This window comes from Cydia pomonella, chromosome 9 (assembly GCF_033807575.1).
Source record: "Cydia pomonella isolate Wapato2018A chromosome 9, ilCydPomo1, whole genome shotgun sequence".
NCBI classification, from domain to species: Eukaryota; Metazoa; Arthropoda; class Insecta; order Lepidoptera; family Tortricidae; genus Cydia; species Cydia pomonella.
Genome location: NC_084711.1, coordinates 16,178,916 through 16,293,716, shown reverse-complemented (window position 1 = coordinate 16,293,716; position 114,801 = coordinate 16,178,916). Strand labels below are relative to the sequence as shown.

General features: G+C 36.8%; 5 protein-coding genes and 1 long non-coding RNA gene across 14 annotated transcripts in view; 3 read left to right on the top strand and 3 right to left on the bottom strand.

Annotated features, from left to right (window-relative positions):
• Window positions 1-2,722, bottom strand: part of LOC133521475 (E3 ubiquitin-protein ligase RNF10) — a 12,649-nt gene extending 9,927 nt beyond the window's left edge. Inside the window, exons 1-3 of one of the 2 annotated variants that reach the window (XM_061856454.1) lie at window positions 2,304-2,722; window positions 2,030-2,207; window positions 1,266-1,457 (exon numbers count right to left, since the gene is read on the bottom strand). In XM_061856454.1, the coding sequence (XP_061712438.1) occupies window positions 1,266-1,457; window positions 2,030-2,207; window positions 2,304-2,397 (464 nt within the window). In that variant the 5' untranslated portion in view covers window positions 2,398-2,722. The remainder of the gene's footprint in view (window positions 1-1,265; window positions 1,458-2,029; window positions 2,208-2,303) is intronic. The other variant, XM_061856455.1, reaches the window with a different exon arrangement.
• Window positions 2,723-5,113: 2,391 nt separating this feature from the next.
• On the top strand, window positions 5,114-11,629 carry LOC133521474 (zinc finger CW-type PWWP domain protein 1-like). Its single transcript, XM_061856453.1, has 7 exons — window positions 5,114-5,408; window positions 5,650-5,762; window positions 7,279-7,372; window positions 7,995-8,088; window positions 8,680-8,876; window positions 9,413-10,190; window positions 10,454-11,629. Exons 1-7 carry the CDS (start codon window positions 5,343-5,345, stop codon window positions 10,558-10,560), a joined length of 1,449 nt encoding a protein of 482 aa, XP_061712437.1. The 5' UTR covers window positions 5,114-5,342; the 3' UTR covers window positions 10,561-11,629.
• Window positions 11,630-16,329: 4,700 nt separating this feature from the next.
• On the top strand, window positions 16,330-22,355 carry LOC133521473 (elongation factor Tu). Its single transcript, XM_061856452.1, has 7 exons — window positions 16,330-16,545; window positions 16,899-17,099; window positions 17,775-17,941; window positions 18,547-18,790; window positions 19,362-19,553; window positions 21,183-21,549; window positions 22,076-22,355. Exons 1-7 carry the CDS (start codon window positions 16,506-16,508, stop codon window positions 22,257-22,259), a joined length of 1,395 nt encoding a protein of 464 aa, XP_061712436.1. The 5' UTR covers window positions 16,330-16,505; the 3' UTR covers window positions 22,260-22,355.
• Window positions 22,356-30,295: 7,940 nt separating this feature from the next.
• On the bottom strand, window positions 30,296-32,436 carry LOC133521471 (GTP-binding nuclear protein Ran). Of its 2 annotated transcripts, none has more exons than XM_061856450.1 (3): window positions 32,288-32,436; window positions 31,458-31,910; window positions 30,296-30,986 (listed from the first exon to the last, which is right to left on the bottom strand). In XM_061856450.1, the coding sequence occupies exons 2-3, from the start codon at window positions 31,881-31,883 to the stop codon at window positions 30,771-30,773; spliced, it is 642 nt and encodes a 213-aa protein (XP_061712434.1). In that variant the 5' UTR covers window positions 31,884-31,910; window positions 32,288-32,436; the 3' UTR covers window positions 30,296-30,770. The 2 variants fall into 2 exon arrangements, with proteins under 2 accessions (XP_061712434.1, XP_061712435.1); XM_061856451.1 differs by lacking the exon at window positions 32,288-32,436 and adding an exon at window positions 32,007-32,142.
• A 1,865-nt stretch (window positions 32,437-34,301) lies between these two features.
• Window positions 34,302-108,695, top strand: LOC133521469 (syntaxin-1A). Of its 7 annotated transcripts, none has more exons than XM_061856444.1 (9): window positions 34,305-34,488; window positions 60,746-60,829; window positions 82,046-82,145; window positions 91,179-91,253; window positions 91,923-92,179; window positions 95,660-95,797; window positions 97,048-97,158; window positions 104,991-105,096; window positions 107,532-108,695. In XM_061856444.1, exons 1-8 carry the CDS (start codon window positions 34,456-34,458, stop codon window positions 105,069-105,071), a joined length of 879 nt encoding a protein of 292 aa, XP_061712428.1. In that variant the 5' UTR covers window positions 34,305-34,455; the 3' UTR covers window positions 105,072-105,096; window positions 107,532-108,695. The 7 variants fall into 7 exon arrangements, with proteins under 7 accessions (XP_061712431.1, XP_061712428.1, XP_061712426.1 ...); XM_061856446.1 differs by lacking the exon at window positions 104,991-105,096 and adding an exon at window positions 104,782-104,881 and having other exon boundaries at window positions 34,306-34,488; XM_061856447.1 differs by lacking the exons at window positions 97,048-97,158; window positions 104,991-105,096; window positions 107,532-108,695 and adding exons at window positions 97,949-98,059; window positions 101,222-104,562 and having other exon boundaries at window positions 34,302-34,488.
• Window positions 108,696-112,372: 3,677 nt separating this feature from the next.
• On the bottom strand, window positions 112,373-114,417 carry LOC133521472 (uncharacterized). Its single transcript, XR_009799906.1, has 2 exons — window positions 113,127-114,417; window positions 112,373-112,925 (listed from the first exon to the last, which is right to left on the bottom strand). It is a non-coding gene; the product is annotated as an uncharacterized LOC133521472 (long non-coding RNA).
• Between the last annotated feature and the right edge of the window lie 384 nt (window positions 114,418-114,801).

The window sequence follows — 114,801 nt, the reverse complement described above, 5'->3', positions numbered from 1 at the left end:
GCGACGGATGAGAGGTATGAAGCTGAACAGAGCATAAAACGAATAAAAAAGTTTAAATTTAGTTAAATAAAAATATATGTATTATGACGATGACTGGGAACAGAAGTTGCCTTTCATGTTGGTGGCACGATATAACGATTACATAAATACTGTAATAGAAGGAAAAATTAAACGATGTAGATGCCATGGAAGCCATTTGTAATTTATGCTAAAGAGAAGAAAAGAGTGTCATAATGTAGGAGTGTCATAGTGTAATAGTGTCATAGGAGATTAAAAGTAAACATATGAGCAGGATTAAGTCGGCGGTACTCAACCGACTAGAGTTGGGCTAATCAATATGTGTTACATGTGTGAATGAATATAATAATTATGATTGTAAGTTTGTATTGAAAATGAATGTGTGAAATGAAATGATAACATTGATAATCTTTAGTTTACTTCGATTTTATATATATATATATATATTTATATATGATAAAATATTCTTTATTTTCTATTCAAATTTGAGAGACAATCTTTTGTATTTACAATTTCATCCAATCTTATGCAATATCCTTCATGGTACATGCTACTCTATGTCTAGCCAATTCTTTATTTGATCCATGTAACTTTTCTTAGGGACTCCTTTCCGCGATGGATTCAATCCTACACTCTATTATTTTTCGCATGAGATCGTTGTGTCGTGTTCCATTCCCTATCATTTGACCAATATACGAGTAATTGTCTGAAAATTAAAAAAAAGTTAATTTTTTTAAATCACATAGTCTACTACTTTCTTGGGCAAAAAATGAGGGAAAATTTAATATCATTTTGGTTAATAGTAAAATATCTTATTTTCTTACTAGAATGGATGTCAACGTTACAAAGAATTAAATCAAGGAACAGTTACGAAAACTTGTCATTTCAAGGAGTTGAATTCCCACCCCACATCCCATTACCGGGCTTTGGAAACTAATCAAATTTATAATTGTAAACGAAAATTTGAGCACTTGAGGTTATAATAAATGACCAATTCCATATTTTGGTTTTTAAGTGACATTGACAATGTCACACTTTTTACTACTAAGGGTTATTGTTAAGAAGTTATTAACTTCAAATTATAGATTTAGGAATACGTATTACGCAAAAAACTAGAAAAATATGTCATTTAATTAACTTTGATATCCCTATACCAAACCGGATCCGGTTTGCAATCCCTACATGGCAGCAAGTGATAAGTTAATTCACCCATTTAGTTTTACATCAAAAATAATTGTATAACTTACTAAGCACGCAGATAGAGATCATGACTATGCCGTTGAGCAGTTCTCTGGAAACCCTGACGACGCGGCACTGGATCTCTTCTGTCTGTACCCCCGCGGGGAGTATACATGAAGTTCAGCAAATGGTTCCAGTTTTGCTTCTTGCTTCCAGGTGCATACACAGACCCTATTTCAGGGTCTTCATCATCTCCTAACCTGTATCAACAAATGAGAAACATTCAGAAAAACTTACAATAAGTAGGGTGGCTATAATTATTCGGAACTGATATGTTACAATGGGGTAGTAATGGCATTACAAGGGAGGTTATGTATTTTGGAGCAGTATTGATATACAAAAACAGGACAGCCCTATGTATACAGGAGTAAGAAATAGGATGTATGGGAACCCTAACAATAATATGTGTGAGATCTATGACCTAAGATTTCAAGCATATTATACTATACAATCTTTATCGTATATTTAGCTCCTGGAAGCTCTTTTGTAAAGCATGTAGGGGTCTCAAGCAGTTCTGGTTGAGACTGAAAATGATGCAATAAGAATGGTTGTTGTGAAACTAGAAATCCAAAAAGATAATGTTGATGACAATACAATAACTAAGTACCTTTATCTAATAAAGCACCTCTTAAATGCAACTTTTATATTTTATTTACTTATTATAAAAAAAGAGAAGTTACATTCATTATTGTTACTTATCTTCCTAACTGCAAAGCAGCACACAGCATATATTACAGTACAATCTACAATATGCATATCATTGAATGTTTACCTGGCGATCTCCGTTCCACCCAAAGCGTAGTTGGGGGCCCCGCGAGCCCGAGGTCTCCGGTCAATTTGACCCCGACCCCTCTGCGCTGGTACATTCTTCCGATTAGGCTCATTTTTAGGAGCGCTTCCAGGACCTTCGCGTTTCTTATTGTTTCTTGGCCAAGGTTTGTGCGTCAATTCTATGATCAAACATAAATATAAATAATCAAGTCACCTGACACAACATGACATAAGAAAGCATAACAAAATATGTGACCTTCATCTTTTGTACTCACCCGTACTTTTTTTACCATCGACGGCCGAAGCCCTCGATTGTAGTTGAGATGAGCGATTGATAGATTTCTTGTCCATTTTGGATTCTTCCAACATCCACAAAAACAGCTGAGCGGGATGCTCCCCGAGGAGATGACGATTTTACGTAAAAGGGCGACATTTTAGAAAGCCATGTTTATAATCCGACACAAGGAAAAAAAGAATCCTTTGTAGAAATACACTTTACCTAGCAGTAATGGGTTATTTCAAAACTCTTTACACAAAAAAGGGAGTAGATTCTACTCCCTTTCGTCGATACCGACGAAAATATTATAAGAAACTGTGGTTCACCGCGTGCCACTAATATGGCGACTACACAAAAATTAGAAGACTGTGTAGTATGATTGCGCACTTCCTTAAAAATATTTTTAATACTTTGAAAGCCCCGCAAATATAACACTACATTTATTTTTGTAAAAACTTTTATTTATTCCTAATATTAGTATATTTTATTGACACATGTTCTTTCAAATTTAAAAAGTATAACATTTGACTATATTTCTAGAAGAAAAGTTTTTGTTTTGCTTTTGTTATGTTGGCATTTTGGGTAGAGGTACAATGTAAAAGTGCAGGCCCAATCAAATCAAATTGAATCTTTTTAAAAAATTGCAAAGTATTTACACTTCATACTTTTCAAATAGATTCTTAATACATATTCTTTTAATGACTGATTTATATTATGTACTCAAACAGACCCAACTTGTCAGTAGAAAAAGGCGCGAAAATAAAATTTTCGATCGACCTTTCGCGGAGATATTTTTTTAAATTTGCCGCCTTTGTCTACTGGCAAAGTGGTTGTGCCAGAGTATATAAACCCTGTTTACATGCGTGCCGAGACTTAGCAAGCGTGGACGCAGTTATGCGGTGGAATGGGATAAGAATATCGCTAGTTCCCTCTAACGCATAACTGCGTCCCTGACGCCTTGGCACGCACAGTGCCGGATTAACCATTAAGCAAAATAAGCACTTGCTTAGGGCACCACGTCTAGGGGGGCACCAAAATCGTAGGAAAAAAAAGGAAAAGGCTGCATCAGCATCGCAGTCTTAGTGTAGTACTTATGTACACGTAACTTTTTGGTATGTGTCTACCCATCTAATAACGAAGGGTCGTAATAGAGTGAGGACACGTAAGCACATCTCGAACCTTACGCGGAGGCTCTCAAAGCTCATGGTCAAAAAATCTTACCGTCGGGCTTGTGGCCAACTGATTTTCTCGACGTAGATTACCGATTTTATAGCGAATTTTGCTCTCTTGCACACCAGATGTGTCGGCCAGGCCGAGTTTCTGCAGAGCCGCGATCCTGCGACCTAATTGTTAAAGTGTTATAAAGGGCCCCGCGAAGGCCGAAAACCGAAAGTATCTTATCAAGTTGCGCTTTCGAGGTAAGCCAAAGGCTGAGCAGTAGGAGAACCGTGATTACATAGGTTCGATTTCAAGCCAGCAGCTGGGCCTTCTGCTTTGCTCACACCTCGCCGTTGGTTGTATTGTATGATAACGCGCCGCGATCGGACGCTCCGGCCGGACGTCCAGCCATTCTTACCTCGTCATTGGTCAAATTCAAGCCTTGCTTTCTTCCAGCTCGACCTTTGGCCTATACGTAAGCGCCGATCGAACGCTCCGCGCGTTCAGCCTTATGGAAAGCTCAGCCTTTGCTTTTAAAAACACTGATTTAAAGTTTCATGATTCAGACCAATCAAATTAGATCGAAAAATAATAATAAATAATAATTAATTCCCAGCAAGCTGGAAATTGTTTTAATACTTTCATTTGGTCTTAAATGCGTGTAATCCGAGTTTGCTCCATCCCAAGAGGTGTGCATACCTTTTGGGATCCTTAGAAGATATTTTTTTCCTTTGGATTGCCAAACCATAGCACTTGGTGGATCAGACACTGGTAAGGCGTTTTCGGATTATTACATGATTTTACCAAAAATAAAAAATGTCGATTTTTTTTTTTTACAATTTACTACGAATACAGTCATATATAAATTTTATTGCAAGAACATAGTTAAATTACATTTCGGATCCTCAGATATCAATTTTAGTCATAATTAGAACTATTTTTCCAACGGACCGTACCGTTTTCGATTTACAAGAAAAAAACTGATAAAGAGGAAACATTTACCAGCACACCTCCTGGAATGGAGCAAACTCGGATTACACGCATTTTTAGGACGAAATTCGAAAAAATCTAATTTTATTGGCCTAGGTAATTGTGACACATAATTATTTAAGAAAACGGGACTTAATCGCGTTTGACTAAGTTCCAAAATTACCTCCAACGTCAAGATAATGATGTCGACTTTACCCAGTCTTCTCCGAGACCATGGGGACAACGCCGTCCTTGAAACGTCAGGTCAGGTCAATAATTTGCTATTTAAGACATGGCTAAGCCCCTACTGAAGGCCTTTGCCCTTACATGAATGAGCTTCACAGGAAAACTCTATAGAGGTTGCAAAACCCTGTGCGGAGTACGGCCTGTCTTACGTCTTCGCTTACACTTCGATATTGGTTGGCTTGGTCTCCGGCCTAATGCGAAACACGGTCTTCGAATTTGCTTAGGTACACTTGACCTTACCTACTGTTACATTACTGCTGCAGTACTGTCAATTTCCGTGATAAAATGATGTGATGGATTTAAAGTCTATTCTCAGCAGTAATGCGGCAATAAACGTCACTCAATTTACTAAGAAAATTCGATGTAATCTTGATGAGGGGGCACCATGGTCTAGGAATGCTTAGGGCATCAAAATATCTTAATCCGGCACTGGGCACGCATGTAAACGGGCTTAAGAAAAAAATAATAGGACAATAGACTTACAAGGTTTTTTTTTATTAAAAGGTACCCGGCAGAAAATTAGCGGGAAATTCACATTCCTCGAATTTTTTTCTTTCATATACGTTATACGTTGAAGAACTTTAATTGAACCTTAAAAACAATATCATATCTTTATTATTAAGTCTCAGTTTACTGAAAAAATACTTCCATATTAGCACACAAAATGGAGAACGCTAAATTACCAATCGAAAATGCTCATGAACCTACTGAAGAAGCTCATCAACCGGTGGTAAGAAATATTTATTTTTAAGATCAAAAATTGAATATAATAGTAATAAAGATGCTTAAATTTCATGGTGTTACTTATCTATTCTATACTTAGTGGTTATTGTCATCACTGTCAATGTTGGCAGCTAGAATTGCGTAAACTACTATTCAGTATTAAACTACCACAAGTTTGCTATAAAAATCGCATCATTAGTCATCATACCTACCTACATCGCTACGTATGTTCATTGTTGTTGTTGTAGTGCGTTAGCGGTATCACCATGAGTTCCCAAGAGGAGGCAAACAAACCGAAAAAGCGGCATGCAACGTTTGCAGATAACATGATGACTGAAAAAGAGCTTTCACAAACTAGCAGGTAAGTAACAAATGTTGAAACTTTCCAGATCGTTAGGTTGTGATAATCATTGACTTATATATTTATATTATTTCGTGAAGACGGGCTTTATGAGCGAGACGAAGTGGGATTTGACACCAATGTACTGGATTGGTGTCAAACCGCGTTATTGTGCGAAACCAATGCGAACAATTCGTGCAATCCAATGCAACTAGGAACAAAAAACTTTTATATTTGTATTTTTTTTAATTTTACATATATAACATATTTTTTCCTAGTTGCGTCTACGTTTAAGTCAATACATTTGTTACAACTGAAACAATAAGGTTAGAGAAGATATTTATATGTCAATCTAGGCGCTAAGCAACCTAGCACTTTATTACCAATAAGAATAGAATCGTTTATTGCGAATCATTGGTGTCTAGTACCTACCTACATATAGTTATTACAATAAAATTTGTGAAACACATGACACCCTGCAAATAAATCTTACATCTATTAGTTATTCAAAGGAGCAATAATTTAGGACTCTATAGTCCAGTGTTTAAAAATAAAATGTAATGTTTCTTAATGAAAACAAAACTAGGTACCTTAACTTATTTATAATATTTAGTAAATAATCTGTAAGCAATATATTATCCGTAGTATAAATGTGAAACTTCACTTAAAATGTTAAATTTTAAATAAGAAATAGGTAGGTAACCTATTTAGTTTTTTTTTTCTAATTCTGATATGCTGAGGTGTAGACCTCGCAACCTTATCTTAAAACTGAATAAGTGTATGGCTCCGCCATTTTCAAACATTCCAAAAGCCTAATCGACATAAAAATTCTACTTATTTAATCATCGAATCTACTCACAAAATTTCACGATAATCAGTTGATAATTGAAACATACGAAAGTGCTTTTGACCGAGCTGAAACGGAGATCTTCGCTATCGCTCGGTCAAAAATAAACAAGCAATGTTAAAAATTAAATTTGCCACCAAAACAAACACCACCATCTCAATTTCATTATAAGGTGTAATCGGGTTATTCCGAATACTTCAGGATGTCGGGTGATTCAAAAAATCCCCTGTTATTTTTTTAGAATCCATTTTTAGCCAACAATCTGAAATATTCGGATGTAAAAGATCATTTGGGTTTGTGGTAGTCTCTGACGAAAGATAACTTTTTTGTTGTGAAGTTAGGGTACGAACCCTATGGGTCAAATGCTTGACAAAATCGGTATAAGTATAATAAATGCCATGTATGGCCATCACTATCACCTATGGCTTAATAGGTAATCCAAGAGGCCTTCCACGTAACCGCTTTTCCCAGTGAGAAAATCAAAATTGTCATATGCTCCATGTTGTCACTTAGGCTGCCTGTTCACTGAGGCAGAGCGGAGCGGAGATGTGAGGAATCAACCAATAGCTTTGATTGTAATCCAGCGGAGCGGAGATTACAACGTTTCGCTCCGCCTCAGTGGACAGGCAGTCTTGGTAGCCTTACCCTGACCTTTTGGTTGAGTATGACGCAATATGTTATATATTACAGCTCCTACAAGGAAGCTCTGAGTCAGCCTGCGCCAGGGATCTCCCACCGCCAGCGTCTAGCGTGGCTGCAGAAGCGGCGCGGCCCCGGTTTATGGGTACGTATAGGTCAATAGGTGCATATATGATAAACTAAAATAAAGTAGTTAAAGGGTTTTCTTACGAATTATATAGACTTGTCGAAGTGTCACATCATGCTTTACAATGATAGATAAGTATTATATCAACTGATAAAGTCGTCAGGGCCTATTCATTTATTACGTCAGGCACAATTTTTGGACCCCCTCGAATAACTTTGTGTAAAAACATTTCCAATACATACTTTTTCACCGATTGTATATTAGAAAGTCATCTTTTATTTACCAAGACAATCCTAACGAGAAAAAACTTTCGTTGTGGTATTTATTTACAAGGTTCCTTTTTTGTGTGTTGTTCATTTCAACTCATTCAGCCATAAGTGATATAAATTATATAAAACAGTTTACAAGTTTTGAAGACAGCTTTATATATACGAATATTGCGAATCAAAAAAAGCTCGTAAAAACTAATATTAGATGGGAAACTTGCTAACATTGTCGCATGCGCAACTTTATCTGGTACATGGATATAAATAACTTTGATCCGAAATCAACCATTACCGAATAATGAGATCAATAAAACACGTAAGGGCGAATATATTATTGACAATTAGACAATAATCACAAAACACTGTCTCCACAGGTACAATGCGACGCGTGTAACTCCTGGCGTCATCTGCCGCATGTTGTTGACTCCCATCAGCTGCCGCCTAAGTGGTATTGCTCCATGAATCCAGGTCAGTCAGTATTAGTATTAAACAAGGCTTTTGCCCACACAGGCATCTGAAGGTGTTATTACATCCATCCGTTTTCAGGACACTTTCTGGTAAGTGTTTGCTGAGAAAGGTATATATTGTTTCCCTGTCCCTCTTAGCAGCACCATGGCTGAAAGTGTCCGGCGAAAGATTCGATCTAACACCTAACCCCTTAAGAATGCGAGCTTTTTATAAGGCGTATCATTACATTATTTTATTAGGATTCCTTGAAGCGTGACTAGGTATAACTTAGTAGCGAATAGTTTTACCACAGCATGAGGTCAACCAGGTACCTTTTAAGTCCCAGATTAAGTCAAATAGAGGAATTGGAGTAACGCAAGTTTTGAAGTTCCTCTTCTCGTAGGTCCTCCTTGAAGGTCTAAAAAGGCTCTTCGGCTATCCGGAGCTAAGTTCGGTATCATTACCATAGGCATACTATTAAAACTTTTAATTACAATTCAACCTCGATTCAGGCGCAAAACTGCTACATTTATATGAGTTTTTTTTTTAATAAAATTTATTATTTGTCTACTCAGTTTACTATATTTTATTTGACACTTTCGCAACTTTCAGATAAATCGTTAGCAGACTGCTCCGCCCCGGAGACTCCCCTGCGTATATCAGACGAAGAAGACCTGATCCACAGCGAGTACTCGGCCGGCTCGCTGGTGTGGGCGCGCCTGCCCGGCTGGCCGTGGTGGCCCGCCATGGTGGACGACGATCCTGATACGGAGCAGTTCTACTGGCTCGACGGCTTCTCCGATATACCGGTACTGTGGGACCTTACACCTGATAACAGCAAGTACTTAGGTCGCTGGTGTGGGCACGGCTGCCCGGCCGGTCGTGCTGGCCCGCCATGGTCAATAACGACACAGAGCAGTTTTATATTAAATAAATAAATATTATAGGACATTATTACACAAATTGACTAAGTCCCACATTAAGCTCAATAAAGCTTGTATTGAGGGTACTTAGACAACGATATATATAATATATAAATATTTATAAATACTTAAATACATAGAAAACACCCACGACTCAGGAACAAATATCCATGCTCATCACACGAATAAATGCCCTTACCAGAATTTGAACCCGGGACCATCAGCTTCGTAGGCAGGGTCACTACCCACTAGGCACTAGGCCAGACCGGTCGTCAAAACGTTTTATTACTTGAGTAATGCCCAAAAAAATCGATGTGATGATTGAAAATTAACACCACTACCAAAATATAATATGTTCACTAGTTACATTGTTTATTTATGACCTATGTGTATAAATTGTATAACATTTGTATTGTATTCAGACACATTACAACGTCGTGTTCTTCGATGAGAGAGGCGCCACACGGGCTTGGCTATCTCCAGAAAATTTGGAACCTTACACTCAAAATAAAAAGAGGTTCCGACGCCATTCAAGCTCCAAACAATACAAGAAACGACTAGAACGGTCTATACACGAGGCTGACAAAGCTGAAAAACTCACTGTGGCCGATCGTTTAGCCAAATTCAGCTTCATAAATACATACAAAGGTCCAATAGTCAGTCCGAAAAAGGTAACAAAAACCGAGCTGGAGATGTTTCAAAAGAAGTTGAAACGGAAATTCAATGTGGACTTTCCTATTGAAGCTTCGTCGGACTCAGAAGACGAGGAATCTATTCAGGCACTTAGGGAAATAAACAAAAAGAAGAATGTTATCCTGATTGGAACGCCTAGAAGTAAAAAGGCTAAACAAGATAATACTTCTAATAAAAATAATGATAATGCAGTCATAAAAACTGTTCTAGAAAAGCAGAAAAATGACAATCTTAAGCATAATGAGGAAAATAAAATAAACGGGGAAGACAGCGGACAAAAGCCTACAACGGAAAAAGATATCGAAAAGAATCCTAAAAAGAAAATTGACTTTAAAACTCCTAAGAAAGGATTAGATGTTGAGAAAAATACCACCATAATCAGCTTTGCCAGTGCAGCAACTACTAATACTCTTGACCAATCATTTAAAATGCCAGATTCTTTGGCTACTGAAATTGGCAGCACACCGACATTAAACTTGGGATCACAGATTAATGGCTATGATAATGGTAAGAAACATAAGTACATTATTTATGGGTAAATCGCAAGGATATCAAAAATTATACGGTTTCAGTGTTTTGATTAAGTTATTGATAGAATGAAAGGCGGTTCCGCAGCCAGCTTCCTGACACTGTGGGGCTACCAAAATGCATCGCAGCCATAATGTCTTATTTTTAAAGATATATATCGTAATCTGTAAGCTAGTTTTGGACGTGTTAGTGGCCAATACTACAATATATACCATTTGATTTAATACAATGTATTTTTTCAGATTCTTCAAAAACGTACGTACCTGAAGATGAATCTGATCCTGTAGTTATTACTCAAGATTTCCAGATTCGCGTGGATACTCCAAGCAGTGACGATTTTGAATTTTAGTACCTACAGTTTTTGCTAGGAATTCCTTCAATGATAATATTATCGATTAATAATTGCTTGATTAATGTTCAATAACTATGTAGATTGATTCTTAAAAATATATTTTTTCATTAAGTTGTACAAAGTTAAACTCCAAGAATAACAAATAGTCGGAGAACTCAAATTCTTAAATGAAATTCCTCCCTTTAATATTTAAGGAACAACCACACCTGCGGTACAAATGATTTTTGATGTCGTGTCGCTAGCATTTTGCCATAATTTACTTAAATAGTTAAGGTCACTACAGTAGCAATACAAATAGTGGCTAAGTTTAGACTGTAGAAGCTATACTGGGTACAGTGAGTACCCAATTTAGGGCGAATAAGAAACTTGTACATATCTTTTTGAATATATTGAGTATTGGCAAGTATTGGCCCCCATAAGATGTCACCTATAAACTCAAGCCGCCCAAATGTTATTGTTTTGGAACCTGTGTTCCCTGCCTCAAATATAAAAATTACTTTACTAGAATAAGTAAGATTTACTTTTTATCTCTCTAAAAATATTAAAAACTTAAATTAGCATCATAATAAAGAACACGTGATGAAATTGAACATATAACAACGTAATTTGTGAGTGAATCCTAGGTAGTTGCATCTGCTAGTGCCTTGACCGGTGTTATACTGGTACCTACTTATTATTATTTTTTAAACAATGATTGTGTTGTCAATTCACTAAAGGGTCTATTATTATTATTATATCCGTGGTGGCTCATCATCCTAATGTTTTATTATATTATATTTAAGTAATAATAAATATCTGATGTTATGATGCAAGTTAAGAATTGTATATTTAAATATATTAGTTATTTAAGTTACCTACGTTGAAATACAATATATTAAAGATTGTTATTAATTCAGCACAAACGTATTTTGATTAATTGATTAATGAGGCGAGGCATGTAAAAAAATTTCGTTTGTCACGATATGGCCTCTGCCCCATTTGCATCTCTATCTTCGGAGTGTCATGTCTGCACGTTGTCTGTGGTAGTCATTATATAGTCTGTCAAATCATTTCCGTCAGTAGAACAAAAGTGCCAAATTTAAGAAATCTAAGCGCGAAGGGGGGGGGGGGGGGGGGGTGTTGTCGTTGAGATTCAAGATGGCGAAGACGTCTCGAGAAGCACACTTAAAACTTACAACGAAACTTGACATTGGCAAAATCATCATAGATTTCAAAGAGCATATAATCACTACGTGATAGATTTTATTAGACATATTTTAAAAGAAGAAGCGCGAAGGGTATCGTCCCATAGACATTTTGAATTTCGCGCCTTTTTCTACTGATAGTTGTTTGACCGGCTATAGACGGGCGTACCGGACTGCGATCTTGGCCCAGTCAGCTTATAGTCTTACAAGACATTTCCGTCAGTAGAAAAAGGGGAAATTTTGAAAAATGGATGCGGGAAAGCTCGATCTGCCGTACAACATTTGTAATTTGCACCTTTTTCTACTGACTTGCTAACTTCGGTGTTCGCGGTAGGCCCTCGGATCAAATATTATACAAATAAATTACTGACCACGATCTTGGTACAGTCAAAAATCGTAATGTGACACAGGCAATTTGTTAAGAGGTGGCTCCCTTAAGCGCCAATTACATCCACACTTCACGATATCGGGCCCAAAATAAGTACCGATTTCGGGCCTGATAATCGTTTTTTCGTTTCACGGAATTCAGCACATCACTTAACAATATTAGAAATGGAAAAAATACTTTGTCTCTAACATGGAGATATAAAATGGAGCACACTCTAACTTTTTTTGTCATAGTAAATTGAACCTTGTCACCAGAGATCGGCGGGGGTGAGCTGTTTTCAGTGTTGGCATAACATGGACATATACCTTGTCATTTAATGGTAATTGCCCCATGTGTAATTAATAAACTAATTAAATTATTTTATTTCGGCTGCCTTCACGTCACGTCGCAATCAAAACCTACGGAATGTGATTAATCTACTTTGCACAGCTTTCTGATTAAGTGAGAAAAAAGTTTCGTCTAGTAGGTATTAAAGCAAGCTTCCTTAGATAATATAATTATTATTGTTTATCCATTTCACTCTACTCACATCAGTGGATGTAGAAAGATCTTTTTCTATATACAAATAAAGCTCAAATAAAACTCAAGGCGAAACAAATTGAAAATATAGAAAAACTTGTAGTTATTTATTATAATAGCACAGAAAAATAAATGTAAAATAAATAAAAAAGCTTAGCACTCGTTTTGCAATGAATATTAATTTTAGTTTAATCATTTCAGTCTTGTCTTCTATTAATATTTATATATGGATACTCCATATCCTCCAAATAGTTGGTATTTATCGAAACACTATTTACCGACTTTTATTGAGAAAGCTCCATAAAAGCCCGGTAATAAAGAAAAGTTAGTTCAATTTTCCAATACTATTTCCATCTGACTTTTCCGACTGCAAATTAAAATTATCCATAGATATTATAGATTTGGATCATAGACTAATTAGACTATATTCCACGCATGGAGATATAAAGTGAAGCACACTCTAACTTTTTTTGTTATAGTAAATTGAACTTTATCACTGAGACAGGAAGGTGTTCTTACCAGACTAGAGAAAACGTCCACTTGAGATAGCAAAGGTGGGTCGCGATGTCTCTCTCGCACATGTTGCCAATGTTAGAAACATACCATTGTGGTAGTATTTATATCAATATACTACTGAAATTAAATACTTTCTTCTACTATTATTCAGAGTGCGGTTCTCAAATATTTTAAGTAATTTGTCGATATTATTAACTGATTAAAGCATGCATGTACTCAACAAAAAAAAAAACATTAATTTGAATATGGTAGACATTGTAGAATCCTTGAATAATAATTGGTATCCCTAACTTGATGACATATTTTGGAGATATTTTCAAAATACGTGAATGTTTATTATAGTTTTTAACCCGCCCGTTTATTATAGTTTTTAACCAGGGCGCATGTCACTGGAGCGACATAGACAAAAACATACTCGGGTGCCGTTCAATTTTAATACAAACTTTTAGCATAATTTCATTTAACTACTATTGAAACTCATAATAAAAATTATGTATAAAAACAAAACATATAAAGTTGTTAGTCATACTAATTTAATGACAGAATGCTCTATAATCATAAAAACATTCTTCATAACAATCCTTAGGAATAATTTTACTTGTTATAACATACATTTCGTATAATAATTAAAATATAGTACTAAATTTTGACGAATGGTGACATAGTGTTCTATGATATAAATAAATATTATAAGACATTATTACACAAATTGACTAAGTCCCACAGTAAGCTCAATAAGGCTTGTGTTGAGGGTACTTAGACAACGATATATATAATATATAAATATTTATAAATACATAAATACATAGAAAACACCCATGACTCAGGAACAAATATACACACGAATACATGCCCTTACCAGGATTTGAACCCGGGACCATCAGCTTCGTAGGCAGGGTCACTACCCACTAGGCCAAACCGGTCGTCAAACTATACTTGGTGTCAATCAAACTATAAAATTATACAACAATCTACCTTTTCAACGTCAAAGCTGGTCGCCGTTAGGTACGACGACGAGCGAAGCGAGGAGGAGTGTTAGGTAGAACTGCGACTATATGGGCAGAACCATATGTCTCGGAAATTGTATTTTTGCTTGTTCATTTTCACTAGGCGTTTATATGAAGTTTATCTGAATCCCTTAGGAACCACAGAGGTTCCAACTCACACTGGCCGCTGCTTTGCGGTAAAATGATATATGTCAACAGACGTAAAGTACGGATGTAGGTCAGTTTGACGCTTAGAAAAATCGATTATGTTCCATGCAAATATAATGTTTAAGTTTTTTTTTATTAATTAGTAATTCAGTGTGGTTAAACTTTCAGCAAACTCAATCAAATAAATAAAGTTTATGAACGATTTGCCGAGGTTTGATTGTGAAACCACACCTTCAATATTATGCTGTTGGTTTTCATGAATAAAAACGTTCTGAGTATAATATAGTATACAGAGTGAACATTATACTGGTTGCCTGTTATGCAAATACATTACTATGCTACTAAACTATAATTACTTTCGAAATTATGCAATTCGTTTTTATTGTATTTGTTTTTATACCAAATCATAATTTCTGCATATCAAAATTATGCAATTCAAATTATGAAAAATGAAATTTCGCAAATTGTTATTATTAAAAACATTACACACCCATATTCTTTTTCTTACGATAATATTACGGAGCTTGCTAGAGGTGAGCCTACCGCGAACGCCGAAGTTCGCAAATTCCGAGCATCTTTCTTATATAAATTAGTAACTAATATAAACGGGACTTAATCGTCATGCATTAAGTTTTAAATTTACCTCCGACATTTCGAGGACTGCGTTGTCCCCGTGGTCTCGGAGAAGACTGGCTAAAGTTAACATCAACATCTTCTAGCCGTGCGAATTTTTCGAACTACCCGCATTTGGTCTTGTTTATTGAACATTTTGAGCACTAGGGATATTACTCTGTCGACACACAACACTAATGATATCCGATTTATCGACTGCCAATATTCGTTCTCGCTTACACATACTAATAACTGGATTCCATGTGGATGAGATTTATATTTTCTGATTAAAATACTTAAGATATATGTTACGATGCCGGACATGTGTTTGAAAATGAATAAATAGCGGCCGTTAGCCGCCACTGTCGAACTCAAAATGGTCACGTTTTTTCATTTGTAGTCTGCCTCATTCACACCCATGGTATGTCTCATCGTAGATCTGTGATTGCAACTAGTTTTCAAATTTGCCACCTTTTTCTACTGACGTTAATGTGTTTCCAACCTATATCGAATCGATTACTTATATATATAATGTTTCAGTATTAAAATATAATGTAAGAACTTAGTCTGGAATGTTTAAGGACTTAGATTTCAATTTTGGCAATTAATTATTGTGTAATAGCTATCATTCCACCAATTTAACCATGCTGAAATAAAGACATACCTAATTAGATAAACTTACTTAAGTACGTAATAAGAATTGTGTAAAACTGATTTACATCGTGCCGACATCATGGTCACCCTAATGAGTTTGACAATTATCGTCATGTATTTTTATCGTAAAATTGAATGATTGTGGTTCACCTGTGAAAATATATACCACAATCAGCAAAACTTTCACTGCTACAACCTGTCACACAACATTTTTTACCCATTTTTTAAAAATGTTTCGCAATTAAATGCTGAGCCCCAGCATTTACGTATTTTGGAAATATCACGAAAATATGTCATCAAGTTGGGGATACCAATTATTATTCAAAGATTCTACAAGTAGACATATTAAAATTAATGTTTTTTTTTGTTGTGCACATGCTTGGTTTAATCAGTTAATAATATTGACATCATAATTATTTACAAATTACTTAAAAGATTTGAGAACCGCACTCTCTATATAGCTCTAAAATAGTATAAGACAGTATTTAATTTCAGTAGCATATTGATATAAATACTACCACAATGGTATGTTTTTAACATTGGTAAATTGGCGAGTGAGATACCGCGCCCCACTTTTGCTATCTCAAGTGGACCGTTTTCTCTAGTCTGATAAGAACACCTTTCTCTCTCGGTGATAAGGTTCAATTTACTATAATAAAAAAAGTTAGAGTGTGCTCCACTTTATATCTCCATGCGTGAAATATAGTCTAATTAGTCTATGATCCAAATCTATAATATCTATGGATAATTTTAATTTGCAGTCGGAAAAGTCAGATGGAAATAGTATTGGAAAATTGAACTAACTTTTCTTTATTACCGGGCTTTTATGGAGCTTTCTCAATAAAAGTCGGTAAATAGTGTTTCGATAAATACCAACTATTTAATTGATACACACATACCAGTGTCCAATATATAATGGCGACTCTATCTTTTGCCAAAAGTTTGGTTAGCCCAGGTAAGATAGTGTTAATAATTCTTTAAATTTACCATTTCAGTAGCTTATATCGTTAATTTAATGATCTTAGGACGTAACTAATGCTACTTGCGCAATACTTGTAATGTTAATTTATTTAAAATACATTTATATCTATATCGGAGTAATGGTTAAGGTTGTGATTATTATGTAAAAGATCAATCAACCTGATTGGTCTTTAATGCATTGCACTATTATAATAGATGCCTTAATTAGTAACGTTTTTTTCTTTGTTTTCATTGTTTTTTGACTATTTGTGACTCTAGATAATTTTTAGGTTAGGATATTGATTAAATTTTGAACTGCACTTCACTAAAATCTGTGTACCTTTTCAGCATTGAAGGTAGTTCTAAAACAAGGGCAATGTTCTCATCTCAGAAATACAGGATTTCCTGGCCTTAGCCCTCTGAGTATTGTATTACGAAGAAACTATGCAGAGAAGCAGGTCTTCGAAAGAACCAAACCTCATTGTAATGTTGGCACAATTGGTCATGTTGACCATGGAAAAACTACCCTAACAGCTGCCATTACCAAAGGTATGTTCTTTTTCATAAGTCAAATAAGGGTTCCCTTATAGATAGTCAAGCACACACACTCAGGCACTGCTTCAGCTGAGAGGCCTTAAAGTGTTACCCATTCAATTGGTTTCATCTTTACTTATATATGCTTATCCCAGATAGGCCAACTTGACCCACCATATTGTTTGCAATTGACATTGCATGGTGTCAAACAAAGGGTTGGCAATGTGCATGTAACACCCCCTCAGTTTCAAGATATACATATGGTGATTGCTTACCATCAGGCACGCCATATAATATAATTATCTGCCACCAATGTGGTATATAAGAAAGTTATGTTACATCTTACACTTAATGGCATAATGGCATTACCAATCTGGCAGTCAGTTCTAGGTGGATATGGGGCGACAGAGCTTTAAATGCTCAGCCAAATTTTAAAACTGGCTACTGGTAGTACACATATCCATTGGTCAAGAGTGAGACTACATACTATTTTACTTATTTAAATTTCTGAAAACAGGCAAGCTAGTGATAACAGAGCTTTATACCTCACCATTGTTAGGTGAACATTGAAAAAGCTTTTTAACTATATAAAACTAAATGATGGTTTCAACTAAATTAAATATTAGTCATGATGGTGGCAAAATATGGTATTTAGAATCTAAGCATTAAGAAATATTTATAATGTTACAGTATTAGCCGATCTCAATTTGGCCCAAAAGAAAGGTTACTCCGACATTGACAATGCTCCCGAGGAGAAAGCCCGAGGTATTACTATCAATGTGGCCCATGTGGAGTATCAGACTGAAAACAGGCATTATGGCCACACAGACTGCCCTGGGCATGCTGATTACATTAAGGTTTGTGCTTGTTAAAACCATTTTTATTTAAATACTAGATTCTATGCAGCCTAAAAAAATCTTAGAGATAATTAATGATTGCAGCATTTTCAAAGATTGTCTAAATCGAAAATATCTTCACACATGTTGTTTTCATTATTCCTCCTCTTTAACACTTTTTTTTTTTCTTTAAATAGCTCAGAATACTCTTTTAAACAGGATTGTTGAATATGTGAGAGTACTTTTTTTAATGGCACTTTCTTTATTTGTGATATTTTCTGTAATGTACTGTGATTTCTACTCAAAATCAAAATCACAAGCCCTTTTGTTCTTCCTATTGCATTACCATAATTCCAGTTGAAAATTGCATGGCAATCTTTGAGACACCTTTTCCTGCTGAAATGGATAGAGCTGGTGACTAGACAGGTCCACACAGAGCGAGCATACATGTGAGGCAATTTCCTTGCCCACAAACCGGCCAGTGAAAACATGCTTCAGCTGTCTGCTCGCTCTGTGGGGACCCGCAATAATCAGAGTAGAAAGTACTTAAAATTCACAGAAAATTTAACAACTGAAATAACTATATTATTTTTTGAGGAATGCTTCATCCAGTGCTCCACTTTCAGAACATGATCACAGGCACAGCCCAAATGGACGGCGCTATCCTCGTAGTAGCCGCCACCGATGGCGTCATGCCTCAAACCCGCGAGCACTTGCTGTTAGCCAAGCAGATCGGTATCCAACATGTTGTGGTGTTCATCAATAAAGTGGATGCGGCTGATCAGGAGATGGTTGAGCTGGTTGAGATGGAGATTAGGGAGCTGATGACCGAAATGGGATATGATGGTGATAAGATTCCAGTTATTAAAGGTTGGTATTTTCTCTGGTTTAGATTGTAATAGTAATGATATGGATATCAATTCTAAGTGAATTTGTTTCATTTTCTATAAAATATAATTAAATATACTATTTAAGACTATTAATCAATTGATGTAAATCTAAAAGAGTACCTAGTCTTTGCCATTAGAGCTAACAAACACATTGATTTTTAACCTCATAAGGCCCAATGTGCATTCTGTTTCAATCTAATTAGAACCTCTCCAGAAACCAAATAAGCAGAATTAATCCCAATTTACCATACAAAAAGGTTCCATTTCAAATTACGAAAATGTTGTATGAGGTTAAACTAGAGATAGGCTGAATAGGAAAATGTGTTGGTTTGCCTTACAAAATAGACTAGCCATCATCCATCACCTTTCTAGCATTGCGCTGGTTAAGACAGCTTGTTAAGAGCAGTGGTAAATGCCCTAGCCCTAGGTCATTAATTAGTGGTATGAGATAAGTCAGTCACATCAATTCTTGCTTACATTTAAAATACTAAAAATAAAAACAATCCTTTTCATACTTATTCTTTTCCAAATCAACTTTTTTCTTATTTCAGGATCAGCTCTCTGCGCCCTTGAAGGCAAGAGCCCCGAAATCGGCGCCGAAGCTATCACAAGTCTGCTGAAAGAAGTGGATTCCTTCATCCCCACACCTGTCCGGGAGCTGGACAAGCCATTCCTCTTGCCTGTTGAGTCCGTCCACACAATTCCTGGCCGAGGCACTGTTGTTACTGGACGTCTGCATAGAGGTAAGACTCCCAGCAAAAAGGCCTCTGCAGTCATAAAAACAAAGTTCACCTCACATTATTATGTTCTTTTACTAAATACTCATTCTCATTACTTAGGTACACACTGACTAATCCTAGCTAATAGCTAAATTAAATCTGATTCAGTTGTATCTCAGTATCAGTAATAAGCAATGTAACGAAATCTGAGCCTTACGGAGCCTTGTAGAAAGAGCCAGAGATGCATATAGTTCTGTGGACACTACCATGCACAAATAAATAATGAACAGTGGAGCGCCAGTGAGCAATAACAGGAAGTTGCTTTGGCAGTTTTAATCAAAATAGTTTTACTCTTGTGTGCTGACCTGTATAGTAGGGAATCTACATGATTAATATAAAATATCTGAAAAATGAAGTAATGAAATAAATGTAATAGAGAGGTTTACACAGATGCAGAGATGATAGAACTATGACCATTTTTTTGTGCAGGTCAAATTCTTCAGTTTTCCTCTCGTAAGATGCTAATGTTTATAGCCGATAAAGTTTTATAAATAAATAAATAAAATAAAAATAAAAATTATTTATTTTCAGATTCCTCCGATCCATAGATTGTTAGTTACAAGACACTTATAAAACTACATTAGTAAACTATCTTATATTACAGGTTTCATACAAATATCTATTTCTTAGGTCGTATGATATGGAGTTCGGTATAACGGCGGAGAATATCCGAATCCCACCTCTCTGCTATCATTCTCAGGATGCTGTTTGCGCTCCCCCTCATCCGCCTCACCACAGATGCCGTCTTCTTCCTCACTATAGCATAAAAGTCCTCTACAGCGGCATCGGCAAACATTCCAGAGGCGCTACAGAATCGAGGAAGCCCAAACAGCATTCTGAAAATGTTATTATATTGGATACGCAGGGTATTATAAGTCTTCAGCCTGAAACTGGCCCACAGGCCACACGTGTAAAAACTTTGACAGTAAGCTTTGAATAAAGTCAGCTTCACTTGGGCACTACAGCGTGCGAACCTGTGTGCCAGCATCCCACCTCGGACCGACAACGCTCTGCGCTCCCTCTCGATATCAAGATCGTCTTTCAGGTCCTCGGTCACAATATGCCCTAGGTATTTGAAATGTGTGACACGATTCAAAGGATATCCGTTCAACATTATTTTGGGCGTGTAGGCTGGACACTTTAATTTACCCCTAAAAATCATGAACTCGCTTTTGGCAGCGTTGTATTTCAAACCGTGCTGCTGCGCATAAGTCTCACATGTTTCAATTAGCTTTTTTAGCCCTGATACTGATGGGCTCAACAGCACCATATCGTCCGCATAACTTATATTATTTACACAAACGTTATCAATTCTACAGCCGGCATGAATGCTGCTGAGCCCCTCAATCAGTTCATTTATATACATACTAAATAATCTAGGCGAGGTTAGCCCCCCTTGCCTTACCCCACACTTTAGCACATATGGATCTGAATATTCTTTAGCCCATTTTACCACGTTTATCTGCTTACTATACCAGTGCGACATGATTCCCGTTTATGCAAGTCAAATATACTCCGAATCATATAGAATATGATATGAAATATATATATACTAAATAGACCTATTGAAACACGTGTAAATTATATTTCCAGGAGTATTGAAGAAGGGTACCGAATGTGAAATCGTTGGCCATGGAAAAGTCATGAAATCCACTGTCACAGGCGTCGAAATGTTCCACAAGACCCTCGAAGAGGCCCAGGCCGGCGACCAACTCGGTGCCTTAGTACGTTCGATCAAGAGGGAACAGATCAAACGCGGCATGGTCATGGCTAAACCAGGAACAGTAAAAGCTCACGACAATATCGAAGCAGCGGTATATATCCTCAGCAAGGACGAAGGTGGCAGATCGAAGCCATTCACCTCGTTCATTCAGTTGCAAATGTTCTCTATGACTTGGGATTGCGCGTCGCAAGTTACGATTCCTGATAAGGAGATGGTTATGCCTGGAGAAGATGCGACGTAAGTTTCCTTGTTTTGTGAACAGTAAAAACCTGTTTGAAATTGTAATAGAGCTGTAATTCCCTGTGTCTACTACAATGTATAACTATTTCTATGTACTGGCTCGTTCCTCGCTCAGCGCATTGGAATTACAATCCAGCGAGGAAATGCGGCCAGTCTTATGGGCACACTACCAAATGGCAGTGGCATAGGAGATAAATGTAACCTAAAATTAATCTTAACCTATATATGGGGCCTAAATTATATGAATTTCAACTCCAGTTTCAACTTAAAAGTGGGAATTATTACAATATTAAATTATTTTAATTCAGATTTCATTTCACACACAACACATATCCAATAGCATAATAATGTAGAAACATGCTTAATTAAAATGAAGTCTGATCTGGCTAATGCGCCATTCTCGAACCATTTGCGTGCATTCGCCAGATCTGTAGGCATTAATCGACAGCATTCAGTTTTATCACTGTTTTAATATTTATTGGCGTTGACAAGAGTAGTAATACAAATAATTTTCAAATTTCAGCTTGCAATTGCGCCTGGTAAAGCCTATGGTATGCGAAACCGGACAACGCTTCACCCTGCGTTTAGGCGACATGACTCTCGGCACCGGCGTCATCACGAAGATCAACAAAAACCTGTCTGAAGACGACCGACTCAAGCTGATGGAGGGCAAGAAGGCCAGGGAAAAGGCCGCTGCCAAGAAGTAATCAGCGTTATTATAAGTTATAGTAGTTGTTAAAATTATATGCTATGCATTTAAAAGTGTAAAAATGTAGTCAATAAACATTCAATATGGCTATTCATTTTTTTCTTTTACTTTAACTTAACATTTGACCTATTTTTAATAAGGTATAGCCGGGTAATCCTGAATCACATCTGAATATCGGGTAATTTCGAAAATGAACTGATTTGTTGGATGAATGAATTTTGGAATTATTCGTTATTACTTAAATACGTAATGATACTCTATCTGTATATAGACTAGACACCCTTGGGCAAAAATAATTTGAATGTACAGTACAAGATGAATATATTAGTATGCGCCCAATAGTGGAATGTATATTGAAGCAACGGGGCTACAAACAAGGTAGTGAGTTCAAGCCTCCTTAACCCTCAATAGTTCTGGTTAGGAAAAAAGGGGCAAAAGTTATATTTGCAGAACGAACATGGCCTAATTAAGGGTCAGTAGAATTTTTATTATTTGTAAAGAAAAGCAAGCAGGCAGTTGAAGTAACTGATAATGCCTGTACCTATCCAGAGTCATCTTAACAAAATTTTCAATGTTGAGTAGAATTTGCATTGTGCTAGTCTAATTCATTGACACTGGGCCGATACTATATCCCATGGGACTTGGTTCCAAGCTAGCAAACAGACTGGTTAAGTCTGTTGCCTAAGAAGTGTCTATGAGGATTAAGTATTGTAAGATCTGCGAGACACCAGCTTATACTATAAGCTGATATTTAAATATTTCTATAATTACTTATGGCCAAAAATCTCTGGACCCAACATGGCAAGAAACTCGAAGTTGTGAACAAAAGTTATTTAACTTTTTTTTTAAATTACCAACTTGGTAATGCACTGGGGAACACATTACGGCAAAAAAAAAAACGAAATCATTAACAAGAACCTGTGGTCAATATATGCACTCAGCCTGTTAGTGCACTCGAGTTTTCAGATGATCTGTTTCCAATACACCTATTCATTGACATTCACATACTTATCGATATAGCATGTAACCTTTTGTAATTTTATTAATCTTGACCCATTCAGGGCCAGCGACTCAGCATATGGGTCATGCTCAGACAGTTCCGCAAGGCCAGTGACTCACATGTGAGTCATGTATAAATTCTGATTTAATCATACATAAACGAAACGTAATTTAACGTAATAAAGTGTTTCATAATATTTGGTGATCGTTGTATTGTATCTTAGGCAATTATCTATAACAATGATGTTAATATTCAATCTTATTTTTTTCGTTTCAATATTAACAAGGCAGTTGAAACAATCGCCACGAACTAATATTGTATTATCATAATAGTGTGCGACAAATATTTACAAGTTTTTTAAAAATATTTTGTTTTGTGTGAGGGGTAAGACAAGGGAAATGGGTCAAAAATGAACTTCCGATATTTGACCCATAAAACAACAACCAGCACAGCAAGATAAAAATGTTGTTGTTGCCTTACCCCTCACACAAAACAAAATATTTTTATAATCACCAAATATTATGACAAAAGTACAGTGGGAGAAAATCCTCGTTGCCTTACCCCTCACACGAAACATTATTATACTACGGTTTGGTAAATGCTACGTGCCATCATCATTCAAACAGTAATCGGTTGTAAAATGGTACAATATCGAACGGCTTCAATATGAAATAAGCTTTAAGAGCCCTTAATCCTTGGAGCGTTCTCCGATTTCACGAAATAACGCTCGATAGATGGCGTTGGCGCTCGGTACGCGAGCGCCGGCAACGCGACGCGCGTTTCAATGCAGACTAGAATAATCTTGATAGTTTTCAATATAATTTCAAGCAACATTAATTTTAGTGTCATATGATATCATATGGGCACTCTTTATTTTATTATATATGCACAGTAGTTTTTTTTTTATGTACACTACTACTAAGTGTACAGACTACAGAGTGTACTATAACCCTTGCTCTTTATTCTGTCTCTTTCACACCAATGGAAAATGAAGAAGTTACTAAATGACTGCAGGTATAAATAAAGTATATTAGTGCGATAGAGACACAGATAGTGTTTCGTTGTCGTATCGTAAACGATTGGCATGTTGGCCACACACTTGCTTAGTGCCTAGCCAAAATACCAATCGTTTGCGTATATTAGTGCGATAGAGAGAGAGTAGTGTTTCGTTGTCGTATCGTAAACGATTGGCATGTTGGCTACGCACCCATGATACCTAGCCAAGAAGCCAATCGATTGCGCATATTAGTGCGATAGAGAGACAGATAGTGTTTCCTTGTCGTATCGTAAACGTTTGGCATGTTGGCTACGCACCCATGCTGCCCAGCCAAGATGCCAATCGTTTGTGCATATTACTACGAGAGAGAGACAGATAGTGTTTCGTTGTCGTATCGATTGGCATGGTGGCTACGCACCCATGCTGCGTAGTCAAGATGCCAATCGTTTGCGCACATTAGTGCTATAGAGTTTCAGTGTTATTTGAAATCACGTTAGGGTTTGTATTATTATTTTTGACCCGAATGAAGTCCATCCAGGTTCTTATGATGGAGTCAGGAGTTGGTCACCAGAACTCCTAATCTACTCATTATAATTCCATCGTGCTTGGGCTCAAAAGATTTGCCCTGACGAACACCATCGATCTAGATGAGGTCCAGGGTCTCATGACGGAGTCAGGAGTTGGTCACCAGAACTCCCCAGAACTCCTAATCTACTCATCATAACTCCATCGAGTTTGGGCTCAATAGATTTACCCTGATGAGCACCATCAATCTAGATGAAGTCCAGGGTCTCATGATGGAGTCAGGAGTAGGTCACTAGAACTCCTAATCTACTCATTATAATTCCATCGTATTCGAGCTCAATAGATTTGCCCTGACGAGTACCATCGATCTAAATGAAGTCCAGGGTCTCATGATGGAGTCAGGAGTTGGTCACCAGAACTCCTAATCTACTCATTATAATTCCATCGTGTTTGGGCTCAAAAGATTTGCCCTGACGAGTACCATCGATCTAGATGAAGTCCAGGGTCTCATGATGGAGTCAGGAGTTGGTCACCATAATTCCTAATCTACTCATCATAACTCCATCGTGTTTGGGCTCAATAGATTTGCCCTCACGAGCACCATCAATCTAGATGATGTTCAGGGTCTCATGATGGAGTCAGGAGTTGGTCACTAGAACTCCTAATCTACTCATTATAATTCCATCGTGTTTGGGCTCAAAAGATTTGCCCTGACGAGTACCATCGATCTAGATGAAGTCCAGGGTCTCATGATGGAGTCAGGAGTTGGTCACCAGAACTCCTAATCTACTCATTATAATTCCATCGTGTTTGGGCTCAAAAGATTTGCCCTGACGAGTACCATCGATCTAGATGAAGTCCAGGGTCTCATGATGGAGTCAGGAGTTGGTCACCAGAACTCCTAAACTACTCATCATAACATCATCGTGTTTGGGCTCAATAGATTTGCCCTGACGAGCATCATCAATCTAGATAAAGTCCAGGGTCTCATGATGGAGTCAGGAGTTGGTCACTAGAACTCCTAATCTACTCATTATAATTCCAACGTGTTTGGGCTAAAAAGATTTGCCCTGACGAGCACCATCGATCTAGATGAGGTCCAGGGTCTCATGATGGAGTCAGGAGTTGGTCACCAGAACTCCTAATCTACTCATCATAACTCCATCGTGTATGGGCTCAATAGAGTTGCCCTGACGAGCACCATCAATCTAGATCAGGTCCAGGGTGTCATGATGGACTCAGGAGTTGATCACCAGAACTCCTAGTCTATTCATCATAACTCCATCGTGTTTGGGCTCAAAAGATTTGCCCTGACGAGTACCATCGATCTAGATGAAGTCCAGGGTCTCATGATGGAGTCAGGAGTTGGTCACCAGAACTCGTAATCTATTGATCACCAGAACTCCTAGTCTATTCATCATAACTCCATCGTGTTTGGGCTCAAAAGATTTGCCCTGACGAGTACCATCGATCTAGATGAAGTCCAGGGTCTCATGATGGAGTCAGGAGTTGGTCACCAGAACTCGTAATCTATTTATCATAACTCCATCGTGTTTGGGCTCAATAGATTTACTCCGACAAGCACCATCAAATTACCATTATGATGAATGGATTAGGAATTCTGGTGACCAACTACTGAGTCCATCATGAGACCCTCGACTTAATCTAGATCGATGGTACTCGTCAGGGCAAATCTTTTGAGCCCAAACACGATGGAGTTATGATGAATAGACTAGGAGTTCTGGTGATCAACTCCTGAGTCCATCATGAGACCCTGGACCTGATCTAGATTGATGGTGCTCGTCAGGGCAACTCTATTGAGCCCATACACGATGGAGTTATGATGAGTAGATTAGGAGTTCTGGTGACCAACTCCTGACTCCATCATGAGACCCTGGACCTCATCTTGATCGATGGTGCTCGTCAGGGCAAATCTTTTTAGCCGAAACACGTTGGAATTATAATGAGTAGATTAGGAGTTCTAGTGACCAACTCCTGACTCCATCATGAGACCCTGGACTTTATCTAGATTGATGATGCTCGTCAGGGCAAATCTATTGAGCCCAAACACGATGAGGTTATGATGAGTAGTTTAGGAGTTCTGGTGACCAACTCCTGACTCCATCATGAGACCCTGGACCTCATCTAGATCGATGGTGTTCATCAGGGCAAATCTATTGAGCCCAAACACGATGGAGTTATGATGAGTAGATTAGGAGTTCTGGTGACCAACTCCTGACTCCATCATGAGACCCTGGACCTCATCTAGATCGATGGTGCTCATCAGGGCAAATCTTTTGAGCCCAAACACGTTGGAATTATAATGAGTAGATTAGGAGTTCTAGTGACCAACTCCTGACTCCATCATGAGACCCTGGACTTTATCTAGATTGATGATGCTCGTCAGGGCAAATCTATTGAGCCCGAACACGATGAGGTTATGATGAGTAGATTAGGAGTTCTGGTGACCAACTCCTGACTCCATCATGAGACCCTGGGCCTCATCTAGATCGATGGTGTTCATCAGGGCAAATCTATTGAGCCCAAACACGATGGAGTTATGATGAGTAGATTAGGAGTTCTGGTAACCAGCTCCTGACTCCATCATGAGACCCTGGACCTCATCTAGATTGATGGTGCTCGTCAGGGCAACTCTATTGAACCCAAACACGATGGAGTTATGATGAGTAGATTAGGAGTTCTGGTGACCAGCTCCTGACTCCATCATAAGACCCTGGACCTCATCTAGATTGAAGGTGCTCGTCAGGGCAACTCTATTGAGCCCAAACACGATGGAGTTATGATGAGTAGAGTAGGAGTTCTGGTGACCAACTCCTGACTCCATCATGAGACCCTGGACCTCATCTAGATCGATGGTGCTCATCAGGGCAAATCTTTTGAGCCCAAACACGTTGGAATTATAATGATTAGATTAGGAGTTCTAGTGACCAACTCCTGACTCCATCATGAGACCCTGGACTTTATCTAGATTGATGATGCTCGTCAGGGCAAATCTATTGAGCCCGAACACGATGAGGTTATGATGAGTAGTTTAGGAGTTCTGGTGACCAACTCCTGACTCCATCATGAGACCCTGGGCCTCATCTAGATCGATGGTGTTCATCAGGGCAAATCTATTGAGCCCAAACACGATGGAGTTATGATGAGTAGATTAGGAGTTCTGGTGACCAGCTCCTGACTCCATCATGAGACCCTGGACCTCATCTAGATTGATGGTGCTCGTCAGGGCAAATCTATTGAACCCAAACACGATGGAGTTATGATGAGTAGATTAGGAGTTCTGGTGACCAGCTCCTGACTCCATCATGAGACCCTGGACCTCATCTAGATTGAAGGTGCTCATCAGGGCAACTCTGTTGAGCCCAAACACGATGGAATTATAATGAGTAGATTAGGAGTTCTAGTGACCAACTCCTGACTCCATCATGAGACCCTGGACCTCATCTAGATCGATGGTGTTCGTCAGGGCAAATCTTTTGAGCCCAAACACGATGGGATTATAATTAGTAGATTAGGAGTTCTGGTGACCAACTCCTGACTCCATCATGAGAACTTGGACTTCATCCGGGTCAAAAATAATAAGGCAAACCCTAACGTAATTTCAAGTGAAAATGCGTTTTTCAGAAAATCGCAGCCAAATAACACTAGACCTTACTCATAGTGTTGTGTTCCTGCCGGTGAGTAAGGTTGCCAGAGCTCAACGAGGGGCGGGAGGGGGTTAGGGTCGGCAACGCGCATGTAACTCCTCTGGAGTTGCAGGCGTACATATGCGGGCCGTACGCTTGTTTGCCACCGACTTAGTATTAAAAAAAAAGTAACACTGAAAATCCATCAATAAGCGAGTCTGTTAGGCATACTGTAAAAAATGAACTTTTATTAAGATTTTCTAATCGCAGTATATAGCACTTCTCGGAACTCCGTAGCTGATTACGATCGCAACGAATGCCTGACAATCGAGCACAGGTCCGTCCTCTAAGCGCGCTCCGCGCGGACTGAGAGCGGGGCGTCGCTGCTGCGTGATTTATACTTGTTTTAAAAAAATATAAATTTACGGCAATGTAGGTCCCATAGTTACGATTTTTTTTTTATAGGTTAACATAAAGTTACAGTTTGCTATAATATTATTTTTAAAGCAAAATATGCGTACAATTTGCGGAAATAAAATATAATAAAACCCTGTTTTCGACAAAAAAATGAAGAAAACTCGGAAGGTATTTTTTCAGTTTTTTCAAATGAATCTTCGATTGTTAATCATTCCAGCCCCTCGTACGAGATATGTTGAATCAAATTGTAGTCATTCATGTACCAAATGATTCTTGTTTATAGCAAAATTGAGAACCGAAACGCCACATCTCACTGCAAAATTTGGAAAAGACTCCCAAAAAACCTCATTAAAAAAAAAGGTTTAAAAGAGAAAATGAAAATTTGAACTGTTGGAGCCCCTAGTTTAGGAAACGATTATTTAAGTACGTTATCAGTTTTTGAATAAATACTAATAGTTACGTCGTAATCTTGAATGAAAAAGGAAGCATTTTACAAAATACGCTCGTCTGTAGGAATAAGGACTCTTAAAACCAGCCAATAAAGTTTATTTTAGCCTGCTACGGAAACATTTGTAGTTTTTACAAGTAGCGCCAGGCCACGGTGACCCATACCCTGAGCCATGTCAATAACTTCTAATTGCTTTATTTATCTGTTTGCGTGCAATGCGTATGTATGTATGTATAATTTCAGTATATTTACTTTATTGCATTGATAGTAGACCAAAATTGAATATTCTAGGCTCTATTTTCATTAAAACGCGTTCATAAGTTTTATCGTAATATACCTTATAGCAGGGGTTCCCAAAGTGTGCGCCGCGGCGCCCTGGTGCGCCGTAGAAAGTAAAGAGGGGCGCCGTGAGTTCTATCATTATCCGAAACCACAAATATTTGCGGGTACCTATTTGAGCGCTCGCATCGGTAAATAATATAGCGTCGTGTCACTCTTTTTCGACTGTGATTTTAAATTTACAAGGGCGCCGTTGCAAAATACTACACTTGTAACTGCGCCGCAGGTTGAAAAAGATTGGGAAACCCTGCCTTATAGAAATGGTTGTTAACTTAGTGAATACGTACGTTATTACGTTTCGTTTGTTTAAATCAGAATTTATTCATGACTGACATGCGAGTCATTGGCCCTGAGGAACTGTTTGATCATGACCTTCATAAGCATGGCCGAGTCGCTGGCCCTGAATGGGTTGTGACACTACAAACAGTACAGCAGCAACAGTAAAGCTGGATTAATGGGAATATATTAGATTTTTTTGGGAAATCCTTAGATTGGTGGGGCCTGGAAAAGGGTTAAGATGCCTTGCTATAAGATATCGTAAGATGCCAAAATATATAGCTTTGTGTTTGTCAAATGCTATTCTTTTGGTATATTATCGCTCCATCTGTGACAAGCTTAAATCCCCATTTGATGGTACCATATTAAAAAAAAAACTAGTTTCTTTTAAAAGTTTATTCTCAAAAATTCTCCACAATTACAGTGAAATATTGTCAATCCTCAAAGCAAACAAAAGCTTCAGAGATTTTAAGATTAGTAAAGGATCCTGACCACTCCAAGATACTCCTAATCAATACAATAATTTATGATATCAAATATTTCACATGCATTTAATGGCCTGCAACAATACTCATGGCATGTACTTAGTGAAACTTACACATTAAGATTTATAGTGGTTTAATGTTACAAAAAGATCAAAAACAAGAAGAATACATATGGTACAATTAATGTTGGTTAATTTGTTTAAATTAACACAATAAAAGCACTGTGCTTAGATAATTTTATTAGCCATTGTAAATCAGCAGAAAACTAATGGAATGAAAATTTTATGACAAAATTGTCTTTGAAACAGTCCTGGTTGTTCATCCAATCACATTATTTAGAGCGCACTGGGTATTTCATTCAACAATTTTCGATATTTACAAGTCTTCATCTTCATCCGGCAGAGCAGTGTCTTGAGCCTCTTTGAGATCCTTTTCAATCTGGTTCTGCCATTGTGGGTCCATGGTGACTTCTGGGGGCACAAGTGCAGGCATAGCCACAAATTCTAGGTTACCATCACCAATCAGTTTGCGCGCCAGCCAAAGGAAGGGCTTCTCGAAGTTGTAGTTTGACTTAGCCGAGATGTCATAATACTGGAAGGAAAATAAACTTGTTAGATCCTTAATCACTGAATGTCTTATGTATAATATAACTGACTTGACAAATACTCTGCAAAGATTATAACAACCTGAAATGAAGACATCTAATAATTTATCTTTATTTAAGGTCACTGCATAACTAGGACACTACTATTGTCAATAGGTGGGTCCACACAGAGCGAGCATATGCGCGAGACAATTTCCTCATGAACAAACCAGCCAGTGTAGACATGCCTCGGCCAACGCGCGTATGCTCATTCTGTGTGGACCTGTCTAATAATACACTAATATTCTAAGGGTCGATTTTTCAGTTACCATTTAACTTGTCCAATAACTATTCCAAGGAAAAAGTCCCACTTTGTCGCTTGCCATAAGGATGCTTTGACAGGTTATTCATATAAAGATACAATCGGCTCTTAATCAATTTAAACGAGTTAAACGTAATCCTTAAAACATGAAGCTTACCTGAAGATTCTTTTTCCTGTGGAAAACAATAGTTTTCGCTTTGACCTTCCTGTCTTTAATGTCAACTTTGTTTCCACATAAAACAATGGGGATTCCTTCACATACGCGCACCAAGTCTCTGTGCCAGTTAGGGACGTTTTTGTAGGTGACGCGAGACGTTACGTCGAACATAATTATGGCGCATTGTCCTTGAATATAGTAACCGTCTCGAAGACCTCCGAACTTTTCTTGACCGGCTGTATCCCATACGTTGAATCTAATAGGGCCGCGGTTCGTGTGAAAAACAAGAGGGTGCACTTCGACACCGAGCGTTGCGACGTATCGCTTCTCGAACTCTCCAGTCAAATGTCGTTTGACGAATGTTGTTTTGCCAGTACCGCCGTCACCAACCAGCACGCATTTGAATGTGGGCATATCGTCAGCCATTTTGATTAATTTATTAAGTTCCTAGTCCTGAAAACAGCAAAAACTTTGCATGAGTTGGATAGGAAGAATCATACGATAACTACACAATGGCTAGCCAAGCTTGCGCCACTATTTATGACTCACTGTTTCGTTATTAAACAATAGCTATTTCAAAACAGACTTAAAATAATGTAGAGTATTTTGTTTCAATTGGAAATTATTACACATTAAATCTTCCAATTTTAAAATTTTGTCAAGTTTTCCATCAAATGGCGCTCAACTATCCGCACAGGAATTTAGCCTAATGGTACCGAACACTCGAACAAATTACACATAAACTACAACTCATGGGTCACAAATAAATATCAGAATAAAAAGCTTAGCACTAACTCATTATGAATAAGTAAAATAAAAACACAATTTACCGAGATTGTCTAAGAAAACTGCGATTTAACTTAAGACTGGTAAAAGTCGTTACGGCTCACAATGGCGTCACTGAACTGGACGGAAGAATACTTTGACACCGACAGGCGCAATGAAAATTGTAGTCATATACATGTCTCAGAAAAATGGTCAAACACTAAAGAAATGTTAGTAAATGCCTAAAACATAACTTTGATCTACTTTTAAAATAATAATACATTTATTAAAGTAATTTTTTGTAGCATTTACTTTTTCATTGCTAGAATAATATTAAAAAGTATTACGGATGATAAAACTCTTCCCTTCTGTGACGTCATAAATTTAGCGCCATCATGCAAACGGTCCAAGTCCAACTCATGGAAGCTGAGTTTATTAATATATTAAATGTATTGCATTAAACCCGATAGTCTTGATCACAGATTATTAATTAGTGACATATCCATATCACAATAATGAAAAGTTATATATTGTTACAAATTATAAACTGGGTATTGATATAAAGTGCCAATTACATCCAAACTTTATCAGGACCCGATTTCGGGCCCGAAATAGAATATTCTTCCGTTTCACCAAATACCAGCAGCGGTATCATGGTCGAATTCTTATCACCTGTCATATCATGCGTCACTTTCGCACTTACATACTTGTTAGAACGTGACAGACATGGTGATAAATGATAAAGAGCCGACCATCTTAGCCCTACAGCACATCGTCACAACATCGTTTACAATATCTGAAATGTACAAAAATGGTTCATATGAAAAAATATTAAACATTGAACATTTTTGGCAATTAGAGACAATGTATTTTTTACATTTAAAATATTGTTAACGATGTGCTAATATTCCGTGAAATGGAAAACGATTATCAGGCCCAGAATCGAAATCGGAACTGGAGGCCTACCGCAAAAATCGAAGTTCGTCAATTGCGGGCATTTTTCTCTGTCACTCTAATTACGTTGTAGTGAGAGTAAAAGAGAAAGATCCCGATTTTCCCGGTAGGCCCCCTGATTTTGAGCTCGATATCGGGAAGATTGGATGAAATTGGCGCTTAAGGCTTATTTGTTACAAAGAGAGTCAAACAGCGTTTATAGGTTAAAAATATTTAAAGATATAAAGTATTAAGCGCACCTTAAACGCCAATTACATCCACACTTCCCGATTTCGGCCCTATTTTTGCAAATGAACTTTTTTTGCATTTAAAATGTTGTAATCGATGTGCTGATATTTGGTGAAACGGAAAAATATTAAAATACCCTTGCTCGAGCCCGGGTCTGGGGGCCTACCGCAAAAATCGAAATTCGCAAATTGCGGGGATCTTTCTCTTTTACTCTCACTAAGACGTACTTAGGGTGACAGAGAAAAATGCCCGTAATTGAAGAATTTCGATTTTCGCCCAGATATCGCCTGATAAATTGTGGATGTAATTGCCTAATTGGCACTATAGAGCCAAGTGGTGGACCTATGGTGGTCCGGAAGAGAGGACTTGATGTAACTAGATATAACATTGACATTGACAGATTGATGACATTTATGAATGATAATTGACATTTTTTTTTTAACAATTATGTCCTGAATGGTATTGACATAAATGAGGCGTTTTTGCATTTAAAAACTACCAACAACTGTATTGTTTTTTTTTTTTTACATTTATGGCCTGCAACAACTGTATGTGTATGAATGTATATTATTAAATCAAATAAAAATACATAGCCGAAGACCCAAAATTGGCAAAACATGTCTCTTTCGACAAAAAAGACGATACTTTCGGATAATTTCAGCAAGTATGTTGATTTTGAACCATTTATTTATACTAATTACGGAAGGTGGAGATATATATTAATGACAGAGCGCTGTCATATTTTATTAATATCAAAGTATTGTTTACAAAAACCAGATTATTTTTGGCACTATTTTTAAAACTGCAGTTACATTTTCGCTACATTTTTTTGTCACCTTTTGTCTATATAATGTTGCCGCACCAAAAAATTAAGTTTCGTTTGGTTCTTGCGTGGTGGCGTATCGATTTTTGTTGAGTGAAGTCAGTGAAGTGATCGTAGTGTTCGTGTCCTTTAATTCCTTTATTTTAGTGACGTTTTTAGAAAAATATCTGTGAATGGGATTGTGTAACAAGATAAAACGTTTATTTGGTGTGTGATTTTCCATTAAGGATGACGAAGGACAGGTTAGCGGCGCTTCAAGCGGTAAGTTTTTTAGTCTGCCTAATATAACCAAAGGTCTTCCTCATTGGCCATGAATTCGCTAAAGAATAGCATTATGGCATTTATGATACCGATTTTGTGGGTCATAGTTTCTTATACTCCTGCATAACATTGTTTGTAAGATTTTATGCAGGAATATATCAAATTCTTATTGGATTCTTTATTCTATTCGCCCCACCCCTAAGATTTATAACACTGGTGATATTATGGTGATAAAATGTACCGAAATAATACTTTTTTTTCGGTTATTAGTGTTATTACTTAAGCAGTAAGTTATTGATTGTTCAAAAACTTGTCATGAAGATGTTCAGGTTGGTAACCTTTGACAGGTTGTATAAATTTGGAAACTTGCTCTAAATTATTTTATAATATAAAGTTTAAATTATGCTTGTAAGACATGAGTATCCCGGATTTACGATAATTTTTGCTAAATATTTTGGCTTACTACTTGCCAGGTTTTCCAGTACAACAACTGAAACTAACAGCTAAGTTCATTACTTAGATTGGATATAATTTAATTGGATTAACACCCATGATGCTGGCATATATTGCGATTGAATGCTCTAATCTGGGTGTTTTGTATTTAAAAATTGTAACATTAGGTATCTAATCATAAAACTATGCTACCTGAAATGAACAATACAAATTACTCTCTAAAACTATAGTAAATGTTTAAGCTGCTGATGAGTTTTTTATGTTTGTTTTTAGTTTTTTACTTTTCTAAGTACTTACCTGCTTTTATTGCAATATCTTTATTGGGCAACATTGACCCAACAGCAAATAATCAAAAGTTATAATTAATCTATTCATAATAAAAATTTTGTACAAAAAATAAATAAATAAAGATGATCTTATAGGTGGTCTTTTTGAGACCGTTGCCACATAAAGGGGTATGCTACTAAATAACTTGATTATGCACAAAATGTCTAAACAAAAAAAAATTATGCACAGTTTGGGTTGCTGATGAAGCATCCGCAGCTTTGATACTAATTTGCATTATAATCTTGGAAATGTTTGCCTAATTAAAGTACTAGTTAGTGACATAACCCTTGGAGAGGTAGGCGGTCGACTCCCGACCGATAATGTCATTTAAATTTCAAATTTGATTAATTGAAATAAAATCAAAATTCCAATAACTCAAAAACGACATATGCCACTTGAAGAGATAACAGAATGTTTATGCTTTTTACTATAGGATTGACAGTAAAACACCTTTACATTTTGATATTCATAAGTTTTTACAAATATATACATAGATCTATAAATTTCCATTCAGAAAAAGACATTTGAAAGACATTTTGTCTGTCTAAGAAATAAATGATTGTGATAAAAAGAATTAATAAATATTAGAGGAAATTATCCTTTTTTTTTTCCTTTCCTCTTTTCCTTTTACAGCCTCTTAAAGGAAAAGGAAAAGAGGAAGGCAGTTCAAACGATGGGACGACAACATCAGGCCTGTTGCTGGTGCCACATGGAGCAGGGTTGCCAGAGACAGGAACGAATGGAGAAGGCTGGAGGAGGCCTATGCCGACTGGCAAGCGGGCACCCAATACATTTAACAACACCTCTGATGTGAAACAACACATCAGTGAAGAAACAAATAACAGCATTTGGGTGTCATGACAAAAAGGCTATAATAAAATAAAAAAAAAAGAGGAAATTATCACACAAATTGACTAAGTCCCACAGTAAGGTCAATAAGGCTTGTGTTGTGGGCACTTAGATGACATAAAAACATTATTTTGTCATTATGACCACAGTCAATAGAAAACAACAGTTCCATTATTTTTTACATAATCAATATAATCATTTTTAATACCTTTTACCGTGTAATACACCATTTTACCCTGGCCCGTGCAACTCCTTTACATCCTTATCCTCATTATGTCACAGTCAATACGCTTTCCCGCTTAAGAAGCGTTTTTGGCGCGATCCTTTCAGAATCTTCTTAAGTGAGTTTTTCTGTAATAAGCGAAACCCTTTAAAGCTGATTTTTATGTTTATTATGATGTGCAAAAAAAAAACTACAACAAATGATTATTCAAAATCAACATTATATATCGTTGTCGTGGCATTGTTGACTCGGTTATCAGTTTACGCGCCATCCGGCGGCTATCAGAGCTGACTCATTAAAGATTTGCATCATCAAAGGCTGCATCACCATTCAATATTGAGAGCCTACCGCGAACACTGAAGTTCGCAAAATGCGGGCATCTTTCCCTGTCACTCGAATTACGCTTTAATTGGAGTAAAAGAGAAAGATGCCCGCAATTTGCTAACTTCGGTGTCCGCGGTTGGCCCTCTGCTTAGGATGTCGCTAACGAAGCTGTCTACGCTGAAAAATCCGGTGACGTCATTACGCTTTACCTTGTGAGGTCATCTTAACTAGATCTAAGTATGTTTTTTGACCTTGTCGGGGCTTTTACTGTGCCTACTTAAAAGTGAAATAAAGAGCATAGCTGTGTAAACAAGCTATTAATGTTGTAAAAATGCGAGAGAAAGTTCTCGCCTTTTCCGGGAGTTAAGGACACGCTAATGGTATTACAATTTAAAGCATGTACCTATTTAATCTACATATTTCTATTTAGAATCTTAACTGTGTAACGCCAATAAAACATGATGGATTAAAAAATATTACTATCGTTGCTCATGTTCTATAAAACGTGTTGTCAAATTGAAAAGTAAAGTATTTAACTTTGGTGAAAGCAACCATTTCACCCTCGAACTATTAGCGCTTTCTCTTCGTTCAAGCGCAAAATATCTTTGGTTCAACCACTGATTAAAAATCTACTATTCGACCTCATATAAACGTCGTTTTGCCTTTACGAAGAATTCTTGCTACATAGAAAACGCGAAACTAAACTTAAACAATGTATGGAAATAGTCTTCGTGACTTTTCCTAGCATTTGTTCCGAAATCCCGATACATTTTGCCTTTTCGTTTGGTGTTAGAAGAAGTCCGATTTTCATCTTGGCTAGCCCCCCTGGAAACCCATGTATATCTGCTACGACGTAGCGCTACGACCGTAGCTTAGCGGTGAATCAGATAATCTTTACTTGGTAGACTGGGTGTTTACTCCCGTGGGGTTACCTAACTACCCCCAGGGTAGTAACCCGAGCAGATTTCAAAATCCCTTCTAATAATTTAGGCAGTTAGAAGAACTAGTGACGAAAATACGTAACGTAACGTACCGGCCTTAGTTGGCGCTAACAATCTCCTAATTGGACTACTCGCCACCTAATTAAATATGTAGGTACTACAACTTGATTACGCCGAGGAGAGGCCATAGGCTTAACTATAAAAAAGGTCTAGTTTTGACTCGCTTTATTATTATTAAATTTGTTAATTTATCTACTCAATTACATGGACACAGTCTAGCTGATGGCAATATTTGAACTTAAATTTCTGTTTATGCCAGTAAAAGATCGCCAGTCATTGCTGAACACTCACCAGCAAAAGGTGTTTGAGAGATCTGAGAGTTATTGTTCAGAAAATTCGTGTAGGGCGTTTGCATAAAATTTAAAGTTTATCTCGCTCCCTTAGCTTCTTCTGCTGCGGATAGTACGACGCAACTGAAACTATATAACTTACAGGCTCAGTGACCCAAACAGGATCTTGGCCTCTGACACAAGAGAGCGCCACTCTGCCCTATCCTGCGCCACTTATTCACGCCAATTGGGTATTCCGAGGGCGGAAAGGTCTTTTAGGGCTTCGTCACTCCGTTTTCCATCCGGTTACCCCACATACATTTTTCTCATAGGACGATCCTCTCCCATCCTCTCCAGGTGACCGTGTGGCTCTGATCTCTCCAATTATATTGGGGACCGCAACCAGCTCCTTTAGCTCTCTATTCTTCCTACGCCTCCAAGTTCCATCTTCATCTCTGATAAGCCCCAGAATCTTCCGCCAGATGTTCCTCTTCGCCACTAAGAGCTTGCTCTCTTCTTTCTGAGTCAGAGTCAAAGCTTCACATCCATACATCAAAAATGGCTTCATTATAGTCTTGTAGACACGAAACTTGGTCGGTTTATTGATCAGCTTGGACAGTAAAACTCGATGGAGCGCTGCCGAGCATCTTAGGGCGTTTTGGATGCGTAGATGTATCTATTCCTCCCTCCGGTTGGTATAAGTTACTGTGCTACCAAGGTACCTAAAATGATCCACACCTTTGTAAGTAGTTGCTCCGACTACTAGGTCTTCTCTATCCACTCTGGTGTTCTTGTACCTTTTCATTTGGAAATATTCTGGTGGTTGGTTCTGAGTCCTATCTTCTCCCCTCCCTGTCCCACAATTCTAGCCATGACCTCCAGGGCTCTTTTGTTTTGCGCCAATAGCACCAGGTCCCCTTTCAACTCTATATAAGTATATACCTCCAATGAACTATAATTTGTTAATATAAAATAAAGCCATTCATAGCTAGGGTATGAAAAATGGAATATCTCGACAAAAGTCTGGACATCAGCCTTAAAAATTCGGATATTTCCTGGATAATTATTTCTCCAAATTACCCCCAAATGGTCTTTTTAATTAGACCTTCGTATCTTGAAGAGTTTTTTAATCTTTTAACTTTATTAAATACTCTTTTTTGCCAAGAACACTTATTAATCTTATTATATTTTTGAACCTAAAATTGGTCCTATGTCACGCTCTCTCTCTGGTATACAAATACAGAAATTACAAACTTCCTTTTCCTCTGCCCAACTCCAACAAAAATCTTGACTTGTCAAGGGAAATCCTGATTCATAGCAGAGTATATACATGTATGAGTAAAGTGAAAATATGTATGAAGTAAGTTTCCTAATTGAGGTGGTGACGCATAGTAATGACCTTCCGTAATGTAACATGCCATTGCAACGCGAAAGAGGTTACAATGTTTAACTCATTACGTATGGCTATTGCAATTTGCTTATCTCGAAATGTTTTGAAACAAAATGAAACTTGCACACAAATGTCATAAATTCGTGAGCTGGGGGTATTCCATTAAGTGTCGGGTCCGTGACGCCATTTTTTAAACACTTCTTAAGCCAAGAAGCTGATATATGGCATGATACCGTTTGATAACTTAGCTTTAAATTTAAGGGTATACAATACAGCTTTTTTCAGATTGTTTCCGACAAGGTAAATCCCTTTATGGAATGCCCCAGCTGCAATACTTATCACAATAAACATGAATGATTTCATTTTTAATTAGTTGGATGGAACTGATGTTTCTGGGAGTGTATTTAATGAGATTATAACGTTGGTGCACACCCACGTAATAATATAGGTACTATAGCGTAGGCCGTAGATCAATAAAATTTACTTACTTTAATTTCCAAGTTTGTACTCCTTTAAACTTTTTAAAAATAAAATAATGCGTGAGTGTCGTGGAACACTCGGTTGGAACGAAGTTAAGAAAGGGCCACGAGGGAAACTTGTCATGTTCATGGAACACTCGGTTGGAATGAGGTTAAGAAAGGGTTATGACGGAAACTTGTCAGGTTCATGTCCATGGAAAACTCGGTTGGAATGAAGTTAATAAAAGGTCGTGACGTAAACTTGTCATGTTCATGTTCATGGAACACTCGGTTGGAACGAAGTTAAGAAAGGGTCATGACGGAATCTTGTCATGTTCATGTCCATGGAACACTCGTTTGGAATGAAGTTAATAAAGGGTCATGACGGAAACTTGTCATGTTCATGTTCACACTCGGTTGGAATGACGTTAATAAAGGGTTGTGACAGAAACTTGTCATGTTCATGGAACACTCGGTTGTAATGAAGTTAAGAAAGGGTTGTGACGGAAACTTGTCACGTTCATGGAACACTCGGTTGTTATGAAGTTAAGAAAGAGTCGTGACAGAAACTCGTGACGGAAAACTGTTACATTTTTTTCCGCCAAGTCCGTACCGTGGGATAAGGTTCTTCATTCCAATATTTGAATATCACATTATTGGTTCAGCTTTCAGTTTACGTCAGTTAAACTATCTATTTCTACTGTACCAAACATTGACAGGGTAGTAGGTACTTTCGTAAATTGAAATCCGAATTATGAAGTTTATATTTTAAGATTTTGGTACATGGTAAGGACATAATTACGAATAACTGCTCTCAATAGAAAAAAATGACAACTAAAGGTGCGACCAGACCGCAGCTTAAAAAACGGTCACGATACGGAATCGCAGTGACGCGTCGTATGCGTACCGTTTTTGACGCATGCTCCCCACACCGCTGCTTAAAAAACGGTGACGTGCATGTCAAACAAATGAAAACGTACGAGTATGTATAGAAGATAAGAAGAACATAGGAGTGGCCTCAGTGCACGCTGCTAAAATCACTTGTGAGCTGGACGCCACGCTGCACGCCACGCTGCACGCTCCGCCGAACGCTCGGCTTCGAGCGTCCGCTCAGGCCTTACACTTACAGGGACCTAAAGAACTTGGCTGAAGACCGCGAAAACCGGCGTCTATTCCTCCGTCCGACAAGAGCCATGCTCTTAAATGATGATGATTATGCAGAATACAAACTTAGCTTAGTTTGAAGCCAGGTCGTTTTGTGTAAGATGACACAATAATTGGAAAGTCCCTGTAGGCATCCTCGGAAACCTAAAAGACACGAGAAACAAAAAAAATATGTCAAGGAAAATGAGATCGACGGTTTACTTATTCAAATATAATTTGATATGTAAATATAGAAACTTCGGCGAGAATTAATTTCATGTTTAATATTAATATCCTCCAGGTGCAAAAGAGAGGACATGATAAAAGCTGTTCCCTTGTTTTATTCAAGGATTTTTACGGCTGATATCGTTACAGTTGCTAGCCGAGCGGAGGTGTGTTGATGTCCGCTAGCGACAATTGATAAGTTCTATCTCCTTGCATAGCTGTACGAATCTCAAGGTCGCACTACACTGGAATCACCAATTATTCGAGTCTTCCGCATTTGCAATATTTGCATAAAGGATAAGATATACATTCGGCCTGAACCGAGTTATATTACTTCGGACGAAGTTTTCGATGGTCTCCGAACACAATTTTTATCGCCATATTGGTCGGTTACAAATTGAATAAACATTTAGTAGAATCTGCTTACGAGTATAATGAGAATGACATCGAAGGGAAGTGAAAGTGACATACACGTCATACTAAGCGGATGTCTTCTTATTTTTGTTAAGGTTTCCAAATGAATCTCAAATTCCTTTGTGTGAGATGAGTTTTATTAACTTTGTACCAATTATGAACTTGTCACTGAGAATTAAAAAGACACGCACGCCTTACGCACCAAATGTCCTTGCAGGGAAAGACGTCGGTATAACCGGTCATAATTTAATAGTTATCCATTTGTCACTATAAACAAAGACTTTTTTTAAATTGATTGTTTTATAGGACCTTTATACTATTGTACATATCGGCCCATCAAGTCCGCTCCTTACAGCTTCAGAAATTTATCCCACATTGTTACATAAAATTGTATATGAAAACCAAACTGCACAATAACTAGACTAGAGTCATAATAAACGGAATCCACACGTAATTTTTGGAAGGATTTTCGAACATAATAATATTTTTCTGTACCGTCTAAGACTTAACCGAGTAGATTCTTAATTTTCTAAAATTCTTATTGTCTTCAGTTACCGCGATAGTTACTAGGTTATAGTTACTAGAAACGGATTATAATGATGATACACAATCACAAATATACTTAAATGGTATTTATATATAATTATATTCCGCCAAACTGAAGACATTTTGTTGGCGGACGCATCTAGCACGTTACTAGATGAAATGTATAGTCGGTATTTAATAATGGTATCAATTCAGATTATTTCATTATTTTGTGCAGTTATCTTTATTTATAAGAATTATAAGAATATCCACATTTGTCTAACTTCTATTTTACGATTATCTCAAAGTTCGGCTGTAGCTAGGACGCGGACGGTATGACATTTCGCCGTTATAAAAAGAAAGGGCAGCGGTATCAAGGTTGCTGGGGAAGGTTCAAGTGCTTGTCTCACCTGACGTCACCGGACGTCCCTGCTCATGTAATGCAACAGCTGATTCACATTGTGTCTATATTTAGCGCGCGTTTACTCTCTAGGGGAGGAAGAATTAAATTTACGCCGGCATTAGACATGTATGAGAAAGGTTCCATAGGGCACAGTACAACCAACGCCGTCCTCAAAGAATTTTTTGAAATCCTCGTTGACCAATAAGGAGATCTGGTCGTACGTACATGATAACTATTTCGGATTTTTTTTTCAATTTCTAATACATTTGTTTATTTAGGATTCTCTTGCCTTGAACAATATAAAAATTTACTTAAGTATATTCAACACACAGTTTCGACTACTAGAGTCTGTGCCCGAAGAGAAGAGTCGTGGAATGTATGTGTAATGTAGTCGAAAAACAGCGAATATGTCGGTATAACCGGTCATAATTTCATAGTAAGCGATTTGTCAAGCAAAGTCATCTTATCCGACATTTTTTATTTATTTATTGTTTTATAGGACCATTTGACGAACATTACGAGATAAGTAGGTATAAGTGACCATAATGACATCTTTTCCGTAATTATTTTATTTGACATTGTATAATTATTATTTCCCAATATTTATTTGACATTGTGATGAATTTATTTTCCTATTGATATTTGATGATTTTTCTGTCTTGACATTGTATATAATAAATAGTTGACGATCATAATATAAATTCATATAGATTAGCTTGAAATAATTTATACTGTAATTTAATATTATGAAAAAATAAATCTAAATCTAAACCTATGGAGCCCAATACATTTCACGACTCTTCTCTTTCCGAACAGACTATTTAGATCTACGTATCTTCTTCTTCTTGTTACTTTTGTTATTTTGTGAATCTTACATCTGACCTCAGACTCCCGAGCCACTTTAAGCTTTAAACTTTAAGCTTGAAATCTCGTAGCTTTTATTAATTTCTTAAATTCGAACGTTTTTAACTAGAATTTAATTTAAATGAATATTTGTACTCATGAGAACGTACAACTGAAGAATAACATGCATAAGAGCAATCATTTGAAAAGTATGATAAAAGTGTTTCACAAAAGCGTATCGTATTCAGTTCACGAGCCCGAACGACGCGCCCCGCAGCGAAATCTATAATATTCAATTTATTTCTCTCGATGTTGCTATCGTACGTTCTATGCGTTACTCGTCGGTTAGTTAGTGAACTACCCCAATATCCAAGTTTATTGATTTTTGCTGATGGATTTCATGTAGTTGTAAATTGCCGACTTTTATTTACTTCTAAGTAAGCGCAGAATACATTCTGAGGAGTTTATATTGATTGTTAGAGACGACATGATAAGATTTATTTATTAAATTAAATTAGCGTGTGTGAGAATGGAATCGGCGGTAACTTGTGTGCATTGCTAGGCTCATGTATCTGTGCTAATGTTTCTGGCATGAGTCCAAGTTGAGCCTACTCGACGGGGTCGCTCGTGGTGGCTGCAAAACTATGGGACTGGCTTATCTATGCCAAATTGGACCTGGGTGTTTAATATTATATCATCAAGTACCTAATGTTGCTGGCTCAAGCTCGGTCAAGCGTCTGTCTATTGCAGTATTGAGGACGAAAGTAGTTTCCGTATGACCTAGTAAACTGGATTTTGGTATTACACTGGCCACCAAAACTCAATTGCAACGCCGAGGACTTTAAATATTGAAACGCTTGAATAGAGCAGAGATGGATTTTCTAAATCCCTTGCGGAGTTAAGCGCATGAATAAATTTAGTGATCCGCTGAAAAAACACTCAACGTTGCATTTAAAATGCAATGCAAATTGTAAAAAGTGTCATACTTATTCTGTGAAAAGTTTTGTTAGTTTAACGAAATTTCCTATGAGTAAAGGCCTGCTCTACTACTCGTACGTCGCATCGTTTCGCAGAAAAATCAAAAAAACTATAAGGTCTAAGCTTAGTCCAGAATACAAGAGTACCTGCTTAACCTTTCATCGGAGTATCGTAGGAATTGGAAATCCGTGATCTCTACATCACCCCTCCGGGAAACAGGCCTGATTTTGCATTAATGTTGTTCACATATTTACCGTGTTTAATTAAATGCATCAATGTTGACATCGTTGGAATTGGTAACGTATGTCTATACGTATCGTATCCTCGTTCCGCGTCGTGTAAACTGTAAACCGATACTATTAGTCAAACCCGATGGCACATGTCGATATCCGGTGAGACCCAGTTCTGGGATGCGACGGCTGGTGATCATGTGCTTGTACATGTATTTATGACAAATCGTAAAATAGGGCTTGGATTAAACGATGGCTGTTGAAATTATCGGAAAACTTCTGCTTGCATATATTGCATTTTGTAAAATTTTAATGAATTCGCAAGTTTGATTTGTGTAGTCGTTGCTCTCAACTTGATTGTACCTATTAATTTGGAGGCATATTCACAAAAACTTACACTTCCTACTGAAACGCGCAGATAACCACCGTCTTTATTTATTTTGATTTAATCTTAACGTGGGACTGGGCAGGCCATGTACGACGTATGCATCCACAGAGGTGAGCCAAACTAGCCACGTATAAGTGACTGCCACAACGTAAACACCGGCAAGGTCGGCCGAAGAGGAGATGGCGGGACGACCTGGACGCATTTCTCAGAAACTGGACGGGTGCTGCAGTTAATCGGGGAGATTGGAAGTCTTGGGGAGGAGGCCTTTGCCCAGCAGTGGGACACTTTAGAGGCTCGTTAAAAAATCTTAACGTGTGTCAATAACAACAAAGCGTTCACTTCTAATAATACATCGAATTTTATATTCATGTAGGTAGGTATTTTATAAAGAAATCCAACACTAGTACATTGTTTGTTTTCTTATCTTGAATGAAATCATCTCAACTGTTTAGGATAAGGTGATAATATACCAATAACTCGAATGTAAAGCAATAAATTCAGGTACAACGTATCAAAATCCCATCTACATTGCGCGTCGATCATATCGCAATAACGCGGTCGCAATGGGCATTTTATAGACGAATATTATATTGTTAATGGTTACTCTTTACGACATATCGAGTATCGAGAGATCTAAAGCTTCAACATTGATTATCATTTTAGGGTCATATTTAATCAGAGATAGAGAAGCAATGTTTCAATTGCATTCTTTCATGTTTTTCAAGTGTTTCTGCTAATCTAGGGCCACGTAATTTGAGGCTGAAAATGTCATTATAAATTAAATTAGTTTATCGTCAGTCTAGTGCTAGCGCGAAACTTGGCATGTTTTCAGATATCACAACGTTTTGTGTCACATAAGAACTTGGCCTAGTTTTATCATTTATGTTTTTGGTTTAGAAACCTTAGTTTCAGGGAAAAAAATATAAGTTTGCACATTTTAATTCTATTAGTCCATCAACATAAACATTTGTGTGTAATAAGCATTCAAGCTTTTCTCCCTAAGGGACATGATAGAATAGTTTTTATTAATAAATTTGTTATCAGATGATAGAATTTCTCAAGAAAACCTTTTCTCTTTTGAGGATAAAGCGGAGTAGGCTCTCACAGTTTTGCTTTGTTACTGAAGTTTTTCGAAGTGGTTTCCAGTGAAGACGCTTTGTCTTTTCACAGTTAGCTAGCTGTTAATCGTATTTTCTAGATAATACTTACCTACTTCAATTAGCTATATTATTGCAATTCAGATGCCTTAAACAGTTTATTAAAACTAAGGTCAAATGCAATTACGTATACTAGACATACAAGCAGCGAGTAAGAGGCCCGTTGAAGTCTTGTACCCATAATGTAGTTTGTTAGTTAGATAAAAATGTGCAACTAAAGTAATCATGTCACTACCTGACTGCCTTTGCCTGTTGGGCCTTACCTTATCTTATTTCTTGAGTGAAAAATGCATATGATCATTTTTCAGGTCTAGATAACTTTTCACAAGCTTAAACAAAATTAACCTTTGCCCATGAAAGCCTGTTACAGGAAACCTAATCCTGAAAATTAATGTTAAACATAATCCCTCTGTATCATGTTGTGCTAAACTGCTAATGGATAATCGATCAACCCTCGATCAAAATGTAATTAAACATAATGTGCGCAGCCAGTAACAATGTAAGCGAGAGGTGCGTAGTAACAGGCAAATTTATTTCGGTACCGGTGTGCAAATTAATGTTTTGAGGAGCGGTACAGCTGAATAGTGATACTGCAGTGTCTATGTTGTTTCAACCCTGAGTTTAATTTTCGCTTCGGGAGTAGGTATTCATTGCCGCGCACCGGGACTACCTAGAGCCATTTACGTGCATTTATATTTTTTGTAGTTTTTCGACTATTAGACCATGTTATTTAAGCTTCATTAGCGTTTATATATCACCGTAGCGCAGATGTATTTGTAACTTTGGAAAAATTTATATGCAATAAAGCAAGCGCTATATTTCGCTGAAAAATTTCACAAAATTCAAATCGTTTATGGCGTGCCATTGTGTGTCCCCAAGTGCACACAATGGCACTTAACAACTGACGGTTGACGTTGATCGTTGAGGGTTGGGGGTTGGCTAAATTTGTTTTATTATTTTGAGTTTCTGTGGTGTGATAATTTGCCCAGCTAGTCTAGCATCTAATTCTAAGTGGATCGAATTAATATCAGTTAGTATTGGGATTGAGAATGTATAAGTAGGAGTGCGTAGGTATGAAATACAATGTTATGAGTTGACGCGGAAAGAAAAAATCGATTAAGTAAGGGGATGAAATTAAAAGGAATTTACTTCTGAAGTTCTGAATATCGTACAGTATCGTAACAAAATACACACAATACCAAACTTGAAAAATCGTATTGAGATTAGACTGAAATCTTATTGGCATGGTTGTAGTAACAAAGCGACGCTACGATATTTCTAATATGCACAAAAATATAAACGCTCTAATATACAGAATAGTATTTTAACATTTAAATTTTGCATATATTTTAGTTGGCCCTTTTTTAAACCCACTAACATTTATTTTATTTATTATTAAACACAGCAACTATTTTTACAGGCAGAGATCCTAATAGTGCCTAAAATTAAATGTTCCTTATTACTACTTAACTACATTATTTCAATTTGAATTTCAATATATTACACAATAATTTCAATATATATTAAATTGCCCAATAGTCAAACATCTCTATTATCTTATTGAACTATATCTAAGGTTTACCATGAATAATCAAAAATAGAAAAATAGATTAACCACAATTATGAATAAGGAGTGAAAATTCTCGATAAAAAAACTTGTAACCCCTAAAAATACTATGCATTTGACATTTTGAGAGACCTCCGTCTACACTAGCGCCCCTAGCGGCGAAATTAAACGCGTTAGCCTACATTGCAGTTATGTATTTTTCCCTTGGAATTAAACTGAATGCTTTTTCAATTTTCAAGAAACGATAATATAAATACATGTCATATTGAAAAATGAAAAAATGAAAAATGTTTTATTTGTTAATGATACAGGGTTCAATTGTAAAGGTTGGAGTCTTCTAGTAAGTATAAAATACCTGTGACAGAAGACCCCGTATATTGTACATGAAACCCTCATAATTCTGTGCCCTATTGTTCTCTGTATGTCGGATCGAAATACCTATTTCCATATTCTATTTTCGTGGGTCTCATGTATATCTAACACAGTAGGCCTAGCCAAGACGTCAATAGTTCGGTATCTTGGCTAGGCAGCTAGGAATTACCTAACCTGTTCTCGTGATTGATTTTTTTCTGTGTACAGTCAGCGTCAAATACTTCGTAGCAGTCAAAGTAGCCAAATAGTTCGGTACACCATACATTTAGTATGGTGTACCGAACTATTTGGCCACTTTGACTGCTACGAAGTATTTGACGCTGACTGTACATTCGTCTGCTAAGATTACCAGGTTCGTGTTTTACAAAGGTAATCTGTATTCTCTGTTTGTCTTCCTTTATATCAAATATGATTGTTGTTAGAAAGAGTTACATACAGCGATTACGGGTTATGAACCTTATATATAACGCGACCCAGGCAATTTACATCCGTTAACTCTATTTTACTGTCAGGCGTATTCAAATTTTAATTATAGGATATGAATTTGATCTGGATTAGATATAGATCTATCAATCAGTGTCAAAAGTTTTTGGTTGAAGAAATGTCACTTTTGACTCTGACAGATCCGGTCCACGTCTAATCCAGATCAAATTCATATCCTATAATTAAAATTAGACTACGCCTGTGTATTCTATTATTCAGGGCGGGTAAGAGACGCGGCGTTATAGCAGACAGGTGATAAAGGGACCGATTCGTTTTCAGGGGCAATTTCATAAAAGTGCCATACGTTCATACTGCCAATGAGGCCTGGAAGATATGGGATATTTCAAGTCGAGGGTTTCGTTTTAGAATCTATTAAATTACTGTCACTGTTGTATTTTATAATCACTACTAAAACTAAAAATAAATGCGAAAGTAACTTTCGGTCCAAGATCCAAGATTACCGCCTTCTGCATTTGACCCTTGATCTCGCACACCTAGCGGGAACTACCTAAGTGTTGGTCAAAACCCTTTGCTTTGAAACTGTTAGCTGACAAGACCATCGGAACAATGATCGTGGAATCAACGGCGCATGGCACACTGCATCCGATTCGCGATATTGCTATCATATATACGCGCATAGCGTTGTCTCACTCAAAGTTTGGAACGACGTGCGTCGGATGCAGTGTGCCATGCCCTAACATCCCACATGTCAAATTTCTATATAAATATGACGTTTATAATAGAGTCATACCAAGATAAGTTGGCAGCGATTTTGACAGCCTAGACAGTGAAGGTGTTATTTCAAACGTCAAACTTCTATGAAATTATGACGTACACTTGCACAGGCTGGGCTATCAAAGGTAGGAAGGTAGGGTAGCAAGTAGCAAGTTAGTATCAAAAAGAAATGTCTGTCAGAAACTTTCCTTTCCTTCCAAATGAAATTACCTTCATAAAGTCTCCAGTTTCGTTCTTCTGCAAACCGCACAGTCCATTATTACGTGTAAACGCCGTTACGCCCGTTGCACTGCTCATTTGTAATTCACTGACGTACAAATTCGGTGCTAGCGCCACATCAGCCGGTATATTAGGTTACACGAGTGAGGGCGACTTGAATTCACGGAAAAACCAGTGTAAAGTTACCTTGAGGTCCCCAACAACTACACGTAATCAGAGAGTTTATCGAAACTTTCGACTCGCCCGTAGTCGGTAAGGGGGTGAAATGAGAGCCCAGTTGCAAAATATACGTCCGGGAGTGTCTCGGAAGTGTCAAGCGGGCGGGGTGGCTCCGGTCATAGTAGGCGTACCGAGAGTATTCCATCTTCCGACAAAACGCGGGCAGCTGACAAAAACAAATTACGTTTCCCATTCTAAGGGAACCTCTAATAAGGACATCTAGTAAGGACAAGCATTGTGTCTGACTAGTCCTAACACACGTGACGTTAATAGGAGTTCCTAAAGATCCAAAAATAGGTTACTGACATTGTCCCTATACTGTGCCTCGGCTCCGCTTACGTAAGTTCTGCGGCAGCGCGCCGGCCGCGGCCTATCAATGCTCCACGTCCATTCCATTGTCGTACACGCTACGTTTCTTTGTTTCGTCCCATTTTTATTGAGATCTAGTGACATTGTTTTGCAACATATGGCGAAGACATTATTAGTTTTATTTATTAATTACTGATGAATCGTATAAAATTTTTATAACACCGTAAATATTTAGTACAAAAGTGATGCTGTTTAACATTTAGATAAACTAATATAAATATTAGGTTAACACGCTCGCATATGTAATTATGTATATTATATTCCACATTGAAAAATGATCGAAGAGCCACTTATCAAAACAATAATTATATGATATTCAAATTGGCACACGACGTATTCAAAATAGGTACATTTAATAAGTTGGATTTTAGGTTCTTCCCTTGAAAGTTTCTTGGTTTTACCCGGCCATGACCCCACCTATTTACGCGTGTTTTGGGTTATGCAACTACTCTGGTTGGGTCTCTAGATTGAGATTATTCCGTTCACGCAAACGGGGTCTAGGGGCAAAAATAATGTGCTAAAGGCTTGGGCCTCAGGCAAATAGCTTCCCGGGTTAGGGAAAGTTTTCTCGATTTTTTCGTTTGCGTATATTTGCTCTCGACCTTGGGTTGGCTGATAACATAGTCACGTTCTTGTTATCACAATACAAACGCGCCAAAATTCCAGAGGGCCTACCGCATAAAAGAAAAATCTCCTTATCTGCCTCTCTATCGCTCTTGCATATTCGTGTGATAGAGAGGCGGATAAAGAAAATTCGATTCACGTTTTTTGCGGTAGGGCCTCAGGTTATGTAGACATAACCTGTACCCCTAGTGTAAATCTATTCGATGGCGTAACATGACGTACGCGTTTGCGTTAAGTCTCATTTTGTACGGGATTTTGAGTTTCTAAAACGTTCCGCTTGGCGCGCTGTGTCAAAATCCCATACTAAATGAGACTTAACGCAAACGCGTACGTCACGTTTTGAAATTGAATAAATTTACACTAGGGGCTCTGATGCCTAGTTTTCAGGACTATAACTTTGACACAGTTATTTTGCTAGTAGGTGAGATTCAATACAAACATGAATGTTTTTTTAGATTCGCACGGCAACGTCGGCAACAAAGCCATTAAGTTTTTGTTTGTTTTGTAACACTATCTTTTTGTTCTGCTCCAACGCTTTTGTTTGAATTTTATGAAGCGTTATCTTGCTGCACCGTTTACACTGCTGCATTAATAGCCATTCCTTGTATTACCTAGGTCGTGATCCCGGTATAAGCTGCTTAAAGTATCAGAAGCGTTGAAGCTTTTAGTCTGAGGTGGAAACAAAAATAGCGCTCACGCGAGATTATATCACGTTGATATTTCTAGTTGTCGTACCGTACCTATTATATGTAGGTACTGGGTACTTCATATTGAGTTTTACAGTCGAGTCCTACAAATGATTTAAGATTGGCTTCATACTATTATAAACGGGTGGTAGATATAGTAATCGTTTTCGGATCACGGGCAAGACGAAAATCAGACGAACCGGTATAAGTAGCACTTAGTCTAGACAAACTTTTTAAGTAACTCTAGGTCACAGTTAAATTGGTTTCCCTGAGCCCTTTGTAAGTTATGTTAGATTAGAACATACACGGCCAAAGCTCTTGTAATACCTCTGACACCAGACATACCAGACAGAGGTACATAATTCTTAGCAGTGGCCGGGTTTAAAGGGCCGTAAACAAGCGCGTGTGCGGCGACGTCAGCGCCGGGCTGCCCCTCGTCGGCTTTACGACGACCCGTAAACCGCGACCCGTGTGAAACCACTTCGTTAAGGCGCCCGTTCGGTTAGCGACACGCAATCAAATACCCCTAATATCGATATTTTCAACCTTCTCTCCTAATAATAACCCTCCTACACATACTCAAGACAACACGTACGGCGTCATTACTCGTAAGAGTATAGTCAGATGCGTTTAATATGTTTTCGCAAGTAAACTCATAAATTGTATTGCTACTCGCACCCTTCCACGTTCGGCAGCAAAGTTTGGAACCCTTTCATCGATTTATTTAGGCTCACGCATGTATTACAGTTACAGACCTTATCTATAATAGACAACGAAAAGTCGAGTGCCCTCTACTCGCTATCTTAAATCTTAACTATATTTTTTTTAAGTCAAAAATATTTTCATCTTTTTATCTGCAAATATTGTATATTCCTACTTAAGTACCAGAGACGATTTTATATTAATTTTGTTTGCCAATGTTTTATCTATTCTGAGCCGGGTAAATAATTTATAATGATTTCCCAGAGGGCAGCACAAGAATACCTTATTTGTCTTCGGTAGCTCGAGGAAATATAAGATATATGGAATATCAATATCGGAGCGGCCAGTTGCCTAATGATATAAAAATACTTACGTATCTTGGGAAGAAACTGAAAGTACTGAAACATCTATCAGGGACTTCAGTCCTAGCCCCTACCTTAGAAGGTACGCAAAGAAGTTTCGTGGTGATTTTCTGATAGACTTATAATTCAAAATAATTCTACATTACAAATTTCTTTTGCAAGGAGGCCTCAAAGGCTCTTTTACAAGTCGATACAACATTTACAGTGACATACATACAATAATACAACATAACAACATTTATTCAATACGATGCCACAGCGAATACCTGGGTAAACATTATGTTATAGTAATCTTAAAAATAAATAACTACTATATTATAACAGTTAACAAAATTAGGAAATGTAAAAGGTCCCCAAAGTCATATAAAATACCAATACTAATTATATTTGCGGAAAGTAAAGGTTCTCCAAGCGTCAAAATGAAATAATATGAAATGTGGCATTATCTATGAAAAGGGACCTTATTGTCGAAGGCGCTTACGCCGCACTGCGTCGCGTCGCGCAGCGGTGTATTTGTATCGGAGCATCGTTTATAACGGCGGCAGCGCCATCGACAATAAGGTCCCTTTTCATAGATAACGTCACAAATAAGTGTTTCGCATCAGGATTGTTAAGCTAATTTTTGTAAAATAATGCAATGCTACAGAATACATAACTAGTATGTAGTCACGAAATAGGTATATGTATAAGTAGTCACAAATCAGTCACGGTCAACCAAAAGTTCAACGACATCCTAGTCCTGTAATTCATTTTACCTATAATCGCAATATACTCATAGTATTTTTTCCAAGTATACTTACGAGTAACAGCCGCTCCTTCACTTCCCTCCAAGCTTGATGAACGCCTCCCATGAGGCGATAAATATATATCTACTTGCCGTGCTTTCCCGAAAAGGCCTACAGACCCGGCGCTTTATCCAACTAAATTATGTAAGGACTGAGACTATTCCAGGTTGGTTTTAGCCGTAAGACATCACGTCGGGATACATGACGTTAAGCCAAGCCGGGATTACTTTGCGTAATATCGTTAGACGACATCTAAAAGATGCCTGTATTCACGAAACAAATTCTTTACTTGTGCGTGGGGTAAAAAGCACCCGGGCACCTGTTGGGACTGGGAAAACTGGGCACAGATTTGGGGGAACAGTCGAGCAGGGGTTGAGTTGACCCAGATCCGCGTAATTTCTGCCCGTTTAGTGCGCGCCCTCCGTGTTGCTTTATATTGTTTCCAAACTTTCGCTTTCGTTTCGCTATCTCTACCTCGAATTGAATAAAAATATTGTCGAGTGTCATACTTTTCTAACACAAAGAAGTCATTTCCTGTCTACTTTTTGTTTCAAATTTAAGAACAATAGCGAATACAAAAGCGGCCGACGTTGTAGCGAATTGTGTACCGAAGGTCGACTTGCAATATCGATTTCGTTTTCTATTCCCTGAATTTGCGTCACTAACTTGACTTTATTCAATTAAGTCCGTTAATATTGTGATATTTATAACTGCTGCGTTTTTTTATTGACTCAGTAATAAACGTAGTTGCTAAATCAAAAACAACTACTTAGTCTGCATGCAGCAATATAAACTGAAGTTTATTTAACGATCTTGTGATTTTGTACCAATTTCAGACCTTTTTACCATGAATCAAATGTCGAGAGATGTTGCGAATTCACGCAACATTTATACTCATCCATCAATCGCGAATACGGCTGTTTAAGCTTCTTTTTCTGATTTTATGTTCCTGTGGTTAAACATTCAAAATATATTCTAACATAAATATTTTACGATGTCAAGTGCCTTTAATATAAAGAGCATAAATGCGGAGTTTAGCATTTGCCTGTATAATTGTGACATAAATCGACGTACGTTTCAGGGATTTAAAAAATCTCCGCAAGGCTCATTCCGCCTTAATTGAAACACACGTCCCCGGCTTAAATGCTGAATCCGGTTTTGCGTATGAAGCCAGCTCCCGCATTGCCGCTTGTTTAATTAGTTTTCGTTAATTTACAAGGTAAATAACCAGAAATCGTTAAAATTTTCCCGAAATGAAAATTCATTTAATTAGTCTTACTGCTCGAGTCGGGGGTTACGCCGTATTTCCCGGTTGTTGTTGAATCTTCTATTGTAGAAATTAACTAAGTTTTACAAGTTCAAAGACGTGCTTGAAGTATTTTTGTGATGACTTTATAATTTCTAATTTGCGCGATATTAACTGTATCTCGGTAGCTCTTGGATACATAGGAAGTGATAAGTAAGTTATGCTATTCCTGTCGCTTATTTGCCAGAACGCCATATCAGCGAGTCGACGTCATAGAATCTGGCTCAATTGAAATACGTGACGTGACTCCCAATTTGTTAGATAGCTACCCGCTTTGACTGTAGATGAAATGAAAATAATCCCGAGCTTTATTAGGTTTTAATTAGGGAATTTTAAGTAATGTTAATTTATTTACGGTTTCGTTGGAAATTGTAACTATTGTGTGTTGTATTGTGATAGGTTTTTTTATTAGCTGTTACTGCATTTTCGGCGTTGATATCTTCTATTAATAAAACTTAATTAAAATCACAATCTTGGCGTACGTACATCTAAGACAAGAATTTTCGCTGTTTAAGAACTTATCCTAACAATAAAAAACACGTTTGTATTCTATTATTTCTTGTTTAAACTTTAGATCGCATCTTGATCTCTTTATTCGTTCTTTAATCGCGTAATAAAGTAACAAGAGAGTGCATGTAATTAAGCTTCACAGTATGTCCTTTTAAATGCTTTATTATCATAATTAATCCGTTTAATAACACCAGAGTACACCGGAGTGACCTTTTAATGGCTTCAATTGAGTATAATGACTCATTTAAAAGATAGTTCGTGTGGTGTTCTGATTGAGAATGTGGGCAGCCACTGGGCAAGGCAATATCACTTGCGCATAAAATGTAGTCGGACCCCACGATTAGATTACTCGTAGCTATGGAGAGATCAGCGAAGTAAGGTAATGTAATCGTTGCCAGCCCCTTTGTCTGGCCGGGCGGCCGTGACCACCTCCAAATTGCCCTGCCTCGGGATACCTACACCTAAATGGCTCCTTGGTGAATTCGTGAATTCCTAACTAGATTTGACGTGAAAAACATTTACCGCACAATATTTGCGAAATAACTTAAGACGAGAATTAACGACCGCGCGAAATTGCCTTTCCATCCAAACTGTAAAGTTTGTAAAAACATAGTCCTCATTTTTATCTCTGGCTATAAACACAATTTGATGTATATATCAACCACAGCTCTTATAATAATTATATTAGTATGGAGAAGCGGTCCTCCCCTTTCCTCTTGAAACTTGATTCATTAGCGTGATACATAAAATATGCTTTGAGACATTTTTATGGCCGCGTACATTGATATAAATGCAAATCATTGCTTACCTTTTATACCGAGATATACGAAAACATCTCTACCCTCCTTTATAAGGACCGACGTCCTGTTTAATTTATTGTTTTAGAAATAGGGACAGAGAAAGCAATCTGATTTAGTGAGCTTTGTAGGTCCGTATTACTCCCGTAGGGATCAGGTACAAATGTTCAAGGCGTTGTGGTTACTTATTATAGTTTACGTATTATATTATTTATATAATAGGTTGCCAGAGCTCAACGAGGATGCGGAGTGTTAGGGTCGGCAACGCGCATGTAACTCCTCTGGAATTGCAGGCGTACATAGGCTACGGAGACTGCTTACCGTATGCTTGTTTGCCACCGATGTAGTATTATAAAAAAAACGTAGTTACAGTAACGTGGGACTATTGACCTTGAACTAACTGACGGTATTATGAGGGGGGCGTGAAGCCAGGAAATTAGAAGGAGAAACAAGATATTGTCCGTGTTGTGCGATGGCTTTTATCTCAATAAGTCTAAATATATACTTCTGTTTTAAATTTTGCTCGTCTGATCCCTCAGTCATGCTCATGCCTATTACCAGGTTTTTATATTGAAATAACACTGCTAGAATATGCAGGGTATCGATATATGTAAAGTGCAACTGAAAATAAAGCAAATTATATATGTTTTCGTGTTATTGAGCCAACTTAACCTTTGAAGGCTTTGGTTATAGAGTCTGCCCAGTGTCCTTCCAAATATAGTCTAGTTTTCGTATGACTTATTTCATAACATATGCCCTTCAATATAACTTGTAAAAATTTATCATAAAAACTACATTTGGCGTTAGCCCCCTCTTAAGCTATTAGACAGCTTGCAACCTGTGAAACCATTAGTAGTTTAACCACGACCATGAATTAATTTACCAATCTTAGCTTCTAGAACTGTATATGGTTTCACTGCGTTACAAAATGAATGAGAGATAAGTTCACGGCGGTTACCTCTGACGACATTTAGGCATTTCGGCTTAGAACGCACGCGATTAATTTCTTGCGGTTTCAGAACCGCATAAAGTGTAACGTACGGCATGCTTCATACGCGCACGCACTTGCAAGACTGACACCGCAAGAAATTAATCGCAGTGCGTTCTAAACCTTAAGGCTGTATGGTGTTCTTTAAGAAAAGACCGTAGTTTTTAGGGTTCCGTACCCAAAGGGTAAAACTGGACCCTATTACTAAGACTCCGCTGTCCGCCCGTCCGTCTGTCACCAGGCTGTATATCATGAACCGTGATAGCTAGACAGTTGAAATTTTCACAGATGACGTATTTCTGTAGCCAAACAAATACTAAACAGTACGGAACCCTCGGTGGGCGAGTCCGACTCGCACTTGTCCGGATTTTTAAAGCATGTGCATAGGCTACAAGCGGGCTGTACGCCATTCGGCATCGTATAAGTAAGACGTTATTCAAATAATACACGTTGATGCCTCTAAAGGTTATCAGTAAAAAATGATACAATGTCGCGGCAGTAAAAACAAGAGCGTTATCTAGATGCCCTCGCTGTTTGCTCTTGAATTTCCGTGTGTGCTGATAACGACGAATATAAATGCAATTCGTTTATCCTTTTCTTTCGGGAAAAGATTTTACACAATCTTCCTCTGTTGTTACAGTAATCCTTGGTAAAACTGTGGTATTGCTTTACAAATATTTTTTTCAACCTATTTTATTACACTACAAGAATAAATTAATTTACCAATCTTGGCTTCTAGAACTGTAGGGTTTCATTGCGTTACAATATAAACGAGAGATAAGTTCACGGCGGTTGTTACCTCTGACGACATTTCGGCTTAGAACAGTTAGAACGCACTGCGATTAATTTCTTGCGGTTTCAGAATCGCATAAGGTGTAACGTACGGCATGCTTCATAAGCGCACGCACTTGCAAGACTTAAGGCTGTATGGTGTTCTTTAAGAAGAGACCGTAGTTTTTTTAAAGCATGTGCATAGGCTACAAGCGGGCTGTACGCCATTCGGCGTGGTATAATAAATGTAGACGTTATTCAAGTAATATTGCTGTAAGTAACATATGTTTGCTCTTGAATTTTCGCGTGTGCTGATAACGACGTATATAAATGCAATTCGTTTTTCCTTCCGTTTCGGAAAAAGCTTTTATCTACACACATATCATAAACCCTCTATGATGCCTTCAAAATCCGTAAATAATGGCCAACATTACGATAAACTGTTTTGTTACAACAAATTTCTTATCTGTGATGTTGTAATTGCTTCATAACTACATCAAAATCGATTTGGTTATGACATCAAATTTGGAACATCTCTGAAGAAAAACCAATTCCATTTGACCTCTATTCTAATATCAGTCGAGGTGCCTTTTTGTTCGAAATTAAATGTCAATTGCTTAAAATATTGACATATCTCGCATGTTAGTTTGTATCGAATGATACGCAAATAGGCCCCCGACTCTAGTTTCTCTGAATTAAAAAAAAATACTACGAATGCGTGGCATGCGTGAAAAAAGTTTTCATTTGCCGCCATTAGACGTACAGATAATCTTTTAATTAGTTTTAAGTATAAAATGAACATGTATTGTTGTTTTTAAAGTAACTATTGCAAAAATTTCGTGTAAAATGAGCGATAAAAATATTTCGGTGACGCCACCACATATCCGCGAGTTCCGCCAAGAGAGCAACGATGCCCTGTAATTTGGGTTAGTGAATATATCATAGAAAGTTTATAATATGTGTGTAGATAAAATAGTGTATGTAACTGTACATAATTAGGTATTAAAATACTCGTGTGATCCTATTAAGAAACGCACGAATTTGTAAATTAAAAACGAGTTAATGTAAAATTTAATTTTATAAATTCCCAAATGTTTACAAAACATGTGTACTTATTTAAGCCATGTTAACACCCATACATTTCTCTAACAACCCAAATTAATACAATATTGTCTCCGCCCCACTATTTGATTGGATCAACCTAGCCAGAGCCGTAGCACAAAGCGCTTTGGTCGAATTGGCCGCTTCACCTCCCTTATTCAAGGAACACAATGGCCTGTGTTAATTAGTTGCTATCAAGTGCTGGTAATTGGGTCCATTAATGGAACTCACGGTATTTAATTTGGAAGGCTCTCCATTATCGTGACACTGTTGATGTGCCCTTGACCTGTGCTTTCGATTGCTCCCTAACATGGCAGTTTTATTCTGCCGCGGCTTATTATCGACCGTGTTAGTCTTAGTTTGGTAATAAATTATGATGTGGATATAATATTTCTAACTACCGGTTGACGTATTAAAGAAAATCAACCTGATTTGATGATGGAGGCAGGAGGTAGCCATAGGAACTCTGTGATAAAACAACGCAACTTAATTGTGTTTAGGGTTTATAGAATTGTCTCGATGAGTATTAGTTGCCTGTGGAAAGAAAAGTACAGTCAGCCATAAAAGCTTGAACCAAAAATGAAAATATTTCGGTGACGCCACCACATATCCGCGAGTTCCGCCAAGAGAGCAACGATGCCCTGTAATTTGGGTTAGTGATTATATCATAGAAAGTTTATAATATGTGTGTAGATAAAATAGTGTATGTAACTGTACATACTTAGACATTAAAATACTCGTGTGATCCTATTAAGAAACGAACGAATTTGTAAATTAAAAACGAGTTAATGTACTCTAACTACCGGTTGACGTATTAAAGAAAATCAACCTGATTTGATGATGGAGGCAGGAAGTAGCCATAGGAACTCTGATAAAACAACGCAACTTAATTGTGTTTAGGGTTTATGGAATTGTCTCGATGAGTATTAGTTGCCTGTGGAAAGAAAAGTACAGTCAGCCACAAAAGCTTCTAACAAAAATGAAATTTATGGCAAAAACTTATTTTGAATAATTACAAGTAGGTATAAAAAAATTGTCTTATAAATGTATTTTAACGCTACTTTCGTAATATGTAATTGTACCTAATCATCATTGTAATGCCATCTGAAACGTAAAATCTTTACGGCAAGTACTGTGTGTGTCTGTTTGTTTACACTATTTGAGCAAATTTTATTGTATTCTGATGTTGAGTTCTGTTGTGCATACTTGTCGTTTACAAGGATAGATTACAGGGGGAATGAAGCTTTAATCAATTTGAGTCGTCGCCAACTATTTTAGGTCTATAATGCAATGATTAAAGACAGGATATTCGTTCCGTCCGAGCCCCGTCGAGTCGCTTTATATCCGCACCGGAGACCTCTGTGGGGGACGCGGTCGGTCCGCACAAATTGAATAATGGCCACCTCTCTTGTAGTACTAAGTGGGTTCTATTTTGTTGTACGTGCCATCCGTGTTGGGCCGTACCTACGTTCTTAAAATAGCACATATTTTTGCGAAGCTTGCTGTATTTTTTATATGCCCTAATTGAGTACAACACATTAACTGCTGTATAGTAAATGTGTAAACAGGATAACAATAGATGGATAATGCGTTGTATTGATTTCTGGTTTTCAAAGGCCTTGCTGACTTGCATATTTTTACAATGGGATTCATGTGCAGTCATTAAAGTGGTAATTACATATGAGGGTGTAAGTTGTAAAGTACAAATATTATTTAAACACACATATTTGTCAATAAAGTTTATTACCAAGACTCAACTGTCTGCTGAAATAAGCATTTTTTACAAACCTTTGCTTTAAATCATTCTTATTTCCTACCCATAAGCTTTACGCCAGTTAATCGGTTTTAAAAGAAATATTCTTTATCCGCAATATTTGGATTGATTCTTATGAGAAATATTTTAGGTTTATTTTAAACTATTTATAATCGTAACTTACATTTGTAAAAAAAAAAACAAAAAGGCTTCCTTTCCGACGCTAGCCGCTATCATATTTTACCTTAACCGGTCCGTCAAACATAATCGACGTAAATCCACCTTTAACGTATGTTTGTCCTTTCCAGGCGCAAAGCGACGATGACGACGTCGGGCCCGACGACGTCAACGTCGCGGTTGAGGAGAGCCCCATGACCGAATTCTTCGGTGAGGTAAGTTTATAAAATAGTCATGACATGACACAAATAACAGTATCTACATGAAAAAAAATGCGTACGGGGGTTGTAAGGTGACAATCGTTAATGGACAAACGTCAATGGTAAAGAAAAAATATATCATCTAAAAGTCATGTTATAATTTCCATACATTGGATTTCGATTGGCGTTTTCAATAAACAATTGTGTCACACTTTCCTTTTCTTTATGTGGTGTTAAAATAACTTATTTGACACATACCTATACCTAATTTTATATTAGGACATCAGGGAACTTGTCCATACACACGTTGTGATGCTCTCATTTTAAAACCACTAGCTAGATTGCTCTGAAACTTTCAATAGGATAAGGTATATCTAGTCCTATAATTTGCTTATGTAGCTTTAGATACCACAATTTAAAAAATACAGTGAACAGAAGTTGTTTTTGTTGTATTTCGTTTTTTTTTTATATTATAACTAGATATACCTCATGTCATTGTATGTGCAAAGTTTCATTACAATCCGACTCGTAGTTTTAAAATGAGAACTAAACTCCGTTTATATGAGAAGGTGAAATTCGGCCGAACTTGCCGGGCACTCTTAATACCTTGTTTAACCGATGAGGGGATATGACCTTATTTAATGGTTATTACAGGGATATTCCATAATCTTTTATACAGAGTTTTGATATCATTGGTTGTTTCTTCTTCTTTGATATGTCAGAAAAAGTAAGTTAAAAATAAAAACCTTTTTCAGGATGAAATTATATCTTTACTAATTAATACATATCTTATTAGCGTAGAAACATTTAATCTTGTACTTTGTATTAATAATGTGTAAAAAAGATAAGCAGCACTCGTCTCTTTTTTATTAATCATATGAGTTACCGTAATTATCTAATGCGATTATGTAGCTCAACAAAGTGTTACTAACTAGTGTCAGAATTTGTACGCGCTTCTTTATTCAAGATGTTATTTTATTATACTTGAGTGACTATTGTATACATTATCTACCATCTGCTTTAGCTATGTCATTGATATTAAAGTAGCAACCGATGTCATATCCTGTTTCTGTAAGGTTCCATAGGATTTATCTTTGACATTATGGCACAATCAAGTTACTTTTACCTTGAGTTTATTTTATGTCAAGGCTTGGGTAACAAAGTAAGTTTTCACTCTTAAGTACATTCTCTCTTTTTTCCTGTTCGGCCTATGTGCTGACAACAAATTAACTCAATGTCTATGACAAGTACAAAAGTTTTATAATAAATTACGAAACTCTCAAAGTAATTCAAGTCGTTGACAAGAGTGTCATTAATGTAATAAAGCCCTGACAAGTAGAACGGTCGCTCCCCGTGTAAGTAGAAAGATGAGATTTAATTAGAAAAATATATGTCAGGGAGCGTTCCACATGGCGACTTATCGTACGGAAACAGTGGTGTACCTACTTACGCTTTTATAGCATTGCTAAATAGTTACTGAATTAAATAACATTCGTTTTTAGTTACAATCTTACACTGAATCTAGCCTTCGTCTCTGCGAACATTTTACAAGCTTTTATTTAACTTCCCCTGACAGTATGTATGTTAGTTAGTTAGTGTGAGAATCTTGGAAGCTAAGTTTGACCCACTTCCCGATTTCCGATTGAGCTGAAATTTTGCATGCATATGTAAATCGGATGACAATGCAATATTATGATGACATAGAGTTCATCTGATGATGGTGACAGGTGGTGGCCATGGGAACTCTGTGATAAAACAACGTAAACTAATTGTGTTTGATTTGTTACAATTGTCTCGATGAGTATTAGTGGCCTTCGGACTGGAAAGAAAAGTGCAGGCAGCGATAATAGTCTGTATCAAACATGAAATGTTTGCCAAAAACTTTTTAAGTTACATTTTAAAACTAACATTAACAGTAATAAAAGTGATAAGTAATAAAACCTGCCTCTATTTACTTCCGTAAATAACTTTAAATGTTAGATCTCATTTTCTGAAGTACGATAATATGTCTACATGGAACCTAAGCGTGATATTCAGTAAGCGTTACAATAAGGATACACTTCATTGAACTATACCACATATTATCTTTCAGCGACGTCCGTTCTTTTCTTTTTGTTTTCTTTTTCAGACTGAAAATCCTGAACGTCAGAATTTATTTTCTACATTTATACGTTGGATGATGCAACCTGGCAAGAGCGATGCTCGTAGCATTGCCGAGTTCTCAAAATTTGTAAACAATGTATGTAACCATAACCAAGTTGTATTATTAACAATGTGCCGCTTTCATTCTAACATCTGTTCAGTGCAGGGCTTTATACGTTAAGACATGGATAATAACTTAGAGAAGATATGTATAAGATAGCATGTCAGGCGCAATGCATGCTCTACATGCAGCCACAAAGGCTCTTGTGCCCAAGTTCTGTGCCTTTTATGAGTTAACTAGTTTCTACTGCCTTTTTTTCGACTTTTTGTTACTTTATACATATAATGGATTTATTAACTTTGAAGACACTGTCGTATCACGGTTTACCAAAATATAGGTAGATAGGAGAAGGACACCAAAGGAGTTATGTCACTTTTTATAATTACATTAGTGTTAGTGTTTCTTTGGCAGGAATATTGCTGATTTAATGACAAGATTTAGTTTTCCATATGATTACTTAATTACTAAAATTGTCTTGCTCGTACCGAATTTTCTTCGATTGTAAAGATAACCCTTATTAATTTTCCGACTGGAATCTTATACATTTCTTGCTGATCGTGTGCGTTTCCAATTTCCATTAAGTGTACATGGTGAAGGAGATTTAATCTATTATATGGTATATGTAATAGGTATATTATATTTTATTAACTACATACTTACATATTATTAAGTTCGTTGAAACTCAAAAGAAGCCTAAAATGAAGTTAAAGAACTAAAACCTCAATATCTGTTCTGGACAAATGTTAATCGTTATAGTTTTATAAATATGTTTAGCAACAACTAAACATATTTATAAAAACAGCACATAATATAAGCAATAAATTGAGCAGAAATGTTTTTGAAGCTCTCTGTTATAAACAACGAGACAGCTCAATAGCCGCACGGCATTCGGACATTTAGGTCGCAACTAGTAATCCCCTTACGCGACGTGGATCCGCAAAATCCAACAAACTTCCGCTTTGGATTCATATTGATTGTAATTTAACGAATTGGGCCTCGTTGGAATATAAATGTTTATACTGCGCATTCGCGGTTATTATTTATATGAGATCTATCACAACAAATTTTAATTCAACTCCAGTACGGCTGCCACCAGTTTGACACTCATATTCGCTAGCGTGTGCGTAACTTACTTTCTATGCACCTCGCTCGCTTGAAATTGCTAAGTCAGTTGTTGTAAGGCCAGAACGTAAAATAGTGTCCCATCAACGCTTTTGAGGGGTGTGTTACTCGTACGTTACGTTTTACTTGGCAACAAAGCCCGCGGACAGGAAACAGGAACTATCGAGAGCCCCCGATAGATACCCGCAGTAAACAAATGTTTTTGCAATCCGTGAATATCGGCTCGGCTGCATGCCACACGGCACTATAAAAGTTGCTGCTTGTTGCTCGCTATTGTTTCACCGTTGTTATGTTGGACAACATGTTTATTGTTCGTTAGCGATGTATTACGAGAGCTCGTCCACTAAGTTCTTTATACATTTTTACATCTAATTCAGCCGCATACGCGTGCCGAGCTTGTGTCGTTTCGATGTTTTAAAAACAGAATAAAAGCAATAAGGGACTGTTTCCGTCCCGCCGTTCTATCTGATTAATGAGTGTGGCCGCAAGAATTTTGGCTGACTGATGTTGATATCGGTTACTTGTTATATTTAAATAGGCACTCAAAACTCCGATCGAGGCGATCCATTAAGGTTTTTCGTGATTCAGCTTCTCGCTAACTCATTTTTCAAAGTTGACAATTATTATTATCAGATTCATTTTTAGCAATGTACATAAAAGAAAATTATTTTCTAGTGAAATATTTTATACGTCCTTTGAGAAGCGTTCCTTTTCATAAATCTGCTTGGTGGTGTGTGAATGGGGGACATAATAAATGAGCAAAATGGGTGGGGTTGTCAGCGGGGGTGGCGAGCCAGATTCTATTGCGACATTCAAACAATACGTGGCCCTCAATTAGTGGTAGATGGATGATCATACATGCCGTTTTCCCTCCATTTATTTTAACAATATCTGTTACAGACCGTAAAAACTGTTACAAAGTATCTACTATAAAAGTTTTATTTGTATATCGAAGTATTGATTGATTCATTCATAAAAAGTAAGGGCTTTGTTGTTTTTGTTCCGAAACAGTTGAAAGTTTCGTGGCGAAAATTTTGTAAGTGCCGAAACTTGAGCACAAAAGAAAGTTTTCCTTCTCGACTACAGATACCCCGTGATTCGTCTTACTGTTTTTTTGGGATATAGAAATTGTTATCTTTTGTGAAGTATTGCCTTGTGATTATTTCGTGACAAACATTTCATTCCAATTATTCACATCCATCAAATCCTTGTTTAAACATACATTACTTAACTTCCTCATACGTGTGTCGTGTATACCCGTGTTGTTATTATATAAGCGAGCCCGGAATTTTCATGGCAAATTGTAATATGACATGTAAGAAAAGTCGATAGAATTCAACGTCCGCCTTTCTCGTATCAAAATTCGCCATGAAATTTCCGGACCCAGGTTGTAAAACTGATTTATTCTCGTGAAACAGCGTGTAAACACACTATAATCCTCTCTAACTTGTAGATTTTGTTTACATATTGTTTGCAATTCGTGCTTGAGCTGCGGACTAGGATTTACATTAAGAACTTTCACCAAGCAAAGTTAACTAGTTACGCTAAGTAATGAAACGATTGCCCACTGCATATAAAACAAATGCACCACTGCAACTTATCATGAACATAATTGTGCCTATTTGAGTAAACTCTATCGGAGATTAACCTGCCAAATATGAATTAACTAATCCTGAAATTACAAACTAAAAGTAAAGCGAGAGTTTAAAAATAAAATTGTGCGTATACCAGCATATATCAATAATTATACTTATACATGCAGCAACAGATAGCTATCTACGTCACGTTATAATTAAAATTGAAGACATACGGACGAATCAATGAGTATAATAGAATCAATTAGATAAGCTTGCCAAAATTTCGGGTACAGTTCAACCCAGTTTCACCGGCACATATGCAACTTTGTAAAGTTTGTAACAACCTAGCCGTACCCTCCTCTTCAGTCAACCTGTCTTGCCTCGCGACAGGCCTTCGCTGTATCGTTCCAATCTATGCAAAGGACGGTGCTTGTTCTTGTATTGTAGGCCTTGTTAACTTTAAACGACTTGCTATGCAGCATTGATCACAAGCACGGCTACAATGAGTTGGTATAGTGTCTACTCATGGTAACCGTAATGATCTCGATGGTTAAGTGGCTTCTGCGTGCAATTTTCAGCCTTTAGGTCGAGCGTTCAAATTTAGCTCGTACCAACGGCTTCTCGTAGGGGACAAAATAACATTTGATACCAATACTTTTAAGAAAACTGGAGTAAAACCAACCAGATAGGGATTGCAAACCGGATTGGTTTTCAATCCGGCCGGATCCGGCCGGATTTTGGCCGTAGTCCGGCCGGATCCGGCCGGACCGGATCCGGTTTGGTATAGGGATATAAAAGTTAATTAAATGACATATTTTTCTAGTTTTTTGCGTAATACGTATTTCTAAATCTATAATTTGAGGTTAATAAATAACTTCTTAACAATAAAATAGAACTTGGTAGTAAAAAGTGTCACAATGTCAATATCACTTAGAAAACAAAATTTTTAAATCGGTAATTTATTATATTATCCATTCAAAAGTGCTCAAATTTTCGTTAACAATTATAAATTTGCTTAGTTTCCAAAGCCTGATGATGGGATGTGGGATGGGAATTGGAGCTCCTTGAAAGGACAAGTTTTCGTAACTGTTCTTTGATTGAATTCTTTGTAGAGTCTGTTCGGAAAGAGAAGAGTCGTGGAATTTATTGGGCCCCATACTTTCCACGACTCTTCTCTTTCCTCACAAACTCTAACGTTGACATCCATTCTAGCATAGAGAAATAAGAATTACATAGATTGTACCCTCCATACATCAGTTTTGGTACCAAAACGCTTATTATTTACGTAGTCGACATCTAGCATCGAGTAGCGGAACTCTCAGGACTGCTACGACAATAGATATCGCGGCAAACAAAAAGTCTAATGCTCAACGATTTTCCGCTAATATTATAACCAGAGTAACCGGAACTCTATTTTCAACTCCTACGCTTGCTATTATTTATTACTTTTAACCAATTATGATATTAAATGCGCTCTAGTATTATCTTGCTCTAATTTATTTGTCCGAAAAAGTAGTAGACTGTATGACTTAAAAAAATGTACTTTTTTTTAATTTATGGAAAAGTATATTGGTCAAATTATAAGGAACAATACACGACACGACGATCTCATGCGAAAAATAATAGAATGTAGGATTGAAAACCATCGCGGAAAGGGAAAGTTACATAAATCAAATAAAGAATTGGCTGGACGTAGAGTAGCATGTACCAGGAGATGAAGGAAATTGCATAAGATTGGATGAAATTGTAAAGACAAAAGATTCTCTCTTAAATTTGAATAGAAATGAATCTATATTTTATCATATATATACATATATCGGAGAAAACTAAAGATTATCAATATTATCATATATTCTTCATTCACACATATTGATGAGCCCAACTGTAGTCGGTTAATCTCCTATCACAACATTATGACACGACATTAACCTTCTCTTTAACATAAATTACAAATGCCTTCCATGGCATCTCCATCCTTTCATTTTTCCTTCTATTACAGTATTTATGTAATCGTCATATCGTGCCACCAACATGAAAGAAGAAGAAATCCTCTTCTGTTCCCAGTCATCGTCATAATAAATATATTTTTATCTTACTAAATTTAAACTTTTTCATTCGTTTTGTTCTGTTCAACTTCATAACTCGTATCCGTTGCCTTTTCTTCATCTGAAACGCACAGCGCGTGCTGTATTTAGGCGTTTTTTTTATTATACCGGATCCGGTCCGGATCCGGTGATTTTTACCGGATCCGGTAGCTCCTGAAAAGTGCCGGATCCGGCCGGATTACCGGATCCGCCGGACCGGATTGCAATCCCTACAACCAGACCTAGTTTCTCACTCTAAGTTGAAGTAGAAAGTTAGATGGCAGTTGATTTCCTAAAAACATACAGTTATAAGGAGAATTGTACAATATTATCGAAACATCGCGAGTGTTATTACGCGAAATGTTTTTGTAATTGATATCACGGAGAGAAAAAAACTAACAATTCGTGTTTATCCAGTCCACCAAATGTATAGTATGTTAGGGCTCCTCTACACGATGGCCCAGCGTAGGCCAGTCTAAGGGACGCAGCTATGCGGTTAAATGAGACAGCAATATCACTTGCTCCCTCTAACGCATAAATGCGTCCCTTGGACTGGCCTACGCTGGGCCATCGTGTAGTTATTAAGTATTAGTCGATTTGTATTAGCTTCCAAACGTTAATGATTAACAGCCCGATTTTTACTTAGATGCTAGTCAATTAGGTGCAAAATAGTGACAAAAATTTGGTTAACGGCACCATTTAACAATGTAATACTGAAAATGTAGGAATATAAAACTCGTATCGTACAGCGAAACTAGCTGGGCGAAATCAACTGATTACATTACGCCGCGCTGCCGTTGGCTCTTGCCAAGGCAAGAATTCATTTCTATGAAGAATAAAAACGTAGCGATAATTACATTCTTTTCATGCACACACAATCATAGTAAAATTATTAAATGTGGACTTGCTTTCTAGATTTAATAACAAACAAATATGCGTAATTATATCGAGTATGATTGGGTTCTCAATTACGAATAATTGCGTCATAATGAGATGTAATGAGTATGGGCCTAGTTAGGATGTAGAGTCGTACCAAAGTAAATCTGCATGGACTTTGCAATAATAAAGTTTGGAAGTGTTATCATAAACGCCAAATTTATATGATACTATGAAGTGTATAATGACACTGACACACTTTGTATTATCACATTTGGTGCAAAGTTGTCTTAGACGGAGAGACTTAGTTTGTACTATAGTTTTCCAAAGTATACATCATATATACTTGTAAATGTTACTTTTATTTTAACACTTATCATTTAAAATTCTTTAAAAATAAGGCAATAAATCAATTTGGGTTCATTATAGGATTGATAATTATTATAAAAATATAAGAAAAAAAAATCCATTATGAGTTTATCCGTATTAGTCAAGCCTTGAAAGTCACAAGTCTCCGAGCGGTTTCAATGACATAAGCACTATTCCTTTTACATGATGGATGATCTACGAGATGTGTATATTGTCACAGAAAAATAACATGGCAGAAGGCGACCTACGTAACACAGCACTCCGAGTTTTTGTAGCGTATATGTTATCGCTTTTGATAACACTGGAATTTGCTGTTTTTAATATTATCCATTCATTAATTTACAATTAAACGGTGGTACCTTCTACAAATATACATAACTTGATAGTGTATACCCAATGTAAACCAGAGTATGCACTGGTACGCGAACTAGTGCAATAACAGGTATATATCAACTGTAATGTAACAAAACTCAAAGTAGCTAATTATTAGCATTTTTTGTTACTCCTATTATAGGTGACGACTATGCAAAGATGAACCTAAGACAAAACGATAGCTAAGGACAGGCCAGAACCTTAAATTTTGCAGCTCTAAAGGACTCAAAAAAGTACTGGTTAATTATGTACTTTTACCTCTGTCCCTCTGTATGTCTAAATATGATTTGTGTCTCTCTTTCATTTTAGCGTTTATCCCGATTGCATCCTCTGCTATTGCTTTGGGGGCCCAGGGTATGTTTTCCTACTTTTTCTTCCTCCACTTCGCACGATGTTCGGGATCCTGTCTAGTAAGACCATTGGCACGCATGTCATCCCTCGCAACGTCCAGCCGGTATTTCCAAGGGTTTCCCCCTTTTCCCGAGCCCAGGCGAAGGCGGTACTTATAACTAGTTACACATTTCTTCAACCAAAAACGTCATTTTTGACACTGACAGATCCGATCCCTATCTAATCCAGATCAGATTCATATTTTATAATTAAAATTATAATACGCCTATTAAGACTAACAGGCGTATTATAATACTTGTTATAATGCAGATGCATTATAACATTGCCAGTGACAGCGGTACTGTAGACTCCGTCGCGTAGCGATTCCCTAACCCCGAACACTACACGCCTTTTCTTGTTGTGCTGCAAATACACCCCGTAGCCGTACGTTGCTTTTCATTTCATACACTTGTTCAGGATATTTAGGCCTGCAAAGGCGAACCCCTATAATTTGAATACTGGCAAGAATTCAACTTATCATAGTCCGGTTTCTGTACTATTAAGTCCTCTTACGCTAAAGATGTAGTAGACAGTCGTCGCGTCAACGTAATTCCGTATGCGCGATCCCCTAACCCCAAACACTTCACGTCGGTTTCCTTTCGTGCCACGAATACGCCATGCGTTTGCGTTTTCATTTAATCCACAACTACTTTGCGACATAAATATTCACGGCGTGGCGGGTATTCAGCTCGTTAAATAAAGATTAAAAAAAAAAAAAAAACATAATAGTGCAGTTCATTTACATGTTATTATGTGAGATGTGCTAACGTGGCCTTACTGTAGTGTCCCCATTCGAGCAATCTCGATCTGGTTATATTTCTTTAGACGCCAAAAAAATTTGCGCATTGCCAATCCTTTAAAGAGATATTATAGAGCTGCAAAATTACATGGAAACATTATGAATGGAATTTATTCATAAAGCGGCCATGTGCTTTTGCAGCGGGGTGAACAAACGAATACCTTTCATATTATTACCTTTAATTAGGTAAGTATTATTATTTCTCTGATATGTCACATGCATTTTAATGTAATAGGTGTTGAGAGAGAGAACTGATCGCACAGTCATCATTATTTTGGGATATTTATAAAGCTGGACCTGAGCAATGAAAACTCGTTAGACTTAAAAGGGACTCACAGATCATTTTTGCATGTTCCCACTTCCCAGTAAAGGGTTCGACGACGCGAGCAGAGGGATAATTTGCTACACTGGAAGTTAACATTCAACCAAACTTTCAGGTATTTAAATACTTTAACTTACAAAACCGGGGCTCAAATGGGCCCACAGCATATGAGCGTACGCCACGAACACTGGATGGAGCTTTGAATAGAGCTTACGCGGGGCGAGGACAGCCCACTGAAATGTAAAGGCCATGTATTCCCATTGGTTGCGGGAGCGCTGGCGAGGGGAATTCTCCGGCCATCCAATGTAACTTCACCTCAAAGTCCGTAACAGCTGTGCATAATCAGAGAGCACGCGTATACTGTTTTTTTTCAGCCTCGCGACTCTTTCGAGCTAGATAAGGAATGGCATCAAAGTTCCATGAAGATTAGTCCCAAGCGTTGCAGAACAGGTTAATTACAAAGTCGAGGTGCTCGCTTGGTTGAGGACCGAGGCCGCTCTGTTTAAGGAAATGTCAACTAGAGCTCCGTTCATGCCAAAACGTTGATTTTAGGGAGTTTGCCACTGTCTATTCCATTAAAATTTACATTACGCAATAATGTTAGTTATATTTGACTAAGAAGAGAATTTTCTTTCACATCTTTATTATCTTCAAACTTGTTTTCTTGACTGGGTTCCGGAATTAGGATGTGACCCGGGGGACTGATTGATAGAACCTATATATATATATATATACATACATACATACATATAATCATGTATATTTTCAATCTTCACTTCTTTTGTTTTGTTTGTAAATGTTCGTTTTATAACAATTTATAAACTAATCCCCAAAATCGTATAATAAAACGAACAAATCTCACCAGCATAGAAAATCATTTCATTCTGTCTATAGTCTGATATTATGACATTATGACGAATTATTTACTTACATGTTTTGGAGGTTCGGTTCCTCTCTCGCTGAATATCAGTTTTTATATAGACGAAACGCCAGCTCGGCATTTCCTTTGTCTATTTTCTTACGTCTATACAACGTGACCTATATCTGCTATATCTTTGACTAGGCATCAGAGTGCATTATACGCAGAGTCGGTTCCCACGCACTGCTCAGTAGTGTTCACGTTGTACGTTGCTTTATTGCCAATTATTGCGCGAAAATTGCTGTAAACTGTTGAGAGTTAACCATTCATGTGTTTACGTCAGTAATTCATTATGGTCTGACTTGCTGAGTCAATACTGAACAAACTTGTTTTTGTACAGTATGGTCAGTCCCGGCGAATAATATACTCCTATTTATAACTAAGTACGAGTATTTGGAAGAGTCAATATGCCAGCTACTTATTAGTTTTGAAATACTACAAACATACAACGGGTTGATTAGTTCAATTGTAATATTTTAAAGAAATAATTAACTAACTCTTATTTCTGTTTTTCGCTTTCATACTTGTAAGGTATTTAATGAAAATATTTTTTTCATTTACTCCAAGAATCAGTCGAGCGAGCAGTCAAGGAATCATTTCAAGAATTTTCCTATTTTATAACAGACACTAACCACGCCCTCATCTAATTCCCGTTTTCCCAGGGGTTTTCCTTGACGGGATACAAGGTTTTTTAGTGATGTTAACAAACCTTTGACGCGCCCGGGATCCGCACGGCGCACATAAACGAAGACTTATGGTATATTTATTTAAAACACGTTCACAATACACCGGAAAATTCTCGAAATTTCTACGAAGCGAAATAATGGCTGCTGAAATTAAAATATGCTTTTCGTTTCGGTTGATTTCGGCGAAGCGTCTACGTGTGTTAAAAAACGACGCGAGATAACGAAGCTCTGTTTAAAGCAAAATGTTAATGTTTTTGATTACAGGATGTTGTCGTCTCTCATCGTTTTACGTCGTACTTAATTAAAGTTAAGACGCTATGAAAAGGCTAATGATGTGCTTGAGCTCACGAGTGAGCTTTGAAAATATCGTTACATAAATCATTATCATACATTTCGCAACTCATTAATAGTAAGAACATTTCCTGACTTAATTAGATTTAGAACACGTAATAAAGTCGTTTAAAGAAGTAACGCATCGTACTTAAACCGCTGACACGACTCGTAACGCTTTGAACCAAAGTAAGTTTTGGCGTGATCCGCCCTTTATTCTATTTTATTTCGTTTTATGTAGAAGTGGAATATTTCTCAATATAATTGCTCGATAATATCCCTAGACAACGAAGCACCAATTTAAAACAGCTAGGCGTAAATACCCGCCGGTAATTCCATTGAACATTGGGTAATGCATTGCTTGTTGTGGACTTGTTCTTTATCAGTTTTAACTCTGATTAGATACACTCAAGTAAATAAGATAACATCGTTTTGACGTAATATGTCACTAGTGTCTTCTGAACAAATGTTTACAAAAAACAAAAAATACATCAGTCGAGGATCTACACCAGAGATCCTCGACTGTGTTTTTTATAAGAAATTCTATTAGATTAAATTAGATTTATTTATTTCACAACATATGATTACAGTACAAATTACATTAATGCCATTTTATAAGAAATCGTGAAATCGGGAGAAAACGGTGTCCACTAACTAAATCTTGATTTTGATGTCGATCGCTTCAGCATAATATGTTCTAGGTATATAGGTTTAGTTTATTTATTTATTTATTTATTCTTTTTTGTTTTGCAAATTTGGAAAAAAGGAAAACGTATATTTTCATTGTGTCAATAACACTAAAAAATCATGAAGAATGGAAAATATTTAGAAGTGGAAAAACGTTGTCTCTTTTTGTATGGACGATCACGTGGTATATACTTCACTCTTAAGAACCCTACCCTAAAGCACATATGAAAAAAAAAATCGCTACGTGTGCTACGGCGTAGCGCGTAGCAGCATTTTTCCTATCTAGAATTACAACTAAAGTCCATCTGAGAATCGCCCGTGAAGGTTTTCGTGATATACAGGGTGACCTTAGCCATTGGACAAACCCTGAAATCCCACGTAGGGTTACTTCTCAGGAATGCTCTGACGTTAATATTTTTTTAATTAGAACAAAAGATAAAAAAATATTTTTTTTTCGATGAAAGTTATTTGCAATAATCGACAACAAAAAGAAACGCACTGTGTTAATCTTTGGCAGTGTTTTTGACAATTTGTTCGAAATATTTGATAATGATGACATTTTTCAAAAGTCAGAAGCTTATTAGTGTCATAAACAGGGGTCGGACAAAAAGTGCGGATGACGTAAAAATGACGTACTTAATCTTGCACACAGGATGATGTTTGAGTTTGTATTTAAACTTCCATGTGACATGTAGTAACAAAGTAGTATTAATGAAGTAACAAAATAATCGTAAATAAATCCATGGAATTAATAATACAGGTGGTAGGGTGATGTAGTGAATAAAATAAATTTCACGAAACTTGTTACCATAAGGTATAATTATTTGAAATTAGTTAGAACAAGTCTGTGGGATCCTCAGATAAATAGGTTTAATAGTCAAAAGTGGGAACAGTAGGTAAGATTAGCAGTATACGTGTTTGTCACGTACCTCCAAAAACGGAAAATTGCCACAATATTCGAGTAAAGATGACATTTTAGAGCGTTTTCTTATATATTAGTAAATATAAATTTTAGCTAAATATAATCGTGAGGATACAATAGCTAAACAATAACGAAGTCAATTTATTGTTCAGTCAGCGTCAAATACTTCGTAGCAGTCAAAGTAGCCAAATAGTTCGGTACACCATATATTTAGTATGGTGTACCAAACTATTTGGCCACTTTGACTGCTACGAAGTATTTGACGCTGACTGTTCATCTGATTGACAATGTGTCAGTCAAAAACGTACTTACTCATTTCAAGTGGCGATATCGTTTAATAAAGAGATTGATAAATGATACAATACAATACAATACAAATATACTTTATTGCACACCTCAATACAGAAACAGTACAAATAATACAACACATAAAGAAGAGGTAAACAACAGGCGGTCTTATCGCTAAAAAGCGATCTCATCCAGACAACCTTTAGGTAGCGGAATGATACGTGATAATTGTTTATGAAAATCAAAAATACTATTTGAAATCATCCTATAAGTGGTTTGACGTCATTCGCACTTTTTGTCCGACCCCTGGTCATAAATAAAAAAAAGATAATCAAAAAGGTCGAAGAAGGTATTCTTTGAGGATATAACCTTAGGAGCTACTAACACATACAGGCTGCTCCAAAGTAAAAAAATGGTAATTTGTTAATTTCTTCGAAACCGCTACAGCGGTTGTTATGATACTTTGTACACTGGTTTTAAATACCCTAATGCATATGTACATTTCGGCTTTGTCCACTGGCTACGAACACACTGTATATTTTGTCTAAATAAAAATATAAGTTTAGATTTGTTGGATTATTTCAGTTAGCGTTAATTTTTTCATAGTAATCACGAATATCGTTTAAATCTAAAATTGGTACAAAAAATGCAAGCTTACAAAAGAAAACTTATTGGGCGCAAAGGAACTTTCAATGCGTACCAACTCCCGGGCTTCTAAACCGGATATTGGATCGGGTGTTTATCCTCCTAATGCGAATAAAGTGCTAGCATGAAACACAGGTTCAATCTTTCCAATGAAATTGTTTCAGCGGTTCCTTATTGCGATCAACTTGTTCAGAAACGACTCCATTTCAAAAGCTGTTTCTAAACATCGATTTCTTCTAGTATTAACATATGTGCGAGTTGCAAACAGACAGACTAATAACGGTGTTGTTTCCAATATTGTATATGATACGGATGGAGTTGCTAGGAGCGCTGATGTTTACTGCCGTTCTTAGAACTCCATTTGTTTTGGGCTAACTCTTGCTAACTCTGTTTTGCGCTAAGTGGGTTCATCGCCCCCTTTCATAGTTGCAGACTTCAGTATTTTATCGGCAGTCGAACATGATAAGTTGATTAGCTTCTCAGTTGGCCGGGTTTCGAAAGCCGTATAGTAAAACTCAATATAAAATGCTATTGATGCTGCATGACGCTCTCGCACTGGGAACAATAGCGCCGAGGTTATCGCGCGGCGTCCGATAGCGACTATCGCAGTAATCTCATTAATTGGTGAATCACGCGCAGAACCGACTTATCAACAGGAATGTATACTCTGCGTCAGATTAATAACTTAAAAGATCCAATAAACAAAAGATAACCCATTTAGTAAATAAAAGCCTGCTTATCCATGACTGACGCAAACTGAGCTTATGATCAGGGCCTTCTGACAGTGCGAGAGGCGCCAAATAATATGACGAGTCGCGTGCTTATAATCATCAGATCTAAACTCTTACACACCTTGAAACACACCGACGTAAGACTTTAGTAAGTAAATTCCAGAGATATAAGCGTGAATCAGCATTGAAAATACAATAGAACTGGGAATCTCTAAGAAATTGGCGGCGAATAAGCTAATGACCTACTTCCGCCTTTATTTAACTGACATACCACTTCTAAGGACTCATATTAGATGACTTAACTTATGTGTCACAATTTTTATTGGCTGATTCAGATTGTGAAATAAATCGCACGACTAATTTTGGTTTACGATATCCTCATGTTCTGTGTTGATGTTGATAATAATAACCTATCCTAAAATCTGAATAAAACTCTGACTATACAAAATGACACTAATAAAAAATGTAGACTGCTAAAATCAAACGCCGTTCGCCCATAGTAGGATAAGAACAGGCGCACGAGGAAAATTAAGGGAAAAAGATAAGATCGCATGTTTGGGAGCACAAGTGCTACACGTAGGACACTTGGGCCAAATTGCGTTAACTTGGAACGTAATTTTCTTATTTACTTGTGTAAGTAAGAGTAGGTGAAGCAGGATATTCTTGATTTTCGTGCCCTGTCATTCTAAGATTTCTTGTAAATTAATATTAGAGTAGTAGCTATCGTCTCGCTAATTTATTTCTTGCATAGACAATGCATGATTTGAACCGGTATTTTTATGCTCAGACATCTTTATCACCGTTGCAAAAAATTATACCCTAAAAATTCTACCACATTGATTATATAAATTGCCAGATCTGTAATTGACTTCTCGGAACTTTAGCTCTGTATTATTTGAGTCATGGTCATTTCCATGACAAATTTTGAATTGAGACCACTGAATATCGAAAATTCCGGAATTGGATGTAAGTACTTAAATTAGATTTTATTACGTTTACTGCAGAAAATCGTTAAGTACACTACGCTGGTGTTATTAGCCGTCCAACAAGTCTGAAATATCCATTATCATGAACTGTTAGTTAATTTCATTATACTACTTACATCGGAATTATCTGTGCAACCGTTTCGCTACCAGCTAAACTCGGTCAAGTTTAGTATAAGTATAGTATTTAGCTATAAGACTGCTGCGCCCTTGCAGGGTACATATTATGTAATTTTGTGTACTTAATATGATTGCAATAAATGCTTTGTCTTGTCTTGTCTTGTCTTGTAGGTACCTAAACTAAAGCCTTAAAATAGGCTTCGCTTTGCCGCAGAACTTCAGATACTAAACAACTGTTGCTCTTTTTAAGTGAAATATACTTAAATTAAAAGCAAAGTTCCCTAACGTAGAGAATTCCGAACAATACGCAATACGTACCTAATACAAAGCGACCGTGAACTAAGTTTCACGGACTCAGACTGTTTGTTTGACAAATTGGCAAAATAAATTATCAATTTAAATCGGCTTGTTCCTACTTTGATGAATTTATGTCAGTACTTACCTACTCAATCAATGATTGTTTTGATTTGAGCCTTGGGACTTTGTGAGTGCACATTGATAACATGAATACGAATAAATACTGTTTTATAAGATAAGATTTCCAATGTTCGTTGTACGAAATGATTCCTCTGTGTTGAATCTTGTGGGTCGAAGGTTACACGCAATTGATAGCATCGTCAATTAGAGGAGTTCTTAGGGTACCTTTCCTCTGTAGCGGAGATGAGAGGAGACGTGCTGGAGTCAACCAATGGTATTTGTTGTATACCAGAGGAGCGGAGAAGAGATGTGGATTTAGTTTCTATCGTATTCTAGTTTTCATTTAAAAAAATTAACAATGAGAATGTGCTAAAGTGTTCAATGACTTTTACATACATTGTTCCGACATGGCTTAGGCTCCTTTCGTCAGCTCCTGTATTTGGCATGTTGCCAGGCACCGTTTGCAACCAAATTTAATGCTAAATTGAGCCCCCCCACTAGTTGACTCGTGGAATTTCGCAGCATTTAGCGTAATGAGTGTTATAACTGGATATCGAGTGCTTGCCAACGGTCGCACTGCTTTAATGTGCCAATATGAATTGTGTGTTTTAATACCAATGTGTGCAATTATAATTGCTGTTCACTGAACACTTATTATTAAACACCCATAATGCAAAAACTATAAACAGAATGCCCGCAAACAGCGTAAAGCCCGCGTCATACATGTTAATTTTAGTTATTATGTTCAATAGTTTCAGTGGTCTGCTGCTAAACAATAGCATGCTTACGTGCTAGGATCGAGTTGTATGCACCACGCAACTGCTTAATAACATACATAAAGTCGCCAACGGTCATCCCATAAATAAAAGTTTTACTTTACACAATATATCAATACGGCTTCAGATGGTATGATGGTATCATGATGGCTTCACCTTAATACTCTTTTTAACATCTTTAACTCAGGCTTTTCGTATAGAGTATTAACCTTTCGGTAAAAAACTTGGGTGTCCCGAGATTTTCACATTGTATTGCTTTCGAATTACATTTTTAATATTGTCAAGTATCAGTAAATATCACATACTCGTATTTATATAGTTTTTACACAACTATAGTCAGATATATTCCAACCTACAATGAAACACGTAATCTTATAGCGCTTTTAATTACGCTTATTATTAAAACCAATAAACTATGCACAGGCAGAAAACTGGTTCGTAATATTTGATATGGCTCAATGCCAATTTCCAATTTTTACATATCATCAGATATCTCCGACCACCTAAGTCGTCGTAGTATATGCTGGGATGAAAGATAAAAGACCGTACCAAACCCCATCTACATTAAAAAACCTTTGAGCTCGATAAGTAATTAACTTCGTTCATCGCGTTTTCATCGTATGCACGAGAACGGGCTAGCGGGCGTCATATTTTCAGGCGAACTAGTGTAAAAACAGCGATACGATCAGTTATAATTGTACATTTCGCGAGATTGACAATTCAATTACTATTGACCGTTTCCGACACCGAAAGCAGTTGTCGAACGGAGTCACGTGATTGTCTGATTGAACAGGTTGACAGGCGCCATTGAAGCAATCGATTGGTTGTTTCGATACGTCATTGACAATTGCTTCTTATTGATTTTTTTTTTTTTGAAAAGTTACTGAACAATTATTTATTATATTTATAATACAATTTACATCATTACAATAAAATTAAATAAAACTAACTAAATTGAATAATACTATTATGAAATAAAAACTAGTTAAACCGAAAAATTTAATTAAGTATCGAAAATAACAAAGGAAAAATAAAAATATACTTTTCACGCCACTGTTCGGAAATGTGGCAATAGATGGTCTAAAACCAAGCTGGAAAGTAGGGAATAGCTGTAGCACCTGAATCACCACTACTACAATGTTTCATTGTTATCACCTTCTGTCATTCGTGATCATTGTAGTAGCAGTAGTAGTAAAACTCTTTATTGTATAGAAATGAAAACAAAACAGAAAATAAAACACTCATCATTAGTACAAAGGCGAACTTATACCTTTAAGGGATCTCTTTCAGTTAACCTTTGAGCACTTGAGGGAGAATTGGAGACGGTAGACATCCGTACTGTACAAAGTAGCGCAAAAAAAAAAAAATTAGAAAAGGTATTTATTTCAACCTACAATATACATGCAATGGTATATGACCTACAACAATTATATACACATATATTCAACTAAATACATATATATTTTATATAATATATATTACATATATACAAAAACTAAAATACCGCACACATCCTTTAAGTTTCGTCCGAAAGCCATAACTTTTTTTAAATTCGCCGTTAGCGATGCGACAGATTCACACTGTCGAAGAGAAGATGGTAAAGAATTCCATAATTTGACAGAGTAAACCGTGAAGCTGCTGTACTGGAGCTGTGAAAAGTACTAATGCCTCGGCCGGAAACGCTACTCGCTTTGAGCGGTTTTCCGGCCTCTCCCACAATGTACTATACCCACAAAATAATAATAAACCCAATTACATAGAGAACTCCCGTCCAATAAATCGGCCTGCGGCATGGACCCCATGACATTGGCGGCGTTACCTCTCTGTATCGCAAGGGAGATACGTTGAGAGAGGTACGCGCCAGTCCTGGGGTGGGGTCCCCTGTTGTGTCGACCAGCTGCGCCTACAATGCCCTCATGAATGCTTTCATGTCGGCTGACCAGTCTCAACCGCGAGCACCGCAAACTCATAATCGTTGAGTAAGGCTGAGTATTTGCGGTATTATTTAATTTTTTTTTTTAATGTAAAGACTGACATCAAAGCGAATTGATTGCTATCAGAGTTACCGCAAAATGTATGGAGCTGTACAGTGCCATCTCGTTTACCTATCAAAATTGAAGCACGAATTTGTCTTATATTTTACCTATAAGAACGCTGTTATAAATTATTGACACATCTATTGAAATTGCACCAATGGTACTTCAATTGAGATCATTGACAACAGTCAGTTTGAATTGTATGTTTGTTTACATGTTTTTATTCTCAATCTCTATGATATCTTTATGGACATGTACATTTCAGCGCATAAATTATTACTTCGTAAACATACGTCTTAATTATAATCTCATTGACGACATTGATATTCGCAGTTGATCCACTCAAAATCCATCGCAACAACATCGGAAAGCGCACTAGTACTCCGCCTGAACTTTCGACTGGCCCAAATCATCCAGGTTCATATAGTGATTGGAACACCCGGGTTTGATTCAATGCTACAGAAAACGTTTGTACATAAATTCGCTGACCCAGTTTCAATTTTTAGCGCACTGTAAGAGCACAAGTTTTCAATGGTAAAACATAATTCAGGGACGTTGTTAATAAAATTTAATGAAGCCGATTTTAACGCATCTTAATTAACAAAATACTTTTACTTGATTGATAACAAGTAAAAGTAAATTACAAATATATATGCATGCATTACAATAAGAAAAAAAAAAAAAAACAAATTTGCCTTCTGTGTCTTTTTTCAAAGCGTGCAGAGACTAATTTTGGCTGCCGGTGGTGTTATGATAATTGTTAGATCCACCCCACACTAGCGTGTGTGGGGTGGCCCTTAAGCTTTAAGATCACCTCGTACACTAGCGTCGTTTGAGCGTTGTCGTCTAGTCAGCGCTATGAAAAACCGGACAAGTGCGAGTCGGACTCGCCCACCGAGGGTTTCCTACTTTTTAGTATTTGTTGTTATAGCGGCAACAGAAATACATCATCTGTGAAAATTTCAACTGTCTAACTATCACGGCTCATGAGATACAGCCTGATGACAGACGGACATATTGACATACAGACAGACAGACAGACAGACAGACGGAGGGACAGCGGTGTCTTGGTAATAGGGTCCCGTTATACCCTTTTAGTACGAAACCCTAAAAATGGCGTCAAGAGCGCAGTTCCACAAACGTTGCGTCGAGCAGCAGCCATAGAGTTGAATAGACGCCGGCGCTCAGCAGACGCTATTGTGGGGTGGCCCTTAACCGCCGCATACGCTGTCATATATGTCAATTATAATCTTAAACTATATTGACAGCTATCAAAAATGTTGTATGACGTGACGTGCAGTAAAGGGTTCAAAAGCTAGTATACAAGATTTTATATAGTTTAGCTATCTCGATGTCTGCCTGATCTCATGATGGAGGCCGAAAGTAGCCAACTGGTCATAGAGCCTTTCAAACAAGGCTGACTTCATTGAATTTGGACTCGGTGTATTTGACCTTGTAGTTGAAGACGAAAGTTAGTCTGAAAGCTTGTATGAAAAATAAACTATTATTTAAACATTTCCGTGAGTATAAGGTTAACTATAAAATGTGTTTTATTTAAAATACGTGTTTGTTGACAGGTGGAAGAGATACGGGAGATGATAGACAAGATTCAAGCAAACGTGGAAGAGGTAAAGAAGAAGCACAGCGCCATCCTATCAGCACCGCAATCAGATGAAAGTACGTATACATATTACTTTTGTAAAATAATCAGTATAGACTTGGTATATTTACGCAAACTTCAACCAAAAGAAAAAAAACATTCTGCACATACTGCAAACGGTACTGTTTAGAGTGGTCTTTGAGTTAAACGCTTCGGAAAATAGGACTTATTATAATATAAACAGAGCAGGTAAACGTAAACCTCTTTGAATAGACCAGCAGTGGCAGCATGGTTCCATTTTTATCGCTTGTCACTATGCCTGTCACTTTCGCACTTACATACTTGTTAGAACGTGACAGGCATCGTAAGAAAGAGCCGACCATCTTAGCCCTACAGGGCGAGTTACACCACGCACACTACCAACGAGCTGATCAACTTTAAAGTAGTTCAAAGCTGGCGGCAGCGGCTGTTATCCCACGGAGAACTGTTAAACTTTTCACACATGCATATTTGGTGCAACTTTCTCTAAAATGCTAATACTATTGCACAGATGTCTAATTGCTTTAAAACTACACGATATAAACCACTTCTTCTATTTCGGATACTTATCAAAATAAAGTAAACGTTCGGGGCCAACTGAGTACGCTGATTATACTTATCTTAGACTATTTGCGAAATATCTATGTTTAGTATACGATGCCCGTCGGGAAATTGAAGATATTATTTGTAATGGTTTTGTTTTTACGAGAGAAAATTAATCGCTAATAAATCCTTTAGTATCTATTTTTACCAGATCTGCTTACAAAGTTGAGTGTCTGTAATATTTTGATCATAAATAATGAAACAAGAATTTTAAAAATAAGTTCGGTGAATAACAACAAAGGATGCAGACGAAAAGAGAAACTCTTCCCACTCATTTAGGATGACGATAAAAGACTTGAAAGTTTCAAAATTAAATATTTTTCTATGTATATGGGTATTCTGTCGACGCGACGTCTCGACGTAGGTGGTCCAAGTTAGTTGATCGGGATAGATTGAATGTCGAAGTTGGTGGCATTTGCAGTGCGGGGGCGTTCGTCTGTCTGCCGCCGTGGGAGGACGTGGGAGTTTGCGGGATCGTGCCATTCCATGGAATATTTGGCTAGACTCCATTAACTGTCCTTATTGATCAGTTTGAAGGATGAAACTAGAGTAAAATTTCCAATAATTACTTTCTCTAGATCTGATCTGAGATCTAGTCTTGAAGCCTAGTCCTCAATAATATTTATATTATATATATGTTAGAATATGTTTATTATGTTTGACATCATGCTGAATTGGAAATATCGACAGTCTTCTTTAAATTTGAACAAAGATTTTATTTTACAAGCTTTTTTTAACAAATAACAGTGTGCTATGTTAGTACCTTGTTTACGATATGTACTAAACTTACAATGATCACAATATAAAAAAAATGAAATGTGTAGATTGTGTCATGCAACGAAAGAGTTCGTGTAACGCTACTATAATTACATATGCTAATGCCTCTATTGACACACTACGGCGGTAAATCTACGTAAGGTCAGACGACTAAGATATATACACAATAAAATAAAAACTATATATCAGAATACACATAAAACTTTAGGTTATAGTTATATTGCAAACTACAAACATTGAATGTAATAGTCATTTCGAGATTTTGTGGCTGTCACGATAATACGGCGGCTAGTAAACGAGATGTAGCTGTCATACTCGTAGACAAAGGGCATGTTGTCTGGTTGTGGCTAGGAATTTGACGTCACAAAAATAATCCAAGCAGCCACACATTTGACTCATTATTTTCAATTTCATTTGTTCCAAAGACATTTTAATGTTTCGTCGCGTTTTCAAACTAGATTATTTGTGATATTTGACTTGTACAGTAGGTATAATTTCTACTTGGTCTGTGGTATTATACTGTGACTGTGACTAAGTTTTCAGATCAATACTAGACAATTTGGAAGAGCATTAAACATATATACGAGAAGAAGGCGGGGGCGGCGTCTCGGCGTCGGAGCTGGCGAAGGCAGCTCACCGATGACGCATCGCTGACTCAAACCACATGCCGATTACCGAATCAAACTAAATAAAACGGCCATTCATGCTCTACGCGTACGCTCCGTACCCGTAGCACATTAGCGTATGTTGCGTATACGTATATTTATGTTTATGTAGCAACTAATTCACATAGCATGTACAATGGAACGAGCTTTTGACGACGGCCGGCAGTATTTGTTAATTGCACTCCCATACAAACTTCTACTCCCCATTTAACCCCCGTAGGGGATTACTTTCAGAGTAGGTAATATAAAAAGTATCGTTTTTATTTTGTTAATCTGTAACTGGGTAATTTGCGTGACTATTTTTATCCAACTCCGTAGGTGTATTGGTTGTGGTGCCCTCTAACTTGTTTTTATTATATTATATAATATTAGTATTTTGTACTATAAGCACCCGATTTACTTTAAGCCTGAAGTGTCTGAATAAACTTGGTAACGTCCAGAAAGAAACGTTGGGCACAATATTAATATAGGCGTAACTCGTATTGTGTAGATAAAAATAGATATCTAAATCTTACCCGGGTTCCATATGAATAAAACATCCCTTGTATTGTCATTTAAAACCCTACCTTTATGATGTGATATCCCTTGACCCATATCACGAAGTTAAGTCCTAATCTAATTTTGTTGGTTAAATACGAATTCTCCTGTTTTACGGTTGACGATAAACTTAGCCAAATTTAACGCTCTTGTATTTGTACTCGTTTTATGACTAATGAGTGAAGGTTTTGTTGGGGCTGATTCTGACGCAAGATTAGCTGGAATTAACGAAAGCCCCGCGGCGGTGAGGACGATCACCCCCACGCCCTTGCGCCCACCTCTCCTTGTTAAGGGCTTTTATTCTCATGGTTACCAACGCGAACCACCCTAAGCGTGATCTCAAGTACCAAACGTTTATGCGAAATCGGACATTATACTTATATTGGTCACTCCGAGACGAATCTTCGGTTAGTGGTCCCAAGTAAGTTCGTAACGCGCTGGCAACGCTTACCTGCCTTTGAATTTTCTCACCTAAACTTAGTAGGCAATAACTTTGACTTTCGCACATAAATTTGACGCATTGCTCGGAAGTTTTAAAGTTATTCACGTTTACATGTAGTAGGTAATTTCAGTTTAATTGTTTGCAATCTTGAAAAAAAAAAAACTAAAGTTAGAAGACTTTCGCAAATTTTCTTGGTTAAATCTTACTCATGTTGTGACTGGGCTAACTTCAGGAACTCTCCTAAAATCACCGTAATTACTATTAAACTAGGTGGCTAATGACAGAGAAGTGGTCAATGGCCAACAAATAATTTAATGCCTATTCCAAATAAGAAAAAAATATCACAAATTATTTTCGGCTTGGCCGCTGGTCAGTAAAAAAATGTTAGGTGTATGTACTAGCCTTTCCGACACATTAATGAAGGTGTGAAATCGTTGGAGCGCACTTCGCGACAATAGCGCGGTCCCTCCAGCAGTGTCACGATCACCAATTGACCCGACCTAAATTGCCTCGAACAAGCCATCGTTGCCTGTCGTTATATCGAACAAGCTGACGATAACTTTTTACACGCTTATACTTAATAAGCGGCCTCATTCTCCATTATGCATTTTACGTATCAAATCAATATCGCTATCTGATTAACTCCACGTACTTGCTTTCTCTTAGAGGCCAAGGTTTTTGAACGTTCCCACAAACGCAATTTATATAAAATATAATTGGGATTGAATTTTCAGTTCTAAGTACTGACTAAGGGATCCGTTTACCACCCTTTTAAGTTTACTAATGAATGGACTTTAATAGCACGCTATCGCATATTCTTGGAATTAGGTTACATTATATTTCTACTGAAAGTACAGAATATTAATAGTTATTATTAAACGAATGTCGTCCATTATTCTATTAATAGGGCAGTTGGGTGCGTGGGAGGGTGGATATTTATTTCCATTTATAAAAGGGCGATTAATATCTCTTGGAGATGTTTGACAGTTATTGATGTTATACAATTACTTACAACAGTTATTAATTACTGATTTTATTTTTATTTTGAAATATTTGTTTTTGATACAAGTCTTTGCCTTTCACCCCATTTTCACCTCATAGTATAATATCGCACCGGGTTGATGATGAAAACGAATACTTGTACCAATATTTTAACTTATTATATTATAAGATTATAACAACCAGTTTATAATAAATGTCTTCAGTGTTAACTTGTCCGTATTCGAACTGGCCGCTTGTTTGCTTACCTGCTTTTTTATAACAATTCAAAATGGCGGGAACCAGTGACAAGTAAGAGCCAATTGATACTCTTTTATGAGCTTGTCATAAATAAAAGTAAGAATAGACAAAATATGAGATAATGATTTATAAATAGCTTATATTTTGACTATTCTTACTTTTATTTATGACAAGCCCAAATTCATAAGATCCTTTCAGACTTAAATTCTTATTTTTTTATAGACTACCTGTCTTTCAATTCAAGGTATTCTTTTCAAATAAATTATGATTTAATAGTACTCACTACTATTACGTAGAATGCTTAGTGAAAGTGACACATTTTTCGGTAAAGTAGTAAACTCGCATGTAACCATTGTGCAACGCAAGGGTATAGAAAACTATTAGGTTTACGTCAACCGTTCGATCATTTTACTACGAAAATAGCAATTCAATTTCATAGATGGGTATCTGTAAATGTTTAGGCACATGCTAACTTCCAGCTCAACCCCGTACTGTGGGAAAATGTCCTGAAACAACAATGTTACTTCTCGTGAACGCTTTCTATACCTGATGGTTTATTGTTGCGTTAGTGGCTTTTGTTTTGTCAGAGTTTTCAATCCGCTCATCGTTTATACGCTAACTGTAAAGATAGTGACGGTCAAATTGGCCAAATATATTGTTATTTATTTATTTATACAATAAATTCCAACAGCAAAAAAATACATTAAACTTTTAAGATAGTAATACAGAGCCAATTACAGGAACTCGCAAATAGAAACTGTATATATGATTACAAAGTACACACTAGATACAAAAGCACATGTGACACAAGATATTACCTACAATATGAAATATATCAAAGTTACAATTAGAAAAAAAATAGATATGAGCAATACGTAAGAACACTTATAATTTATGAAATTACACTAAAATAAACAACTTATATTCGCATTTGGATGAACAACATGGACCGGGCTCAAATACATTAAAGTTACAAATCACACTCCATAGCGTCTCACTACCTGCAACATGTTATTTAGAAGCACTGATTGACTAGATTGCGCCTTACACTAGGGATTGAGTAATTAAAAACGTCAATATCTAGATCCTTCGACAAATTATTCAAGTTACGAGTTGCGCGACACATGAAACTATTTTGCGTATAATTAGATAATAGATAGTTATATGACTACCGATATATTTGTCTACGATTTATTTCGCAGTTCCAAAGTGGTAAAGTGGGTCTATAAATAGCGGCCAGACACTTGTGAAAGCGTTGTCCTACTAGATAATGCAATTGACTGTAGTTAAATACCGATTATCAACAAGGGTCCACAGTAAAACCAAACCCCACATTGGCGTAAACTATTGTAATCGTAACAAATGGAATTATTATACTTGCCCGTTTTATACGAAAAATGAGAAACACTTTTAATCAGATTATGTTAATTATAAATAGTAATTAAAATAGCTTCGTTATCAAAATAGCAAATTTCAGTAGTGGATACATTTGATTAAATGGATAGACCATTGAATTCTGGCTTTATTTTATTTTCTAGACTGATTTGCAACCGCAAGCTTCGTTAATACGTTTTCAGAGTTGTAAATATATACTCGTAGTTACATTAACGTGCGAGTAAATAATGATTATGTTTCACGGGATTTGTAATGCTGTGTCAAAAGCATCACTGAGTGTAATAAACTGTCTTTTGATATTTTGCAACTGGGTTCAGTTATCAAGTAGTAAAACTGGATACGCGAAAAATATCAATAGAAATCAAACAAATAAATACCTGTATAAGCGAAAATAAATTGCAAAATCCATAGTATCTTCGCAAATTAAAAAAAAAAGCGTAAAGTTTTAACGAATAAATCAAGTACATCGAGTCGAAATAGCTTTTTGGCTACATTGATAATGATTGTAGTACTTATCTTGATTGTGGATCGGTACTAAGGCGATTGTGCTTTCTCAGCAGACGTCTATGAGAAATAGCTGCGTATTTCTCCAATTTTCGAACAAACGTAACCTACAGTGAATCCGCTTGCATAATGTTTTTGAACCAACTGATAATTCTTAAGGAAATTGCATCCTAATCTGAAGATATAGGGAACTCAGCAATAATCAAGCTGTCCCCAAGGAGGGCTGAAACTGGGATAATAGCCAGGAAAAAGAAGAAGAAGAAGTAAACATAAGTCTCTGTCTAGGGCTTTTAATGCCAGCATCAAGTGAATTGGTGTGACCGATGTATGTCCAAATAAATAAAAAATGCATGACAAACGGACTGGACGTTACTTTTACCGCCAAATTTTCACGAATCAGAAATATCTCGCGTAATTGTCACATTTAATTGTAGTACGTTATGTTTTTAATGAGCCACGTAATGGTAATTCGGCTCATGAAGATTGATTTTTAGACAAAGGTCCTTATATTCACAGCCCTGAGATGAATAGTCTGCATAATTGTTAAATACACGTAGCTATCAAAGAATTAACAATAGTTTTAATAACTTTGTGAAATATAAATAGTAGGCTCAATTTATCTGTTATCATTATCAAATTAGATCGTTATGAAACCCATTCATTATATCATCAAAGAGATGTATTTATAGTAACACGTTTAATTTTCGGCGGACTGGCAGTAAAAGGAGATCCATATAAATCAGCAAATATTTGAGATGATTTTCTATAAATACACAGTGTACAAGAAATGTATTATTCAGAGGGTTTAGGCGTGATAGGTATACCTGTTGTGATGACGTTACCGACGGCTGTCAATGGCTGATCATACGTATTTTGTCATGCGATCGTTTACTTGGAGAGGAAATGCGATTTCCGTGGCCTCCAATGAAAGCGGTCGAGTTTGAGTTTAGGCAGTAATAGACACTTAATGAAATCGTGAGCTGTGTAGTGAGGGGCAGTATTCGTGGTTTCCATTTCAAAAAGAGAAATAAGTAGACTCGAAGTAGTAAGGCCTGAATTGAAGATATCGGTAGCAGTATATATTATATATACTGTATATTTGACTCTCCCCATTGTGTAGAGTAGAATAGAGAGCGTTTATTTATGTCAAAGTAAAAGAGGAAAACAACAAGTAACAAAACATAACATATATGTAGGTAAGCCACGTAATGGTCCCGACTCAGCATGATGCTCTAGCCTGGCTGGGCTAGCGCTGGTGTTGTGTTTTTGTGTTTCGAATAAATAAACCATTCTATCTTTTCATTCATTTCATTCGATTTCAATATTATTAGCAATAGCGGAGAAATTGGCTTTTGGAGTGATGAATTGCCACAAATGCAAAGTAACGTTGTTTGCGATTATACCTATAGGTCTAGTAGGTATAAACATCAAAACAACTTTTACTAATCTATGAACAAATAATTATTGCATTATATTGTAATCTGTAGATCTCTATACTTATCGGTCATTTTCTCCTCAAAAAGTTACGGTTCTTTGTTCGGGTGTGTTTGCGTCAATCTTGAATCAGATAGGCTTTTCAAATTATAAAGCCGGCTTGGGGTGTGCAGTGATTGAGGGCCTGGTCTCCCTCGGGTCGCCGCGGAATATATATTGCGTGATGCTGGTGAGGTGCGTGAATGACTGGAAAAATCCTATTATCGTTAGCCGCCGTCCACACCTGCTCACTGAATAAATAAAAGATGGATTCACTATTAGGCCAATATGATTTACGACAGTACTTAGGTTCGTTATTCATTGGGGCTCTTAAAAATGGGGTGTCTTTAGCGTATTTTATTTATCTACAGTAGGTATTCCATTTTAAATCTAATATACGATGAATCTTGTCACAATGAAAATGTTTATGAAAGCGAGGTCTTACAATTTAATTTTTATTATAACAGTTACTAGAACAAAGTGGTTCAGTATTCAAGTACCTTATGCAGAAAATAGAGAACTGTCTAGTTGCTGCCAGTTCCAATAAACTAGTTTTGCCCGTTCTGAATATTGCATATTCCTAACAAGGAAACTTTTGCCTTAGCGATATTGTTCATTTGAGACAGCAATATTGTTGATAAATTGCTCGAGAGATACTGATAATTTTGCATTATTATCGATTCTTAGCAGTCCTACGCAAAACTCGTAAAGGGCATAAATCCAGGATCAATTGTGGCCATGTCGATGAGTTAAGACATTGATATTTCGAGAGCTTAGCGCCTGGAGTTCATCCGAGTCTACAGCTTTGGTTAATATGAGCATGAGTCAAATCTTTTATAAGCCGATAACTTCGGCCGGGAATCCAGAGCCGCTGGGAGTCGGAGAAGTCGGTAATTTTTCTCTTATTTGCCGTTATCGACGACGAGCTTGCCTGTCAGTGACAGCGGGATTTATCTTATTGCGGAAATAAACCGTTATCTATTTATCTGCTGTACCCTTGACAGCTAAAAATGATCTAAAATGTCTTTAATATTATCTCCGTATTTATTTAATAATTGACTACCTTGTGGGAGTTGTGGGACTACGGCGTTTGCTACACCGATTACCGATGTAGACAAAGTTTGGCCCCGAGACGAAGGTTCCGTCATGTCTGGACGACGCGTAATGACTGAAGTTTCTTATCGCCGAACGTGCACTGAAGCGCTCTTGTAGTTTTTCGCTATTACTTGTTTGTTGCGATATTGTCAGCTTGTCACCAAGCACAGTACATAAGCGGAAAAAGTCAAGACGCTTCCATAGTATTCAGGATCGAAATACTACTCTTAGCGCATTATTAAAATAAGGCTTGTGCAGATCATAAAATTCATAATTTATCAATTCTAAATCAACTTTTTTGCTAACTTTAAACTTTAACGTAACACTTTGTCTCATTTCAGAAACAAAGAACGAATTAGAAGATCTCATGGCTGATATTAAGAAAACTGCCAACAAAGTCAGAGGAAAGTTAAAACGTAAGTTAAGATTAACACGTACAAATTTCCATAGTCACTTTCACACATTCTCGCTTTGTACTTAACCTTGTTCCTGGGAAACTTTCAGTGAGGCTGTTTTATCCTTGTGAGAGGTTATGCTTCCCTTTATTAATTAGTTAAATGTTTTCCTTGCGCGCTGAATTCTGTAAAAGCGTGTCATAAGTAAGATTAATATAGATTGCGTGGAACAGCTTGGAAGGATTTCGTTAAAATTACAAAGTATGCTCCTATGCTATTTCTTGTAGTTGGGAAATAGAAATATTCCTCTACAATGCAAGATTTTATTGTGAAAGTACTATATAATACAATTAATCAGTCATATGGCAAATTGATTTTGCCTGCAAATACAGTTTTCACAGACAAAGGAACTTCTCTACACAGTTGCCAATTACGAGTGCATACCGCACTTATTTCCTTTGTGTACAACAGTGAAACTTAAAATTTGTCATTCATCACGGGTATCACTACCGAGTTATTGAAACCTTTCGGAGTATATTGCTCAATGTTTTGATGGACATTCAGTTTTAAATTAAATCTTGACCTACCTATAATATTGAATATTTGGTATTATCTCTATACTCCGGTTCGCATAAAAATGTAGCTATTTATGTATTTTATGTACAAGAAAAAAAATACTGCAATCCACAGACATAGAGCAGAACATTGAACAGGAGGAGCACTCTAACAAATCATCGGCCGATCTCAGGATAAGAAAGACACAGCACTCGACCCTGTCTCGCAAATTCGTCGAAGTGATGACCGAGTACAACCGCACGCAGACGGACTACCGGGACCGCTGCAAAAACCGGATACTGCGGCAGCTGGAGATCACCGGCCGGAACACCACGGACGAAGAGCTCGAGACTATGCTGGAGCAGGACAACCCCGCCGTCTTCACACAAGGGGTCAGTACTTTTACTAACAACTCTAGTATAGCTTTAAGTAAATTCAGCGACAGGCCATCCAAGTGTTGACCAAATACAACAGAGCTCTAGGGACCGCTGCAAGAACAGGATTCAGGAGGCAGCTGGGGCCTAATTCACCACGTTTTCAATTGACACTTGATAATTTTCTGTCCATTTCTGATAAGTGACAACGGTGCATAGCGTGAATATTTACTTTGTTGAACCAGCAATGTAAGGCGAATTGCCACTGTCATATATGACAATTGTTACCGTGCTGAAACAGGGGCCTGGAGGCAGATGAAAGAGGTCTAGGAGGCAGATGAGAGAGGTCTCAAGTCTCCGCACATACACCTACGTCAATTTAAGGCGGTTACAGACTAGCGTATTTTTCTATTCGTTTCGGCTTTACGAGCTTACACGCGCGTTACATTTCCCTACATTTGGTTTTTACGAGCTTACACGCGCGTTTCTTTTCCCTACATTTGGTCTATTCAAGTTTACACGCTCGTAGGCGTACGGTTGCACACATAAAACGCTAGTCTGAAACTGCCCTTGCGTTGAACTCTCTTTTTCCAAACATAATCGAAGTACCTTCGTCGAGACGAGATCTCCCTCTTCCAACCTCATTCACTTTGTCTTTGTGCGTTCTTAGTTATTTAGATACATTTGCTATTGCATATCGATCGTCAGCTTTTCTCATAACATTTTTTTTTCATTCAAGGTTTGGTCATTTATATTTCTTCAAACCGTAAGGTCTAATGGACTTTGATATAAAGGAGCGTTAGCGCAAGTCACGTTCGTTAAAATAAGTGTATCAGGAAAATGTCGTTTTTCCACGTCTCAAAAACGCTGCCAGCCATTTTTAACGTAGCTTTTTACTCAAAATGTTTAGCGCTAAATTTCTTCTTCTTTCATAATGAATGTCGTTAGATTGTAAAATATTTCTCCAGGACCATCCTTTGACGCAGGATTGTCAAATGAAGCATAAATAACTAAAATTATACTTTAAAGTAAAATTAATGAACAAAAGCACAGAACAGAATTTGTGTGCACGTCTCGTAACGGCATTGTTAACCGATTCCCAGTACTTTACTGCTTGCCGGCAAAACAAATATCCAACGTCCGCTACTAATATTTAATGTTGGCTCTTTACAAGTTGAAATGAAACTAACGACGAAGCTCCGCCTCGCACGAAACTTTGTCCGAAACTAAAAATCGATGAGTTAAGCCTTTAGAGCCTCTGGGAATGTCGCTAGAACGCTACATTGTGCCCTTGAAAATACGCAAATAAGTTGTAGGTTCGAATCTTGGCTATGTGCTTAATGTTTATATTTCAAGTAAAATAATATTTTTGTTGAAGAATAACTTTGTCTTACTCGTAAATTGAATTCATAAAAATAAAAAAGCTCGGGGGTTTGGTAAATGACCAGATCATGGCATCATTCAGAATGGAGAAAAAGGGAGTGGATATATGATATTCAGTCGCCTTAAAACAAAATATTTCAACGGCATTTCCATTTCCATGCGTACCAACTGACCCACATGCACGACGGATAATCTCTAAATGGCCTTAGCTGCAGATTGCAGTACACAATGCATAATGGCTGTTCATTAAAAATGTTCCCAGGTGCAGACCGTCAATGTAGGTCGGTCTTTAGCTTTTAATAAAACATGCTTTCTGAATCAGAGTTCTGCAACTAGCAAAACTAGTAACCAACTCTGTAAATTACCTTTTGCCGAACAAATACAAGGTTCGATTGAAATTTCCACGCTGCAATTTCGAAGCGTGATAAATTGGGCACACGCTTTTATTGAATTACTAGCAATCTGTTGGAGCTTAAAATACTCGTGACGAATTTATATAAAATATATGTATGTATTTCGCCCTTTTATAAACTAGGTTGGTGTGTTACTCGTACGTATGCTATGAACGTAATACATAACAATTACGCAAATTGACTGCAGCTACTTTGTAATTAGTTAAGATCGATAAAATACCTGTATCGGACGCCATCACAGTTGAAACAGGGAATCATGCATGAAACACATTTGTGCCTGCATAATACAATATTCATAACCTAGCTTAGTCACCCTGTTATGTATCTAATACAGTTTTGTTGACGTTTTTAACGGTCAGGAGTAATGCTGACAATAAAAAAACTTATAATTTATTTTGATTATTTTGTATAGCTGTAAACTTAACTTATTTGGGTTATTGTTTTGGATTAGGAATATAAGGTCTTAAACAAATAAACAATTTTTATCGACTGTCGCGACAATCTATCGATCAGCAGGCCGTAATAAATTGTATTTGGGTAAATAAGCCCTCACCACTGAACGTAACACCGTTGATAGTGTAGATGTTGGACATACTGCTTCAATAAAGTTCACCAACTATCCAAAATTAAATTAATTATCAAGGCTATTAAATTAATTAGCATTGGGGATATGATACCCATTTCACTTGATAATTTAAGAGGCGGGTAACGATTTTAGATCAAAAATGTAAAATTGAAACTGTACACCTTTTGTTACGTAATATCTAAATAATAAGTATTGATTTCTCTTAGCACGTCTTCTCATCTTGCCTTTTTATAATGAGGTTGCAAGCGTGCGTCCCCGGTTATATGTCACGAGAAAGGACAGTTTAAAAAAAAAAGACATCAAAAAATTATGGTGGTAAATTATACAAAATGATGTAAAAGAATAGTTTCAGCAAATGTTGTAGATTGTTTAAGTATCAAAATTACGTTGAAATTACGTCGATTTTCAGAGATATTGTCACTTATTTTGTAATTATTTCTGGAGAAAATTGATTTCGTCTAACTTTCATTTACACTACTTCAAATTTTAAATAACAAAAATGTAGTTCATTAAAATTGAAGTACAGGATATGTGTAATACAAAATTAGCATTTTTAGCAGTTCAAATTTTAAGAAATTTACAAATAAGAGCTTTAAAATCAGTGCTTTACGTGCGTTTACTTAAACGTCCATCAGAAAAAAAAAACATTACTAATTAAGTGAGGCTGTTTTCAAAACACAACAACAAGACGTGCTAATAGAAACCAGTACTAGTTATTTCTGATAGTTAACAAAAGGTGTACAATTTCATCGACTAAATCTATCAATTTGACATTTTTGCGACTAAAATCGATAACGGCCTCTTAATCGTTATCTATTTATATTATATTCTAATAACACATATCTATCTAAATATTGAACAATAATCATAATTTCATTTGTTAATAACCTTTTCCCGAATTCTATTGCAATTTTGCACTATTCTTTCTAGACATAGTCAATCTTTCACCTCTCTTAATTACCAGCAGATAGTAGGATCTCGTCAGGTGTATTATGATCACTGTTACCGAGCATTGACAAGATCTGATACAACATACATTTTGTGACACTTCGCTTTATCTCGCAATTTTGCTGGGCAAAAGTTCCCTGGTTTAACATATTACAATCCCGTTTCCAGATAATAATGGAGACGCAGCAAGCCAAGCAGACGTTGGCCGACATCGAGGCGCGGCACGCCGACATCATCAAGCTGGAGACGTCCATCCGCGAGCTGCACGACATGTTCATGGACATGGCGATGCTTGTCGAGAGCCAGGTCAATCACACACACATACATACCAATAAACAGATAGCGTCAGTTGACGTAGCTAATGGTATTGCAGCAAGACTGAAAGTGTTTGTCGAAAGATGCATAATTATGATTACTTAAGGTACCAGTTTTAACATGAACTACTATGCATAGTTCGTTGATAAACATGAAACCATTCAACAGGTCAGTATTTGTTGGAACTGTAAATGACCAATTACATTAATTAAACCACATATTTTTATTTTATGGCAGTTGATTGTAAACGGATCCAGGTTATGACGTCATTGCAAGTATTGCAACCTTCAATGGCAAATAGTGTATAACTAACTTAAGATTAGATCACTCTTTCTGTCATACAAATCATACATTGACATTTGGCCATCATAGGCATCATCTTCTCTTCGGGCTTCTACTATGCCCTGCTATGAAATATCTTGCTTACTGAACACTCATGTCTTGCTGAAATACTGTAAGTCTTTAAGTTCCCGATCTAGGATCTGTAGATTATTTTGATACTTAAGTAGGTTCGTGAAACGATAACCGGACTACAACTAATCCTTCGATGATACCACTGAACTCTTCTGACGATTGAGTTGGTTGCGCGGTGGTATTTTAACAGATGGTAGCGTATATTGGGACTACATCTAATTTAAGTATTACGTTTTTACTTACAGCACCATAGTCAACCATAAAAAAGATCTCCTGTATATCCATAGATTCTAAAGGACTGAATTCTCTTAACCTGAAAACTGCGTTTATTCTCTCGAAAGTTACACACAAAGTTTACTGCTTCGTTTAAATTACCACTTTGTCTGGAATATAATGGATTGTGGATGCTCTTTGCTCAGTCACTTTGTATGGATGTATCCTCTGTTGATTCGTTGTTTACATTGTACTGCCGAAACATTAAAGTTTCGTTGCATTTATGGTTACGCTATCCCAGAAAATGTTTACTAATTATTGTGTAAAATTACATAAAGTACCGAGTAAGAGAGAGATTAATCAACTATGAAACAAAATACATCAGCATATAGATTGTGTGATACACGCAAGTGCATTCAGCAGTGGTACTAGGTAATGCAAGAAAACTTGAACGTGTATGCTATGTATGTTTCTTCAGTTCATTACCTATTAACATGATATCTGCTGACACGACGATGTCCAGCACATTCCTAGATTAAAAGAAACTGTTTGGTTTTGTTATGGGTGCGTTACTATTTATGAATAATCAAATAAACAAGTTCCTCTGGGTGCAGGGAGAGATGATCGACCGCATTGAGTATCATGTAGAGCACGCTGTGGACTATGTCCAAACTGCCACCCAAGACACAAAGAAGGCCCTAAAATATCAGAGCAAAGCTCGACGGGTGAGTTGTCTTCATTCCAGTACCAGCCATTCGTTGCTAATGCGTTTTTTGTTTTGTTTGTCCCCCTTTCCCCACATCCGATCCCTGTCCCCTGTTATGTCGCGACATGTTCTGTGAATGGTTCGATTCCCACTTTACCTCGCACTCTGGTTTCGTTACATCAATCGGTGATTGGTTCAAACACCCCCGCTTTAACTGTTGTGTGACAATAACTGTTCTACTCGCTGTCTAACACTGGATGGAAATGGGCTAACCTCGATTACTAACTGTTATTTTGTCATCGGTGTGTGCGTAATTTGCCTTCGGTATTTGGTATATAAATATTCTTGTTATATAATAACCACTACTAACATTTACTTTTCACATTTGATCATTTAACGTGTTATTATGTAACAAATGTTTTCTATTTGTTGCAAGTTTTTATTTATCTGGCGTCGTGTACGAATTATGTAAATTTGGCAAAAATAAAAACTCGCACAAAAACTTTTCTAACTTACAATGTTTCTAACGTGTACAACTAATATTAACTCTTATATCTATCATGATAACACTAAATGTATATTGTGGTATCACGTGTTTCCGTTCTGGGTGTCGTGTGATGTCTGTGGCATTTTCCAGGGTGTATTTTATTTCTGGCTAGACATTTAAATGACTACTTAAACCGGACTAATAATTCTAGCTAATATTCGGTCGGTTCCTGTAATAAAACTCACACTGGGTAATAACGCACGTTTGAACCAATCCGCGAGTCCGGTGTCCTCCCCCCTCCGCGGCCGCTTAGCGCGCGCAGGGCGAGCTCGTGGACCGCATCGAGCACCACGTGGCGCAGACCCGCGACTACGTCGACACCGGCAACGTCGAGCTCAAGTCCGCCCACAAGTGGGCCGTCAAGGCGAGGAAGGTAAACACCGAGCGATACGCCTAACGGGGACTGCGGGGCCAAATAACGAGACCGCTACGAGGATCTAATGTCATATATTTCTTCCCTTTTTCATGTTTCTAATCTCATTTTGCACGTGCATGCAACCGCACGTTCGGACGAGAAAAAATGTCTCGAGTCGCTTGCACGATTCAGTCAGGTCATGTTCTGATGTATGGGGAAGACAAACAAATTATATCCGGCTTGAAACGAATATAGTATGCATGCCTTCAAACGTATATCAAACTGTATTAGTTTCAATTTAGATAAAATTTGTTTTACAAAAAACATAATTTGACCGAATCACGGATGCCTATAGCCAGGATTAAAAGGTTAAGTTTATTTCGCAATTTTTCATTTTTGTTCATTAGTGAAGATATTAACAATTATATTTTTTTCATGTAGCTTGCTTATAGAATCAGTGTTTTAGATGCAAAATTAAATCTGACACAAATTTGTTTATAAAAAAATGTTGGTATTAACGGAATGGGATTTTTAGCCCTCTCAGTTAGCTCTACTTATTGTTAAACTAAATATACCAATCATCATCAAATAAAGGATTTAATACAATAAAAAAAAAACTTGAGAAGCTCCACTACGGCGCCGCCGTTGCCGTAATGCTCATCTGTCAGTCCTTTCCGCGCTATAATGATGTGTCCATATCCTAACCTCATGGTAGGGTTATCATTATCTATCATTTTTAGGTATTTACCAGTGCGTAAAGTGTAAACTAACCCACACGTCTTAGTCATTTTCGCTAATAAGATAATACCATTGATACAAAACATTTTAGATTCAAGTATGTTAATAGTCTTGTGTATGAGATACATAGCATTATAGTAGTTTCTGCTACATAATAAAAGGCATTAAAATACACGAGTGTGGGTCAGGATCACACGAGTGTTTTAATGCCTAATTATGTACAGTTACACACACTATTTTATCTACACACATATTATAAACTTTCTATGATATATTCACTAACCCAAATTACAGCCAACGTTGGGGCATCGTTGCTCTCTTGGCGGAACTCGCGGATATGTGGTGGCGTCACCGAAATATTTTTATCGATCATGTTAATCGAAACTTTTGCTATAGTTACTTTCAAAACAACAAAACATATTCATTTCATACTTAAAACCAGGGATCGGAAACCGGTATTTTTTGTATGGGAACGAAAACGGTATTTTGTCGTTCTTTGTTAATTACTTCATTTCTAATTAGGCAATCTAATAATACGAAGTCGTTATCTGAAAACACAACTGAGTCCTACATTTAGAGTATAAAATAAACCGAAATATATGGTTATTTCGATGTTTTTGCAAAAAACCGGTTCCGATCCCTGCTTAAAACTAATTAAAAGGTTTTTTTACGCATGTCACGTATTCGTAGTTTTTTTCAATTCAGAGACAAACTAGAGTCGGGGGCCTATTTCCGTCTCATTCGATACAAACTAACATGGGAGATATGTCAAAATTGTATGCAATTGACATTTCATTTCGAACAAAAAGGCATCTCGACTGATATTAGAATAAAGGTCGAAGATTGCTTTTTTTTCAGGGATGTTCCAAATTTGAATGTCATAACCAAATCGATTTTGATGTAGTTATGAAGCAATAACAACATCATCTCAGATAAGAAATTTGTTGTAACAAAACAGTTTATCGTAATGCTGGCCATTATTTACGGATTTTGAAAGCATCATAGAGGGTTACGATATGTGTGTAGATAAAATCATTTACCGAATGACTGACACATACAGTTTTATTTATTTACTCACATTTTCTTAGTACGAAAAAAAACTTGAAAAAAAAAGTACAATGTAGTGTATGAAAATTTACTATAAGTAGTTCGAAACAAATTTGTGTTTGATTTAAAATGTATGTCGCAATGTGGTTGCAGTGGTGATGGTCATACAATGAGCTTATTATCTATAAATATTTATAAATGAATAAGGACAGAATACAAATTTTGTTTTCATGTTAAAAAGCATGTTTTATAATCTTACTGCGTAATATATATAATATTACTCACTTTCAGACACAAGCATATGCGGATTAGTTTTGCACGGCTCCAATTTCATTATTTATTTCTTGGAAATCGATGAATAAAACGATAATTTACATACTTGAGTTGAAGCAAAAGTCGATTTAAGGCAGCATTAGTTGAAATATTATTAACCAATTATCCATAGGTATTTTAAAATATTTATCTACATCCATATTATAACCTCCCTATAATATATTCAGAGACGATAAGCTAACGGCCTATATTAACAAACCTGGGGGCCTACCGCGAAAATCGAAGGTCGTCAATTGCGGGTATTTTTCTCTGTCACTAATTAAGTACGTCTTAGTAATAGTAAGAGAAAGATCCCGCAATTGGCGAATTTCGGTTTTCGCGGTAGGCATCCTGTATCTGGGTGCAACGTAACTTACGTTATCGATAACCGATACCTTAATTACATTAAAATTTAGAACATTTCTGAGTAACAAAAAAATTTTCATTTCTCCTTTATTTAAATATCAGTCGAGATGACGTTTTGTTCGAAAAGAAGTGTCAGTTGCAAACAATTTTGATAAATTTCGCATGTTACTTGATATCCCCGACTCTAGTTTGTCTCTGAATTTAAAGAAAATCAACGGATGCGGGACATGAGCGACACAGTTTTCATTACCGCCACTTGACGTTTAGTTTGTTTTTTAATCAGTTTGTAACTTTAAAATTACTTTGTTTTGTTGAAATTTATGATATTGATGTACCTAGATAAAGCAGTGTATTTAACTGCACATAATTAGGCATTAAAATACTCGTGTGATCCTTTAATGAAACTAGTTTCATCCGTTCCATAAACCCACACTCGTATTTTAATGCCTTTCATTATGTAGCAGTCACATAAATTACTATTTCGGATGCATTTTTATTTAGTTATTGGTGTTGTTATTTTTATCATCATAATAAATGTATAACAAATACTTATCAACGAATCGCTAACCTTATCGATGATTACGAAACGTGTCAGTAAACTATTATTTCAACTATTGCTGCCAATACCAAGAATGTAATAATTCATTTGCCCGATGCCCTTTAGCTTTTCGCAGTTACACTGGTTTTATTTTCTTTTGTTTTCCCTTATCATTGCAGAAAAAGATCTTCATCATGATATGCCTCGCTGTTACGCTGGTTATCCTAATAATTATCCTCGCCGTCACATTGAGTTAGACAAAAGAGGCGAACCACGGGCCATGGACACGCGGTCAACACAAGACGATGATATTTGCCTGTATACTGTTTAATTTGATCGTCTTTAGTCATTAGAAGTTCGTAACGTGATGGACGTTACTTGTGTCGGGTGACGGTAGATGGTGCAAGGGTAGACAAATGTTGAGTTAGTAAAATTACGGGTTGATTCTACCTTACCTTTCCGGGTATTCTAATATATATAATATATTTCTTTATTGCCAAATTTTTATTGCCTTTGGCCAAAATAATCCGGTTGGGTTACTTTTCAAGTATTTTTAACAATCTCAATTTCAAAGTCTGCCCTCTTGTCATCTACAAAGACATCTATGGAGATTTTAATGTTATTTTCATCACACTTGCGTGATGGGTGGTATGTTTCAGTTATGTCACTAAGTCAGGAAAGGTAAAACTCCTTGAAGTTTAAAAATGTCTTAATTGTGTATCAAATTGTTTTACACTATGTTCAATCGTGGCTTAGAACAGTTTTTAATTTTAGCAAATGTGATGAAACACATTGTGTGTAACATGGACGATATTTAAATTGTAAACTTAAGTCTTATTTGACTTTCGTGATCAATTTTTGTAATATCACCCTTATTCCACAATGTACTATTACTCATAATGAACGGTGCTACCTGAGTAGGTTATTCAAAATAATCTGATCGATCAGATGCGCTATTTTCAGTTCGACCGCTTTCCAAAAATAAGTTCAGGGCGTCCATTAATTACGTTAGCCCTCATGTTCAGGGGGGAGGGGGTCAAGCCTAATCTCACTAAATCTCAGGTGGTGGAGTCGGAGTGGCCAAAAAAATTGTGTATAAATTTGAGAGACTCAGTTTAATTTAAAGTAAAACATGTTTCTAGACTAAAATATGCCGAAATTTGACACAATTCTTCTAGGTATACATTAAAATCCATGGATAGATGTAAAATTATTTTGTGTTGATATGTTAAAGATTTGGTTCCCGTCTTCTTTACGACTCTTGATAAAAATAATAAAGCAAATTGTATTATACTCAAAATACAAATCTTGAAAGATCTCAGGTGAGATCAGGGGGGCGGGAGGAGGTGGAGACAAATTTCACGACATCTCATCAGGGGTTAAAAAATTCTCAAAACCCCTCGCGTAACTAATGGGCGGCCCCTTATATTTTGGACTGGAAATGTATTTCTCATGGATGTCTTGTCAATTTCGTCTGTCTCAAAAGTGTAAATTAACAGACTATACAAATGTAATTCACTGTTCATTAAGTAGGCAGTTTTTCCTACTACCTATGTTCTATTTTGTGATATTCCAACAAGAAACGGCGGCAAGGTGATTATAGTTAGACCTAGCTTGGCAACGATTTTGATAGCACATTGCGCAAGTGTTATTTAAACGTCATACTTTCATAGAAGTTTGATGTTTAAAATAACAGTGACACAGTCTGGCCTATCAAAATCGCTGCCAACTTAGCTTGGTCTAACTTCTAGTAATGCTTTTATGATACCAATGCCTTACTTGCAATAAAACTATTAACAATTCATGTGGCGCAAATCCTTATATACCACAACTTAGCGTTCACATGTGGCTGAAATTAGTATTATAATATCTTGTTTATTATTGCCTCTTACTCGAATTCGTACCTAATAAACAATTTAAAGACAATATAATGCGAAGTGCAATAATATTAAATTGTGCTTTAGGTTAATCGTCGTTATAGCTTTGCTATGTTGCCATGGATGTCATTCTGCCAAATATAGACAGCGAAGGGTTTGTTGGATACATACATTATTCTAAACAGATTAATTTCTTATGAATACGCTGTTAAGAATAATAGTAGTTACAAAAAAATCTAAATCATTCACAACAATGTGGTAGAAAAATATGTTCAACAAACTCTTTGCTTATAGTATTGGAGAACAAGGACCGGTTGACATCAGGCGCTTTTGTACCTAATGATGTTAATATAGGTACTTTAACTTAGAAAAAAAAATACGATTTTAATCAGCTAATAAATTAAATAATAAACTATGTAAATACAATTGTATTCTTGTTAGGTGTTGTTAATAAAACTTAAAAACATCACAATTTATGACCGGTCGTATTTTAAGTAGGTACATTAACTTAATACTTATGCTTCCTGCTGTTGATTTGAGAACAAGCTAAAATAATTTATTTAATATTTGTAATATATTAATGTAATCACGCACAAATCTAAGAAGTAGATGAAGTTAGGTATTTATTCGCTTATTCCTTAATGAAAATTGTTTATTTCTCGTTTTCTCTTTCCATTCACTAAAAGTACGTTGCTGTACTATTAGTAGGAAATTTGAGATTTAGTGATTAGTCAATATATTTAGATTTTGTTCAGTCAATCACTGAGATGAACACCAGTATTGTCTAATATTAATAATTTTAATGTTTTGCATATCCTTCTATTATTTTAAAGAATGCCTAGTAAAAAGCAAACGAATTTAAATTAGTGTGGTTTCAACTTATTTGTTAAAAGATTATTGGCTGTCGATGATATATGTGACACAAGTCACGTGTGTAAATAGTTTAGAAGATCTGTTTTATTTGCTGTTATAATCACCACTGGTTTATATAAATGATTTCATTAATTATATTTTATGTTCTGTTATATTTTTTAATTGCCGATTGAGTTGTAAGTTAATACATATTTAGACCTGTTTTACCAAGGTATTTTTGCTGTGTGCTACATTATTATGTTATTCAGCCGTTAGATATTTAAATAACTGTTTTCAAATAATCGTATTGTCTTATTAAACTGCATTTAATAATAGCATTTTTTCTATAAAAATATTTCAAACGAAGTATAATTTTTATGTAGGAGAAATTAGTTCATTTCTTGTTTAATTGCACATCTTGTATTATTATTGTTAACTTGTGATTAACAAATAAATTATGGTATATTGTTTAGATAATAACTTCTTTGTAGCTTTACAGAGGTGTTATTAAACATATTCACGTACAGCTTGTCACGCATTATAAATAATTAATCGAAAGACTGTGAAATATAATTTAATGCCATTCAACATATTTTTATTATAAGTTACTTAATAACGTTAAAATTGTATCAAGAAGGTACGTCTTAATTTCGCTAATATTACTGTCCGTACAACGGACATGGCGACCCAAATTCTTTATACAATTTATAAGTAAAGAAACATTTCAATGTTTACTCAAGATGTAAATAATTATGGTAAGAAGTTTTGAAAATAATATTATATTTATTTTATTTCTTTTTATTTTATTTTAACTCTCCTATTTCTAATACGATACCTAATTGTAAGACCGAGGCAAAGGACGCACCCACCTCTGATCACTCATAGTAGATAGCGGGTTTGATTAGTTTCCACCGTTTAATTATTGAATATTGCGGAGAGGGCGGCGCGTGGCGCTCGCCCCGGACATGTCTAAAGCGTAATGTTGCATGCTCGCCGCCGGCCGTCTACAGAAGAAGATCATGATCCTAGTGTGCTTGCTGATACTGGGGCTGGTCGTCGTGGGCTACGTGTCCAGCTACTTCTACTAGCTCCTCCGCCAAATGCTCAAAGGTAACTCGCCGCCGCGAGCGCGCGCCGCCGCCGCCGCCGCCGCCGCGGCCGCGCGCGCTCGCTCCCACTGCTGTCTATCTAATAAGTGTTGTGTTTGTTCAATGTGCAGAAGAAGATAATGATTCTGCTGTGTCTGCTCGTGCTCGCCCTTCTCGCGACCGGCTACGTGTATAAAACCTTCTTCCTTTAAACGGTCGAACGGGGCCCGGGGGCAGGTTTGCGAATATTTACTTGGGCTTCATAGACGGCATTCATAATTAGTTTTTGATATTGATTGAGTAGAGGCTGTGCTGACATCGTCAGATTAAATTTATTCATTATAGTTACATTATAGCAATCTTAGAATCTGCCTTGATGCGGTGCTCATATTGGATCAAAAATTGTATTTGGTCCAGATTAGATATATGTTCTCATAAATAAACGATTGGGGTTGAAATGAATAAAATAAAAATCCGTTTTGACTTAATAATTAGACGACCAATTTACGTTACAAAAAAATACTACGCTGAACGTAAAACCACCAATAAATCATGTATCTACACTGTGACAGCATAACTCACATTCTGATCACGGCTCACTGATTTTATTTATATAAAGTTTTCTTTGGCTTTAGTTTTTCTTTTTTTTTACTCAATCCGCAGAGTTGGTTGGAGACTTTACAATGGTGTAAAGTTTTGGATCGTATGGAATTAAGTAATATAATCTGTGAGCCTTGATTTTTTTCATTCAGCGCAACATTATATCTACTAGATGAAATTTTCACCACGTAAACTTTCGTACATTATAACTAAAACAATATGAGATATAAAGCGCCGAGTGAAAATAAGTAAACACGCCTATCGAGTCTTAACTGTATCCCATACAGTATCATACAGCAGACAAGCATGAACATACACGAGTGCTTTTAGTGTTTACTTTAGATTAGGGATTACAAAAAACGCCTCAGTATTCAGTGTGGGAGAGATGCGCAGTGGTAACTTTGCCTACATGATAGGCGACTGCGAATCTCATCATGTAAATGGCTTCATCTTAGATGTACAATCAACTTACTCTTGTTTTTTTATTTTATTTAAAATTATGTAGTAAATATGACAACCAAATTTGTTCATTTACGTATGATATCATGTGGGCAAGTAATTAAATGAGCAGATATCGATGACTAGTATGAAGAATGACCATATTGGACGATTCACAAATACCACTAGTAAAAAGACGCTTATTATTAGTATAAAATACAATAAGTAACTGTGAAAACTAATTTGTCTGACATGAGAACGAATCGCAATAAATCTTCATGCATTTTTGATCAAAAATATTTTTTTTTGTAAAATTTTAAAACAAAAAGTTGACCTTTTTATTTACTGCTCATACATAACTACTGCCCAATCTATCACTAGACACTAACTACGCAGTGTTACTTTACAAAATAGTTCTTTCTACGTAGTTGATTGTATCCATATTTTGGATTTGTATGCTGTCTGACTTTTCAAATCCATGCACTTTTCTTATCCCGCACCGTATTTAGGTACTACATACATATCTATGTCTCTGTAGATCGGGTTATTTTATTTGTCTGAGTAGCAGCGTTCTATGAACTAAATCTTGAGGGCTTTCATTTTGTAGTTATTTGCTAATATCTACAGTTCTTGATGCGATTGCCCATATTGTAACTTCAAATTTCGTTGCATGCAACCTTTTCGTGACAATAGAAAAACCCGTTCTAAAACAATGTTTCTCTTTATGTTATGTTAAATGTTTTCTATCCTAATAACTTATACAAGCGAAACGATCGAATTATACATTTTATTTTTAACGGAAACTTCCATTGAAGGGATACCTGCCCGTGTAGCCAATCGAACGAAACGCAACTGTCACTGTTGTACTAATATGAAAGAGTGATAGAGAGAGATGACTACGCAATGGCATGGCGCGGGCTGGTCTACAAAGTTCAGTTAATCTCAGCATTCTTAGTCTGAATTAACTCGATCTGGAAGGGTAATTCAACTAAGCCGCTTTTACTTAGATATTTTTATGGGATCACTTAACTAATGTTGTTACACAAAAAGTTAAATTTAAGAAACTTTAATAATGTATTAGCTATATATTCTTACAACCATTTTCAATGGATGTTCCCGCTTTCCGTATTATTGAACTATTAATCTACAAATTATTATTATAGTTTAGTCTTAATAGACCCCTCCATGACATATTGTGTTTAATAGCCATCAGTTCAATGTATGGTGGTAACGCGACAAACGGTCATGCTTATTTTAGTTGCCATCGAGGACTTTAGCTTCACTCTTTTATAAACTCTGTTTCTATTTACTAGATTTCATCATAGTTATTAATCGTTCTTAGAGCCACCAGCGTTACGTTGAATTGGTGACTTAAAGCGATATATATTTTCTTCGTGGCTAAAATACTTTTCTAATACTATACTGTACCTACATCTATAACTAACACTTCCACGAAAGTTTTCCTATGCTATTGAATTTTCACCACTCAAACTATCTATCTAAAAGCACTAACTTTTTACATTCGGTGAGATAACATGATTAATTGATAGAGTATTTCTTGTAATATAATATGTTAATGTGTGTAATACATTACGCTGCGACGTGTGTGTCTTACCGCGTGTATACGCTTGCAGGATCGCCATGCAAAGGATGATCGTCGCGTGTGCCGGCGCCTGCGACCCGCCCGCCTGTCGCTGCTTCGCGGCGCTCGTCAGTAACCATCGTAACGTTTCATTTGTTGCCACTAGCTACGTTCAAAATGTATTCTTATCTATAAACACATGTTAGTAATCAGCAAATCATTGTGGCTTCAAACACTTGCGACAATGCTACGCGATGCGACTTTTGGCTCTAATGTCAAACCAACAGCCATATTTATTTACACCCCCAGTTGCCCAAACGTTTATAATGCGACTGTTTCATACGCAAAAGTATAAAGTTGAAGCACAGAACATAATGAAGCATTTTATTTGAACGTTTGTGTAACGGGGCAATAGTATAATTAACAGTTAATCCACAACTTGCATACATTTCTTCACATGTAAAATTTATATAGGTACTCAAAATAGGATTTGACTGGACATGTTCAGATTTTTGAAAAGTCACACAGTGATTCCTGTGTCCCACTATTGCTGTGATTGTCAGAATCTATTTTGAGTGCATACTAAATCGTTCATACAAAACATACATTAGGATGTAATACTCCACTTGAATATAGTTATAAAGTATACTTATAGCTCATAACATTATCAGAAAAACAAATATTTAGGCAGTCTATTTTTGAATGTCCACTGCAGGCTTCATGTTAAAGAATTATAAAATTATACGACATCCTGTGGAATAAAAAAAATAAGTTTAAGACGTTGGCTAATCTGGTAATCTGAAGCTTAAAAGCTTCAGTCATGTTATTCGTAAACTTGCCATGGTATGTATGATATTTATAATTTAATATCATACTCGTATATATCAGAAATTTCCACAAACATTGAAATCAAACGAATGGCAGTATAATAAGCGGCGATGCCAATAGAAAAAAGTAATCAGTATTCTTAACCGAAGATTTGTAATAAACACAAAACGGACGATATTCAAGCATTAGGTGTAGCTATTGATACTTCGCCAAATAAGGCTCGATTAGGCCGAGGGCCGAATATTGTAAGGGAAATCGTGTCGTCAGTAGGAGGATGTTAGTGGGGGTGTCGATCGCGCGAGTGGCCTAGTCCAGCTTGGTCGCTTGGAGAGGAGCGTTGGGTAGGCCACGGCGCACAGTACAAACAGGCGGCGCGGCCGCGCCGGCCGCCGGCGCCGCACGGTCGCGGCGCAGCCGGCGCCGCCGCGCCTCACCAGAGCATATCGTGCCGTCGCCGTAGCAATAATGATATTCGATTACAATTGTAAAATTGTTTTTAACTTTCGAATGTGTGATAGTAGATGCAGTTGTTGTTTAGTTAACTTTAACATTATAAATTATAATTAATGAATTGTTATTGTGGATGTAACTTTTAATAAACCGTAAGAGTAATTTTAAACTTTTCATAAATAGACACTCTTTTAAATTGTCTCGACGCTTTGAAATCAGAATCGTAGTGGAAAATTAAATTTGGTTTCTTACTCTTAAGACCCCTTCATTGTACAGTAATCCATTGTACCTTCGTAGCTGGTGTAGCTAGGATATACATTTTAATAAATTCGAAGTACCAGTCTTCAGAGATGCAAGTACTTATAGATATTGAAACAGTATTTTGTGTTCGTAACGTTATCTATATTTTCCTAGAAATGAAAACACTCGAAAATATTAAGCACCAACACGTATTAGCATTCTCCTAAGAAAATAAGTGTAATGTTAAAGAAACCTGATGGTTACAAAAAAGGTGAGAGTGAAGGTTACCATGAGCAGTGCTTGATCGTCGTGATTGACAGAGAGCGTCTAACGGCCCTAAGTCCGCCGCCGGCGGCGCCAAGCCCTCTAGCTCGACGACCAAGCAAAATACTTGAAGTGCAGTTGCGTATGGAACAACGTAAAGCAATGTTAATTTATAACTAGTTAACATAATTAGATTTGTATCCTTAAGCGTAGGATTTCATCTAGTTGCCTTCGTAACCGTAGAGAAATTAGGTAATTCCTTTTCTCTCAGTAGTTTCATTATAAAGTGAGGTCAGTCGCATGTTTCCACTCGCCAGTCAATTGTCCCGCTTGTCTTCCCTGCGAGCCGGCTCCGACACGGCATCCGATCTTACATCGCGCTGACACTAGCTAGATGCATCTCGACTCATCGTATCTTAGGCTAAGTATATTATATTATTGGCCTCGTCGGGTTCCCTCGCCGAGGCCGCGTACCTGACACCAAAGTTAAAGTTAATGGTAGTGACTAGCGGTGCGCTAGCCCCTGGCCCTGAGCCCTGAGCTGAGCCTCGAGCCCGCCGAACACATCGCACAAGTCACGCGGAGACGCTCCCGCCGCGGGACGAAGGGCTTTGCGGCGCAAGCGGCAAACCTCTTCGCTCCCGAGTAGTGTTTTGTAAAATAAAATGTTAGAGTAGGCATAACCAAACTTCTAGTCGGCTTTCAATAATCTTAATAATCTGATAATATTAATCATAATATTGCAGTTGTATTCTTCGGTTACTAGTGTACATAATGTGGCGTTCTCGTGTTCAATCAGCCGCGCGCCTCGCGAGGCCGCGCCGGCCGATGGTCGCACGAATATCGTGCGATTATCGCTCGGTTTGGACGTTTGCGGGGCGTGGTGGCGAGCGTTCTAACAAAATCTCAATCTTATCGTAAAGCATAGATATTTTCATAATCAATAGTATGCATTGTTGATTGGATTGCTAATTTTGTATAAGTACACAATTAGTATAGTTTATATACTTATGTGTCAATTCATATAGCATTTTATTACATTAACAGACGATAGCTAGTAAGTGTTAAAGGTAATCCAGACGTAATTACAGTACAGTTTATTAGGCTTCTTTGGAGTTTTTGTTTGAATGTGACGTTTTGTGAGCGTTTCTGTTGCGTTTGTTATATAGGCGGGAGCGCGCCGGCCGCCCGCGCGGGTCCCGCCCGCGACAGGGGCGCTCCACAGTTTATTAAATGTACCTACTACAGTACTACATATTTATGGGAAACAATGTACACATCTGTAGCGATCGTTAACATTTAACCTACAAATCAGTCCTCTATATACTTATTTGTATTTTATCTTCTCCATAATTGTATAAATGGAATTTAAAGAGCAACGAAGATGATGAATAATATTACGTATCCTGATGCATTTTCAAAGGGTTACTCTAGTATGATATTGGTTATTCATCTACTCCTCATAGAAATATGACTATTTTAATACGAGATCAACAAATTTTATCGCGGCTCTAGTTAGGTGCTCCGAGAAGCTTAATTCCTTTACTAGGTCTTGTCAAGTTTTAAGACTAGTAATTAATCCCATTCATATCTACTGTTTTTCTTTAATTAAGTCCATAATAGAAAACTAGCGCTCATTTCTTGCGCTTTTTATTAGGTACCTTATACCCCTTTTCCGAAATGAAAGAGGTTTCAAATGTTCAATCGATTTTCGGAGTTTTTGCAATTCGGCCAGGAAAGTATCTTTCAAACTGTAGAGCCGCTGTTTATTGACTAGTCTAGCTACAAATAATTCACTGACTGCCATCAGTTTTGACCCGAGGGTCCCTTTTATTAAATAGATAAGTTATACACCCGCTCAGTTGCATAAACGTCCTTTTGCGAGAAAACCTCATTAGGGCACATCACTTGAACGTGACTTAATGTGATATTTTGAATGATCAGTTTATGCAATTGGGCCATAATATTGCGTTGTAGGTAGGAACCTATTCGACATTCACCTGCAAGTGTTCTAAACGACGCTATAGTCTAGTTCAAATTCCATTTCAACATTATACGCTGCTCTAAACACAAATTAAGAAATCACTCATTGGCAGTGTTAGAAGTATTACCCAGTATTATAAAAGCAATGTTATATCCACTTACAGTGCGGTTAAGGTGCTCTCTTTTATTAGGCAGCGACTTTTATATTACTTAGTAGGACATGCAAAATTATGGTACCAAGTTCAGTATAAATCACAATTGACAAAAATAATTCATTGTGGTGAGCAAAAGTCCCCACAAAAAAAAAAACCCGCTGAAGGAGAATTAAAAAACTTCTTTTACCTACATAATTCAGAATGCAACTAACCCATTACTCCCGTTGCAACACTAGGCGCATATATTTTGATACAGTGCCCTAGATTTATTAATGGTTATACCCTGTTCCTAACTCAGTTGTATAAAAGCCTGTGTTTAGCTGTAGTGCATATTCACAGTCTGCTCCGCTCTTGGCGCGAGCTATTCGGTTAGGGATGGGTACGAAATATAGCAAGTTTCCCTGCTGGGTAAATAACCGGTAAGCAAGTTGATGCCCAGCGGGTAAAGTGTGGACGGCCCGCCTCGTCCCCGACTGCTACGACTCCCGCAGTCCTTCAAGAGTAACGTAGAGTCGCTAGACTTCAATTCGTAGGTAAATGTTTATAAAACTTTCAACGTTCTCTCGATTTGTGCTTTATTTTCAACTATTTGATGTTGCTTCGCGTTAAATGATGTGAGACATAAAAAATATATTAGAGTTTATATTTATTTTAAAACATGTTATTTTTTATACTTAGTTTAATCAAAAATGTTGAAATAGCATAGTTCCGTTTTACGGAAGTTTCTTGTACTTATATAAGTATTTCAAAATTTATATCAAAATTGTATTCCTCTTAATGATAAAATCGTCTTGTAATCTTGTAAAGGAACACTAAACATCCTGAAATTGTAACAGTTATAAAATATTGTATTATGAAATTAACAGTGAGATTCTGGACACCTGTAAAATTCAAGTTAGATTGGTTTTTATAGTCATATTCTGTACGTAGGTTATCAATCTGAAGTTCTCTCATAATTATAAAATAAACGGTGTTTTCTGCTGTAATACTTGTTTTTATTTCAAAGCTCATTAATGCTTAATCTGATGTTAAATACATCGTATATCATCGTCATCAGTTAATCACGTGCATATAATGTTGATGACTGATTTAATCCATGCCACGACTCGTAACATAAGATTCATAGAAACACACTTGATATGCATATATTCTACGCATTCATTTGTCGAAATTTCCTAAAGAGCACGGCACACAGGTAGGCACGTCAAAACAAACTTGATATTTTAGGGTCACAATGGGTAAACATTAAAATATGTATAAACAAAGGGTTTAGTACATACTCGTATACTACCAATAAACGTTTTCGCACGCCTTAGAAAATTTCTCGGCAAACTCCGTTTTCATCCATCTCGTATCCTTCCGGGCAGTTGTTAGGCACTTGTATCATGTTCCTAGGGGTGATCTGCGGTGCGGTCGTCTGCGGAGACTCCGCGGAGTTGCTGTTGCCTGCGCCAGACTTTGCAGCCTTCGCTTTTACGTTTTCTACTTCTTTGGGGAACACTACACGGTCGTTGTCGACCATTATTCTGAAATGTCCAATGCAAATTAAGGAGTTTTTATCTCTGAAAGACACTCAAAATGGTCGTTATCATCTGGTCCCTTGACTCTTATTATTTTGTATAGGCCTAAGGGAGGCCCCAAAACTGAAGTTCCGAGCAAAGTGGTACATATAATTTAGATGATTTATATCATTGAACAGCTTCTTTCTCTTATTTTATGTGACTCACTCAACTAAGAAGGACCGGTCGAAGTTATTAGGAACCTGGGCTGAAGGGTAGGTATTAGATTCAGTCAAAATTGGATAGAGCAAAAACTGTAGGTACAGTCACGTGAAACGAAGGCCACCGGCACCGTGGGTACTATCGCGCTTACACTTTTTGCGGTCATTTGCTTACGGGTGGATCAACTATTTCTTGTATCCAATCAACTTTTTTTACCAAAAAAATGGATATAGATTTTTGCTAACAATTACATTGAATATGATATGATTGCTGTTTCATATAGATTAGCTTGAAATAATTTATATTGTAATTTAATATTATGGAATAAATAAATCTAAATCGAATCTATGGATGATATCATTGTTATAGATTGCAAATATTAGGTATATATCCAGAGCATCGCTCGTTTTCTCGTTTTACTGGCTTATAAATATGATGAATTTGATAACAAATCACGTAAAACGTCTACTGCATAACGGACCCGAGTTTCAGAATTTTGTGTAGAAAACAACTTATAATTTAAGGAAAAAATTATTTATATATTAAATTAATTAAAAATTAATACAATGGCGTTAGAAAAGGACATAAAATCAGCCTCAATTTTGTAATCTATACTTATGTGGATATTGTCTCCTAAGTCACATGAGCAGTTTGAAGAGAACTTTTTACATTTCGGTATACGCTTAATATTAGGAAATGAAAACAGTAATGGGACGTGAAAGAGAAAAGGAAATGGGAAGTGAAATAGTTTTTGTTTTTAACAGAGATATAAGAAGTAAGGAGATTTATAACCAAGCATAATTTCAATGAGTCTCGCTGTCTCCCAACTGTTCCCCACCACATCATTGAGGGCGAGGCCAGACAACCAACTCACGCGCTGTGCATGGCCAAACCGCGGGCTGTAAGAGACGAAAGCGGCGACACTAGAGGAAGGAAAAGTCGATCGATAAAGTTACAACAGCTATCGATAAATTTATATGTTCTGAACATGACCTTATTGTTTTGACATTAAGACGTTTTGTTTTATGTAATAAGTGCCATTGTTTTAAAAAATTTTTTTTGTTTACCAAATAAAAATAAAAAAAACAGATAACATTGTAAACCTAGTTGTTCATTGCAACAACATACTAAAAAATCATGGAGAATGGAAAAACGTTTTCTCTTTTTGTATGGACGATCACATACTTGATATACTTCCCTTTTAATATTTTCAAAATGAGACAGACAAGTTTATACAGAAAATAGTTGATCGGCCCAGATACAATCCCAAAACAAAACATGATATTTTTTATGAAGTTTTTTTCTAATACCTAATAAGTCTTGTCGTTTAAATGTCGGTTGTCGCTAAAATAAACTAACAAAGCCTTCTTATATATTATACTTCTTTTTTGATATAATCTTTTTATTATGGTTCCGCAGTCTGGTACGATTGCATTGTGGATTTACGAGTTTTTTCATGGCGTGACATCATTCAACTAATTCAACTTTGTAAGAAAACAGGGTGAATGTGAATTATCCACTGCCTAAGTAGATACGACACTATTATGATGACTGTTGAATGCAAGTACTGCAACCCTGTGTCGTGTTAACACTAGAAATTCACAAAGGTATAGTCATTCGATTTGTAGCTGGCCCCGACGAGCTAATCCTTTGTCTATTGTTAAGTAAAACGGCACGTGCC

Bases quoted from the DNA above. Each gene is read 5' to 3' on its own strand.
- LOC133521474 (XM_061856453.1), top strand. From the start codon at position 5,343: ATGGAGAACGCTAAATTACCAATCGAAAATGCTCATGAACCTACTGAA. The intron at 7,373-7,994 runs GTACGTATAGGT...CTGTCTCCACAG, and splicing joins GGCGCGGCCCCGGTTTATGG to GTACAATGCGACGCGTGTAA. The intron at 10,191-10,453 runs GTAAGAAACATA...GTATTTTTTCAG, and splicing joins GATTAATGGCTATGATAATG to ATTCTTCAAAAACGTACGTA.
- LOC133521473 (XM_061856452.1), top strand. From the start codon at position 16,506: ATGGCGACTCTATCTTTTGCCAAAAGTTTGGTTAGCCCAG. The intron at 19,554-21,182 runs GTAAGACTCCCA...TTATATTTCCAG, and splicing joins TACTGGACGTCTGCATAGAG to GAGTATTGAAGAAGGGTACC. The intron at 21,550-22,075 runs GTAAGTTTCCTT...TTCAAATTTCAG, and splicing joins ATGCCTGGAGAAGATGCGAC to CTTGCAATTGCGCCTGGTAA.
- LOC133521471 (XM_061856450.1), bottom strand. From the start codon at position 31,883: ATGGCTGACGATATGCCCACATTCAAATGCGTGCTGGTTGGTGACGGC. The intron at 30,987-31,457 runs GTAAGCTTCATG...TTTTCCTTCCAG, and splicing joins ACAGGAAAAAGAATCTTCAG to TATTATGACATCTCGGCTAA.
- LOC133521469 (XM_061856442.1), top strand. From the start codon at position 34,456: ATGACGAAGGACAGGTTAGCGGCGCTTCAAGCG. The intron at 82,146-91,178 runs GTACGTATACAT...GTCTCATTTCAG, and splicing joins AGCACCGCAATCAGATGAAA to AAACAAAGAACGAATTAGAA. The intron at 95,798-97,047 runs GTCAATCACACA...CTCTGGGTGCAG, and splicing joins CGATGCTTGTCGAGAGCCAG to GGAGAGATGATCGACCGCAT.